Genomic DNA, 144,179 nt, shown 5'->3' with positions numbered 1-144,179 from the left:
CGATAGTGAGAGGCCCGCGCACCGCAATGAAGAGTGGCCCCCACTCGCCGCAACTAGAGAAAGCCCTCGCACAGAAACGAAGACCCAACACAGCTATAAATAAATAAAATTTTTAAAAAATGGCTTAAAGACTTAAATATAAGACAGCACACCATAAAATTCCTAGAACATAGGCAAAAATTTCTCTGACATAAATCATAGCAATATTCTCTTAGATTGCTCTCCCAAGGCAAAAGAAAAGCAGAAATAAATAAATGGGACCTAATCAAACTTATAAGCTTTTGCACAGCTAGACAAAATGAAAAGACAACCTACGGAATTAGAGAAAATATTTGCAAATGATGCCACTGACAAGAGCTTGATTTCCAAAATATATAAACAGCTCATACAGCTCAATATCAGAAGAAACAAACAACCCAAGCAAAAAATGGGCAGAGACTTAAATAGACATTTCTCCAAAGAACACATACAGATGGCCAATAGGCACATGAAAAGATGGTCAACATCACTAATTATTAGAGAAATGCAAATCAAAACTACAATGAGGTATCACTTCACACCAGTCAGAATAGCCATCATCAAAAAATCTGCAAACAATAAATGCTGGAGAGGGTGTGGAGAAAAGGGAACCCTCTCATACTGCTTGTAGGACTGTAAATTGGTACAGCCATTATGGAGGACAGTATGGAGGTTCCTTAAAAAACTAAAAATAGAGCTACCGTATAATCCTGCAGTCCCACTCCTGGGCATATATCCAGATAAAACCATAATTCAAAAAGATACATACACCCCAATATTCATTGCAGCTCTATTTACAATAGCCAGGACATAGAAGCAACCTAAATGCCCATCGACAGATGAATGGATAAAGAAGATGTGGTAATATGTATACAATGGAATACTACTCAGCCGTTCAAAGGAATGAAACTGGTCATTTATAGAGACATGGATGGAAGTAGAGATTGCCATACTGAGTGAAGCAAATCAGAAAGAGAAAGGCACAAATCATATGTTATCACTTATATGTGGAATCTTAAAAAATGATACAAATGAACTTATTTACGAAACAGAAACAGGCTCACAGACATAGAAAACAGATTTGTCATTACCAAAGGGTAAGGGGAGAGGGATAAATTAGGAGGTTGGGATTAATGGATACACACTACTATACATAAACTAGGTAAACAAGACCCTAAGACCCTACTGTATAGTACAGGGAACTATATTCAATACCTTGTAATAGCCTATAATGGAAAAGAATATATATATGTATACATATAAATATATATATATATGAATCACTTTGCTGTACACCAGAAACTAATACAACATTATAAATCAACTATACTTAAATAAATACTTTTTTTAAAAGTGATAATTATTGAGGCTGAGTGATATATACATGGAGGTTCATTATATTATATTATAGTATTCCCTCTACTTTTGGATATGTTTGAAATATTCCATAATAGAATGTTTAGGTGTAGGGTGAGTAATTTTCTCCCTCATAGATCTTGTGTCTATTCACTAGCATCATTTCCTAATAGAAACTACCCAAAAACTGAACTACAATTTAGATACAATTGATTCAGGAAAAAAATATACTGTAGTGATCTCATATTTCTCTCTACTCCTACTGTAGCCTATTATCTGGGATGGAGAGTTTGGGAACAGGGGAAGATACAAATGACCTTGGAGAATGTGCTCATATAGGATTCTGGAGAATTATGTGGCCTTTCCAGGCCTGGGTACAGAGCCTTTTCAATGCCCAAAACACATAATCTGAGCAGACAGTATCCAGACACTGTATACAACAAGAATGCTTGATTAGGGAGTGAGAACTCTAGCTGGGCAAACTTTAAGGAATGGATGTTATGGTGGAAGGACAAGGAAAGGGATTTTCTGGTGTCTCTTTAAGGACAGTGAGCGTGGAATCAAGCTAAGTAATAGCAAAAGGGATCCATTTTGCTGGCATCGGCTTAGCATTATCACAGAGAAAGTATTTGTTTTAGTGATAAATATTGTACGTCTACCTCCTCACATGTAGGAGTCTGAAAATGTGCGTCAAGTATCTTATTTAGCTCCATTCTGCTCTTTGGGGATTTTCAACAGTGATTACTATTCATCTCTTTTACTCATGTGCCTCTGTTGCTGCTTTGGGAAAGAAGCAGCCTCAGCAAGTCCTGCAGTGATTGGTCGCCGGGTGTGCTGAATTTCTATCCAGCTGCAGCAACATGTTAAGCCTCCCTTTTGCTAGGCAACAATACTGTCATCATTACTGAAGCTTCAATTCATCTTTCCAGTTATAATTGGAAAATTAATTCAATTAAAACAGTTTGCCTACAGAAAACCAGAAGATTTTATCCCTTTCCCCACCTCATTTTCCTGAATCCCTCAGACTTATGGAGAAGGTTGTAAATATTACCATTCTTTAAGAAGGATGCTCAGTTCTTCTGTCTGCTCAGGACTCCCTATTCTTGATAAATAATCAGGTCACATCCAAATTGGAAGTCTAAAAAAGCTGACTGATAAATTGGATTGAACAACATCACTGTGACAGATTTACTTCCATCCAACTGCTTTAGGAGCTTAGGATTTGTGGGGGCGTTAGGGAGTGAGGAACTTGGGGGTTTCTATACCAATGTAAGTATACCATGTACATCTTTCAATTAAATTGCATTCATTTTTGTTTTTTTTTTTTTTAAAGGATTTTCTTATTTATTTATTTATTTATTTATTTATTTTTGGCTGTGTTGGGTCTTCGGTTCGTGCGAGGGCTTTCTCCAGTTGCGGCAAGCGGGGGCCACTCTTCATCGCGGTGCGGGGACCGCTCTTCATCGCGGTGCGCGGGCCTTTCTCTATCGCGGCCCCTCCCGTCGCGGGGCACAGGCTCCAGACGCGCAGGCTCAGCAATTGTGACTCACGGGCCCAGCTGCTCCGTGGCATGTGGGATCTTCCCAGACCAGGGCTCGAACCCGTGTCCCCTGCATTAGCAGGCAGATTCTCAACCACTGCGCCACCAGGGAAGCCCTCATTTTTGTTTTAAAAAAATTTTTTTATTGGACTATAGTTGCTTTACAATGTGTTAGTTTCTACTGCACAGCAAAGTTAATCAGCTATATGTATACATATATCCCCTCTTTTTTAGATTTCCTTCCCATTTAGGTCACCGTAGAGCACTGAGTAGAGTTTCCTGTGCTATACAGTAGGTTCTCATTAGTTATCTATTTTATACATGGTATCAATAGTGTATATATGTCAATCCCAATCTCCCAATTCATCCCACCTCCCGTTCCCCATTGGTATCCATACATTTGTTTTCTATGTCTGAGTCTCTATTTCTGCTTTGCAAATAAGATCACCTCTACAATTTTTTTATATTCCACATTTATGCGTTAGTATATGATATTTGTTTTTCTCTTTCTGACTTCCTTCACTCTGTATGACAGTCTCTATGTCCATCCACATCTCTACAAATGACCCAATTTCATTTCTTTTAATGGCTGAGTAGTATTCCATTGTATATATGTACCACATCTTCTTTTTCCACTCCTCTGTTGATGGACATTTAAGTTGTTCCATGTCTTGGCTATTGTAAATAGTGCTGCAATGAACACTGGGGTTCATGTGTCGTTTTGAATTATAGTTTTCTCTGGGTATATGCCCAGTAGTGGGATTGCTGGGTCATATGGTAGCTCTATTTTTAGGTTTTTAAGGAACCTCCATACTGTTCTCCATAGTGGCTGTATCAATTTACATTCTCACCAACAGTGCAAGAGGGTTCCCTTTTCTCCACACCCTCTCTAGCATTTACTGTTTGTAGATTTTTTAAAATTAATTAATTTATTTATTTATTTTTGACTGAGTTGGGTCTTTGTCGCTGCACGTGGGCTTTCTCTAGTGGCGGCGAGTGGGGACTACTCTGTTGTGATGCACGGACCTCTCGTTGTGGTGTCTTCTCTTGTTGCAGAGCACAGGCTCTAGGCGTGCGGGCTTCAGTAGTTGTGGCTCTCGGGCTCTAGAGTGCAGGCTCAGTAGTTGTGGTGCACAGGCTTAGTTGCTCCACAGTATGTGGGATCTTCCCGGACCAGGGCTCAAACCCATGTCCCCTGCATTGGCAGGTGGATTCTTAACCACTGCACCACCAGGGAAGCCCTATTTTTTGTAGATTTTTTGATGATGTCCATTCTGACTGGTGTGAGGTGATACCTCATTGTAGTTTTGATTTACATTTCTCTAATAATTAGTGACATTGAGCATCTTTTCATATGCCTATTGGCCATCTGTATGTCTTCTTGGGAGAAATGTCTATTTAGGTCTCTGCCCATTTTTTGATTGGCTTGTTTGTTTGTTTGTTTGTTTTTATATTGAGCTGCATAAGCTGTTTGTATATTTTGGAGATTAATCCTTTGTCAGTTGCTTTGTTTGCAAATATTTTCTCCCATTCTGAGGGTTGTCTTTTCATCTTGTTTTGGTTTCTTTTGGTGTGCAAAAGCTTCTAAGTTTCATTAGGTCCCATTTGTTTATTTTTGTTTTTATTCTCATTACTCTAGGAGGTGGGTCAAAAACGATCTTGCTGCAATTTATGTCAAAGAGTGTTCTGCATATGTTTTCCTCTAAGAGTTCTATAGTGTCTGGCCTTACATTTAGGTCTTTAATCCATTTTGAGTTTATTTTTGTGTATGGTGTTAGGAAGTGTTCTAATTTCATTCTTTTACATGTAGCTGTCCAGTTTTCCCAGCACCACTTATTGAAGAGGCTGTCTTTTCTTCATTGTATATTCTTTCCTCCTTTATCAAAGATAAGGTGACTATATGTGTGTGGGTTTATATCTGGGCTTTCTATCCTGTTCCATTGATCTATGTTTCTGTTTTTGTGCCAGTACCATACTGTCTTGATTACTGTAGCTTTGTAGTACAGTCTGAAGTCAGGGAGCCTGATTCCTCCACTTCCATTTTTCATTCTCAAGATTGCTTTGGCTATTTGGGGTCTTTTGTGTTTCCATACAAATTGTGAAATTTTTTGTTCTAGTTCTGTGAAAAATGCCATTGGTAATTTGATAGGCCTTGCATTGAATCTATAGATTGCTTTGGGTAGTATAGTCATTTTCACAATATTGATTCTTCCAATCCAAGAACATGGTATTTCTCTCCATCTATTTGTGTCATCTTTGATTTATTTCACCAGTGTCTTATAGTTTTCTGCATACATGCATTCATTTTTGAAATCAAATTAATAAAATTTGTTTTGAAGTCTTTTGAATGTGAAATCCCTTTATCTCTTAACACGATAGGTCCTATTCTTTGGGCTCAGCCTATAGGTTCTTCAAGTTCCAAGTAGATCTTTATTATCAGAATTTAGCTAAAGACTGAGATCAATTATTGCAGAAAGAGATCTGTGGATCCTAACTCTGATCCCAGGCAAGATCCCAGGCAGATCTTTTACAATGTGGAAGAGTCATATTGAAGCTAAATGAAATCTCTTGTCCAGAAGTTCTGTATTATCAGTTGCTGACTGGTTTCTAAAAGGGCAGATACTGGAAGTATTTACAATCCTCTCCTCACAATCCTTGGGCTATCCAATCCCCACAACAAAAGCATAAGGTAGATATTATTGTGCTCATTTTGCAGATCAGGAAATTAAAGCACAAAGACCAAGTGAACAAAACACCTTTTGAAACTTCTTTTCTAATCCACTGTGTTAGGTACTCCACAAAATTCAGCCCAGTTTCTTTCAAAATGGAATATGTACACTCATGATAATACATGAAAACTTTCCAAGGAGTGCAGAGGCATAGGTTATTTTTTTTAAATCTTTTTCAAAATCTCAGCTTCCATATGTATTTTTTCTGTCTTGATATTGATCATTTCCTTAATTCCCTTTCACCATTACCCTTCTCTTATTTGACAGAAGAAAAGCATACCTCATACCCATCCAAAACCTGATTTATTGATGATTGTCTCAGATGGTATGCTACAATATGGAGGAAACTCCAAAAGCATTTTGCTCAGTTAAAGAAGTCTGACACAAAGTACTACTTATTGTATGATTATGTTTATATAAAAGTTCCAGAAAAGGTAAATCTATATAGCCAGAAAGCAAAACAGTGGTTGCTTGGGCCTGGGGTTAGGAGCAATGATTGATGGCACACAGATATGAGTGAAAATTTGGGGCATGATGGAAATGTTCTAAGACTATATTGTGATGTTGGTTGCACAACTCTATAAACTTACTAAAATCATTGTATTGTATACTGACAATGGATGAATTTTTCATATGTAAATTATGCCTCAGTAAAGCTGTTGGGGTAAAAAACCTCCAAGGAAACAAACAAAGGGACAATTAAGAAATATTGGTGTCTAGTTGGACTGTGATGTTTGGGAACAAATCCATTTGTAATCCAGGTGGTTTCCAATTCTTTGTTTTCAACAAAATTGAGAGAGTAAGAGTATTCAATCCAATTATCAGCTGGTAGGTCATTAAAAAATTATTCTTGATGATAGATCACTGTTATTTTTGGCATAAAATGATGAAGGAAGTCAAAGAAGAGAGTGATATTGCTGTAATATATCTTGTATTCACATCTACTGAGTAAATTTCTTCATTACTTACATTTACAAAGACAACAAAAGAGATATAGGTTTGATGACAAAGTGTCTCACTATACCAATAAGTAATATTAATGCATATATATAAATTAATGAAAAAATCCATTACATTTAAAAATGCATTTAAAATTGCATATTCAGTTTAATGGTTAACAATTATTAAGCAAAAATTATATATTTTAGGGACTTCCCTGGTGGTAAAGTGGTAAAGAATCTGCCTTCCAATGGAGGGGACGTGGTTTCGATCCCTGGTATGGGAACTAAGATCCCACATGCTGCAGGGCAACTAAGACCACGTGCCACAGCTACTGAGCTCGCGCACCTCAGTGAGAGAGCCTGCGTGTCACAAAACTACAGAGCCCATGTGCTCTGGAGCCCACATGCCACAACTAGAGAGAGAAAACTTGCACACCACAACTAGAGAGAAGCCCACACACCGCAACTAAAGATTCCCACACGCCTCGAAGATCCCGCATGCCGCAATTAAGACCCAATGCAGCCAAAAAAATAAAGAAAATAAATATATAAAATAAATAGTAAAAAAAAGTAGAAAAGAAACGTAAAAATCAAAACAGGAAAAAATTTTTTTAATTATATATTTTAGGTTGCTTTGATCAATGTTCTGTGACCAATAATGATGATAATAACCCAATGTAGAAAAACTGTTTTAACCCAGAGCCTTATGAGAGGATATATAAAAAATTAAATGGTAACAAATTAACATATTTTTGTTGCACAGAAGTATGATAGGGTATTCAACGTACAATGTAATAACATGTGAATAAAATTCTGTAGGGGCAATAGTATGGAAGCAGAGGTTCAAGGAGAAAAAGAAATTATGCAGAATTTTCAACAATTAAAAAAGAACTTTTGGGGCTTCCCTGGTGGCGCAGTGGTTAAGAATCCGCCTGCCAATGCAGGGCACACAGGTTCGATCCCCAGTCCGGGAAGATCCCACATGCTGCGGAGCAACTAAGCCCGTGCACCACAACTACTGAGCCTGCGCTCTAGAGCCTGCGAGCCACAACTACTGAGCCTGAGTGCCACAACTACTGAAGCCCGCACGCCTAGAGCCCGTGCTCCCGCAACAAGAGAAGCTACCGCAACGAGAAGCCCGCGCACTGCAACAAAGAGTAGCCCCAGCTCGCCACAACTAGAGAAAGCCCGCACGGAGCAATGAACACCCAACGCAGCCAAAAGTGAATAAATCAAATAAATTTAAAAAAAAAAAGAACTTTTTCATGAATTTTAAATGCATAATAATGGGTTTCATTCCAGTATTTAGCTTCCATTTGGTATATGTACAATATAATGCTGATACATTGTTTGTTTATACACTGTTGTACACATAGTTCAAGAATAGCCAAAACTAATCCTTTGTGATAAAAGTCAAAATAGTGGTTACCTCTGGAGTGCTCTGACTGAGAGGCACATGAGAGAGCCTTCAAAGAGTATGGAAATATCCTGAATAAGTGGATCTGCAGGACTGAACAGCAGTATGCATGTTCACCCAGCTGTCCATTCAAGGTCTCTGGACTTTATTGTATTTACTTACACCTCAACAAATGAATTAAAAGACAATAGTGTATTTACACAAACCTAGAAATCTTATCCTTCCCAATTATTTAAACTCATGATGAAAAAAACAATCAATAGGTCATCTTGAAAACGTGCAAAGGGGTGTACAGTTTTTCACAGTTCTTTTAGGAAGCATATGAGCAAAAAGTGTGAGGACCATTGAACTGGCCTTCCTGACCAGAAGAGCTGTAGCCACCTCCTCCGCTGTGCAGGTGCAGCTCTATGTAGTTTTACTCCTACCTCCAAGGCTGTCCCCACCACCACCGTCTAACCTGGGCCTCTCCAGCAGTCGGTAGCTCACCGTCCACCTTCATTCCAGGACTACACTTCCCAGCAATGCAACCTGGCTCCTGGTGGAAGTTTACATTTCTCACATTGCATTCTGGACTGTGAAGTCATAAATTCAATAGCAGGAAAGGGAGAACCGATCTGGGAGCTTTGCTCTCTGGGAGTTGTAGTTTTCCGTGCACTCATTCTGGCTGGGAAAGAAGTACATACCCTTTCAAATCTGCAGGAGGGGGGAAAAAAAAAAGCCGACCTCTTAAGAGAGAACCAGGCACAGCAGGAAAAAATGTTGAGTAAATATCGGTAGAACCTAGCAATTCGGCTAAGCACTGTGAATGGCACCTGACATCACCAGATTTAAAACTAGGCAGAATTTTTAAAAGTAATTGTACTGGTTTTTCTGGTTTTAAAGGAAATGATTACTCACGGTAGAAAATATTGTAAAGTATGCCTATAAATATTAAAATCACAGGCAATCATAGCACCCAGAGACATATATTTATATACATACTGTGGAGTCTGTTTTGCCAAGTTCTAACAAATGCCATTAAATTCTGCATAACTATTGAAATGGAGAAGTAGCGCTGTTGAAAATGAAGAGACAAAATTGTTTGCAGATATTGTCATGTATGCCTAGAAAATCCACAAACATCAAATGAAAAACAATCAGACCTAATAAGAGAGTTTAACAAGGTGGCTGCATATGAAACGCAAAATAAGCAAACAAAAAAGTAGCTTTCTTATTTGCCATGAATAGGCATTTAAAAATTATAATGGTGAGGCAGGATTCCATTCATAAAATATTAGAATTTAAACAACAAATATATAGGTCTTATATGAAGACACAACATAATTAATTGAACGTCATTAATGGGGGAAAATGCCATGTTACTGAATGGAAATTTTGAAATTATAAAATATCCATTGTTTCCAAAATATGATTGGTTAAATATCTCTACTGTGCTTTCGGGAGTCTTACCACCAATTTAACTCTTATACCATTTGGTATCTGGTCTTAATAAACACAGTAATGCTTTTTAAATTTTTTATTTTATTCTTCCGATTTCTTCCTTTTCTTTAACCTTTGGGAAGGAGGTGTATTGTAGAAGGAGGAGAGAGAAAATGAGATTAATATTTGTTGGACTTCTACTATGTATATACTAGGCACACTCAGGAAATTTATGTACTTTACCTACATTAATCTTGACACCAATCCTATAAAATTGATAACAGCTCCATTTTATAAATGAGAAATTTAAAGCTAAGAGAAATTGTTACCCAAGGTCTCATCACTAATAAGTAGTAGAGGCAAGATTCAAACCTAGCTCTTAGAATAAACCCATGCTTTTTCTACAGAGGCCTGGTCTTTTCACATGCTAGCTTCGTAGGGTTGGATATGTCACTTAAGTGTCTCAGCTTCCTCACCTTTGGAAGGAAGATAAGAGTACTATACCTTAAGGTATACTATACCTTACCCCAAAGGGTTTTTTTGAGGCTGGGGTGATCTGATCCATGTAATAAGTGCCTGGGACTTAATTAATGTTCAATACATGATTGCTATTATTATTATATTTATTGCTACCGAAAACATGTTGGGAGAATGAAGTCCATTTGTTTTTTTCAGATATTTGTCAGTGCTACAGAAGTGGGGTGGTTTGTAATTATTTTGTTTAATAAGTATGAATTGAGCATTTTCTTTGTACCAACATTGTTCTAGGCACTTTAATATATGCCGTTGACAAAATATAGAAATGAAAAGAAGTGGGGCTAGATATAATTTATATAACCTGATGATTACTGTATACCAGTAATTTATTGAACCTACATGAAATTTCACCCTATTCACATGATCATGTGTCTAAATAGCACAGAAACTCAAAATTCCTATGTTTTCAATTCCACTTGGTAGCAATCATTTTATTCATTTATCTGAAACATTTCAGAATCTGTCTTCTAAGGAAATGTTCATCTAACTACATAAAATTTTCATATGGAAAACTGAGATTATTTTTAAATGTTTTCCCATAAAAGAAATAATCTGTAATTAGCTTCATTGTGTTTTCTCTGCTTGCTGCATGAAGTGGCTTAGGAGAATATATCTTATATGCATGAGAAATCTCCTGGCATGTACTTGAATTTTAATTAAAAACATTTATTAATAAAGTGGTAAGGGAAGAAGTCACACGATTGGTTTGATGCCAACAGTTCATAAACAACAAATAAATCTATAATAAGATGCAAAAAGAGTGAGTTCAACATACAGAATTAGAAATCCAGTCACCTGTGAGTAATAAAAAAGTGGTACTTAGGCAAGTCTTGAATATTCACTATCCCAGAATCTGATTTCAGTGCTCCCTTTTGATCAATTTTAAGAAACATCTATTAGAGAAGCATCAAAATATATTGTTTATGGTACAATTTTATTCCTTTACAATTCTATAAATTGTAAACTGTTTTTAAAAATTTCATCTTCTGAAAATTGCCCTATATGAAATTGACTTGACTGTTCAGAAATCTCTTAGTTATCTAGTTTTAAATAGTTTTATCACCCTCTACAAGTGAAAAGCTAATTATCTAGTTTTTTTTGTTTGCTTGATTACTGTTTGCAAACACCCTCCATGTTCCAGACTAGCCTCCATGAAAGCAGAGTCTTTCTTGTGTTCACTAATGTACAGTAAGCCCCCTACATACAAATGAGTCCCGTTCCGAGGGCACATTCGTAAGTCCAATTTGCTCGTAAGTCCAACAAAGTTACCCTAGGTACCCAACTAACACAATCAGCTATATAGTACTGTATCGTAATAAGTTTATAATACTTTTCACACAAACAATACATAAAAAACAAACACAAAAAATAAAGAAAACATTTTTAATCTTACAGTACAGTACCTTGAAAAGTACAGTAGTACAGTACAACAGCTGGCATACAGGGGTTGGCACCAAGTGAACAGGCAAGAAGAGTTACTGACTGGAGGAGGGAGGGGAGGGGGGAGATGGTAGAGTGGCCAGCAACAGGAGATGGAGGGCAAGCTGCAATTTCACTCACGCCTGATGTTGATGGCACAGGTTCTGGTTCTTTGCTGAATTCAATTCTATCTACCCTCTTGAAAAAACGATCCAGTGATGTCTGGGTAGTAGCTCTTTTTTTCTTGGGCATCTTAGATTTTCCTTTGTGACTTGCCATTGCCCGTTTTGTATGAGAAGATCTGGTAAAAGTCTCATCTTAAAGATATTGGAAAGAATACAGGATTGGGAGTTCCCAGATTGTGATTTCAGTTCTGATTCCACTCACTACATGACCTTAGGCAAGTCATTAGCATCCGTATGTGGCAGCATTGTATCTGACACACAATAGGCACTTAAAAATCTCTTCCATCCTCTTATATAGGATGGATAAACAACAAGGTCCTACCTTATAGCACAGGGAAATATATTCAATATCCAGTGATAAACCATAATGGAAAAGAATATGAAAAAGAATATGCACTGTTCATTTTATGAATTTGCAGTGAGTTGTACACCTATGCTAATTCTCTGTTCTATATTATTTGTCATTAAAAAGCTAAAGAAATGAAAAAAAAGAAAGAAAAAGAATATATATGTATAACTGAATCACTTTACTGTACAACAGAAATTAACACAACATTGTAAATCAACTATACTTCAATAAAATTTTTTTAAAAAAATTATCTCCCATCCTTCTCCACCTTTCCTTCCTATGTAAAATAATATTAGTTTTCAGTGCAACATTATAAATATGTTGATTTTTAATTAAAATTTGCAATAACCCAGCAAGGTTTGTGGCCCATTTCTAACCCATCAAACTGTCATTATCCATAGAAATAAACCTTTTTATTTTTATGCAAATTTAGAGGAGGAGGATAAAATACATGCTTACTCCCTCCTTTGGAGCCATAAAAATACTGGTTTCAGGTCTACAACAAATAAAATAAAGCCTTGATGATATTATCCTTTTCATCTCCACAATCAAATAGCCTTTAGAAATGTGGTATAGTATAGTGAAAATAAGTACTACACTGGGATTTAAATAATCTTAATTTGACTTTAGCCTGCCATTTACTGGCCATATGAATGGACAAATCTGTTAACCTCTCTGCAAAATGGAGATGATATAATGTGTCTACCTAGTCGCTCTCAGAAGAGAGATCACAAGATAATGTATGTGAAATCATTATCATGCCATATAGGTGGAAGCTGTTAACAATTTGAATATATCTCTGTTCAACAGTGAATTTATGCTATATTTCTCTTACTAATGTTTCTTTTCTTTTCTTTTTTTTTTTTTACATTCATGGCTATGGTTTATTACAATGAAAGGATACCAATTTAAATCCACAAAGCTAAAAGGTGCATAAGTCAAAGTCCAGGAGAGGACAAGGATGAGCTTCCAGTTGTCCTCTCTCAGTGGAGTTGTATGGCCAGTGCTTAATTCTCCCAGCAAGATGTGTGATAATCAGGCAAGCTCGCCTGAGCCTTGGCGCCTGGGATTTTACTGGAGGTCAGTCATGTAGGCATGGAACACCTGGGTGGCTAACCTTAGTTACTCAGTCTCCAGCCTGTGCAGAGGTCAAACTAATGCCACAAGGCTCAAGGCCCCACTAAAAACCATACTCGTAACATAAACCATCTGTTGACCCAAAGTCCCTGGTGAACAAAGAGACTCTAATCAAGCATGATATGTCAAGGGCTTAGAGGTTATCTCCCAGGAGCTTGTCAAGAGATGGACCTTTCTTTGGAATGTGCAGACATTTTTCGGAATGCACAGGGTTTGAACACCCCTGACCTGCCGAGTCAAGTCTTCTACTGCACAGTCATAATTCCAACCTAACACTTGATCTGAAAGGAGTGACTCAAAGATTCAATGATGGAATTCAATGCCATATCTGTGATGGTGGGAGCAGGAACCGCAAGAAAATCCAGTTTCTAGGCGCAGCATTGGTAGCAGGGCCAAGGGCAGCGTCCAGTATACAGTGTTCAGTGGTGACACTAGTAGTATCCAACCAGCTAATATTTATGGCATGATTTTTGAAATACAGCTGGGTCAGCTGCTTTTAGCAAATTATTTCATTAATTCTACTACTTTAACATACTTAAGAATTTTTTTAATTTTTAATTAATTATAGATACAGTGAAAATTGCAAAGATAGTACAGAGAGGTCCTATGCATGCTTTAGCTGCTTCCCCCAGTGGGCACATCTATGTAAGTATAATACAATATCAAAACCAAGAAACTGACATTGGTATCACATGTGTGTATAGTTCTATGTCACTTTATCACATGTGGAGGTTTTCACAGTAATCACCACAACAATCAAGATACAGAACTATTCCGTTACCACAAAGATTTCCCTGTACTACCCCTTTATAGTCACACTTACCTCCATTCCCTCCACTATCCCTAACCCTTGGAAGCCATTAATGTGTTCTCCATCTCTGTAATTTTAACATTTCCAGAAGTTTATAAAATTGGAATCATACATTATGTTACATTTTGAGTGGCTTTTTTCACTCAGCATAAAGTCTGTGAGATACATCCAAGTTGTGTGTTTTTTTCCTTTTTATTGAGTACATCTGGGTGGTTTCCAGTTTGGGCTATTAGAATAAAGCTGCTATAAACATTTCTGTACAATTTTTTCTGTGAACATAAGTTCTCATTTCTCTGTCCAGTATTTTAAAATTTAATAAAGGTCATTAGAACAGATAAAAGCAAAATTCCAAAAAGTTGAGTTCAAAAATCAACTTCACTTTGTTTAATGAGTCTATATCTATTATGGCAATTCCCCTCATTTAAATTGTGGGTGTATTTCAGTCATTTTTAATGTCACTTTATAAATTGCTAAGCTTTATTTGTAAATCAATGAGCATTACTGTCACTGTCTTTGAATTAAAAAAAAAAAACCTGGAATCTGAAATACTGCTTTTCAGTCTTTCGTTTTTAGCGAAATAATTATGCAAATGTTGCCGTATCTTTCTAATATAGTGAATAAAATTCTCATGATAAGTAATTCCACGAAGATCTATTAATATAATTTGGATTTCAGAGAGATTTTAAGAAATATATGGAGGAGCTATGGAATTATTTTACTGTAGAAAATAACAGGCACATAGCACTTCCCCACAACTCAAAATCACTACTTTTATATTTCAGCATCTATCATGGAATTATTTGCTTGTTTGCTGGAGAAAGTAAGAGACACTCAATTATTAATAATGATTTCCTTAGTTGAAAAATCTAAAATAAATGATTGAAACATTTGGCAGAGCTCTTAAATAAGAGTTTGCATATTATTGATTCACTTTGTCCTAACACTTTAATGACACAGACAAAATTAATATGCAAAGCATGGTTAATTATAATTATACTTCACAGATGTTCAGGAAAAATTAAGAACTGTAGTGATTTGGGGTTGAATTGTCATGCAGAAATTCTAATCCTTTGACTCTTTACTGTTCTCTTAAAAATAAATATCTAGTTTAGTAGTTAGATGTTCAAATGCTTGGGTAATATGAAATCTTGCCTAAATTCTAAATATATAAATAGCATAGATAGACTTATTAAAATTTGACTGTAAACATACAGAAAATGTAATATGTCAAATACCCATTTAATTAATTTCCACTATTAATTACTAACTATAGCAGTACTTCTCATACAGTAATGTACATATGAATGAACTGGAGCTTGTTAAATTGCAGACTCTGTTTCAGTCCGGGGTGGGGCTTGGGATTCTGCATTTCTAACAAATTCTGAAGTGATGCAGATGATGCTCATCCCGACTACACTTTGATAATGGACTAATGGGTACCATCAAGTGTTGTGAAGGCAAATATAGGCCATCACACCTCTGGACAAAAAGTGAGCCAATGATCCATATACTCACTATATTTTGCATCATAGATAACACAGAGGTGGGCTTGCTTCCAAGAGGATTGGATGTTTTGGTTTCATGCCTTTCTTCTAGGAGATTAATGAAATTCAATCTCAATTGAATTTAATTTAATTCAAATTCTATTGAATTTGAATTTAGATTCAAATTCAATCTAAAACAAGATGGATGAACCGAGGCCTCCCAAGAGGACATTCAGGTATAGGAAAATGTGTGGGAGTTTTGGAACCCAGAGGACCTGGTTTATAATTCCGGTTCTGGTTACTAGACAGGTGGCTTTGGGCAAGCCACATATGTTTTCTGAACCTCTGGTTTTTATCTCTAAAGTGGAGATAATAATAGCAACTAACTGAGTACTTCTAGGTTCCAGGTACATATCTAACTGTTTAAAATGTATTACCTCATTTCATCTAAACAACTGTATGCGGTAGGTACTACTATAATCTCCATTTTATAAATTAAGAAATTTAAGGACAGAGAAGTGAAGAAAATGCTCAAAATCACAATGCTAGTATGTGGTATACATGGCATTCAAAGTCTAGCAGTTTAATTCCATGGCCCACTCTTAACCACTGTGCCATGTTGCCCTTGCAGGGTTGCTGTCAGCATCAGAACTAATTAAGAAATAACAGAAGCAGAGAGGTGCAGCAGATGGACATAAAAAGATCCCCTCTATAACTTATAAAATTGATATTGGAGAGTATGGCTTCCATGAGAGGAAAAGTATGGTTCTTAACACAATCCCTGAATTAGGTAGGCTTATCTGCCTAGGTAACAGGCAGCCACAGAACGCTAGACCTTGCACACAGGGACTTGGCCTTTACTGCAAAGCAGGTGCAGACAGAATCCAAAGAGGATGCATGGGTTAATCACTGAGCCACAGAAGCTCAGTTCTTTTTCCCAAACTCATCATTCATAAAAGTCACTAATGGAGCTCTCTCCACATGGAAGAAAGCAAAGGGGGTAGAGAATAAATGTTCTCCCCCCAAAATAAGATTCTGCTTTTAATCTCTAGCTAAAAATTGCATAAATAACATTTATTATACATCTATCTTATTAAATATTTGAGAATGTCCAAAAGGACCTGCCACACTCCTTTCTGCTACCAATTAGCCATTAATCATAAACAATCAAGAGATATAACTGATCCTGGCAGGGTACAAAATGCTAGCAAGAAAAGAAATTTGTCTACTGTTATATATAATAAAATAATCTGCTCAATTTTAAAATTTAGAAAGGAAGATCTATTAGTCAAGTCTTTTACACTTGGGGACTATTAAAAGTGACATTTAATATCTTTAATTAACATTACTACAACAAGTTTTTAAGCTTTTATAAATAGCTATGAATTTGAGAAAAAAATTCATATTAATAGCATCATATAAATATTTATCCAGGTAGAAAATAGTAAAAATACATGAGTTGGTAAATATGAGTCTCTAAATAATATGAAGAAACCAAGAAAGTATAAGGTAACATAACACTAACTTGTATGTTTTGTAAGTCAAGTTTATTTAACAATTGGTTGCCATACCTTAGACCATATCATTGTTCAGGGCTGCCTCACTGGAAACCAACCTGCCAGTGTCACTTTCCATGTTCCTATTTCCTTATTTCCACTATACGTGTTCTTTGAGCTTATCTAGCTCTTGTGGACTGAAAAAAAATGCACAATCTAAAAGTTGAGAATTGTATTTTATTTAGTGGAATTTCTGAGGACTTAATCCTGGAAGACAGCCTTTCAGATAGCTCTGGGGGACTGCTCTAAAGAGGTAAGGGAGGAGCCAGGATATGTAGTTTTGCAACAAAAACCAGGTAGTCAGAACATCAAAAGATTGCTGTTAATTAAAGAAAACCAGATAATCTCAAGTTAATGAATTTAGTGGTTTTCTATGTATGGGAAAATGCAAAAATCTGGGCTCACTGAAATCATTCCTTTGATATGCACCTCAGCTCTCTGAGGCCAGTATCCTGTTCTTTTCCATTCTGAGTCCCCTCAGGTTGTACCCTTGGGGGTGGCTGCAATGGCTGAGGGCTTGGCAGTAGGCAGCCCATTTGTCACCATCCTGAATTCCCTCAGGGCTCACCGGTTGGGGCAGAAGTGGCTGATGGCTTGACGGATGCGGCATCCTTTGTTAGCTGATATGGCAGGCAACATTTTTCATTCACACTCTTTAGTTCCTTTATTCTTTTTCCTTTTTCCTCAAGTCATCAGCCCCCTTCTAATCTCATTTTCCTCTTTATTCAACTCTTACCCTATGACCAATCTCGTGTTAGTATCCTTCACTCCCTTGCACTGTTATTGACCTGCAAATTCCAAAACCTGGATCAAGCCAACCTACTAACTCCCTCACTCCCAACTTAGGTCACTGAGATTGGCCATCTCCCCATAATTATGAATATTGGTAAAAACCACAAATGTATGGATTCCAACCACAGCTGAGCTCTCAGAAAAGCAAGGTAATTTGTTCAAGTGTCCCTGGGAAGATCCTTCTTCCATTTCGACATCATCTATTCTTCATAATTCTCTACTCATCTCAGAGAATAGATGTTTTCAGGCAAAAACTACTGCAATTTCCTGTTCCTAACCTGCAAACTTATCTCTATCTATAACCTTACTTCTATTGGTTCAGTCTCTTTCTTTCCAAGATGAATGTTTCTGCCTGTGCTCTGGGTTACATCCTTTACTGTCTCCTCTGAAATCTTGCTCTAACACTAGTTTTTCCCTTTACTATATCTTCAATCTATCCTTCTCTATTTGCTGGCTGGTTTACTTTGGTCTATAAATATTTTAAAATCCCCCACACATTAAAAATAGTAAGCCCTTGACCCCCCTATGTCCCTTTCTAGCTACTAGCCCCTCTCTTCACTTTAACTATTAACCTTAGAAGAGTTTTCTGTACTTAGACTATTTCCATTCCCTCATCTTCCATTTGCTCCACATTTCCATCTAGTCTAGCTTTTGTTAGCGACCACAAGTCTGTGTGCCCGATGCACAGTGAGGCCAAACAAACGGAAAAGTTGGAGTTTGGAGCAGAGAAGTGTTTATTGCAGGGCCATGCCAGGAGAACGGGTGGCTCCTACTCAGAAAACCTGAACTCCCTGAAGGGTTTCAGCAAAGTGTTTTTAAAGGCCTGGTGAGGGCGGGGGTGGGGGGTGGGGGGGTGGGGGGGGGCGGGGGGGCGGGGGTTGCAGGGTATGTGATCAGCTCGTCCACAATTCTCTGATTGGTTGATGATGAGGTAACAGGGCGGTGTCACAGGGGCTAACATTATCAATCCTCAGGCTCCAGTAGGCCTGGGGGCTATGCAGTCATTGTCATCAAGTAGTTATCGTCTTGCATTTGGTGGGAGATTTCACATCTGTAAAACAACTCAGGAAATGTGCATCGGATTCTGTTATCTAGGTACTTTAGGGTGGAGCTAAAGCAGAGGATGTGGGGAAAGGGCCTGCCCTGGAAGGTCCCATAGGGTCCTGCTAGGTTACACTTTGTCCCCACTACTACACTGAAACTCCTCCAACCATCTCCAAGTATCAGTAGGGACACCAGCAGGAAAGAGATAGACGCCTTGCTTGGCACTCTGCAATAAACGCTGCACTTTCTTTCTCCACAACCTGCTGTCTGTAGATTGGCTTTACCGCATGCATAGAAGAGCTGACCAAGTTTGGTTTGGTAACAGGAGTAAGGTGAATAAATATCCAAACCTCACTTTCCTTCTTCACACAGATCTACAAGGGCTCCCCAACATTTGAGCCTGAATCAAAGTCTATTGATGAAGTTCATACACATCAACTGCCTAGGCACAGAGCATAGTGGAGAAGGGTGAAAAGTGGATCTGGAGAGGCCTCCAGGAGATAGGCAGCATGTCCATCTTCCCAGAGCCAATGACCACCTTGCAATTCTTAACTTGTTTGATCTCTGCAATATTTGACACTCTGGGTCCCTCTGACCATCATACCCACTCCAATGATTTATGCATTTTTGCCCTTTAATATTTCTCTGACTTTCCTGATTGCTCTTTCTTGAATTTTTTGTCGCATTCTCTTCCTCTCCCTACCTACCTCATACATATGGGTGTGTCCCAGGATTTTGCCCTCGGCCAACCTGTCTCAAAATGTGGTCCTTAGTTTGATCCCAATCACATTTAATATTTCAACCTGTGTGCTGACAAACCCCAAATCTATTTCTTCCGGCCATATTTTTTTCCAAGGCAACAACCCATATATTTTCAATTGTCCCACAGATAACTCCATTTCAACACATCCAAAATATAACTCATCTTTATCCAAGTAAAGCTATTCCTTTACAAACCTACTCCTCTTCCTGTGTTTCCTATTTCAGTCAATGAAAACAATTATCCTACTATCTGTCCAAGCCAGAAATCTGGGTCATATCTTCGTTAGTCCCACCTCCCTTATCCCACATATCCAAGCAATCCTTAGGACATTTCAACATGACTGTGTTAAAATAATTCATATCTATTTTCTTATCTCTGTCTACAGCTACTCTCTTACCTTAAGTCTTTATTTCTCCTCTGGACTATTGTTGTAGTATCCTAACTGATTTTCTTGGCCTCAAAGGTCAGCCTCCATTTACTGTGCTGTAGAATTATCTTTAAAAAAATTTTTTTTTGGCTGTGCCACATGGCATACAAGATCTTAGTTCCCTGACCAGGGATCAAACCTGTGCCCCCTGCAGTGGAAGCACAGAGTCTTAACCACTGGACCACCAGGGAAGTCAAATTATCTTTTTAAAAGGCAAATATAGGGGCCTCCCTGGTGGTGCAGTGGTTGAGAATCTGCCTGCCAATGCAGGGGACACGGGTTCGAGCCCTGGTCTGGGAAGATCCCACATGCTGCGGAGCAACTAGGCCTGTGAGCCACAACCACTGAGCCTGCGCGTCTGGAGCCTGTGCTCCGCAACAAGAGGGGCCTCGATAGTGAGAGGCCCGCGCACCGCGATGAAAAGTGGCCCCCGCTCGCCGCAACTAGAGAAAGCCCTCGCACAGAAACGAAGACCCAACACAGCCATAAATAAATAAATTTATTTTTTTAAAAAAGGCAAATATATTCATAAGATTCCTTTTTGGGAACAAAGTGGACACGATCTTTTCTGATTTGGCCATTGTCTATCTATATAAACTTATCACCATTTTCTATGCTGATGTTAGTAAAGATGTATGTAATAAATATATAAAGGACTGCATTAAGTTGCTTATAATAATTGTTACCATGTATAGAGGAATTACTTGGTGTTAGACACTGTGCAAACTGTTTTAAGTGTGAGATTTATTTCACTTAAGCCTTAGACAATGCTGTGATCCAGGTATTGTTTTCCCTGTTTTCCAGATGAGGAAATGCAGCTCGATAAGGTTATCTGCCTAAAGTAACAAGGCTGGTGACTGACAGAAGCTGCATTTTAATCCAGAGCTGTCTGAACCCAAAGCTTATGTATCTGGCAGTCCACACATGGCTTTAGCCCTGGAGATCTGGAATCAGATTCCCTAAATTTGGTTCTCCATTAAGAAACTCACTAAGAGTTATGATGATTAAGAGAAACTATCTATGCTGAACACTTACAAAAGTGCCTGACACTTGGTAAGTACACCAAAAGTGTAGCTGAATTCAGCCTCTGTACACTGGTACTGAATTGAATCTTGGAGACAGTTTTGTGTGAAGTAGAAAAGAATAGCTTTATTGCTTTGCCAGGCAAAGGGGGCCACAGTGGGCTAATGCCCTCAGGACTGTGTCCCACCCGGGAAGAGGGAGTGAGGAGTCTTATAGTGTTTGGGGAGCAGGGCGTGATCAGCTCATGGACATTCTTCTGATTGGTTGGTGGTGAGGCAAGTGGGAGTCAGCATCATCAACCTTCTGGTTCCAACCTCTCTGGGGTGTATGTGTTTGTGGGCAGCATACAGTTAACTTCTTCCACCTGGTGGGGGTTTCAGTATCTGCAAAACAGCTCAAAGATATTGCTATGTATATCCCTTGAGGGGGAACCAGGACCCTATCCCAAGGCTGCACTATGGTTTCTTGACTGTTCCTCTCTTGCCTCTGAATCCCCTCCCTTCCCTAATTAGCAACTGTTTGAACCTGCCCTTTGGAACTCAGGGGAGGTCATGGAGGCTGAATGAAACCTATTTCCTGCAAACAAGAAATGGGGGACACAGAAGGGCTTTTGTGCCCAGGAGTCCCACAGAGTCCTGCTCAGTTTCAAAAGCTACTATTATCAGACATTAGGCTTTAAGGCTTTCTGGGACCTGAAAGGGTTAATTGCTTTCTAAACCCCTTAACATTGATTGCTCTTCTTCCCTCACCTTCAATTGCTTTTCTGTAGGGAACTTGAACAAGAAGTGGTACTGATCTTCATTCTGCATACAAGGCAGGTTTTGCCTGAAAAAGGACTGCAGTATTTTCTCATTAGGAATTCAAGACCATATCCTCCTGCAGCCTCACAGTGAGAACTCATCTTTTTGAGCAATCGCTTTGCAAGACAACTTGAAAGGCACAAGTCCAGACATAGTTACTCATTTTGTAGGTATGGGGGAGGGAGATTGTTGCAGTTTTTGTTTGTCTATTTGTTTTTGGGAGAAAGGTAAAGGAGGAACCAAACTGCCTTTATGAATGTTTGGGGGAAAGTAAAACACATCCATGTTAACTCAGTGTGTGTGGGTGGTATTGGTTTTATGGCAAACACACACACACAATCTCCTCCTAGCCCACTCTCTGTCCATACAGCATGAGTGAATCATCCAGCATCATTGTGACTGTCTACACAATAAATAACAGTAGAGCCTGTGTCCCTTCCGTCACTGCCAGCAACCCTGGACCCAAGTGCTCTCTTGGCCTGCCACCTGCTGAGAAGGCAGCACAGCTGAATGACCCTGACATTTGCTTTTTACCATAAGTGCATGTTCCGTTTCAACATCTTGCCCCAGAGTCTCTTGGAAAACAGTGCACTTCAGCTTGTACTGATGAAATAAATTAACCATGCATACTTCTCCTTCTCTGTTTTGGTTTTTTGTTTTTGTTTTTCTTTTGTGGGGGCGGGGAACACTTAAGAATTAAAATAGTCCTCTTTTCCCTGACAGTTTTTCAGTAAAAACTACTTCCCTGGCCATAACTTATTTATTAGATATGATCATTCCCTTTCATCCCTTTCTCCATCTGTAAGCTCATATAAAGCAATTGAAGCAGTTAACTCAAAAACATTTCTTGCTCCCTTCCACTGTGCCAGACACTGCACTGAGCACTGAGCATTCAGAGAGGGATCAGATCTACTCCCTGCCCTGAAGGAGCTTATACTTCAGGAAAATGGGTTGCCATTACTTAGGTAGCTTATTACCATGGCATCAGTGAAACTGGTAATCTTGAAGTCATTTAGAGAGAGGGACACCCAGAAGGACACATCACAATGCTTTACTTTTAATTCAGGAGATAAGCACCAACTCGATCCAATAATATCATACAATTTTCACAAATTGAATCAGTATTGTTACAGTAAGATAAGCCAGAAACAGCCAAAGTTTTTGTTTGACTAGAATTTCAAAGAATTCTTATTCCATGCCAGTAATGGTTATTTTCATTTATCTCAAATAAAAGAGTGAAAGAGAATGATGTTATAATACATATTGGGGTGTCATCAGAAAATTTTGACCCAACTAACTGTTTAATCATTAGGAAGCTTGTTTTCCCCCTGTAATGGAAATGTGTTCCTTTTCACAGGTAGGTAGGTAGATAGATAGATAGATAGATATAGATAGATAGATAGATAGATAGATATAGAGATAGAGATAGATGTTATAGATGGTTCAGAGTATTTCCAGTTGGATGAATGGGATGGAGATTGCATAGAGGTACATGGATACTCTACTCTTGCCCAATTCCCCTTGTAATCAAAAACAGATATTTTTGTTTAAAGATAGCTGGTTGGTATGACTATGAGTCACAGCAAAGATCACTAGGTCATCAGGAAAATAAATTGAACAGCCTCTAGAACTGGCTCTGTATAAAAAAATAAATTATGTGATAGTGACCTTTGATACAGCCCATCTTACCATCTTTTAAAATATTTGCCAGATTTTTTTTTCTCTTATCTCTTAGATATCAAGTGCCTTCCTGCTACACTTACTGCTCTTCCATTCCAGAAAAAGAAAGCATCAAATATACTAATAATTACCAATAAAGTTCTCTATATCAAATACTCTTTGGTAGCCTCCTCAGAAATAATTCCATTTCAAAAGAAGACTTTTGAGGGGGAACAATGTTTAACCTGTACCTTTCATACCACATAATGCAGTCGGCCATTTGTCCTCAGGTTAGTCCTTGTAAGCACATTAGCTCTGGGTTTTGACCAATGGCTACTTAGGAAGTGCTGCAAAAGGCATACTGGTCCCTAGTTAGCTAGGCCCAACTAGGATACAAATGAGTTGGTGGATGTAAGTCCTCCCTGCCTTATTAGTTCCACATGGAGGTACACCATATATTTCATGGTCATGCAGAATGCAGACCTGGCCATGTCAGAGGAGTCTGAGACACACACTCTCTGCCTATTATCCCGTTAGGTTTAGGAGAAGCCATATCAACACTCAAATATCTATTGCTATATAAGGCACTGGCATTCAAGCTTTCAAGTTTTTTTTATTGAAATCTATTATAAAAAATATATTTTATATCTTGAGTCATTACACACACACATGCACACACATAAGTATGCATTTCCACTATATATGGAATGTATATTGTATGTATATACATGGAATATATATAATATAATATATATATATATGTTGCTGAATTTTGGCCTCTATACACTGGTGCCGGATTAAATCTCCAAGACAGAGTTTTGGGTAAAGTAGAAAGAAATAGCTTTATTGCTTTGCCAGGCAAAGGGGGCCATAGTGGGCTAATGCCCTCAAGACTGTGTGTCCCACCCTGGAGGGGGTAGTGAGGAGTCTTATAGTGTTCAAGGTGTAGGGTATGATCAGCTCGTGGACATTCTCCTGATTGGTTGGTGGTGAGGTAATTGGGGCTCAGCATCACCAACGTTCTGGTTCCAACAGGTCTGGGGTCTACATGCTTGTGGGCAGCAGACAGTTAACTTCTTCCACTAGGTGGGGGTTTCAGTATCTACAAAACAGCTCAAAGGACATGGCTCAGAATATTATCTATTGCCCTTGAGGAAGAACTAAAGGTCCTTGACTTCGTTTAATGGCTAAAGCATTATTATTTTTTCTTGCTTGACTGTTTTCATTTCTTTCTGCACTTTCTCATTTCTCTGATTAAATTTATTCTTTGACTAAAGTTTTTCTACAGACGAAGGCAGGCGGAGGATGTGGGTGGGGGTCTATTCTGGGAAGGCCTCCTAGGGCCCTGCTCAGTTACATATATACATGTATTATATATGTGTGTGTATATATACACACATGTATAAACACACACAAACATACACACACATAAAAACCAAAAGTTCAACAAAGCAATACTTATTACTTGAGATGTAATCTTATATCTTCAATTGTCCTTTATTCTATTTAAAAAATAAAAACAAATTGTCATGACCTACTAAACTGATTCATAAGCAACTAGCAACTGATATAAGGTGATTCCAACTCATACAAATATCCTTGCTCTCTTTCTTACTGAGTCATGGAATCTAGAACTGCTCACTGCCTACCAAATATCCTAACTGGAAATTGGAGGTGCCTCCTTAACTACCTGACTTATTACTAGGGAATGAGAAGAACAAAAGGCAGGTTGTTCATTATAAGGTTTACTCCAGCCCACATTCTATAGCATTATTAGGGACTATGGTTAATTTTTCACAGATTATCTTAGATAGTAAGAAAATACACAATTCAAAGCTGTTGTCTACCTTTTTAATTCTTGAGGTATAATTTATATAAAATAAAATTTTCCCCTTAAAAATGCACATTTCAGGCGAGAGGCCTCGAGCCACCCAGCTGAGCTGCTCACAGATTCTTGATATCCAGAAACCATGAGATCAAAAATGTTGCTGTGAGTCTCCCTCTTGCGAGAGCACCAGAATCACAACTGGCTGCTGGACAATCATTGACAGGAAGACCCTGGACTTCACCAAGGAGGACACCCCACGTCCAAGGACAGAGGAGAAGCCACAGTGAGACGGTAGGAGGGGCGCAATCAGAGTAAAATCAAATCCCATAACTGCTGGGTGGGTGACTCACAGACTGGCGAACACTTATACCACAGAAGTCCACCCACTGGAGTGAAGGTTCTGAGCCCCACGTCAGGCTTCCCAACCTGGGGGTCTGGCAACGGGAGGAGGAATTCCTAGAGAATCAGACTTTGAAGTCTAGTGGGAATTGATTGCAGGACTGTGACAGGACTGGGGGAAACAGAGACCCCACTCTTGGAGGGCACACACAAAGTAATGTGTGCATCGGGACCCAGGGGAAGGAGCAGTGACCCTGGGGGAGACTGAACCAGACGTACCTGCTGGTGTTGGGGGGTCTCCTGCAGAGGCGAGTGGTGGCTCTGTTTCACCGTGGGGATAAGGACACTGGCAGCAGAGGTCCTGGGAAGTTCTCCTTGGCGTGAGCCCTCCCAGAGTCTGCCATTAACCCCACCAAAGAGCACGGGTAGGCTCCAGTGTTGGGTTGCCTCAGGCAAAACAACCAACAGGGAGGGAACCCAGCCCCACCCATCAACAGTCAAGTGGATTAAGGTTTTACTGGGCTCTGATCGCCACAGCAACAGGGAGGGAACCCAGCCCCACCCATCAACAGTCAAGTGGATTAAGGTTTTACTGAGCTCTGACCGCCACAGCAACAGTCAGCTCTACCCACCACCAGAGCCTCCCATCAAGCCTCTTAGATAGCCTCAACCACCAGAGGGCAGACAACAGAAGCAAGAAAAACTACAATCCTGCAGCCTGTGGACCAAAAACCACAGTTACAGAAAGACAGAGAAGATGAAAAGGCAGAGGGCTATGTACCAGATGAAGGAACAAGAAAAAACCCCAGAAAAACAACTAAATGAAGTGGAGATAGGCAACCTTCCAGAAAAAGAATTCAGAATAATGATAGTGAAGATGATCCAGGACCTCGGAATAAGAATGGAGGCAAAGATTGAGAAGATGCAAGAAATGATTAACAAAGACCTAGAAGAATTAAAGAACAAACAAACAGAGATGACCAATACAATAACTGAAATGAAAACTACACTAGAAGGAATCAATAGCAGAATAACTGAGGCAGAAGAACGGATAAGTGACCTGGAAGACAGAATGGTGGAATTCACTGCTGCGGAACAGACTAAAGAAAAAAGAATAAAAAGAAATGAAGACAGCCTAAGAGACCTCTGGGACAACATTAAACGCAACAACATTCGCATTATAGGGGTCCCAGAAGGAGAAGAGAGAGAGAAAGGACCAGAGAAAATATTTGAAGAGATTATAATCGAAAACTTCCCTAACATGGGAAAGGAAATAGCCACCCAAGTCCAGGAAGCGCAGAGAGTCCCATACAGAATAAACCCAAGGAGAAACACGCCGAGACACATAGTAATCAAAGTGGCAAAAATTAAAGACAAAGAAAAATTATTGAAAGCAGCAAGGGAAAAACGACAAATAACATACAAGGGAACCCCCATAAGGTTAACAGCTGATTTCTCAGCAGAAACTCTGCAAGCCAGAAGGGAGTGGCATGAAATACTTAAAGTGATGAAAGGGAAGAACCTACAACCAAGATTACTCTACCCAGCAAGGATCTCATTTAGATTTGATGGAGAAATCAAAAGCTTTACAGACAAGCAAAAGCTAAGAGAATTCAGCACCACCAAACCAGCTCTACAACAAATGCTAAAGGAACTTCTCTAAGTGGGAAACACAAGAGAAGAATAGGACCTACAAAAACAAACCCAAAACAATTAAGAAAATGGTCATAGGAACATACATATCGATAATTACCTTAAACGTGAATGGATTAAATGCCCCAACCAAAAGACATAGACTGCCTGAATGGATACAAAAACAAGACCCATATATATGCTGTCTACAAGAGACCCACTTCAGACCTAGGGACACATACAGACTGAAAGTGAGGGGATGGAAAAAGATATTCCATGCAAATGGAAATCAAAAGAAAGCTGGAGTAGCTATACTCATATCAGATAAAATAGACTTTAAAATAAAGAATGTTACAAGAGACAAGGAAGGACACTACATAATGATCCAGGGATCAATCCAAGAAGAAGATATAACAATTATAAATATATATGCACCCAACATAGGAGCACCTCAATACATAAGGCAACTGCTAACAGCTATAAAAGAGGAAATCGACAGTAACACAATAATACTGGGGGACTTTAACACCTCACTTACACCAATGGACAGATCATCCAAAATGAAAATAAATAAGGAAACAGAAGCTTTAAATGACACAATAGACCAGATAGATTTAATTGATATATATAGGACATTCCATCCAAGAACGGCAGATTACACGTTCTTCTCAAGTGCACACGGAACATTCTCCAGGATAGATCACATCTTGGGTCACAAATCAAGCCTCAGTAAATTTAAGAAAATTGAAGTCATATCAAGCATCTTTTCTGACCACAACGCTATGAGATTAGAAATGAATTACAGGGAAAAAAACGTAAAAAAGACAAACACATGGAGGCTAAACAATACGTTACTAAATAACCAAGAGATCACTGAAGGAATCAAACAGGAAATAAAAAAATACCTAGAGACAAATGACAATGAAAACACGACGACCCAAAACCTATGGGATGCAGCAAAAGCGGTTCTAAGAGGGAAGTTTATAGCTATACAAGCCTACCTAAAGAAACAAGAAAACTCTCAAGTAAACAATCTAACTTTACACCTAAAGAAACTAGAGAAAGAAGAACAAACAAAACCCAAAGTTAGCAGAAGGAAAGAAATCATAAAGATCAGAGCAGAAATAAATGAAATAGAAACAAAGAAAACAATAGCAAAGATCAATAAAACTAAAAGTTGGTTCTTTGAGAAGATAAACAAAATTGATAAGCCATTAGCCAGACTCATCAAGAAAAAGAGGGAGAGGACTCAAATCAATAAAATCAGAAATGAAAAAGGAGAAGTTACAACAGACACCACAGAAATACAAAACATCCTAAGAGACTACTACAAGCAACTTTATGCCAATAAAATGGACAACCTGGAAGAAATGGACAAATTCTTAGAAAGGTATAACCTTCCAAGACTGAATCAGGAAGAAACAGAAAATATCAACAGACCAATCACAAGTAATGAAATTGAAACTGTGATTAAAAATCTTCCAACAAACAAAAGTCCAGGACCAGATGGCTTCACAGGTGAATTCTATCAAACATTTAGAGAAGAGCTAACACCCATCCTTCTCAAACTCTTCCAAAAAATTGCAGAGGAAGGAACTCTCCCAAACTCATTCTATGAGGCCACAATCACCCTGATACCAAAACCAGACAAAGACACTACAAAAAAAGAAAATTACAGACCAATATCACTGATGAATATAGATGCAAAAATCCTCAACAAAATACTAGCAAACAGAATCCAACAACACATTAAAAGGATCATACACCACGATCAAGTGGGATTTATCCCAGGGATGCAAGGATTCTTCAATATACGCAAATCAATCAATGTGATACACCATATTAACAAATTGAAGAATAAAAACCATATGATCATCTCAATAGATGCAGAAAAAGCTTTTGACAAAATTCAACACCGATTTATGATAAAAACTCTCCAGAAAGGGGGCATAGAGGGAACCTACCTCAACATAATAAAGGCCATATATGACAAACCCACAGCAAACATCATTCTCAATGGTGAAAAACTGAAAGCATTTCCTCTAAGATCAGGAACGAGACAAGGATGTCCACTCTCACCACTATTATTCAACATAGTTCTGGAAGTCCTAGCCACGGCAATCAGAGAAGAAAAAGAAATAAAAGGAATACAAATTGGAAAAGAAGAAGTAAAACTGTCACTGTTTGCGGATGACATGATACTATACATAGAGAATCCTAAAACTGCCACCAGAAAACTGCTAGAGCTAATTAATGAATATGGTAAAGTTGCAGGTTACAAAATTAATGCACAGAAATCTCTTGCATTCCTATACACTAATGATGAAAAATCTGAAAGAGAAATTATGGAAACACTCCCATTTACCATTGCAACAAAAAGAATAAAATACCTAGGAATAAACCTACCTAGGGAGACAAAAGACCTGTATGCAGAAAACTATAAGACACTGATGAAAGAAATTAAAGATGATACCAACAGATGGAGAGATATACCGTGTTCTTGGATTGGAAGAATCAACATTGTGAAAATGAGTATACTACCCAAAGCAATCTACAGATTCAATGCAATCCCTATCAAATTACCAATGGCATTTTTTACGGAGCTAGAACAAATCATCTTAAAATTTGTATGGAGACACAAAAGACCCCGAATAGCCAAAGCAGTCTTGAGGCAAAAAAATGGAGCTGGAGGAATCAGACTCCCTGACTTCAGACTATACTACAAAGCTACAGTAATCAGGACAATATGGTACTGGCACAAAAACAGAAACATAGATCAATGGAACAAGATAGAAAGCCCAGAGATTAACCCACGCACCTATGGTCAACTAATCTATGACAAAGGAGGCAAAGATATACAATGGAGAAAAGACAGTCTCTTCAATAAGTGGTGCTGGGAAAACTGGACAGCCACATGTAAAAGAATGAAATTAGAATACTCCCTAACACCATACACAAAAATAAACTCAAAATGGATTAGAGACCTAAATATAAGACTGGACACTATAAAACTCTTAGAGGAAAACATAGGAAGAACACTCTTTGACATAAATCACAGCAAGATCTTTTTCGATCCACCTCCTAGAGTAATGGAAATAAAAACAAAAATAAACAAGTGGGACCTAATGAAACTTCAAAGCTTTTGCACAGCAAAGGAAACCATAAACAAGACGAAAAGACAACCCTCAGAATGGGAGAAAATATTTGCAAATGAATCAACGGACAAAGGATTAATCTCCAAAATATATAAACAGCTCATTCAGCTCAATATCAAAGAAACAAACACCCCAATCCAAAAATGGGCAGAAGACCTAAATAGACATTTCTCCAAAGAAGACATACAGACGGCCACGAAGCACATGGAAAGATGCTCAACATCACTAATTATTAGAGAAATGCAAATCAAAACTACAATGAGGTATCACCTCACTCCTGTTAGAATGGGCATCATCAGAAAATCTACAAACAACAAATGCTGGAGAGGGTGTGGAGAAAAGGGAACCCTCTTGCACTGTTGGTGGGAATGTAAATTGATACAGCCGCTATGGAGAACAATATGGAGTTTCCTTAAAAAACTAAAAATAGAATTGCCATATGACCCAGCAATCCCACTACTGGGCATATACCCAGAGAAAACCGTAATTCAAAAAGACACGTGCACCCGAATGTTCATTGCAGCACTATTTACAATAGCCAGGTCATGGAAGCAACCTAAATGCCCATCAACAGACGAATGGATAAAGAAGTTGTGGTACATATATACGATGGAATATTATTCAGCCATAAAAAGGAACGAAATTGAGTCATTTGTTGAGAAGTGGATGGATCTAGAGACTGTCATACAGAGTGAAGTAAGTCAGAAAGAGAAAAACAAATATCGTATGTTAATGCATGTATGTGGAACGTAGAAAAATGGTACAGATGAGCCAGTTTGCAGGGCAGAAGTTGAGACACAGATGTAGAGAATGGACATATGGACACCAAGGGGGGAAAACTGCGATGAGGTGGGGATGGGGATGTGCTGAATTGGGCGATTGGGATTGACATGTATACACTGATGTGTATAAAACTGATGCCTAATAAGAACCTGCAGTATAAAAAAACAAACAAAACAACTAATACTAAACTTTCATTGGGTTATTTGTATGGAAATATGTTAATATAAATGTTTCAGACATTACATGAAATTTCTAAAAATCTTATATTTGTATTTGTATGGAAATATGTATGGAAATATGTTAATATAAATGTTTCAGACATTACATGAAATTTCTAAAAATCTTATATTTGTATTTGTATGGAAATATGTATGGAAATATGTTAATATAAAGGTTTCAGACATTACATGAAATTTCTAAAAATCTTATATTTGTATTTGTATGGAAATATGTATGGAAATATGTTAATATAAATGTTTCAGACATTACAGGAAACGTCTAAAAATCTTATATGTTCTGGTATAATGTTATAAGTAATAATCCTAGTTATTACTTTAAAATGTATATCTCAGAAATAACTAATTTTCTTGTCAACTGCATTATTATGAACTTTCATCAAATCTTTAACCATGGTCATTTTTAAGTCTTTTGTCATTTACAGACAGTTCTGGGTGTACTCTGATGATTTTGCAAATATGTTCCTATAAAAGAGTTTCATCTTCAAGAAATTCATGGAAAAGACTCTGACAAGTACAGGTTTCTGGTAACTGACTGTACTGCTGAACTGAATGAATAAGCATTTTCAGAACTCTAATGAAAAACTGATGAACTCATAAAACTGCTAACAAAAGATCAAGATGAAAAAAAAGAAATTAATTACATGGGACTGAGTGAACTGATGAGGATGAGTATAATTTTTGTGACTTTCTGTCTGAATTAAAAAAAAAAATCCCACAAGGACTCAGAGGAAAAGAATATACAAATCAATTTTCACTGCAAAGTAAAGGAGCTGTTACAGTGGAGGATTACTGGACTGAATGTCAATATTATGACATAGTATAAGTGTGTTTCATGTTTGGTAATTGCAATCATTGTTGCTTTTGTTGTGGTCATCCATGTACAATGCTTGGTGTCAGTCTATCTATCTCTTGTAAAAATAAAATACAGTGTGTGTGTGTGGGAAAAAAATGCACATTTCAATGGGTTTTGACAAATGTATACAGTCATGTAATCAACATCACACTCAAGATATAGACTATTTCCATCATCCCAGAAAGTTTCCTTGTGTTCCTTTGTAGTAAATTTGCTCTACAAACCCCCAGGCTCTGGAAACTACTCATCTATTTTTTTGTCCCTATAGTTTTGCTTTTTCTAGAAACTCATATATATGGAATCATACAGTATGCAGTCTTTCATGTCTGGCTTTTGTTACTTAGCATAATTCTTTCAAGATTCATTTATATCATTGCATGTTATTGCTGACAGGTAGTACATTGTATGTAGATAACTCAATTCTTTTAATCCATTATCCATTACCTATTGATGGACAGCTGAACTGTTTCCATTTTGTGGCTTTTATGAATAATGCTGCTATGAACATTCATATAAGGTCTCAGTATAGACATATGTTTCTTTTTCTCTTGTGTAATTACCTAGGAGTGCAACGGCTGGATCATATGATAGGTGGATGTTTAACAATTTAGGAACCTGTCAAAGTGTTTATCACAGGGGATGTACCATTTTTCATTCCCACTAGCAAAGAATGAGGGTTCTAATTGCTACACATCCCTGCCAAAACTTGGCATTTCCAGTCTTTTTAATTTTAGCCATTCTAGTTGTGCATAGTTCTATCTCATTGGGATTTTTGTCTTCCTTTCATAATAATATCTGAGAAAGAAAATTAATTAAGCATATACACTACAATTGTCATATGTAAATCATTCCAGTTCAGGAGATAGCCAGACAACAGAACATACTGCTAAAATATCCTTCCAAATTGCTCTCTTCTTATGATATAAGGCTCTGAAGCCCTAAAGATACATTGATTTTCAGTACATCTCTTTTTTTTTTAATTAATTAATTTATTTATTTATTTTTGGCTGTGTTGGGTCTTCATTTCTGTGCGAGGGCTTTCTCTAGTTGCAGCAAGCGGGGGCCACTCTTCATCGCGGTGCGCGGGCCTCTCACTATCGCGGCCTCTCTTGTTGCGGAGCACAGGCTCCAGACGCGCAGGCTCAGTAGTTGTGGCTCACGGGCCCAGTTGCTCCGCGGCATGTGGGATCTTCCCAGACCAGGGTTCGAACCCGTGTCCCCTGCATTGGCAGGCAGATTCTCAACCACTGCACCACCAGGGAAGCCCCGCAGTACATCTCTTTTTTGAACATTGCAATGTTATATCTTAAATATCTTGCAGGAGTACAATTAAAGCCTCCAATCTGCTATTTCAGAATGTGAGGTTTGTTGTTTTTTAAATATCTGACAAGTTTAAGCATGTAAGAGGGAATAGATCACAAACTTAATCTCAAGAAATTAAAACAAAACCACAATAACAAAACAGAAAAGCAAAATTAGAACCCAATAATTCTGTTTTATGATGAAAATATTGTCTAAATTGAGAAGGTTTAGGATTGGCAGGATTATAAAAAATGAAATTGCAATGGAAGCTGAGGGTGAAAATGGTGTTGATCTTAAATGGCATGCCAAGGAACCAAAATATTGAATGACTTTTGTTTGCACGTGTGTGTATGCATACCACCTCATGCGTTGCTCTCCATTTATTTGTCTGTTACTTCCTTTACCCACCTAATAGATATTAATTTAGTAAAATCTTCTACTGAAAATAAAGAAGATATGGTGTGTATATATACGTATATATGTGTATGTATATATATATTATATATATATATATATATATAGAAAATAGAAAATTACTCAGCCATACAGAAGAATGAAATAATGCCATTTGCAGCAACATGGATGGACCTGGAGATCATACTAAGTGAAGTAAGCCAGCCAGAGAAAGACAAATATCATATGCTATCGTTGTATGCAGAATCTAAAAAAAAAAGATACAAATGAACTTAGTTACAAAACAGAAATAGACCCACAGACATAGAAAACAAACTTATGGTTACCAAAGGGGAAAGGTTGGTGGGGGGAGGGATAAATTAAGAGTTTGGGATTAACATATACACACTATATATAAAATAGATAACCAACAAGGACCTACTGTATAGCACAGGGAACTATACTCAACATTTTGTGATAACCTATAATGGAAAACAATCTGAAAAAGAATATATGTATGTGTACATACATATATGTGTATATATATATGTATGTATAACTGAATCACTTTGCTGTACACCTGAAACTAACGCAACATTGTAAATCAACTATACTTCAATTAAAATTATTTTTTAATTAAAAAGAACACCGTTAAGAAAAGGAAAATTCCCCTCTATCTCTAATCCCTTTATGTAAGTGACCTCCTACTCACTATTTCAACCTTATCTGTGCTATTTGCCTCAGCTCAGACATTACTTCCTCTCGGAAGCCATTCCTGACCCAACCTCCATTTGAGTAAGGTGGCCCTCCTCTGTGATCTTTTAGCCACATATACTTAGCCCATCACCCCTACCCACACCATTCAACTTGTATTTAATGGTACGTTTACTTGTCCACTTCCCCTGTCAGACTAGAAATTCCTTGAAGTCAGAGACCCAGTTCTGTTCATTGTTGTACCAACCACACCAGGCACGGCATCTAGTGCATAGTGGGCTCTCAATAAATATTAATTAATATGAATTAATGATTTCTACTCCTATCTAGCTCAAGTATTTTAACAAGAGTCTTTAATGTCTTGCAAAGATGTGGCTAATACTGAAATTTTAATCAAGTCGTGTTGAGCCATCTTTGGGTAAGATATCAGCTACCTTCTTATCAAAGAGTAGTTCTGCATCCACATCCTACCCCACTCCCTCCAATGTCTGCCTCAGTGTTTTAAGTATCCATGGCATACTTCAATAATGTCCTTAATTCAGTCTCAGAAAAAGAGGAGCTTGATCCAAGGGTTCTGTAAACTTGGCATCAGTCACCATTAGAGGTTGCAGAATACCTTCCTTGACTAAGGTCTTTCTTTCTTCTATATTCATTTGTTCCCCAGGTGCTATTTTAAGATGCATTTGTCAACCACTTTGTGTCTGTAAATTGATTTAATCTGTGTGTATAATGTCTTCCCAACTTAGAGTTAGCAGCTTGACATGGAGGAACATGAAAGAAGCATGAATGCAAATGTTTTTGGCTCCTCCTATATCTGCTTATGCCTGCATATTTGGCACACACCTTGCCACTGTCTAATTATGTGAACTTCCTTGACAACTGCTCCTCTCATTTCAGCAGAATCTTCCTGCATAATGTCCTCCTTGCCCAAATGATTGTCGAACTACACAGAATCTTGGCACTGAGTAAATTTAGATAAATGTGTTACTACAAAGGCAAAACAAATAAGACAGGCAAGCAAATAAAACGCTGAAATTCAGATAATTAAGGAGAAATTTTAGAACATCATTTTTTTTCCTTTGAAAATTGTTAAATAGTGTCACTTCCATTCTTTCAGGGAACTGATATAATAAATGGCCAGTAAGAAAAATTATGATTGTAAACCTCATTCAATTGCAGCTAGTAATTGATTCTAACAAGTACCTTTCATAACTTGTTGCTTTTAAAACACATTTTTCTTTATGCTCACATAGCTGCATAAGCAGCAGAACTGATTTCCTCTTTCAAATGATTACATTTTGAAGCAGGATTTGCTGTTGATACAGAGTTAAGAAACTGCTTGTTATGGGTCTCAACACTCCAGATGGTTGCATTCTAAAGTATCAATCAGAAAAATATGAAAATAGTAGGTAAGCTAAGCAGAAAACTGATAAATAACTAAAACGGTGATTTTTTAAATATTTGTATGGCATAATGAGCAAAAGAATAAATGTCTTAGCAACTGGGTATGTAAAATGAATCTAGAAAAACCTGGAGTCCAACAGAGCAAAAGGCTTATTGTGTGTGTGTGTGTGTGTGTGAACAGTGTCAAGATCAAGAAAAGAAGAAAAGCTAAAGAAAAGCCTATAGGTTGAGGCTAAAAGGAAATGCTCCAAGGAGAAGCATGCCAGGAGGGGAGACATGGGAAACAGAGCCTGGATTGGATAATCCACTAAGTCCCCTATTGTTCATCAAGATGAAGGTAATATCTGAGTAAGGGATGTGAGAGAAAAAAATCATTCAGAATGCCCCCCTCTTACCTGCTCTGGGTGTAGATGTGAGTTATTCCTGCATACAGAAGGTTAGCTCCAGAAGCAAAGCACAATATAATAGGAGGATGAGTAAACACATGGAATTTCTTACCCAAAAGAAAAGGTATACTTTTAGAGAATGTCTTATAGTTCTTCATCCTCATTTCAGAAATCAAGAAATAAGCTCAGATGGAAAATATAATTTGTAAAGAACAACAGGGATGCCACCAGGTCTGACTCAAAGTTGATATACTTGGCCCAGTTTACATCATTGCCTCTTGGAAAGTGCAGAAATGTTTTTTCAATGGCATACTTAATAAATTCCATGTTTTTTCCTATGTTTACTTTAAGAAAGAAGAATTGAGGCAGTGGATTGTACAGTATGCAACAGAGAAACCATAACTGAGGGTTGACTCAAAGAAGGGATAAAACCTGTTACCGAGTCCAAGCTCGCTCTGCTCACCACACAACAGGCAAAATGAATCAGAGACGAGGTGTTGAGGCAAGGAGTATGACTTTATTCAGAAAGCCAGCAGACCGAGAAGATGGCAGACTAGTGTCTCTGAAAAACCATCTTACTGGGGTCTGGATGCCACTTTCTTTTATAGAATCAGAGAGGGAGAGGCAGTGAGGAAGTAAAGTAAAAGGGTCATCAGTCTTCCAAAACATCTCCTGGAATGACCAGCCTCGGTGAGGGGATGTGTTAGTTTCTTTTTTCTTGCAGCCATTCACAGGAGGGTAGGGTCAGATTGTCTCCCTGTGAGCTGAACAGCAGAGGGGCAGGGCTCCCTGAGGCAGGCCTTTATGTATGATTATAATAACAAAAGCAACGAAAAGCAAAGGTTAAAGTCATAGAACTACCATATGACCCAGCAATCCCATTCCAGGGCATATATCCAAAGAAAACTCTAATTCGAAAGGATACATGTAACCCAATGTTCATTGCAGCGCTGCTTACAATAGCCAAGACATGGAAGCAACCTAAATGTCCATCAGCAGAGTAATGGATAAAGAAGATGTGGTACATATATACAATGGACTATTACTCAGCCATAAAAAAGAATGAAATAATGCCATTTGCAGCAACATGGATGGACCTAGAGATTATCATACTAAGTGAAGTAAGTCAGACAGAGAAGGGCAAATATCATATGATATCACTTATGTCAGGAATCTAAAAAAACGATACAAATGAACTTATTTACAAAACAGAAACAGACTCACAGACTGCAAAAACAAACTTATGGTTACCAAAGGGGAAAGGTGGTGGGGAGGGATAAATTAGGAGTTTGGGGTTAACATATACACACTACTATATATAAAATAAACAACAAGGACCTACTGTATAGCACAGAGAACTATATTCAATATCTTATAATAACCTAGAGTGGGAAAGAATCTGAAAAAGAATATATATATATATATAACTGAATATAGGACAGAGTCAAATAACTTGCCAAAAAATTGTTCTTTAAAAACGGAATAGAGCTTAGATTTCCTGAATCTCAGAATGTAATGAGCTTTTATTCTTCACTACAAAGACTACCAGTTCTTTAAGGTCAGGAACAACATCCTATCTTTTATGCCTGGTATCTCACAGTGCTCAGTGCATAGAAGTTACTCAATAAACACTTGTTTTTTAATTAATCAATTAAAACTCAAAGATTAGGACTTCTGGTGCCAGCCAAGATTGAGTAAGTCAACTATAGCCTCTCTCTTCCACTGATTACAACTAAAACCTCTGGGAAAACTGTAAAAAGCAACTACCAGAAGGCAAATATAATAGCCTATTTTTCCTCCTGTTAACTTCTTTAAAATATTGAGGTAGGTAGAATGGCCACCAAAGATGTCCATGCACTAATCCTTGGAACCTGTGAATATGGTATGTTACATGGCAAAAGGGACAGTGCGTATGCAATTAAAGTCATGGCTGAAGTCGGAATCAGAGGAAAGAGAAGTCAGAGAGATTTAAAGTATGCAAGGACTCAACGTGTCATTGCTGGAGGAAGACACATGGAAAGCATGAGAAGGAATGAGGGCCGCTTCTAGAAGCAAAGATTGGCTCCAGCTCACAGTCAGCAAGGAAATGGGGACTTTTTAGTGGTCCAGCAAGGAAATGTATTTGGCCAACACCTGCATAAGCTTGGAAGCAGATTCTGTCCCAGATCCTTCAGTAAGCAATGCAGTTCTGCTGACACCTTGACTTGGGTTTTGTGAGGCCTTGCACAGAGGACCCAGCTGAGCCATGTTGTGCCTGGGTTTCTGACCTACAGAACTGTGAGATAATAAATGAGTGTTGTTTTAAGATGTTACATTTGTGGTAATTTGTTAAGGCAGCAGTGGAAAAAGAATGCATATCTTGGTATCAGAAGTGGAGCAGTTATACAACAAATACCAAAAAAATATGCAAGTGGGTTTGGAATTGTATAGTAAGTGGTGGTTTGAAGAATTTTGAAGAACATGATAGAAAAAGTCTTGAATACCCTGTTGTAGAAATATGGATGCTGCTTGTAAGGGCTCAGAGGAAGAGAGGAAATTTAAAAGAAATCCTAAACACTTTAGAGAAAGCCTACATCACCATGAAATCTGGACTTGGAGGATATTATTGGTGAAGGCTCAGAAAGAAATAAGGAACATGTTTTTAGAAACTGAAAGACAATGGACCCTTGTCATGATTGGCGACAGTTCAGTGGAATTGTGTCCTGCAGTTATACAGAAAGCAGAATTTGTAAATAAGTCTGGTCATTTAGATGAGATTTCCAAGCAAACTGTTGAAGATGGTTTTTTCTTGATGTTTATAGTAGAATGCAAGAAGAGAGACTTAAATTAAGGGACGTACTGTGAAACAAAAAGGAATCAGGACTTAATGATTTGAGAAATTCTTACAGTATTCAGGTGCTAAAAGGTCAGAGTATTCAGTCAGACAAAATGCTCTTTGAAAAGAATGAGTGTGATTCAGATCCCCTCAAACAAATCAGGGAACCTCTAGAAATTTTAAGGGTATTTTCTCAGACATCTCAGCAGAAGCCAAAAATAGAGGAGGGATCGTCTCAGAAAGATTTGTAGACCTAACTTCTGTCTAATGAGCTGAATCTTTGTGACATCCACAGGAGACCAACAACGTTCTTAAAATTTTATATCAGCACAAACACTGCCAGCTTGGATTGAAAAGGACAGAGAGAGTACAGAATGAATGAAGGCTGCTGAACCTCTAAAATGCTACTGGCAGTAAGCAGCCTGATAAAACTACTCAGCTGCAAACATGTGCTGCCTCTCATGAAAAATGAAAGATGACTCAGAGGGCAGAGCCAAGAGACTAGAGAGAAGAGCTTAGAGCATAGAGGGCCAAGCTGAGAGCTACAGAAAATTATTTCCAGGTATCAAACGATAAGGGAACTTGAATGGCTGGACTTCAAAACTCATTTGGATTGGTGATTCTTTTTTACTATACAATATCCCCTTTTGGAAATGGAATATCTATAATCTGCTATCATACGCCTGTGCCAGAGTGTATGTTGGAAGCAGATAACTTGTTTCTTTAGTTTCACAGGTCCCCAGATGGAATGAAACTGTGCCCTAAGAGTTGAATTTAATGGATTATAGCCAGAGCCTCATCCACAACTGGTTTAGATGATGAGACTTGGGATTATTGAACTGCTGAGATTTACGTGAGGGTTTTGGATTTGCAGTTGATGTTGCAATGGGATGAGAACTTTGAGGACCTTTAGATGAAGTGAATATATTTTTCATTTGGGATGGACATGAATCTTAGTGGGCCAGAGGTATTGTGGTAGATAGAATATCCCCCAAATTGTCCACAATCCTAATGCCAGGAATTTATTAATATGTTACATTATATGGCAAAAAGGAATTTGCAGATGTAATTAATGTCACCAACATTAAGATACAGAGATTATCCTTGATTACCTAAGTAGACCCAGTGTAATTACATGGGCTCTTAAATGCACCAAATTTTTTTCGTCTGAAGTCAGAAATGTGGCATAAGGGAATGTCAGAAAGATTTAAAGCATGAGAGGGACTCAACTCACTGTTGCAGAAGGGGAACACATGGAAAGCATGAGAAGTAACACATGTATCCTTTAGGAGCAAAGACCTGCCTCAGCTGTCACTCAGCAAGGAAACGAGGACCTCAGTACTACAACAGCAACTGGATGTCTGTATGCAAATAAATAAGCAAACAAACTGTGATCTAACCTGGCAGCAAAGTATATTAATTATCACAAGGAATGTAAGTGGCCTAGAGTCACCCATCCAATCATGTAACACCTCGGACTGAATTAAAAATAAAACTCAATAATATGTTGCTTACAAGAGACCTGCTTTGAACACAAAGATAAAGAAAAGCTAAAATATATGAAGCAAAAGTTAGAAAGTACTAGAAACAAAGAGAAATTGAGGGAAACAAAATTGTAGTGTGATATGTTCAATTCATCAATCTACAACAGGCAACACAAAACAGAAATTAAATAGCATGGAGGAAGTCTGTAACTCACTGAGATTATACCTTCTTTTCAAAATGTTTCTCTTTGTATATAAAAATTTATAATATATTAAGCTACCAAGAAAATTTAAAGTCAATTGTGCAGAAACATCACAGGCTAACCTTTGATAACAAAACTTAAAATTAGTAATATCAAAAGAGACCAAATGCTTAGAAACAAATACGGTGTACTCCTAAATAATGATTTGGTCACATACTATATTAAAAATATCTGATTATCTTAATAATATTTAGAAAATATGTATGTAGCCCTTACTATATATAAGACATTGTTCCGAGATCTTTACATCTATACTAACCTTTTTGTTCCTCTCCATGACTCTATGCGATATATGTGTGTATAATTATTATTATTATAACAATTCTCATTTTATAGGGAATTATACAGGCAAAAAATACTCAGAAGTAAATTAATTAACTTTAGAGGCTTCTTTCATAGTGAGGATAAGGCAAATATTGACTGTCCAGATAAAATCATCAAGTTGAGACCTCCAAAAAATTGTATAGGGATATAACAAGTTCAGCTGGGGCATCTCAAGTTAGAAGTGCCTGTGAATATAAAAATAAAGTTATCTAGCAGAGGTTTGGATATATAGTCTGAGGCTTAGGAGCAAGAGGTTATGGCTGAAGTTGTAAAGCTGGGGAACATCAGCCTCTAGTTAATAGTTGAAGTAATTTACCTTGCTATGTTAAATCAATCTCTTTCTATATATGTCTATTAAAACTAGACTCTGAGCTCCTTCAGCGTCAAGACTGTGTCATATTCATAAATAGATATGATTCCTCAGATAGAGAGTAAAGAATGAGAAGGGACAAAATCAAGACTCTTTGAAAATAGATAAGTTCGAAGGTGAATAAAAATGGAAATTGAGGAGCTGTATGCCTAAAGGTGTAGTTGACAAGATATCTAGGTTAGAATGGGCAGGTAGTGAAACCTGGAGGAGCCTGACAGACTGGGAGAATTGGGAGGTATCAAAGGCTTGTATAGAAGTTTGAAAAGTGGGAAATGAAAGTGGAAGAAGTGGAAAGATGATATGAGAATGTGATGAGAGAAGAGTTTCAGAATTCAAGAATTCAGAGCTTGTACTTTTGCAGATGTTTACAAGTCCTTGGGTGTGGCCATGAGAGGGAATTACAGGCATGTTGGTGAGAATCTTTAATGGACTAAAAGATAGATATCAGCATTGTGAATCTAGGTTGTTAGATGGGTCATTATTATGATTTTGAATTTGCTGAGAACATATTTACTCAGGATGACAAGAGAATAAATGAATGGGAAACTGTGAGTGAAGTGCCAAATCCCTCCCCAGAGATGGGGAATGCCTAAGATATTAGCTTTTAAAAACTGAGTCTAGGAAAAGGGTGGGCAAAAAGTGGCAGCTTCAAAGAAGGAGAGATTAGAGAGCAAAAGTGGTAGGAAAATTACCTAACTTATAAGGCTTTCAGGTTCACTCTTCTACAAGTCAAATACCTCCCAATATGTTCCATCCATCCCTTTGGTTTGGAATAACCAAAGGGTTATTGTACCTCAAACATCTCTCCCTTCACTGAGTCATCTTCTACCTATTCTTTAAGAGTCAGCTCAGGTGTCACCACCTCCAAAAAGACCCTGTTGACTTCCTCAGTCTGGGTTAGGTATCCTTCTTCTGTGCCTATCACTATAAATTCACTAATTACAATTAATTACAATGATCTACCTGTATGTCTATCTCCTCCACTAAGACCATGTCATAACAAATGTTCTATCCCTAGTTCCTAGCAGTGTCTGACACAAAGTCAGTACTCTTTAAATATGTGTTGAATTAATATTCTACCTAGTCAAGTTCAAATTTATTAAGTTTTCACTTCACTAATTCTCATGTAAAAACCCCATATATAGCAAACATTACCACTAATTTCCTTTTTATTTCATAAACTACTTCTCAGAAGTTAGTGTTGAAGTTTTGGCTTAGACCTTTGTTAAAAATGAAGAATCTGTGCCACATCTTCTTTATCCATTCATCTGTTGATGGACACTTAGGTGGATGGACCTAGAGTCTGTCATACAGAGTGAAGTAAGTCAGAAAGAGAAAAACAAATACCGTATGCTAACACATATATATGGAATCTAAAAATAAAAAATGGTTCTGAAGAACCTAGGGGCAGGACAGGAATAAAGACGCAGACGTAGAGAATGGACTTGAGGACACGGGGACGGGGAAGGGGAAGCTGGGACGAAGTGAGAGAGTGGCATGGACATATATACACTACCAAATGTAAAATAGATAGCTAGTGGGAAGCAGCCACATAGCACAGGGAGATCAGCTCGGTGCTTTGTGACCACCTGGAGGGGTGGGTTAGGGAGGGTGGGAGGGAGATGCAAGAGGGAGGAGATATGGGGATATATGTATATGCATAGCTGACTCACATTGTTATAAAGCAGAAACTAACACACCATTGTACAGCAATTATACTCCAATAAAGATGTTAAGAAAAAAATGAAGAATCTCAGGTCAACACCTAGAAAGTTTGATTCAGATGGTCTAGCGTGAGGCTCAGGAATCTATTTTTAACAAGTACCCCATGTGATTCTGACACATGTAATCTGAGCATAACATTTTGAAAAAAATTTCCTTAAATGAAATGCTTGAGATAAGGATAGGTAAATGATGTATAAAGAATGTCCTGAAAGACATATTTGGTGTGACTATTTTAGCAATTTTAATTTCTGACATGGATTTTGTCGAAATGAACCATCATCCAGTCATGTCAAGTTAGTTTTACAAGAATATTTTATAAAAACCTATACATATGAGTTGAGTGGTTGATAGTACAGTGTGTTATACACAAGATGAAAAGATATTTGTAGCCATAATTCATAACAAAAGTCCAACATGACCAGATTTTAATTTTTTAAAGAGCTTTTTCCAAGTAAAGCTCTTGGAAAAAGCTTTACTTTGCTTATTACTTGGATAAGCACTATTTACCCATAAACAAAACATGGAATTGTTTATACTATTTTATTGTATGCCTATACTAAAATTTATTTTACCTTTTTCCTGTTAATATTGCAGTTTCTTATTTCAGTTTAAAGTTTTTAGTTCTCCAGTTTCAACCTCCCAGCTCCAATGTCTTTTTAATGCACCTAACTTGTCTAGTTTCCTTTTGACAAACTTGAGAGGCTCAAGTTTGTTGATTGTGTAGAACTGTAAATTCTTCCAACTCTCTATTGTCACCATCAATTTTTATTAGCTCTTTCTAATCCTAATTTAGATGAAGCCTTTTTGATCATTGAGTGTTCAAAGTAGACATGTAAATGATTTTTCTATATGTAAAAGTTGAGATTATTTTTAATTTTTGTTTATGGAAAATTTTTGAATACGCTTAGCATAAAGGAGCATCTGTGTTGGTATGTAGACATAGTCACTCTGCACTTCAAGGAGGTAAACAAGTGAAATATTATCATGTGCTTGGGAGGAGAACCATAAATATCTGTTGAATAGCACTAATGACTACCACACCAAGAAAAGTCCATTAGATGACTAGTAGGTTGAAATACTTTATAGAATCAGTCAAGTTGTGAAATGATGATATATCAAGTAGGATTCAGGACCTAGGCAACAAGACAAGAAAAGATTTGAGAGCAGACAGGAGAGAAGGCCAATTAGTGTTCAAATTTCCATGGGAGCAGACTAATCATAAACAGATGGATTCCTGTGCTCAATATCTATTTGCCCTACCAGCTCCGCTCTCCATGCTTCTCTACCCTTTGCTTATGTCCTGGGAGTCTAACCATTACAGATTACATCAATAAGCTCCCATGCTCTCTGGCTCCCAGTGGGTTTGGCCTAAAGAGAGCCCTGGAAGGAGATAGCAGAGAGGGAGCTGAGTCCCTAGTGTTTATTCCCCTGGCTCTCACCCTGTGAGGTCAGTTCAGGTTCCTGTATCCCTTAATCTCTCTTTCCAGCGGACGTAATATCTCTGAATAAACCCTTCCAGGAGTAGTACCAGGAATGGTTGCCTCACAAACTGAAATTATTCTTCCTTATGAATCACCACCTATCAGTGTCTTTCTTTAAGATCATAAAAGAGTGTAGAGGGCATGTATGGGAGTGGATCATAAGGATGTTAAACCAAGGAAGATGAGATTTATGACATAAAAGACTGAATGCATTGACATGGGTATATTCACTTAGGATTCAGCATTCAGTATGCTCGCTCGAGAACCTGGGAATAGCACTACCAGTCTGCTAGATTGGCTAATTGAATTCTGGACTAAACAATGGCCTACAGTTAATGAGGTTGAAATGCTAGTATTTTCTTGGCATACACTGGAGCAGTGGTTCTCAAAAAGTAGTCCCTAGACCAGCATCATCAGCCTAAACTGGGAACTTGCTTTATTGCAAATTCTTGGGGACCACCCCAGAATTACTTAATCAGGAACTCTTGGCATGGGACCCAGTAATGTGTGATTTAACAAACCCTCCAGGTGACTCTGATGCACACTGATGTTTGAGAACCACTGCACTAGAGGAAAGAGGCCAAAGGCCCAGGGAAATAGGAATGTTGGAATGGATCATTATATGAATCTTCTCAACTCTGTAGTGGCTGTGTTACCAAGTCCAATCTTGTACTGCTCACCACACAACAGGCCAATAAATCAAGAAATGAGGTGTTGGGGCAAGGAATAGTGACTTTATTCAAAAAGCCAGCAGATGGAGAAGGTGGTGAAGTAGTGTCCAAAAGAACCATCTTACCAGAGTTAGAATTCAGGCTTCATTTATACTAAAAGGGGAGGGGGTGTGGCTGGTTGTTGTAAACTTTTTGGTGCCGGTCAGACCCTGGAGGAGATGTGATAATCCTTTCTTCTTGCAGCTGTCCATGTAGGTCTGGTCACAAAGTTCCTGTAAACCTCCAACAAGACAAATGTTATTCTCTGTTCTGCAACTTTTTATCTCAATATGAATTAAAAGTGTTACACTCTTAAAGGTCAAGCCTGGGAGGCAGAGCCTTGAGAAAGGGATATTATGTATATTTCAGGCTACAGGCAACATTCCTTCACAAAGGTGCAGAGTCAGCATGACCAGGCACAGGCTACAGAGCACAAAGGTTACATACAGATAAAGGAATAGATACAATATGGAGTCAGGTTTGTTCTTTGTCACAGCTGAACTCTGTAAGTCAGAGATAACAATAGGGGGTGTTGTGGTGGATTTAGGTTCCCTGATATCAATGGGAACAATGGGATCCTGGTGTGTTAGAGGTTATATAACAATATTTAACTATCAGAGACAAGGCGTGTGCAATTTCTCAATAAACCAAGGAATGTAATGATAGAGTATTTTCACCTAAAGCAAACTGTGGCAATGACCAATTGATCACAGAGTCCCTACAATTAAATTTATTGGCAGGCTACTAAGTTGCTAGTTGATGATAAAGGTTAGAAAAATTCCAAATCAAGTTAGAAGCCTAACTTGAGTCACCATCATGGGACTCCATGGCCTCTTCTCCAAATCCTCAAATATAATTGAGTCAAAGTCTTTCAACTGAGGTGCAAATTCTGAACCTTTGAGGAGGGACCCTGCAGTGTAGCCACAAGCTTACACCATGAACCCTCCCTCAATCCTTCTCTAGCGAGACCTGAACCCAAGTAACTGTGCACTGGAGGAAGGAAAATATCCCGACCTTCTGGGGATTAATAGTGACTTACCTGGAATTTAGGTTGATGACTACTAGAGACAAAAATGCCACCATAGTCCACTGGTCAAAGTGAAATCAGGTGAGATGGAATCTTGGCTCACATCCATTTCACGGTACATCCATTTGGAATGTAGACCTTTTCTGTTATTTCTCTTGTTGCAGAGTATATAGTGGGAATAGATATATTAAGTAACTAGCAGAATTTCACAATATCTCCTTGTCTCTTGGAGTTAAGTTGAAATACTTTATAGAATTGATCGAGTTGTAAAGTGATATGTCAAGTGGGAGGGCTATTATGGTAGAAAAATAGTTTCATGGAGGACTATTATGTTAGAAAAAGTGAAGTGGGGGCCTCTTCCAAGATAACAAACCAAAAGCCCTTGGAGAATTTGCAGAGATTAGTGCCACCATCAAAGACTTTAGAGATGCAGGGGAAATGATTCCTATAACACTCCCATTTATCACACTACTTTGGCTGATGAAAAAGCCAGATGGATCATGGAAAATGACAGTAGATTATTGCAAATAATCAGGGAGTGATGCCAATTGCAGCTGTGGTTTCAAATGTGGTATATTTACTGGAGCAAATCAACACAGCCCCTGGAATCTAGTATGCAGCTACTGACCTGTAAAATGCTTTCATTTACCTTCTAATCAGTAAGGAATATCAGAAACAGTTTACATTTGCATGGCATGGACAGTGATATATTATTTACTATATTGCTTCAGGGCTGTGAACTCTCCTGCTCTCAGTCATAATGTAGTCCAGAGGAGCTTTGATCATCTTGACAACCTGAAGAATATCACTTTGGCCTATTAGATTGATGACATTATGCTAATTGGACCTACCAAGTAGGGAGTAGCAAGCACCCTAGATCAGTTTTAATCAAACTTCATTGGTAAAGGATCATTTCTTTTTTAATTTCCAATTTTTAAAAAAGTTTGTATTAATTTAATTTTTTCATTTCATCAAAGACTGATACTTTTGCAAAATATAATAAATACAAATTATTAGAAAACTTTATGTGATTGGATATTGCAAGTATGTCAACTTGCTATATAAGTTTTTAAATATTTCTATCAATTTCTATATTCATCTTGTTGCAGACAAATGACAAACAGTTGAGGAACTGACACGAGTCCATGGAACAATTTCAGTAGCACTGCCATAGATATATTAGTAAGACATATGAATGCCAGAGAGTAGGAGATAAACCATGCAAAAATTCAAGGCCTTCCATATTAGTGAAGCTTCTGAGTCCAGTGGTCTTGAGTATATTGGGATATTTCCTTCCATAATGAGAGACAAGTTACCTCACCTTTTAACACTCACACACAAAAATAGGCATAACGCTTGGTGGTCCTCTTTGGATTTGGGAGGTAACATAAAACACATTTGTGCTTCTCTGACAGATCCATTGGTAGTCTGTAAATCTAATTTTAACTGGGTTCTAGAAAAGAATGGGCTGTCCATCAGTTCCAGGCTGTAGAGTAACATGTTTTACTACTAAGGCTTTATGAACCAGGGGTCCCAAAGATAAGGGGAGTTTCTGTGGCAGAAAGATGTTATATGGAGCCTCTGGCAAACCCCAATGGAAAGATAATAGCACAGTACGCTTTGGTTTAGGAGAAATGTCTTACTCTACTCAACTTTCCATTTAAAAACCAAACCAGGGCTTCCCTGGTGGCGCAATGGTTGAGAATCTGCCTGCTAATGCAGGGGACACGGGTTCGAGCCCTGGTCTGGGAAGATCCCACATGCCACAGAGCAGCTGGGCCCGTGAGCCACAACTACTGAGCCTGCGCGTCTGGAGCCTGTGCCCCGCAACGGGAGGGGCCGCGATAGTGAAAGGCCCACGCACTGCGATGAAGAGTGGCCCCCGCTTGCCGCAACTAGAGAAAGCCCTCGCACGAACCGAAGACCCAACACAGCCAAAAAAATAATAATAATAAATAAATAAAAATAAAGTAGCTATAAAAAAAAAAAAAAAAAAAACCAAACAAAACAGATCCTGGGTTAGGAATGGGCCCTAAAATAGACTATTGTTCATCATGAACTGGTGTTATCTGATTCATACAACAATGAATTTGGATGTCACAGCCTCATTTCATTATAAAATGGAAGTAGTATATACCTGGCCTAAACAGATCTGGAAGGAAATGTAAAGACTACGAGCAGATGATCCAGTAATTGTGCTCCTTGGTATTTAACCAAATGAATTGAAAACTTATGTCCACACAAAAAATTACATATGAAAGCTGTTTATAGCAGCTTTATTCATAATTGCCACAACTTGAAAGCAATCAAGATGTCCTTCAGTAGGTGAATGGATAAACTGTGGTATATCCAGATAATGGAATATTATTCAGCACTATACAGGAATGAGCTGTCAAACCATAAAAAGGCAGGGAGGAAAGTTAAAATGCATATTACTAAGTGAAAGAAGCCACTCTGAAAAGTCTACATACTGTCTGATTCCAACAATATGACATTCTGGAAAAGGTAAAACTATGGAGACAGTAAAAGGATCAGTGGTTGCCAGGAATTGGGGGGGAAAAGGAATAAACAGGCAGAGCACAGATAATTTTTAAGGCAGTAAAATTATTCTGTATAATGTTATAATGTTGGATACATGCTATTATACATTTTTCCACACCCAAAGACTGTACAACAACAAAAGCATACTCTAATGGGTATGGGTAATAATAATGTATCAATGTAGGTTCATCAGTTGTAACAAATGTATGTCTCTGGTGCTGAATGTTGATAGTGGGGGAGGCTATGTGTGTGTGGAGAAAGGGGGTGTATGTGAACTCTTTGTTCTTTCTAGTCAATTTTGCTATGAACCTAAAAGTGCTCTACAGATAAAATTTATTAAAATTTATGAGCAGATATCTCAGATTCTCATGACATCTGGTTATACCGCTTTACCACCTCTCCCTCAAACACATCTATTACTTTCTGAGGAGTTCCTTATGAGTAGTTAATGAGGAGGAAAAAGCATTGGGCCTGATTTACAGATGGAACTGCATGGTATGCCAATACTACCTAGAAGGAATGGCTGTGAAAGTCACTGGTGAAGGGAAATCCTTCCAGTAGTCAGAATATTCAGCAGTATATATAACTTTGCACATCAGTGGGAGGAGAGATGGCCTGAAATATGGATCTATATCAATTCATAAGCAAAGGCTAATAGGTTGGTTAGGGATTTGGAAAGATCAGAACTGGGAAGTCAGTGACAAGGAAGTCACAGTAGGTAGAGAGGTATTTGAATAGACTTCTTCAAATGAGCTAAGAGTGTGAAGATATTTGTAGCCTATGCAAATACCGACCAAAGGGCATCCATATCAGAGGAAGCACTCAATAATCAAATGGACAAGATGACTGGCTCTTTTGGTTAGTCAACCTCTTTCTGCAGTCACCTTGATGCTAATTCAATAGGCCCATGTAAAAGTATACATGGTGGCAGGGATAGAAGCTATGCATGGATTCAACAATATGTTCTTTCCATTGCCAGAGCTGACTTGGCTACCACCACTTTTGAATGGCCAACCTGTTCACAGCGGAGGCTAACGTTGAGCCCCAAATATGGTATCATTTCCAATGGACCAGCAGGCTATCTGGTGTCTGATTGATTACAGTAGACACCTCTTCTTATGAAGGAGGCAACACTTTGTCCTCGATGGGATAGACACATATTCTGGATATGGATTTCCCTTCTCTGCCTGGAAAGACTGTGCCAGCATCACTGTTCATGGACTTATAGAATGCCTTTATCAATTACCATGGTATGGTATCCCATACAATATTATCTCTAGCTGAGGGATACATTTTAGAGCTATGGACTCACACTGACAGAATTCACTGGTTTTATTATGTGCCTTATGTGATCTGCTGAAGATTAATTTTTTTATGACAAATAGAAGAAAACAACATGCAAGTTTAAGATGCTGTCCTAAAGGATGCAGTGTATGCCTCAAACCAGTGGCCAGTAAATAGTGCAATTTCTCCCATAACCAGGAACTAAATGGTGGGTTGGTGTGGTCCTTCCTACAATTACAGCTCATAATATACTTGAAGAATTTTTGCTTCCATTCCCACAATCTTGGGCTTGGTGGTTTTGGAAATCCTAGTGTATAAGGGAGGAATACTTCCACCAAGAAACAAGGTCATGGGTCTGATGGGTGGGAAGCTGGCACTACTTCATGGGTTCTTTTTTAGCTCTTCATGCCCCTAAACCAATATGCAAAGAAGGGACTCACTGTATTGAATTAGATAATTGATTATAATTTTAGGGGGAAATTGAGTTGTTGCTACACAATGGGACAAAGAGGATTATGCTTGGAATCTAGAGGCTTGACAGCTGGGCAAGGGAGTAACAAGAGGCACCCTCTCTTGTGCCTCTTGTTACTCCCTTGCCCAACTGTCCTCATCAACTGAAAACTGCAACAACCCAACAAAGTCAGGACCACAGGACTCAGATCATTCAGGAATGAAGGTTTGTTACACCCAACCAGGTGAAGAACCTCATCCATCCAGGTGCTGACAGAGGGTAAGGGGAGCAGAGAATGGGAGAGGAAAGGCAGCTGTGGTTACCAATATAGCCTCATGAATAGTCACAGAGGAGAAAAATACAGCACTATGTTTTTTGTTCTTTTATCTTCTCCCCTACACTCCACCACTGTTTTAATGAATAATCTCAGTAGTGGCTAATATTTTACATGGAGTATGATCAAAATGACATCACCCTGCAATGATATGGTAGCTTGTGTGACTTCATGCAACCCATTAGTGGAGACATGAAATTTTTACTCAGATGAAGGTCAAGAACGGATGCTGAGGTGCAAAAGGAGTGTACAGTGCTGGTTATCTTTCATTTGCCCTCGCAGCTGTTCTCTCCACCCTTTTTCAACTGGCTTGGTGCCCCAGGAGGCTGATTTATGTTGGACTATATTGACGAGATCCCATGACTTCTGATTTCCAGTTGAGTACAGCTAATGGGGAACAAAGACAGGAGATCAGAAAGAAAGAGAGAAGTGAGATCACGGTATTTGTTCTCTGAAATGTCAGCTCAAGCTGACTGTGACCATGCTCAACTCAAGGCAGTCTTCTATACACAACTTTTACCTCTTCAGGTGTATAAGTTGTAACAGCTCATTATTATTAGCCCCAGGTTACTGCACTATCTCATATGGTTCTCCTACATTCTGCCAACACCTTTGTAAAAAACCCTTTTATAAATAAACCCTTTTAAATTATCCTAATTTGTGTGTGCATTCTGTTAAATGATTGGATCTCTGATTGATACAATCCCCTAGGCAGTGCTCTTGGTACAACCTACAATCTATGGCTGGGTGGGTATGTGCCAGATATCTATAGGCAGTTTCTAAAATTTTTGTGTATATACATGGATATATATTTTGGAGGTAATCATTTTTTGTCTTGTTGCTTAATTGCAATTGTCTTTTAGAATTTGATTGTTAAAGATTTATGCAATATTACAAAGGACTATTGGGCTTATAGAAATTATTCATATGGGATTCTTCGTTATACCTAGAAATATATGGCCACCAGGCTTGAGCAGTCATTAAGTGACTGCTTAACGGCAAAAATATGTCTTTTTAAAGTTTCAAATTTGGTGGGTTGATATTTATTTTTCTATTTTATCTTGTTTTATGTACTGACATATTATTGAGATTGTTTTGAGTTATACTAGGTCATGGATTTTATTCACTGGTTTCCCTCCTGTTCGTTTGTGATGGATGTAATGGGATTAAAACATACTAAAACATACGGTTCTTGGGCGATTGGGATTGACATGTATACAATGATTTGTATAAAATTGATGACTAATAAGAACCTACAGTATAAACAAACAAACAAACAAAATAACTAACACTAAAAAAAAAAAACATATGGTTCTTTACTTTCTATTGTTTGTCATACTGGTAAAATCTTTATCTGAGTAAAGAGGCTATAACAAAGCAAAACATCTTCCTGTGGATTATATCTGAAGAAGATCTAGATAAATTAATCTTGTGAAGTTTGGTACAAGAAATAAATAGGATACATCTTTAAAAAGAGTTTTAGGTAAACTAATTGAATAAATATTAGAATGTGGGGTGGATGGGTTGAAAGTGAGATATACTGATAACAAAATAAGTTATTTTGTTTTGGGGCACTAAAGACAGAAAGACAATTACCTCTGTGAAAGAAGACAATCTGTTTCATGAAGAGAAGACAGGAGAAAATGAGTTCTTAAAAAATACAGGGAATTTATTTTACTATTTGCACTTTGGTGATGTATTGATGTAGATATATACACACACATGTGAGGCAAGGTAGTATTAAGACTTGGGGTGCAGTGGGGTGCTATATTGGGATGCAAAGGGATATCTGTTGCTTTTGAAATGGAAATGATAGGAGTGGTTGAAAAGCTGGAGAGTTTTAAAGCCTAAATATTTCCATGGATTAACTCATTTAATTGTAGGGCTTCTGTGAGGCAGTCTGTCTCCAAGGCCTGCACACTTAATCTCCACACTGTACTGCCTCTAAATTTGGCATTAAGTTTTTGCACCTAAATTTGCAAATAAAGTTTATGGTAAAAGCTGCAACATGGACTAATCCAAACCAAATAACTTATACCAAGCCCCTGTTTCATAGCATTTAATGTCAACTATATAATAACTATGCATAGGTAAAATGATTGGCAGTTGAGGTCTGGCCTAGGTTCTGAACTGGGATGGGAGGAAGGTAGTCTCATGGCTATCAACAGACAGCTGCAATTGTCTGTGTATAGAAAAGACTTAGAAATACTAATATGAAAAGGGGTTTTCAAGTCCAGAAACAAAGAAGTACATAAGTACTTATTTTAAACATATGCAACAACAATCCTGCCATGAGGTTGGGGAGGAGTTAATGCAAAGTTCCCTTGGTGGGAGACTTTATTGCCTACAGTATTCCTTCAAAGAATGTGGGGTGGGTGGGTCCTTTGGCCGCACTATGTACTTGAATCCTGTAAGAGGTTGATACAATGCTATCAAAGGAAACAAGATGGGGAACAGGGTTCAAAACTTTTATTTTTTTATTTATTTATTCAAAATCTTTAATTTTTATTATCAACTAAAAGTTTTTGAAGATATCCTTTAATTATTTCTGTGAAACAGGCTTTTCATGAAAGTACTACGTATAGTCAGACTCCATAAGTAAAATAATAAATGAATGAATGAAAGAATGCTTTCCTGAGTTGTCAGCATTATTATCTGAAGCTCTTTGATGTAATTCCACAGAGTCTAAAAACATCAGGGAATAGCCTGAATGGTGGGAATACTAATCTCATAGTCGGAAGGCCTGTCACAGAGCAGGATGTACAAACCAAATGCAGAGACTCTCAAACCACCCAGGTTTTTCTTCTTGTGTGGAGAATAACCTGGATTTTACAAGATCATATTTTAACCATTCATTCTTAGATAGTATTATTGCTAAAAACATTTGATCAAGATTTTTTTGAAAAATAAAGTTCATACAAATATTTGATGATAATATAACCATTTAAAGTGATACAAATGGTTATTTTAATGGTTAATAAGTTAGTTTCTATTTATATTTCATTAGTTTCCATAGAGCTATAGCATTTTGAGTTCTCAGTAAGATAGCAAAATGGGTGATCATTTTTCAGCATATAAAATAATTCTATAAACTTTATTTCAGCTTAAATTCAAGGAAAAAATAAAAGGTTTACTTTCTCCACATGGGAAACAAGATGTTAAAAATAACTAGTAATAAGATGATTTATCATGGCAATATTATTAATTTTTGTAAACAGCTTCTGAGAAAAGACATCTGAAAATACCATATATAGAGTTCTGAATTATATCAGTCATAGTAGCTTATTGGAGGGAATATTAGCATATCCAAGCTATCCTTAAAACAGTTCTGCTCTTGGCAAGTTTCTGAGCACAGAATCATACTTGTGTTGTGTTAATATTATCAGCCTCCATCATAAAAATTGATCCAATTTCTTCTTATGAATACTTATTTGAACATTTTTACATCTGGAAAATACAATCCCTCAAGTAGCTTGCTGTATAATCAGGATTTTAAAGAAGTGCAAATCAGCACTATTCACAATAGCCAAGACATGGAAACAACCTAAATGTCCATCGACAGAAGAATGGATAAAGATGTGGTACATATATACATGGAATATTACTCAGCCATAAAAAAGAATGAAATAATGCCATTTGCAGCAACACGGATGGACCTGGAGATTATCACACCAAGTGAAGTAAGTCAGAAAGAGAAAGGCACATATCATATGATATCACTTATATGTGGAATCTAAAATATGATACAAACGAACCCATCTATGAAACAGAAACAGAATCACAGACATAGAGAACAGACTTGTGGTTGCCAAGGGGGAGGGGGCTGGGGGAGAGATGGAGTGGGAGGTTGGGGTTAGCAGATGTAAGCTTTTATATAAAGAATGGATAAACAACAAGGTCCTACTTGATAGCACAGAGAACTATATTCAATATCCTATGATAAGCCATAATGGAAAAGAATAAAAATAGCAAAAAATAAAGAAGTGCAAGTCAGATTAATGATGCCCAGCATATCTATGTATGGAAAGTGGCATTTCTTCTGGTTCTAGCAGAAATTTGGTAAGATGCACTAGATTTTCTTTCATTTTATCTTGGTATAAATGTCCTTGATACATATTACAAAACACATGAACCTTGAAAGTATTATGCTAAGTTAAAGAAGTCGGCCACAAAAGACCACATATTGTATAATTCCGTTGATATAAAATCTATAGAGACGGAAAGTATGTGGAGGCTGGGGGGTGGTGGGGAGGATAAGATATGGAGTTTCTTTTTTGAGGTGATTAAAATGTCCTAACATTGATTATGGTTACACTTGCATATATCTGTGAGTATACTAAAAAAACCGAACCACATATTTTTAAAATGTGAATTGTATGGCATGTGAATTATATCTCAATAAACTGTTTAAAAAGTGAGTCAGGGAGCTTATACATAGCATTGGTACATTGGATTTATTCAGATTCTCCTTTTTCCAAGGGCCTGACCAACTAATTCAATTTAATGAAAATCACAAGGCACCTATCATGTGCAAAATGCTGTGTACCATCATTGCAAGAGATAAAAGATGAAACCGCCTTTACCTTTCAGGAGGTTACAGTGCAGAAAGGGAAATGATGATATAATACTAATGGTGATGATGATGATGATGATGATGATAGGAAGAGGAGGGAAAAGAAGAGATAGCATTCACTGAGTATTTGCTATCTTCCAAGAACTGTGTTAAATGCTTTAAATGTTATTTTGTTTTATTCTCATAGCAACCATAGAGATAGATACTGTTATTTTTCTGATTTTTATCTGAGGAAACAGACACATAAAAGGTGAATTAACTTACATAGGGTCACACATCAAGAAATGGCAGGGTGAGAATTTTAACGTAGTGCTTAGCCAAGAGCCAGCGCTCTTAACAACTTGAGTCCATAGATACACAAAATACATAATACAAGGTAGATTGAGGTGTGTAATGAAAGAGTCAAATAAAAGTGATAGAGTCACCTGAAGAAAGAACACATCTTATTTGTGGCTCAGGAAGGACTAGAAATAACACATCTTATTTGCAGCTCTAAAGTACATGGGTATGTTTGAATATTTGACTACAATTTTCATGAGTCATGAAGTAGCTTCAAATCTACATCACAAATTAAATACTTCTTTTTTTGGTAAAATAAATATGGTCAAACAGAAAATGACTACAGAATCACAATGTCAAAGGTGAAACTTTCTCAAAATAAATTTATAATAGACAAAGAAACTATCACGATATAAAACCAGAACCCCCAATTCTATTCATTCTCCTTATCTCCAATCTAATCCTTTATTTTCAGCCTGAGATCTTTCAAACTCTTCTTTTTGTGCTTGCAATTACATTCCTAATCTAGATTGTACTGATTTTCCCCCTCTCCTGTCTACTTTCTTATTGACTTTCCCACTGCTTCCCTTCCCACAGTTAGTTGAATATTATGGCTAAAGCTATTCTTATGAATCACATAAAGCACATCACTAATAAGAACTTTAGTGCTTTTCACATTAAGGATAAGTTATTTTGCTTTCAGTCTGGAGGCTACATATTAAATGTTCACCTATATCTACTTAGTCTATTGTCCTTTACATATTTCCATATCACTTTTCTCTACCATCGTCTATACTTACATATAAAAAATAGCATCCCTGTTCTTTATCGAGTTCCCATGAGTGCTTTTAAAATTGCCTTCCTAAAACCTTTACTGGAAGATTGTTTTGGCCATAATCAGAGGAATAATGAAGTAATTTTACTTCCTAGACAGTCAGCATTGCTGATAAGTATGAAATATGCTAGACCACACTCTTCTTCAGTCATTACATAAAAACCAATGTTATTTTATTAAATAACATTTACTTCTGCTATGGCATAAATGATCACCTCTGAATCATTCTGCTGATTACACAAAGATGTGATAGAAAATACGTGAATTATTTTATGTAAATAATGAAACAGACATTCTAGAGTTCTATGTTACTACTTAGAGTAGGATAGGTGATTGCTGTGGTAATAAAAAAGACCCCAAATCTCAGTAGCTTAACACATAGCAATTTATTTCTCACACTCAGAACATTCACTGTAAGTCCATCAGCTCTCCAGGGCAGGCCCCTTACAAATAGCAACTTAGAGATACAGGTTGCATCCATCTTGTAGGTACACTACTTGGAGGACACCGCTTTCAGGTCCTCATGGCAGGTAAAGAGAGCTGGAGGGTCACGCAGGACTTTTTACTGCTCCGGTATTGAAACGACACATCACTTCTGTTTATAATCTCTCTGTAATCCCTCTGCTAGAAGTAATAAATGGCATTGCCTAACTACAAGGGGCTGGGAAGTGAATGGGGGCACACAGATATTTGATAGCTGTTAATGTCTTTGCCACATTCTACAAATAATATAAGCTTTTTCTCATATTTTAATGAAAAACAATTTTTGAAAAACTCTATATGGATAGAAAATATCTCTTAAATACAATAGTTTTTATCAGCATATAGACATATATTTTAGGAAACAGCTAAAGTTATGAAGCTTCAATGTGACCTAACAAGGCATTACATTTATAATGGTCCAAGAATGTTACTGAGAGATTCCGGGGTATGCACTGCAAAAATTTGGGGACCCAATATGTTATTTATCTACCAGATGTTTTCTATCTTTATAATAATTTTACTTGTGATACAAGGGAGCTGACATGAAATCAGCTATTTAAAAAAATAGCTATTTATTCTCTCCTCATGCTAAAATACTTTGTACATATGACATTACAATTAGCACATCCTCTGTAACAGGTGTTTTTGTTAGACATCAATTTATAATTCATATTACTCTGATATAAAAAATGTAGAGTAAAAATAAATTTCAACTTATTTCAGCATAGTGGTAAATGTGATTCAGCAGCAAACACGAGGCAACAAACTCCAAATGTTAGTAAAATGTGAAACAGAAGGATTATAATCTCCTAAATTTAACTCCTATTTTAATTCAATATTAATGCTTAAGACAAGAAATTTTTAAACAGCATACTTGCTAAGGTTTTGGCAGTAGTTTTATGTAACAAGACATACAGCGTACTAGAGGTCTGGCACTCAACTTGCTTACAGTAAACCAGCTTCAATATGAAGGCATTAAATATTTTTTAAAAACCTTCTTTTTACATGCTAAATATTTTGGCAAGTGTGCAGTTAAACACAGTCATGACATTAATATAGTAAGATTAAGAAATTACAAACTTGAAACTTGTATCCTAAGCATAAATCATATAAAAAAGGATTACTGGTTATATAGAATATCTCTGGATAATCAAAACTTAATAGTATATAGCATGCAAAATATGTCAGAATCTTTATTAATCAAAAAATACCAGGGTCTATTTAAAATTATTCCCCTCCAAAGGGTATCAAAGTTAATTCAAATCATGTAACACTCTAACACTAAATATTATTCAGTACTGTCAAAATGGAGGTAAATTTCATAAAACTGGGGCCTTACATATACTGTAAATTGCTGTCTTTCTTGTTCACGTGAAACAGCATACATTACTAAGTAAGAAAAGAATGGCTGCTGCACTGGCAAAAATAGGATGTATAAGGATCAAAGGCACACTATTCAGCTCGCCAAAGTGAGAGCAAATTCTTTTTCCCCCACAAACCCTTTCCCCATGTAAACAAAAGTTCATTAAGGAGAAAAGAAAAATAAAATAAACTTTTAATCTTCAAAAGTAAGTATTTTGAGACAATGTTAAGTCCATGCTTCAAAAATATCAGCTATTGTTGCCTGGATATTTCTGATTATATTTTAAAGATGTAACCAAATTGGATACTTTTAACATTAGATCCACTGTTTGGTCAAAATTATTTATCATCTGAAACATTTTACTTTAATTCCAAACATTTTAACCACTAGTATGACAACACGGTTTTAGCTCTCAGAAGAATTAGCCAGTGGAGGGAAAAACACACAAAAACCCCCAAAATCCTACATTTAAGCTGAAGGCAACAATTATGGCCCTTTCTGGCACAGCAGCATTTGACTGGCAACTCAAAGTCCAGGAATAATTCTACTAACACAGGGAAACTCATGCATTTTTGTAAATATGCCCTAACATTCACAGTTGAAGTTTCCTTTACACCTTTCTTTTTTCAATAGGGGAATCTTGCTTTTTTTCTTGATATTATCCGGACTTGTGGTTTGAACCTGACTTCTTTTTCTTCTTCTTACTATGTTTTTTGTGCTGTTTCTTCTTCTTCTTCTTTGCTTTTTCCGTTGCTTTTTCTCGCTCTTCACGTCTTCTCTTCTTTTTTGCTTGCACCTCCTCTTCATAATCTGATTCTGATGAGGACTCCGATGATAAAGGTTTATCCTCAGGACAAGTCTTCTTTCTTTTTTTGCTGAGACTTCTAATATACTTTTCTTTCTCTGTTTCATCCTTTGACTTCTTTTTCTTTTTTACAGATTCTTTGCTCTCTGATTCAGATTCACATGTAGAGCTTTCTGATGATTTGTATGAACGGTTCTTCTTTTTCTTTCTCTTTTTTCCTTGTTTCTTTTCCTCATCCTCAGAATCTGAAGAACTGCTTGAAGAATCAGAGCTTGATGTAGAAGAAGATGAAGACTGACAAGATTTCTTCTTTTTCTTTTTCTTTCTTTCTCTTTTTTTGGATGAGCTCTCATTTCCACTTAATAATTTCTCTCTGCTTTTTTCTAGTTCCTTCTTCCAATTCTCATTCATTTTTTCTTCAAATTCAGCTAATGCCTTGGAGCCTTTCTTTTTATTTTCTAATTGTTTCTTCACTTCTTCCCAGGTGGGCCTTGGTCGATTCAGATAATCTTGTATTGTTGGGCCTGCAGATTGAGATGGGCCCCTCCATCTGGCCATTGCTATAGGATTCATATAGGCCACCCGATTGTCCCGCTTCCCCATGGTGCCTGATGGTTCCCAGAGCCGACTCTCAGTTGCTAAAGAGAATAAAGATAGACATCCTCCTTAAATTCTTCATCTGCTAGTATACCAAGTGGGCTCCATTCTGTGAGAGAAGCAGATGGAATGATTACAAAACACCTTTAATATAAGACAAAGTAAGCACATAAGTTTAATTGGTCACTGTCTATCACATAGTACAGTAGAAAGATTTCCAAAATCTTAGACCTTGAGAAAAAGAATATACACACAAGATTTTTGCATGTTTTAGACGTTGTGGTATGAATATAATATAAAGTGTTTTTTATATCTCATGTAAGGTTCTGTTATCTAAATTTTTTAAATAACTATTTCCTTTTATATTGTATGATAATTACCTTTTTCTTTCTTTCTTTCTGCCTTATATGGTATAAAGAGAGAGAGGAATTTCTATAGCTAAATTCTATACCAGGCAGACCTTCTCCATTTTAGTAGAGTGCAGCACAATCCACTCCACTCTTTGACAGAAACCTAGGAGTCATACCTGAAAAATCCTTCTCCCTCAATTCTCACATCCAGTTCATACTAAATCCTGCTGTTTAAACCCCCACAACAATAGGTCTCATGTCCATTCACTTCTCTCCAAATATACTGTCATCGACATAGTCCAGGTACTGTCATTTTTCATTTGGACTATTAATCTCTAGTATCTATTGTTTATTATCTGCCAGGGACTGCTTAGTGTTGTGCAGTGGGTTATCTCATTCAGTCTCCAGACTAACCCTACGAAGTTGATCCTATTATTATCCCTGTTATACAGATGAAGAAACTGAGGCTTAGAGAATTTGAGTAAAGAGTACTTGCATAAAGTAACATAAAAAATGGCAAATTGCAAAACCAGGATTTAAATCAAGGCAGCCTGACGCCAAACCCTGCACACCTAACACAACATTATATTGCCTCCTTATATCAACCTCTTATTTGTTTATTTATTTATTTATGGCTGTGTTGGGTCTTTGTTGCTGTGTGCGGGCTTTCTCTAGTTGCGGCGAGCGAGGGCTACTCTTCGTTGCAGTGTGCGGGCTTCTCATTGCGGTGGCTTCTCTTCTTGCACAGCACAGGCTCTATGTGTGTGGGCTTCAGTAGTTGTTGCTCACGGGCTCTAGAGCGCAGGCTCAGTAGTTGTGGTGCATGGGCTTAGTTGCTCTGCGGCATGTGGGATCTTCCCGGACCAGGGATCAAACCTGTGTCCCCTGCATTGGCAGGCGGATTCTTAACCACTGAGCCACCAGGGAAGTCCCTCAAACTCTTAATTGACAGCCCTATATTTACTCTTACTCTCTTCCATTCCAATCCCACACTGAAATCAGAAGGATCTTAAAATACTCCAATGGCTTTACATTTTAATGAGAATTAGATCCACACTCCTATAAAGATCCTGTATGATCTGTCCTGCTTGTTGCTCTTACATTTCATTGAGTGTTATTCACTCCTTTTCTCAATTCTATCTTTTCCAATCTTCTCTTGGTTTCTGGAACATGTTAAGCTCCAAGCTTAGCCACCATGGCCAGTTCTACCTCATCTTCATGCCTCAGTTTAGAGGTCAATTCCTCAGAAAGGAAATTATTAGGTGGAACTATATAAAATCACCAATTATACAGAAAAAAAGTCAAATACCAGCAAATTCACATGGCTCAACCTTATATTATGTTGCCTCCGTATCTATCCCTTATAGTCATTATTCTGTATCACAGTTCCTTGTTTCTTTTATTCGTAGCACTTAGAAAATTGAGGATTATTTTTTTTATTTGACTATTTGGATGTGTGTGTTTGTGTGTGTGCATGCATGTGTGTGTGTGTGTATGCATGTGTGTATTCATTGCTAAATATAAGGCTAAGAAGGGTTAAAGGTCATGTTTGATCTGTCTTATCACCATGGTGTTCCCAGTACCTAACATGGCATCTGGCCCACACTAAGTACTCAGTAAGTATTTGCTCAATAATAAACAAACGAATGAATGGATTGATGCAGGGGTAACTCTGTGAAAAAGGGGCATTCACAGAAGCCTCCTGGAGTTGGTGATGTCAGTACAGGATTTTGAAGGATAAATAGGAGTTCACCCAGGAAATGAGGAAATGACAGACATTCCAGGCAGAAGAAACAATATGTGAAAAAACAGAGAAATCTGAAAGAGCACCATGTATTTAGTGTTGATGGAGCCTAAAGTGAAAGAGGGTAGTGGCAGGAGGTAAGGCTGCATAGGAATTAAATAGCCTGATCATAGAGGCTTTCTTAGGTCATTTTAACATCTTGGATTTTGTCCTATACTTGTTAGGAAGCTAGCAAAGTCTGAAGAGAAAGATGATCAGACATATCACAGATTTTTCTGTCAGTCTCCATCTTGACTTTGACCCTTTAAGTCACCCTAACATACCTACCCATCATAAGCTCAATGCCACAGATTTTACAGTGACTCTTGGTAATAGTTTCTTGGGTTTGATTTGTTGTGTTATCTTATTCTCCTTCCTCTTCAGTTCTGCCCAGTTCCTCTTAGGTATTTGTGTCATTTTCATTCTTACTGCTACCCTAAAGGTCTGTCAAATATCATTGTTTCCCAGACTCGATCATCAAAAGCCCTTAATGACTTTATTTCATATTCAACTTGCTGGTTTTTTCTGCTACTGTACACTTAGAATAGCATAATCCATTCTAATTACAGTTCCTTGAGACCTAGTCCTGACATCATCTAGAAAAACAGGCAAAGACCAATTCACAAAGGATTTGGATGCAATGCTGAGGTTGGGATTTATTCTATGGGACTTACAGTGAATCTAATGGGGAGGTGTGGACTATTTTAAGCCAGAGAGTGATATAGTCACATTTGAGTGCTTAAGAGACAATTTCTTACCAGCTGAAGACAATGAGATTCATTCAAGTATTCATAGATATAAAATGAGTCTGAACTAAAAATAGTGGTATAATGAATGAAAAGAGGGGGAAATACATGAGACATGTTTAGGAGATGCTACTGAAATTAACGATCAGTGAGATACAAAGGGTGAGGAAGAGAAAGGAATCTAGGGTAAAGTTCTGGTTTGTGAGACTAGATACAAGGCAATGCCAATGACTGGGTAATATAGGAAACGGCATAGACTTTGAGAAAAGGTCTGGGTTCAGTATTGGATACATAAAGTTTGACACATGTGAGTGAATCCACATGTAGGAAATTGGATGTATCGGTGTTAGCACTCTGGAATGTGACCTGAGTTAGAGATATAGGATTGGCAGTCACTGATTGATGGCTAAAGTCATGAGAAAAAATTAAATTACCTTGGGGAAGATTTCAAATGAAAAAAGGTTTGAGCACTGGATCCAATTTAACAACAACACACAAGGGGCTGGCAGAGAAAGTAAAGCTTCAGAAAATTAGCCAGAGTGGTAAGAGCTAGACCAGTATCAGAAAATTAAGTAAGAGTCACAGAAACACAGTGGAGAGAGTAAAGTTTCAAGGTGAGGGCAATAATCCTCAAAGGTCTATGTTCATGAATTTCATTTGAGCAATTTTTAAACATTAAAATTTGAGGAAAAAACCTAAATGTCCATCAATAACAAACAGGTTATATCAACTATAGTATACATATACAATGGAATAATACATCCACAACATACTGTTGAGTGAAAAGTTCACCAGATGTAAACACTGGTTATCTCTGCATGTGGAGAGGCATTATTTCCTTTTGTAAGTTTTCCTATACTATTTATATTTTTTACAATGAGCAGGTATTATCTTTAACTTTAAAAAAATCCAGAAAAAAAGGTGTTATGGACAACAATATTAAATGCAGCAGATAGGTCAAGTAAGATAAAATCTGAAAATGTCTATTATATTTGGCTATGAAGAAATCATTAGTAACCTTTGCTAATGCAATTTCAATTAATTAGGGCAGAAGCCAGATGACAGTGGGTTAAAGACTAAATGGGAGGTGAGAAAGTAGGGACATAGGGTACATAGACTCATCTGAGAAGGAAAGTAAAGTGATAAGAGGGTAACTATAATGAGGGATGAAGAATTAAAGAAAATGATTTTTTACTGTTGTTTGTTTTTATCAAGGAAGAAACCTGAACATGTTCAGAGGGTGACAAGGTTAAACAGAAAGACTTTTAAGAAGACAGGAAAGAGGGAGGAGCTTCAAGATGGCAGAAGAGTAAGACACGGAGATCACCTTCCTCCCCACAAATACATCAGAAATATATCTACATGTGGAACAACTCCTACAGAACACCAACTGAACGCTGGCAGAAGACCTCAGACCTCCCAAAAGGCAAGAAACTCCCCATGTACCTGGGTAGGGCAAAAGCAAAAAGAAAAAACGGAGACAAAAGAATAGGGATGGGACCTGCACAGGTGGGAGGAAGCTGTGTAGGAGGAAAGGTTTCCACACACTAGGAAGCCCCTTCACTTGTGGAGACGGGGGTGGGTGGGGGGAGAAGCTTTGGAGCCATGGAAGAGACCACAGCAACAGAGGTGCAGAGGGCAAAGCAGAGAGATTCCTGCACAGAGGATCAGTGCCGACCAGCACTCACCAGCCTGAGAGGCTTGTCTGCTCACCCGCCAGGGCGGGTGGGGGCTGGGAGCTGAGGCTCGGGCTTCGGAGGTCAGATCCCAGGAGAAGACTGGGGTTGGCGGCGTGAACACAGCCTGAAGGGGTTAGCACACCACAGCTAGCTGGGAGGGAGTCCAGGAAAAAGTCTGGAGCTGCCGAAGAGGCAAGAGACTTTTTCTTGCCTCTTGGTTTCCTGGTGCGCGAGGAGGGGGGATTAAGAGCACCGCTTAAAGGAGCTCCAGAGATGGGCGCGAGGCGTGGCTATCAGCGCGGACACCAGAGACGGGCATGAGACGCTAAGGCTGCTGCTGAGCCACCAAGAAGCCTGTGTGCAAGCACAGGTCACTCTCTACACCTCCCCTCCTGGGAGCCTGTGCAGCCCGCCACTACCATGGTCCCGTGATCCAGGGACAACTTCCCCGGGAGAATGCACGTTGCGCCTCAGGCTGTTGCAACGTCATGCTGGCCTCTGCCACTGAAGGCTCGCCCCGCATCCATACCCCTCCCACCCCCGGCCTGAGTGAGCCAGAGCCCCCAAATCAGCTGCTCCTTTAACCCCGTCCTGACTGAGTGAAGAACAGACGCCCTCAGGCGACCTACACGCAGAGGCGGGGCCAAATCCAAAGGTGAACCCTGGGAGCTGGGCGAACAAAGAAAAGAAAGGGAAATCTCTCCCACCAGCATCAGGAGCAGCGGATTAAATGTCCACAATCAACTTGATGTACCCTGCATCTGTGAAATACTTGAATAGACAACATATCATCCCAAAATGAGGAGGTGGATTTTGGGAGCAATGATATAAATATTTTTTTCCCCTTTTTCTCTATTTGTGAGTGTGTATGTGTATGCTGCTGTGTGTGATTTTGTCTGTATAGCTTTGCTTTTACCATTTGTCCTAGGGTTCTGTCTGTCCTTTTTTTTTTTTATTACTTAAAAAAAGTTTTTTCTTAATAATTACGTTTTATCTTTTATTTTAATAACTTTTTTATTTTATTTTATTTTATCTTCTTCTTTCTTTCTTTCTTTTTTTTCTCCCTTTTATTCTGACCCATGTGGAGGACAGGCTCTTGGGGCTCCAGCCAGGCATCAGGGCTGTGCCACTGAGGTGGGAGAGCCAAATTCAGGACACTGGTCCACAGGAGACCTCCCAGCTCCACGTAATATCAAAAGGCGAAAATCTCCCAGAGATCTCCATCTCAATGGCAAGACCCAGCTCCACTCAACGACCAGCAAGATACAGCGCTGGACACCCTATGCCAAACAACTACCAAGATAGGAACACAACCCCATACATTAGCAGAGAGGCTGCCTGAAATCATAATAAGGCCACAGACACCCCAAAACACACCACCAGACGTGGACCTGCCCACCAGAAAGACAAGACCCAGCCTCATCCACCAGACACAGGCACTAGTCCGCTCCACCAGGAAGCCTACACAACCCACTGAACCAACCTTAGCCACTGGGGACAGATACCAAAAACAACGGGAACTACGAACATGCAGCCTGCAAAAAGGAGACCCCAAACACAGTAAGTTAAGCAAAATGAGAAGACAGAGAAACACACAGCAGGTGAAGTAGAAAGGCAAAAACCCACCAGACCTAACAAATGAAGAGGAAATAGGCAGTCTACCTGAAAAAGAATTCAGAATAATGATAGTAAAGATGATCCAAAATCTTGGAAGTAGAATGGAGAGAATACAAGAAACGTTTAACAAGGACCTAGAAGAACAAAAGAGCAAACAAACAGTGATGAAGAACACAATAAATTAAATTAAAAATTCTCTAGAAGGGATCAATAGCAGAATAACTGAGGCAGAAGAAGGGATAAGTGACCTGGAAGATAAAATAGTGGAAATAATTACTGCAGAGCAGAATAAAGAAAAAGAAATGAAAAGAATTGAGGACAGTCTCAGAGACCTCCGGGACAACATTAAATGCACCAACATTCGAATTATAGGGGTCCCAGAAGAAGAAGAGAAAAAGAAAGGGACTGAGAAAATATTTGAAGAGATTATAGTTGAAAACTTCCCTAATATGGGAAAGGAAATAGTTAATCAAGTCCAGGAAGTGTAGAGAGTCCCATACAGGACAAATCCAAGGAGAGACACGCCAAGACACATATTAATCAAACTATCAAAAATTAAATACAAAGAACAAATATTAAAAGGAGCAAGGGAAAAACAACAAATAACACATAAGGGAATCCCCATAAGGTTAAGAGCTGATCTTTCAGCAGAAACTCTGCAAGCCAGAAGGGAGTGACCGGACATACTTAAAGTGATGAAGTAGAAAAACGTACAACCAAGATTACTCTACCCAGCAAGGATCTCATTCAGATTTGACGGAGAAATTAAAACCTTTACAGACAAGCAAAAGCTAAGAGAATTCAGCACCACCAAACCAGCTTTACAACAAATGCTAAAGGAACTTTTCTAGGCAGGAAACACAAGAGAAGGAAAAGACCTACAATAATAAACCCAAAACAATTAAGAAAATGGTAATAGGGCTTCCCTGGTGGCGCAGTGGTTGAGAATCTGCCTGCTAATGCAGGGGACACGGGTTCGAGCCCTGGTCTGGGAAGATCCCACATGCCGCGGAGCGGCTGGGCCCGTGAGCCACAATTGCTGAGCCTGCGCGTCTGGAGCCTGTGCCCCGCGACGGGAGGGGCCGCGATAGAGAAAGGCCCGCGCACCGCGATGAAGAGCGGTCCCCGCACCGCGATGAAGAGTGGCCCCCGCTTGCTGCAACTGGAGAAAGCCCTCGCACGAACCGAAGACCCAACACAGCCAAAAATAAATAAATAAATAAATAAATAATAATAAGAAAATCCTTTAAAAAAAAAAAAAAAAAAAAAGAAAATGGTAATAGGAACATACATATCGATAATTACCTTAAATGTAAATGGATTAAATGCTCCAACCAAAAGACATAGATTGGCTGAATGGATACAAAAACAAGACCCGTATATATGCTGTCTACAACAGACCCACTTCAGACCTAGGGACACATACAGACTGAAAGTGAGGGGATGGAAAAAAACATATTCCATGCAAATGGAAATCAAAAGAAAGCTGGAGTAGCAATTCTCATATCAGACAAAATAGACTTTAAAACAAAGACTATTACAAGAGACAAAGAAGGACACTACATAAAGGTCAAGGGATCAATCCAAGAAGAAGATATAACAATTGTAAATATTTATGCACCCAACATAGGAGCACTTCAATACATAAGGCAAATGCTAACAGCCATAAAAGGGGAAATCGACAGTAACACAATCATAGTAGGGGACTTTAACACCCTACTTTCACCAATGGACAACTCATCCAAAATGAAAATAAATAAGGAACACAATCTTTAAATGATACATTAAACAAGATGGACTTAATTGATATTTATAGGACATTCCATCCAAAAACAACAGAATACACATTCTTCTCAAGTGCTCATGGACCATTCTCCAGGATAGATCATATCTTGGGTCACAAATCAAGCCTTGGTAAATTTAAGAAAGTTGAAATTGTATCAAGTATCTTTTCTGACCACAATGCTATGAGACTAGATATCAATTACATGAAAAAATCTGTAAGAAATACAAACACATGGAGGCTAAACAACACACTACTTAATAACCAAGAGATCACTGAAGAAATCAAAGAGGAAATCAAAAAATACCTAGAAACAAATGACAATGAAAACACAATGACCCAAAACCTATGGGATGCAGCAAAAGCAGTTCTAAGAGGGAAGTTTATAGCAATAAAATCCTACCTTAAGAACCAAGAAACATCTCAAATAAACAACCTAACCTTACACCTAAAGCAATTAGAGAAAGAAGAACAAAAAATCCCAAAGTTAGCAGAAGGAAAGAAATCATAAAGATCAGATCAGAAGTAAATGAAAAAGAAATGAGGGAAACAATAGCAAAAATCAATAAAACTAAAAGCTGGTTCTTTGAGAAGATAAACAAAATTGATAAAAAATTAGCCAGACTCATCAAGAACAAAAGGGAGAAGACTCAAATCAATAGAACTAAAAATGAAAAAGGAAAAGTAACAACTGACACTGCAGAAATACAAAGGATCATGAGAAATTACTATAAGCAACTCTATGCCAATAAAATGGACAACCTGGAAGAAATGGACAAATTCTTAGAAATGCACGACCTTCCGAGACTGAACCAGGAAGAAATAGAAAATATGAACAGACCAATCACAAGCACTGAAATTGAAACTGTGATTAAAAATCTTCCAACAAACAAAAGCTCAGGACCAGAGGGCTTCACAGGCGAATTCTATCAAACATAGAGAAGAGCTAACACCTATCCTTCTCAAACTCTTCCAAAATATAGCAGAGGGAGGAACACTCCCAAACTCATTCTACAAGGCCACCATCACTCTGATACCAAAACCAGACAAAGATGTCACAAAGAAAGAAAACTACAGGCCAATATCACTGATGAACATAGATGCAAAAATCCTCAACAAAATACTAGCAAACAGTATCCAACAGCACATTAAAAGGTTCATACACTATGAGTAAGTGGGGTTTATCCCAGGAATGCAAGGATTCTTCAATATACGCAAATCAATCAATGTGATACACCACATTAACAAATTGAAGGAGAAAAACCATATGATCATCTCAATAGATGCAGAGAAAGCTTTCGACAAAACTCAACACCCATTTATGATAAAAACCCTCCAGAAAGTAGGCATAGAGGGAACTTTCCTCAACATAAAAGGTCATATATGACGAGCCCACAGCCAACATCGTCCTCAATGGTGAAAAACTGAAACCATTTCCACTAAGATCAGGAAGAAGACAAGGTTGCCCACTCTCACCACTATTATTCAAAATAGTTTTGGCAGTTTTAGCCACAGCAATCAGAGAAGAAGAAGAAATAAAAGGAATCCAAATTGGAAAAGAAGAAGTAAAGCTGTTACTGTTTGCAGATGACATGATTCTACACATAGACAATCCTAAAGATGCTACCAGAAAACTACTAGAGCTAATCAATGAATTTGGTAAAGTAGCAGGCTACAAAATTAATGCACAGAAATCTCTTGCATTCCTATACACTAATGATGAAAAATCTGAAAGTGAAATTAAGAAAACACTCCCATTTACCATTGCAACAAAAAGAATAAAATATCTAGGAATAAACCTTTCTTAGGAGCCAAACGCCCTGTATGCAGAAAATTATAAGACACTGATGAAAGAAATTAAAGATGATACAAATAGATGGAGAGATATACCATGTTCTTGGATTGGGAGAATCACCATTTTGAAAATGACTCTACTACCCAAAGCAATCTACAGATTCAATGCAATCCCTATCAAACTACCACTGGCATTTTTCACAGAACTAGAACAAAAAATTTCACAATTTGTATGGAAACACAAAAGACCCCAAATAGCCAAAGCAATCTTGAGAAAGAAAAACAGAGCTGGAGGAATCAGGCTCCCTGACTTCAGACTACACTGCAAAGCTACAGTAATCAACACAGTATGGTACTGACACAAAAACAGAAATATAGATCAATGGAACAGGATAGAAAGCCCAGAGATAAACCCACACACCTATGGTCACCTTGTCTTTTTTTATTTTTTTTTAAACATCTTTATTGAAGTATAATTGCTTTACAATGTTGTGTTAGTTTCTGCTTTATAACAAAGTGAATCAGTTATACATATACATATGTTCCCATATCTCTTCCCTCTTGCATCTCCCTCCCTCCCACCCTCCCTATCCCACCCCTCTAGGTGGTCACAAAGCACCGAGCTGATCTCCCTGTGCTATGCGGCTGCTTCCCACTAGCTATATATTTTACATTTGGTAGTGTATATATTTCCATGACACTCTCTCACCCTGTCACATCTCACCCCTCCCCCTCCCCATATCCTCAAGTCCATTCTCTAGTAGGTCTGTGTCTTTATTCCCGTCTTGCCACTAGGTTCTTCATTACCTTTTTTTTCCCCTTAGATTCCATATATATGTGTTAGCATACTGTATTTGTTTTTCTCTTTCTGATTTACTTCACTCTGTAAGACAGACTCTAACTCCATCCACCTCATTACAAATACCTCCATTTCATTTCTTTTTATGGCTGAGTAATATTCCATTGTATATATGTGCCGGTCACCTTATCTTTGATGAAGGAGGCAAGAATATACAGTGGAGAAAGGACAGCCTCTTCAATAAGTGGAGCTGGGAAAACTGGACAGGTACATGTAAAAGAATGAAATTAGAACACTCCCTGACACCATACACAAAAATAAACTCAAAATGGATTAAAGACCTAAATGTAAGGCCAGACACTATCAAACTCTTAGAGGAAAACATAGGCAGAACACTCTATGACATAAATCACAGCAAGATCCTTTTTGACCCAGCTCCTAGAGAAATGGAAATAAAAACAAAAATAAACAAATGGGACCTAATGAAACCTAAAAGCTTTTGCACAGCAAAGGAAACCATAAATAAGACCAAAAGACAACCCTCAGAATGGGAGAAAATATTTGCAAATGAAGCAACTGACAAAGGATTAATCTCCAAAACATACAAGCAACTCATGCAGCTCAATATCAAAACAACAAGCAACCCAATGCAAAAATGGGCAGAAGACCTAAATAGACATTTCTCCAAAGAAGATATACAGATTGCCAACAAACACATGAAAGAATGCTCAACATCATTAACCATTAGAGAAATGCAAGTGAAAACTACAATAAGATATCATCACACCAGTCAGAATGGCCATCATCAAAAAATCTAGAAACAATAAATGCTGGAGAGGGTGTGCAGAAAAGGGAACCCTCTTGCACTGTTGGTGGGAATGTAAATTGATACAGCCACTATGGAGAACAGTATGGATGTTCCTTAAAAAACTAAAAATAGAACTACCATATGACTCAGCAATCCCACTACTGGGCATATACCCTGAGAAAACCATAATTCAAAAAGAGTCATGTACCACAATGTTCATTGCAGCTCTATTTACAATAGCCAGGACATGGAAGCAACGAAGTGTCCATCAACAGATGAATGGATAAAGAAGATGGGGCACATATATACAATGGAATATTACTCAGCCATAAAAAGAAACGAAATTGAGTTATTTGTAGTGAGGTGGATGGACCTAGAGTCTGTCATACAGAGTGAAGTAAGTCAGAAAGAGAAAAATAAATACCATATGCTAACACATATATATGCAATCTAAATAAAAATAAATGGTTATGAAGAACCTAGGGGCAGGACGGGAATAAAGACGCAGACCTACTAGAGAATGGACTTGAGGATATGGGGAGGGGGAAGGGTAAGCTGGGACAAAGTGAGAGAGTGGCATGGACATATATACACTACCAAACGTAAAATAGATAGCTAGTGGGAAGCAGCCGCATAGCACAGGGAGATCAGCTCGGTGCTTTGTGACCACCTAGAGGGGTGGGATAGGGAGGGTGGGAGGGAGGGAGATGCAAGAGGGAAGAGATATGTGGACATATGTATATGCATAACTGATTCACTTTGTTATAAAGCAGAAACTAACACACTATTGTAAAGCAATTATACTCCAATAAAGATGTTAAAGAAAAAAAAAAGAAAAAGAAGACAGGAAAGAGAGGGAATAATTCTTTGTGGCAAAACCATAGAAGAAACAGAGAGGAATCAGAGTCATAAGTAGAAGATCTCTCTTGAAAGAGCAGAGGCAAAGAATAAAGGGTATGGGTGTAGGGTTTTGTGTGTGTGTTGTGGGCGGGGTGGTGAAAGGGAGAAAGTTGAAATAGTTCTCACATAATAGCCTTCATTTTCACTCAGTGGTCAGAGCCAAGGTCATCTGCTAAGATTAAGGCAGGTTGAGGTAGCACAGGAGTTTTAGACAAATGATTAAAATTTGGAATAACTGCAGAGGGGAATGCGAGAGAATGCTGACACCAGACAAGCGTGTGGGAGGCCTTCAGAACTGCAGAATCTGTGTGCTCTTTTTGCAGAAGATAAAGCACACTGAGAAAAAAGAAAAAGTAACACCAACAAAGTCTCTTGCTCAAATACTCTTTGTTTTAAAAGTGCTGTGGCTTACCTTCTGTTTCTATTTTAGAAGAGAAACTTTATTCTTTTTATCTCTATTTATTTTTATGAAGTATGCTAATTTTGTATAAAGATTAGATACAAATTGTAACAACCCTGCTGGTAATCTGAGTGTTATAACAGTTATTTTGTCATTCATTCTTACAGCTCCCTTTTGATCATCTATTATGCACCAGACACTATGTTATATGCCATGGAGATTATTGTCTAGTAAAGGTAAAAGTCATTACACAAATATCAAACAAATGAGTATATAATTATAATAGTGATTAAAATGATGAAGGAAAAGCACAGGATGCTATGAAAAGTATAATGAGTAATCTAATTTAGAATGGAAGGTCAGCTCTGAGATACTAACATATAATTAACATGTAATCTGAGACCTGATGGATAAATCAGAGCTAGCCAGATGAAGTGATTAAACAGGAAAGGAGTAATCAAAGAGCCAAAGTTGATTGCATGTTCCAAGTACAAGGAATACCAGATGGTAAGGCCCTGAGGTGAAAAGAAAAAGCCAAATACAATGCAAATATTCACATTATTACACTGTTGTAAACCGGTCATCATATCAGCTTCTCATTCTTAAAAGTGATTGTATCTATACCATTTTTCATTGAACATGCTCAGGTAAAAGTCAATATGAATTTAAATTAATTAAAAGCATATTTTAACGTTTCACAGTCTAATTTCAATTGTAACTATCACCAAGGCTAGTTATTTTTAAGGACCTACTCTATTTTACAAATCATTTCATTCAATTTTTAGTGATATGTCTAACTGTAGGCATCATACTGTCTCATAGACATATGCACTTCAGCTGAAAATTCTTTCCAAATAACTGGCAATAGCTCTGCGACTTAATCTGACAACTCTTCTGCAAAGGCCTGGACATTTGGATGAGACCCCTATTAAAAAAAAAAAAAACCTTAATGTTCTTTGTTCCCACTAGCTAATGTAAGTTTAAGTACCATGCTACTGAAATAAATGCCTCTTATAAAGCTACTTAAAGGCTTTAAGATAGTAATGAGTCTGCTAAATTATAATATAATAATAATCTGTACATATATACTACTAATACCTTTAATTATCACACTATGTTCTGCCATTTCACATTGATTGATAATATAGAGGGCAGCCACAGAATCAGCTAATTCACAGGCTGAATAAGAGACAAAGATGGTTTATGAAGACATTTAATGATACTTGACAATTTCCTGAAAATATCTAGCTCTAGCAAGTGTATATAAAATGATATCATTTCTTCTAAATAAAACTCAAGCAATAACACATTCTATTCTAGTTGTTAACATGACTGTTTTGAGGGAGAAATTATCCCTCTTATTTTGATCAACATGATAGAAAGCTGTGCCATGTTAAAAGCATTCACCTCTGGTGAATTCCCTCTGGCATAGTTGTGTCATGGAGCATTTCTCATTCTAGGGAAAAGGTGTAGAATTTGAAATACTGCCTCTTCTTCCATCTACAGAATTGTCAGATGACAAGGGATCAGTCTCTAGCATCTTAAGGATGATACCAGAAAGTTTATAGCAGCAATAAAATATTGCAGATGCAAGAGATAAAACAGAAAAGAATAGTTATGAGAGGGTAGAAGCTCTAAGTATAAATTTTAGCTAAGTGTTTATTTTAAAGAAATGAGTACTTCACCCTCTTATTTCTCTTAATGTAGTAATACATTTTGGATTTTATATTCAGAAAAACAAATCATTGTTATTGTTTAGCTTTTATGATGACGAAGTGAAATTTTTTTAAAAACAAACTTTCTGTTTTAGGATATCTTTAGATTTACAGAAAAGTTGCAAGTATAGTAGAGTATTTTCTGCATTCAGTTTTCTTATTGATAATGTCTTAAATTAACACATACATTTGCCACAACTAATGAGCCAATACTGACACATTCATATTAACTAAAGTCCATTCTTTATTCAGATTTCCTTAGTTTTTAACGTAATGTCCTTTTTCTATTCCAGGAATCCATCCAGGATACCACATTACATTTAGTCATCATGTCTCCCAGGATCCTCTAGACTGGCAGTTTCTCAGAATCTCCTTGGTTTTGAGGAGCACTGATCAGATATTGATTTCTTAGAATGCTCTTCAATTTGGGTTTGTCTCATGTTTTTCTCATGGTTAGAGTTAGACTACAAGTTCTTGGAAGGAAGAACACAAGTAAAGTACCATTTTCATTACATTACATCCAAGGTACATACTAAGGTGACTTATCATTGATGTTAACCCTGATCACATGACTGAGGTAGTTAGTATTTGCCAGCTGTATCCACTGCAAGAGTACCCTCCATTTCCATTCTGTATTCTTTGGAAGGATGTCACTATGTGCAATCCACACTTGGAGATTTATGCTCTATCTTCTTGATGGTGGAATATCTACATAAAATATTTGAAATTCCTGTGTATGGGAGATTTGTCCTTTGCATCAGTATGGATCATGAGTATTAATTTTATACTTTGGGCAATATTTCAATACTACTTATTTTGTTGTTGAAATTGTTCCAGAGTTGGCCTTCAGGAGCTCTTTTAGTTGGCTCCTGTATCCTTTTGACATAACCTTATCATTTTGTTTCTTAAGTACTTCCTTACTTTCTGGTTCTATAAGACACTCTAGCATCATCTTGTATATCCTCTGCATTAGCCCTAGAATCATATTGGGGTATTGCTGCTTCTAGACCCTCTCAGCAGACAGCTAGGAAATACAGTAAGTCCCCTACATACGAACCTTCAAGTTGTGAACTTTCAAAGATGTGAAAATGTGTTCACGTGTCTGGCATACATTGCCACATGCGTGCACCCTTTCCAAGTGGTTGTGCTTTTGCATACTTTACTGTACATTACTGTATAGAGTACAGTAGTACAGATTCTTAATTTCAAGCCCAGGATGTCTGGAAGCAAGTGTATAAGCAGCAGTGATGTAGCTGGTACTACTATACTTTTCAAGGTACTGTACTGTAAGATTAAAAATGTTTTCTTTATTTTTTGTGTTTGCTTTTTTATGTATTATTTGTGTGAAAAGTATTATAAACTTATTACAGTACAGTACTATATAGCCAATTGTGTTAATTGGGTACCTAGGCTAACTTTGTTGGACGTACAAACACACTGGACTTAATGAACACACTCTCAGAACGGAACTCTTTCGAATGTAGGAGACTTACTGTATATGAAATGACTTTAATTCATTCAATCACATATTAATTTTGAACTAAGTACCTGGCACTTGGATGACAAATATAAATTATTTAGAGATGGAATGCAGAACACTGTGTTGACTATAATGTGGCATCTAGGTGACATGACTGACTCATCATCAATAGAGTTCATGTTATGGTTATTTCTCAATTAGTGGGAATGGATCTCTCCTGCATACATTTCTTTTTTTTTTAATGTTTATTTATTTATTTATTTTCTTATTAGTCATCCATTTTATACACATCAGTGTATACATGTCAATCCCAATCTCCCAATTCATCACACCCCCACCCCCACCCCCGCCGCTTTCCCCCCTTGGTGTCCATACGTTTTTTTCTCCACTTCTGTGTTTCAATTTCTGCTCTGCAAACCGGTTCATCTGTACCATTTTCTAGGTTCCACATATATGCGTTAATATACAATATTTGTTTTGCTCTTTCTGACTTACTTCACTCTGTATGACAGTCTCTGGATGCATCCACATCTATACAAATGACCCAATTTCGTTCGTTTTTATGGCTGAGTAATATTCCATTGTATATATGTACCACACCTTCGTTATCCATTCGTCTCTAGGTGGGCATTTAGGTTGCTTCCATGACCAGGCTATTGTAAATAGTGCTGCAATGAACATTGGGGTGCATGTGTCTTTTTGAACTATGTTTTTTTCTGGGTATATGCCCAGTAGTGGGATTGCTGGGTCATGCAGTAATTCTATTTTTAGTTCTTTAAGGAATCTCCATACTGTTCTCCACAGTGGCTGTATCAATTTACATTCCCACCAAAAGTGCAAGAGGGTTCCCTTTCCTCTACATCCTCTCCAGAATGTGTTGTTTGTATATTTTCTGATGATGCCCATTCTAACAGGTGTGAGAGATACCTCATTGTAGCTTTGATTTGCATTTCTCTAATAATTAGTGATGTTGAGCAGCTTTCCATGTGCTTCTTGGCCATCTGTATGTCTTCTTTGGAGAAATGTCTATTTAGGTCTTCTGCCCAATTTTGGATTGGGTTGTTTGTTTTCTTAATATTGAGCTGCATGAGCTGTTTATATATTTTGGAGATTAATGCTTTGTCTGATGATTCATTTGCAAATATTTTCTCCCATTCTGGGGGTTGTCTTTTCGTCTTGTTTATGGTTTCCTTTGCTGTGCAAAAGCTTTGAAGTTTCATTAAGTCCCATTTATTTTTGTTTTTATTTCCATTTCTCTAGGAGGTGGATCAAAACATATCTTGCTGTGATTTATGTCAAAGAGTGTTCTTCCTATATTCTCCTCTAAGAGTTTTAAAGTGTCTGCTCTTACATTTAGGTCTCTAATCCATTTTGAGTTTATTTTGGTGTATGGTGTTAGGGAGTGTTCTAATTTCATTCTTCTACATGTAGTTGTCCAGTTTTCCCAGCACCACTTATTGAAGAGATTGTCTTTTCTCCATTGTATATCCTTGTCTCCTTTGTCATAGATTAGTTGACCATAGATGCGTGGGTTTATCTCTGGGCTTTCTATCCTGTTCCATTGATCTATATTTCTGTTTTTGTGCCAGTACCATATTGTCTTGATTACTGTAGCTTTGTAGTATAGTATGAAGTCAGGTAGTCTGATTCCTCCAGCTCTGTTTTTTGCCCTCAAGACTGCTTTGGCTATTTGGGGTCTTTTCTGTCTCCATACAAATTTTAAGATTTTTTTGTTCTAGTTCCATAAAAAATGCCATTGGTAATTTAATAGGGATTGCATTGAATCTGTAGATTGCTTTGGGTAGTATAGTCGCTTTCACGATATTGATTCTTCCAATCCAAGAACATGGTATATCTCTCCATCTGTTGGTATCATCTTTAATTTCTTTCATCAGTGTCTTATAGTTTTCTGCATACAGGTCATTTGTCTCCTTAGGTAGGTTTATTCCTAGGTATTTTATTCTTTTTGTTGCAGTGGTAAATGGGAGTATTTCCTTAATTTCTCTTTCAGATTTTTCATCATTAGTGTATAGGAATGCAAGAGATTTCTGTGCATTAATTTTGTATCCTGCAACTTTACCAAATTCATTCATTAGCTCTAGTAGTTTTCTGGTGGCATCCTTAGGATTCTCTATGTATAGTATCATGTCATCTGCAAACAGTGACAGTTTTACTTCTTCTTTTCCAATTTGTATTCTTTTATTTATTTTTCTTCTCTGATTGCTGTGGCTAGGACTTCCAAAACTATGCTGAATAATAGTGGTGAGAGTGGGTATCCTTGTCTTGTTCCTGATCTTACAGGAAATGCTTTCAGGTTTTCACCATTGAGAATGATGTTTGCTGTGGGTTTGTTGTATATGGCCTTTATTATGTTAAAGTAGGTTCCCTCTATGCCCACTTTCTGGAGAGTTTTTATCATAAATGGGTGTTGAATTTTGTCAAAAGCTTTTTCTGCATCTATTGAGATGATCATATGGTTTTTATTCTTCAATTTGTTAATATGGTGTATCACATTGATTGATTTGCATATATTGAAGAATCCTTGCATCTCTCTGATAAATCCCACCTGATCATGGTGTATGACCCTTTTAATGCGTTGTTGGATTCTCTTTGCTAGTATTTTGTTGAGGAGTTTTGCATCTATGTTCATCAGTGATGTTGGTCTATAATTTTCTTTTTTTGTAGCATCTTTGTCTGGTTTTGGTACCAGGGTGATGGTGGCCTCATAGAATGAGTTTGGAAGTGTTCCTTCCTCTGCAATTTCTGGGAAGAGTTTGAGAAGGATAGGTGTTAGCTCTTCTCTAAATGTTTGATAGGATTCACCTGTGAAGCCATCTGGTCCTGGACTTTTCTTTGTTGGAAGATTTTTTTTTTTTAATAAATTTATTTATTTATTTATTTATTTTTAGCTGTTGGGTCTTCGTTTCTGTGCGAGGGCTTTCTCTAGTTGCGGCGAGCGGGGGCCACTCTTCATCGCGGTGCGCGGGCCTCTCACTATCGCGGCCTCTCTTGTTGCGGAGCACGGGCTCCAGACGCGCAGGCTCAGTAATTGTGGCTCACGGGCCTAGCCGCTCTGCGGCATGTGGGATCTTCCCAGACCAGGGCTCGAACCCGTGTCCCCTGCATTGGCAGGCAGATTCTCAACCACTGTGCCACCAGGGAAGCCCAGTTGGAAGATTTTTAATCACAGTTTCAATTTCATTACTTGTGATTGGTCTGTTCATATTTTCTATTTCTTCCTGGTTCAGTCTTTGAAGGTTATACCTTTCTAAGAATTTGTCCATTTCTTCCAGGTTGTCCATTTTATTGGCATAAAGTTGCTTGTAGTAGTCTCTTAGGATGCTTTGTATTTCTGCGGTGTCTGTTTTAACTTTTCCTTTTTCATTTCAAAGTTTATTGATTTGAGTCCTCTCCCTCTTTTCTTGATGAGTCTGGCTAATGGTTTATCAATTTTGTTTATCTTCTCAAAGAACCAACTTTTAGTTTTATTGATCTTTGCTATTGTTTTCTTTGTTTCTATTTCATTTATTTCCGCTCTGACCTTTATGATTTCTTTCCTTCTGCTAACTTTGGGTTTTGTTTGTTCTTCTTTCTCTAGTTCCTTTAGGTGTAATGTTAGATTGTTTATTTGAGATTTTTTTTGTTTCTTGAGGTAGGCTTGTATAGCTATAAACTTCCCTCTTAGAACTGCTTTTGCCACATCCCATAGGTTTTGGATCATTGTGTTTTCATTATCATTTGTCTCTAGGTATTTTTTGATTTCCTCCTTGATTTCTTCAGTGGTCTCTTGGTTACTTAGTAACATATTGTTTAGCCTCCTTGTGTCTGTGTTTTTTAAGTTTTTTTCCATGTAACTGATTTCTAATCTCATAGCATTGTTGTCAGAAAAGACGCTTGATATGATTTCAATTTTCTTAAATTTACTGAGGCTTGATTTGTGATCTAAAATGTGATCTATCCTGGAGAATGTTCCATGCGCACTTGAGAAGAAAGTGTAATCTGCTGTTTTTGGATGGAATGTCCTATAAATATCAATTAAATCTATCTGGTCTTTTGTGTCATTTAAAGCTTGTGTTTCCTTTCTAATTTTCTGTTTGGATGATTTGTCCTTTGGTGTAAGTGAGTTGTTAAAGTCCCCCACTCTTACTGTGTTACTGTCGATTTCCTCTTTTAGAGCTGTTAGCAGTTGCCTTATGTATTGAGGTGCTCCTATGTTGGGTGCATATATATTTACAATTGTTATATCTTCTTCTTGGATTGATCCCTTGATCATTATGTAGTATCCTTCCTTGTCTCCTGTAACATTCTTTATTTTAAAGTCTATTTTATCTGATATGAGTATAGCTACTCCAGCTTTCTTTTTTTTTTCACACACACACACACACTGTATTTTATTTTTACAAGAGATAAATAGACTGACACCAAGCATTGTACATGGATGACCACAACAAAAGCAACAATGATTGCAATTACCAAACATGAAACACACTCATACTATGTCATAATATTGACATTCAGTCCAGTAATCCTCCACTGTAACAGCTCCTTTACTTTGCAGCGAAAATTGATTTGTATATTCTTTGCCTCTGAGTCCTTCTGGGATTTTTTTTTTTTAAATTCAGACAGAAAGTCACAAAAATTATACTCATCCTCATCAGTTCACTCAGTCCCATGTAATTAATTTTTTTTTTCATCTTGATCTTCTGTTAGCACTTTTATGAGTTCATCAGTTTTTCATTAGAGTTCTGAAAATGCTTATTCATTCAGTTCAGCAGTACAGTCAGTTACCAGAAACCTGTACTTGTCAGAGTCTTTTCCATGAATTTCTTGAAGATGAAACCCTTTTATAGGAACATATTTGCAAAATCATCAGAGTACACCCAGAACTGTCTGTAAATGACAAAAGATTTAAAATGACCACGGTTAAAGATTTGATGAAAGTTCATAATAATGCAGTTGACAAGAAAATTAGTTATTTCTGAGATATACATTTTAAAGTAATAACTAGGATTATTACTTATAACATTATACCAGAACATATAAGATTTTTAGAAATTTCATGTAATGTCTGAAACATTTATATTAACATATTTCCATACATATTTCCATACAAATACAAATATACGATTTTTAGAAATTTCATGTAATGTCTGAAACATTTATATTAACATATTTCCATACATATTTCCATACAAATACAAATAAAAGATTTTTAGAAATTTCATGTAATGTCTGAAACATTTATATTAACATATTTCCATACAAATAACCCAATGAAAGTTTAGTATTAGTTGTTTGTTTGTTTTTTATACTGCAGGTTCTTATTAGGCATCAATTTTATACACATCAGTGTATGCATGTCAATCCCAATCGCCCAATTCAGCACACCACCATCCCCACCTCACCACAGTTTTCCCCCCTTGGTGTCCATATGTCCATTCTCTACATCTGTGTCTCAACTTCTGCCCTGCAAACTGGCTCATCTGTACCATTTTTCTAGGTTCCACATACATGCATTAATATACGATATTTGTTTTTCTCTTTCTGACTTACTTCACTCTGTATGACAGTCTCTAGATCCATCCAGGTCTCAACAAATGACTCAATTTCGTCCCTTTTTATGGCTGAGTAATATTCCATTGTATATATGTACCACTTCTTCTTTATCCATTCGTCTGTCGATGGGCATTTAGGTTGCTTCCATGACCTGGCTATTGTAAATAGTGCTGCAATGAACATTCGGGTGCATGTGTCTTTTTGAATTACGGTTTTCTCTGGGTATATGCCCAGTAGTGGGATTGCTGGGTCATATGGTAATTCTATTTTTAGTTTTTTAAGGAACCTCCATATTGTTCTCCATAGTGGCTGTATCAATTTACATTCCCACCAACAGTGCAAGAGGGTTCCCTTTTCTCCACACCCTCTCCAGCATTTGTTGTTTGTAGATTTTCTGATGATGCCCATTCTAACAGGAGTGAGGTGATACCTCATTGTAGTTTTGATTTGCATTTCTCTAATAATTAGTGATGTTGAGCATCTTTTCATGTGCTTCGTGGCCATCTGTATGTCTTCTTTGGAGAAATGTCTATTTAGGTCTTCTGCCCATTTTTGGATTGGGGTGTTTGTTTCTTTGATATTGAGCTGAATGAGCTGTTTATATATTTTGGAGATTAATCCTTTGTCCGTTGATTCATTTGCAAATATTTTCTCCCATTCTGAGGGTTGTCTTTTCGTCTTGTTTATGGTTTCCTTTGCTGTGCAAAAGCTTTGAAGTTTCAATAGTTCCCACTTGTTTATTTTTGTTTTTATTTCCATTACTCTAGGAGGTGGATCAAAAAAGATCTTGCTGTGATTTATGTCAAAGAGTGTTCTTCCTATGTTTTCCTCTAAGAGTTTTATAGTGTCCAGTCTTATATTTCGGTCTCTAATCCATTTTGAGTTTATTTTTGTGTATGGTGTTAGGGAGTATTCTAATTTCATTCTTTTACATGTAGCTGTCCAGTTTTCCCAGCACCACTTATTGAAGAGACTTTCTTTTCTCCATTGTATATCTTTGCCTCCTTTGTCATAGATTAGTTGACCATAGGTGTGTGTGTTAAACCCTGGGCTTTCTATCTTGTTCCATTGATCTATGTTTCTGTTTTTGTGCCAGTACCATATTGTCTTGATTACTGTAGCTTTGTAGTATAGTCTGAAGTCAGGGAGTCTGATTCCTCCAGCTCCATTTTTTTGCCTCAAGACTGCTTTGGCTATTCGGGGTCTTTTGTGTCTCCATACAAATTTTAAGATGATTTGTTCTAGCTCCGTAAAAAATGCCATTGGTAATTTGATAGGGATTGCATTGAATCTGTAGATTGCTTTGGGTAGTATACTCATTTTCACAATGTTGATTCTTCCAATCCAAGAACACGGTATATCTCTCCATCTGTTGGTATCATCTTTAATTTCTTTCATCAGTGTCTTATAGTTTTCTGCATACAGGTCTTTTGTCTCCCTAGGTAGGTTTATTCCTAGGTATTTTATTCTTTTTGTTGCAATGGTAAATGGGAGTGTTTCCATAATTTCTCTTTCAGATTTTTCATCATTAGTGTATAGGAATGCAAGAGATTTCTGTGCTTTAATTTTGTATCCTGCAACTTTACCATATTCATTAATTAGCTCTAGCAGTTTTCTGGTGGCAGTTTTAGGATTCTTTATGTATAGTATCATGTCATCCGCAAACAGTGACAGTTTTACTTCTTCTTTTCCAATTTGTATTCCTTTTATTTCTTTTTCTTCTCTGATTGCCGTGGCTAGGACTTCCAGAACTGTGTTGAATAATAGTGGTGAGAGTGGACATCCTTGTCTCGTTCCTGATCTTAGAGGAAATGCTTTCAGTTTTTCACCATTGAGAATGATGTTTGCTGTGGGTTTGTCATATATGGCCTTTATTATGTTGAGGTAGGTTCCCTCTATACCCACCTTCTGGAGAGTTTTTATCAGAAATGGGTGTTGAATTTTGTCAAAAGCTTTTTCTGCATCTATTGAGATGATCATATGGTTTTTATTCTTCAATTTGTTAATATGGTGTATCACATTGATTGATTTGCGTATATTGAAGAATCCTTGCATCCCTGGGATAAATCCCACTTGATCATGGTGTATGATCCTTTTAATGTGTTATTGGATTCTGTTTGCTAGTATTTTGTTGAGGATTTTTGCATCTATATTCATCAGTGATATTGGTCTGTAATTTTCTTTTTTTGTAGTGTCTTTGTCTGGTTTTGGTATAAGGGTGATGGTGGCCTCATAGAATGAGTTTGGGAGTGTTCCTTCCTCTGCAATTTTTTGGAAGAGTTTGAGAAGGATGGGTGTTCAGTCTTGGAAGGTTATACCTTTCTAAGAATTTGTCCATTTCTTCCAGGTTGTCCATTTTATTGGCATAAAGTTGCTTGTAGTAGTCTCTTAGGATGCTTTGTATTTCTGCGGTGTCTGTTGTAACTTCTCCTTTTTCATTTCTGATTTTATTGATTTGAGTCCTCTCCCTCTTTTTCTTGATGAGTCTGGCTAATGGCTTATTAATTTTGTTTATCTTCTCAAAGAACCAACTTTTAGTTTTATTGATCTTTGCTATTGTTTTCTTTGTTTCTATTTCATTTATTTCCGCTCTGACCTTTATGATTTCTTTCCTTCTGCTAACTTTGGGTTTTGTTTGTTCTTCTTTCTCTAGTTTCTTTAGGTGTAAGGTTAAATTGTTTACTTGAGATTTTTCTTGTTTCTTTAGGTAGGCATGTATAGCTATAAACTTCCCTCTTAGAACCGCTTTTGCTGCATTCCATAGGTTTTGGGTGGTCGTGTTTTCATTGTCATTTGTCTCTAGGTATTTTTTAATTTCCTCTTTGATTTCTTCAGTGATCTCTTGGTTATTTAGTAACGTATTGTTTAGCCTCCATGTGTTTGTCTTTTTTACGTTTTTTTCCCTGTAATTCATTTCTAACCTCATAGCATTGTGGTCAGAAAAGATGCTTGATATGATTTCAATTTTCTTAAATTTACTGAGGCTTGATTTGTGACCCAAGATGTGATCTATCCTGGAGAATGTTCCGTGCGCACTTGAGAAGAACGTGTAATCTGCTGTTTTTGGATGGAATGTCCTATATATATCAATTAAATCTATCTGGTCTATTGTGTCATTTAAAGCTTCTGTTTCCTTATTTATTTTCATTTTGGATGATCTGTCCATTGGTGTAAGTGAGGTGTTAAAGTCCCCCACTATTATTGTGTTACTGTCAATTTCCTCTTTTATAGCTGTTAGCAGTTGCCTTATGTATTGAGGGGCTCCTATGTCAGGTGCATATATATTTATAATTGTTATATCTTCTTCTTGGATTGATCCCTTGATCATTATGTAGTGTCCTTCCTTGTCTCTTGTAACATTCTTTATTTTAAAGTCTATTTTATCTGATATGAGTATAGCTACTCCAGCTTTCTTTTGATTTCCATTTGCATGGAATATCTTTTTCCATCCCCTCACTTTCAGTCTGTATGTGTCCCTAGGTCTGAAGTGGGTCTCTTGTAGACAGCATATAGATGGGTCTTGTTTTTGTATCCATTCAGCAAGCCTGTGTCTTTTGGTTGGAGCATTTAATCCATTCACGTTTAAGGTAATTATCGATATGTATGTTCCTATGACCATTTTCTTAATTGTTTTGGGTTTGTTTTTGTAGGTCCTTTTCTTCTCTTGTGTTTCCCACTTAGAGAAGTTCCTTTAGCATTTGTTGTAGAGCTGGTTTGGTGGTGCTGAATTCTCTTGCTTTTGCTTGTCTGTAAAGCTTTTGATTTCTCCCTCAAATCTTAATGAGATCCTTGCTGTGTAGAGTAGTCTTGGTTGTAGGCTCTTCCCTTTCATCACTTTAAGTATTTCATGCCACTCTCTTCTGGCTTGTAGAGTTTCTGCTGAGAAATCAGCTGTTAACCTTATGGGAGTTCCCTTGTATGTTATTTGTCATTTTTCCCTTGCTGCTTTCAATAATTTTTCTTTGTCTTTAATTTTTACCAGTTTGATTACTATGTGTCTCAGCGTGTTTCTCCTTGGGTTTATCCTGTATGGGACTCTCTGTGCTTCCTGGACTTGGGTGGCTATTTCCTTTCCCATGTTAGGGAAGTTTTCGACTATAATCTCTTCAAATATTTTCTCGGGTCCTTTCTCTCTCTCTTCTCCTTCTGGGACCCCTATAATGCAATGTTGTTACTTTTAATGTTATCCCAGGGGTCTGTTAGGCTGTCTTCATTTCTTTTCATTCTTTTTTCTTTATTCTGTTCCACAGCAGTGAATTCCACCATTTTGTCTTCCAGGTCACTTATCCGTTCTTATGCCCCAGTTATTCTGCTATTGAATCCTTCTAGTGTATTTTTCATTTCAGTTATTGTATTGTTCATCTCTGTTTGTTTGTTCTTTAATTTTTCTAGGTCTTTGTTAAACATTTCTTGCATCTTCTCAATCTTTGCCTCCATTCTTTTTCCGAGGTCCTGGATCATCTTCACTATCATTATTCTGAATTCTTTTTCTGGAAGATCACCTATCTCCATTTCATTTAGTTGTTTTTCTGGGGTTTTATCTGTTCCTTCATCTGGTACATAGCCCTCTGCCTTTTCATCTTGTCTATCTTTCTGTGAATGTGGTTTTTGTTCCATAGTCTGCAGGATTGTGGTTCTTCTTGCTTCTGCTGTCTTCCCCCTCTGGTGGATGAGGCTAGCTAAGAGGCTTGTGTAAGTTTCCTGATGGGAGGGACTGGTGGTGGGTAGAGCTGGCTATTTCTCTGGTGGGCAGAGCTCAGTAAAATTTTAATCTGCTTGTCTGCTGTTGGGTGGGGCTGGGTTCCCTCCCTGTTGGTTGTTTGGCCTGAGGCGACCCAACACTGGAGCCTACTCGGGCTCTTTGGTGGGGCTAATGGCAGACTCTGGGAGGGCTCATGCCAAGGAGCACTTCCCAGAAGTTCTGCTGCCAGTGTCCTTGTCCCTTGGTGAGCCACAGCTGTCCCTCGCCTCTGCAGGAGACCCTCCAACACTAGCAGGTAGGTCTGGTTCAGTCTCCTATGGGGTCACTGCTCCTTCCCCTGGGTCCTGATGCGCACACTACTTTGTGTTTGCCCTCCAAGAGTGGAGTCTCTGTTTCCCGCAGTCCTGCCAAAGTCCTGCAATCAAATCCTGCTAGCCTTCAAAGTCTGATTTTCTAGAAATTCCTCCTCCCATTGCCAGACCCCCAGGTTGGGAAGCCTGACGTGTGGCTCAGAACCTTCACTCCAGTGGGTGGACTTCTGTGGTATAAGTGTTCTCCAGTTTGTGAGTCACCCACCCAGCAGTTATGGGATTTGATTTTATTCTGATAGCACCTCTCCTACCGCCTCATTGTGGCTTCTCCTCTGTCTTTGCATGTGGGGTATCTTTTCTGGTGAGTTCCAGTGTCTTCCTGTCAGTGATTGTTCAGCAGTTAGTTGTGATTCCGGTGTTCTCGAAAGAGGGAGAGGGAGTGAGAGCATGTCCTTCTACTCCGCCATCTTGAACCAATCTCCCCTCCTGCATACATGTCTGAAACTGTTTGAAAAGTCTAAGAGTATAGTCTAAAGAAAAGAGCAAAGGTCCTCAGAAGAACTAGCTTTTCCCCTTTAGCACTTTGCCCTAGTCAAGAAGCCATGAACAAAACAGTATTGTTTATAGTGTCAGTGTCAATGTTTTAAGAAACACTCTGTAGAAAACCATTATATATATGAGTACCAAATTCAACTAAGCAGTTGCCAAGGAGGTACTTATTTTGTCAGTTCATTTGATAAGTTTTAGATACTCACTAGCAACTTTCTTGAGTCTTCCTTGACAACAGATTTTGCCCTACTATGTGTGTTTAGATGTGGTAAGTCATGGCTATATAGGATGTAATTAAAATGTTCTAGGAGCACTGAAAATTCCAGTTTCTCTATTCAAGGGGTCACCTTACATGAACCAATGCTAACTGAATACTAGTTTCTTTCCATCTGTGTGACATGACTTCTATGAAAATACACCCCCCAAATAAGGTTTGCCATGTCTCTTCTCCCCATTGTCCCAACTTCTATTTCACAAATGAATTTTGTATAAATCCCTGACAAGATCCCTCAAGTCACAAAGCTTGTTTGTGTTTTTTAGCACTGAACATCTAAAATCAATTTCATTCACATTTGACCAGGGTGCAAATGTAATATCAGTCATACATTAGACTTTCAAAGGGAGACAGAACTGTACCTTCCATTTATTCTTTATAATTTTATCTACATTTTGTGGTAAAAAGTGATATATTTTATATAGGAGAATCACGAGATGCTTCTTGAGGCAATGCACTGTGAATCCAAACTGATTTGTAGACTAAAATCTGTCAACTTTTCCCTGGATCTAGTTGTGCCAGGATATACTTGTCACCTCTTCCAGCAACTTATAAAAGATAAGGCCCTAAGCATAGGAAGCAAACCAGGGGAACTCTTTATTATTTTGCCAGGGAATACAGTTCAAAGCACATCTATTTATGCATGGCTTTAAACAGCCTTACTTGGTTTCTCATGTATCAACACTTCAATGACTACCTTCTGTACTCTGCCACCCTGACGTGAATTTATTAAAGTGTATTTCTAAAAACAGAACAGAGAATTTGATGTAATGTGTATATATGAATATACTGGCTATGAAATAACTGAAAGCATCACAGCTATTTATTGAAGTTAGGTACACTTACATGAGTCACCTCTCTTCTCACAATGACTACGTATGAAAATTTCCTAAAAATTCAAAGCCAGATCATATAGACTTATTTGTTATAATAACTAACATATAGATGCTTATTGGAAACAATAATAAGGTATACTGAGAAGCATCAGAAAGTGTGAAAATTTGTATTAATATTACTTTAGTATACTGGAATCAAAGGGGACTACCTTTCCATGACTTGCCTGTTTTGAAAAACCATGTGGAAGAGATAACTCAATATTCATCCTCAGGGGGAGAAAAATTAGTTTTAAATTCCAGGAAGGGCACTGAGGAAGAGTTGGCTTGATGAAGGCAGATAAAGTATCTTAGGTAAATTCACTAGGCAGACTGTTTAACTTCACCCACCAATGCAGCAATCATCATTAGAATTCATTATCATTATAGACGTGAAGGACCACTTCTCCTTTTTATTTGCTGAGTGCTCTCAGACAAATCATATAACCTCTCTTTGTCTCAGTTTTCAATCCCATCCCCTGCCCTCAGGTTCAAATGAAATATTCTTTGGCCATAGTCTGAAAACTGTTTAAGTCTATATAAATGTAAGGACTTGATATTCCTATGATTATTTTCACCAATCATGTAATAATGATTACAATTATTCAGTATTCACCATGAATAGGTACTGTTCCAAGTGGTTTACATGGATAATCTCATTTAATTCTCACTACTTCATGAAGTAGGTATTATTATTTTCCCCATTTGACAGATGAGCAAACAGTCTCAGGATGCTTAAGTAATTTTTCCAAGGTCTCATAGTAGTAGAGCCAAGATTGGACCCCTAGCAGCCTGATTTAAAGCCTGCATTATTAAAGAACGTTATAGCATGACAAGTGGCTGCAAATTCTAGCAGAGGACTCTAATGAAAATATGATGGTTATTTGTAGCTCTACATCTATCCCTTAAGTTCAGAAGGTCACAGGACAAATGCTCCCCTGAAAGGGCAGAAAAGTGTCTAAAGTTAACAAAATTTAAATTGGTTGATAATATCAGTTTCTACAAATTGGGACAACCTGAAGCAGGTGTTCTATTAATTTATCACATCAATCTAGAATTTTCAGACACATGAAGCATAAATCTCTCTTGGGTGTGGGAGTGGAGAAGGGAGTCTAGCTTAAACTAGTCAATATATTTTTCTGCATAACCATGTGGCTGGATACAACTAACTTTTATGATAATGAAGATAACTTGGGAAAATGGAAACGTACAGAAAACCCAAAAACACCATTTAACTTATTATTTTCAGTTTCTTTCCTTACCCAACCTGATTACCAGAGCTGATAAAATGGACTGATTCAAGTTTTCCCTTCTCTCTTCACATCTGCAAATATGGGGATGCTTAAGGAACAGTGTTAACTAGAATCAGTGAAAAGCAAATGGAAACCATTCAAATCAACCTGGATAATCTATAAACTACTAAGAGTTTCTTCCCTTTATATTCCAGATTACTTACTACCTATCTCTGTTCCTTCACATGGCTGTATATGTTCCTGCCATTTATATATGTAGAGTGTCACTTGTAATTTCCTTTTCCCTCACTGGATTGCAAATCCCTAAAGGGTAAAGACTATAGCATTGCCCAGACTACCATGCTCTCTATCCACCGCTTTGGCAGATATTCCAAGTCACAGAATTTGCTAACCTGACACTTAACATGTCACAGCAGTTATTTTTACTTATTTGTTATATCATTGCCAGCAGCAGTTGTCATGCAGTAGTCAGGAATATAGGAAAATTCCACACTAGGAAGTCAGCTATTTTTACACAGATTCCCCTGAATCTTTTTCACCCTTTGAATGACACTGAAATAATCTGCCTATATTATTGCCTGAATAAGGAACCTGAAGATCCCAGTACATTTTCTTGATTTACTCCCAACTCAGTATAACTCTAGATAACTGTTTTTCTCTATGGAAGAAGGCAATTCTAACCCCAAATCCCTCAACAGCCCTGAATGTCAGCATACAGATTACTTATGCAATCCACTAAATCTTCTGATAAGCAGCCATATCAAAACTTCGTAATCTATTTGGCTTATCTATTCCAAAATGTTTGCGCATGAAATTCCTCATCTTGAAAATAAATTTGATATCCTAAAAATTAGAGAAACACCTAAAATGTTTATGGCATGCTGAAATGGAAGAAAACTTGCTTTTCATCAGCCTGAATTACTACTGGCTTAGAAAATAAATCATAACTTAATTTTGACCATAATACAATTTAAAATGGAAAAATATCTTAAAATAAGATTGAATCTGTATGGTGAAAACATATAATCTGAATGTAGGTGTTTCACTTATTCACTCAAAATATGTTTACTGAGAACCTACTATGAGCCAGGCACTAGTGTTAAACAAGACAGATAAAGTCCATGACTTCATGGGGTTTACATATTAGAGGAGAGAGACAATTAACAAATTTGGGCTTTATTCCAAACATTTCAAAATGAAACTAATCAAGACTTTAACAGAAAATACTGGGTGGTGGTTGGGGGATGGGGGAAACAGAGGAACAAGTTAAATGATGTAATAAGTAAACACAGATAAATTCAGAATATGGGACATTCTGTAAAACAAACATCTGGTCTTTTCTAAAAATTACATGAGAAAAAATGAAGACTGCTCTAGAAAAAAAGAAGATTTAAAGAGACATAGTTAAATGCCATGCATGAACCTTGATTTTATCCCAGTTCAGTAAAAAACAGGTATATGAGGTTTCTTTTTGGAGTGATGGAAATGTTCCAAAATTACATGGTGGTGATGGCTGCACAACTTTTGTAAATTTGCAGTAAGTCATTGAATATTACATTTAAAATGAATAATTTTCACAGTGTGAAAACTATACATAAATAAAGCTGTTAAAAATGATTTTGAGGGGACACCTAGAGATATCTAATATTGATAGGTATTAGATGACATCAGGGAATTATTTTTAATTACCTTAAATATTATAATATTAAGAGTATGGAAGAGAATTCCCTTATTTTTAGGAGATGCAAGCTGAAGAAATTGCATATGAAGCATCATGAGTTCTGTAACTTACTTTCAAATTGTACAGCAAAACAAAGAAAGCAAATACAGCAAAATGATAAAAGTTTTTGGCTCTAGGTTATGAGTGTATAGGTGTTCACTGCAAAAGTCTTTCAAGTTTTCTATGTGCCTGAAAATTTCATAATAAAAGTTGGAAAATACATTAATTTTTAAGAGAGAGAAAAAGAGAGCCATTGGAAGATATGACGTAAGGAATGATAATGATCTGTTGTTTTTGGCCATCTTAACAAACAAATTGGACCTGCTTACTGTATGATTTGATCAGTTAGACAGAAATCTCTCAATTGCTGAAGGCTGAATAAATTGACTGCATTGGAAAATAACTGATTATGAAATCACAAATAGACTTGGCCTAATGTCCTGTCTGTAGCAGTATAAACAATGGTTATGCAACTCACCTTTCCATTCTACTTCCTATCTGTTCCACCTTTTACATTTCAATTTTGGCTGGTTTACTTTTGTTGTGGCCAATACATAAAGTCAAGGATCCCTATACTCTTGGCATAAAAACCAAAGATCCTAAATGAGTGTATGGGCTCCAACCTAAATAATCTTGGTCACTGCTTATTTCCTCAACCTTATCTTCTGCCCCACTCATCCTCCTCCCTCTCTGCGCTTCAAACTCAATGGCCTTCTTTCAGTATCTCTGATGTGCCATATTCACTCTACCCAGGGCCTCTGCAAGTACTATTCTCCCTCCCTAAGTGCAACTTGAATAACATTTATTTAGCGAAGTGTTTTCTGATGTCCTTGAAAAAGTTCAGTCTGACGATTATGCTCTTATAGAACTTTGTGCTTTTTCTTTTAATATTCATTGCAATGAATATTATCTAATTATTTGTGTAATCATTTGTTTAATACCATTTCTGCTCACTAGATTATGGGTTCTATAAGGAAAAGATCTATGTGTATTGTGTTCACTACTGAAGCTCTTAAAAAAACATTAGCATAGAAACCTGCTACTGTTTCATTTGAACCAATAAAAACCACCTGTCTTAACCCTATTTCCCCTTTTATCTACTGCTCCATTTCTCTGTTGTTCTTTTTTATTTCAACTCCTGGAAAGAGCTGTTTACAGTAAGTCCCCTACCTATGAACGAGTTCCATTCTGAGAGCGCGTTCGTAAGTCCAACAAAGTCAGTCCTAGGTACCCAACTAACACAATCGGCTATATAGTACCGTACTGTAATAGGTTTATAATACTTTTCACATAAATAGTACATAAAAGACAAACACAAAAAATAAAGAAAACATTTTTAATCTTATAGTATAGTACCTTGAAAAGTATAGTGGCTTGAAATAAAAATACTGTACTACTGTACTCTATACAGTACTATACAGTAAAGTACACAAAAGCACAACCACTTGGAGAGGGTGCACGCATGTGACAATTGTACGCCAGACACGTGAACTTATGTGATTGTACATGTGAATGCATTTTCGCATCTTTGAAAGTTTGCAAATTGAAGTTTCATATGTAGGGGACTTATTGTATACAGTTTTCAACTTTTCTCTTCCCATTCTCTCTTGAACCCACACCCATGGGACTTTCACCTCAACCACTCCATCAGAACTTTTGTTGTCCAGGTCATTAATCACCTCCATGCCACTAAGTCTAATGATCAGTTCTCATTTTTATCTTAACTTCATCAATCAGCATCAATTGACAGACTGGATCACTCACTCCCTCCTCCTGGAAACACTTACCTCAAATGGCTTCCAAGATTACAAACATTCAGTTTTCCTCTCACTTTTCCAGCTGCTTCTTTCCAATCTGCTTTCTAGGTTCTTCCACTTTGACCAAAGATAAGAAATGAGATAATATTTATTAAAGTCCTTGCATAAATTTGCAGTATGTTTTAGGTTATAGAACTAAAACTTAAAGTACAAAAAAAAATGTAACCAAATTTGAAGAGGTATGCTGACCAGAAGAAAAGGTTCTTTTATTCAGGCAAAGTAATAACCCTCCTTAAAAGGTTATGATTAGCACTTTCACACCATTACAGTTATTTATTCAATTGTAAATATCTACTATAAGTAACTACAGATTATTCCCTGCTTTTATACTTTTCCTTTTCCTGCCTATAATTGGTCACCTAATGTATTCCTTCCTCATTGCCAATTGACACTCCTCTACCCTCAAAGGAATCTTTGTTCTGAAACCCAATTTCTTTAAACAAAATTCTTCCCCAACACCTGGGCTCCTATTTTATATTTCTATAGTGCTTTCAAATTTATAAAGTAAGTTAATAAAAGAGCAATATTGGGGTAAATTTTATGAAATAATTTAACAACTCAAAACAGTCTAAGGAATAAATTAATTTTCTACTTTCTTTGGTGTCCCTAAACTTTGATGACCAACACAGACTGACCAACATAACCCTTTCTGAGAGCAATAATATTACTCTAAGACACTAACTCAAAGTGTGGTCCCAGGACCCATGGGAGTCTCCAACAACCTTTCAAGTTGGCTGCAGGGTTCTCTTTTTTCCAATTATGTTATTTGTGTGAGGCCTAATTCTTTTTCATATACTTCAACCAAAGCATCATATCACAACAAATTGTAGAAACAGATATGAGAATAATTAAGTCAGCATTAAAGAGATTTAAAAACGTAAACTAATACATGTCTGTTCATTAAATATTTTTAATTTTGAAAATATAATTACTTTTCACAAAACGTTATCTAGTTAAAATTTAATGGTCTTATTATTGGTATTTTAAAATGGATTAATAAATATTTTTAAAATTTCTCAGTTTTAGTTTTTAATACCATAAATATAAATAACTATTATTTATCAGATATTCTTGACCACATAAACAAACACTCCTTGGGGTCTTCAGTAATTTCTAATAGTGTAAAGGAATCCTTAAACCAAATGGTTTGACAACTACTCCTCTGAGAAAATGTTTCTTGATGTATGTCCACTGACCATCTGCATCAGAGCTATCTGGGATACTTGATAAAAATATAGATTTCTTGACTCCATATAAGACCTACTAAATCATAACTTCTGGGGTCATGAACTTACATTTTTACCACGGCCTTCAGGTGATTCTTATGCACACTAATGTTAGAAAAATCTAATAAAGAAGTATATAGACTTTGGAGTCTGATGGATTCAAACTCTAATTCTGCCACTTCCTGTTTGTCACCCTAGCCTATACCACTCTCTACCAACTGATTTCCTGCTCTTACTTTCCCCTCACCCTATCTCCTGAATCCTCTTCCAACTGCATATCCTCTGTTAAATAGTTCCTGATTTCCAGAGTAAGCTGGAAAATTTCTATGTAAGAGGTGTTTAGGGGCAGCAATCTGGTTCTTAGAGAAAGTTAGGGACTCAAAAGTTGCACTTCCATAGGAAGCACATTGCTTTTACTTAGATTGTTTCATTTGGGGCAGCTATGTGGAGACGATAAGATTTTGGAGGGGGTACTATCACCTAGGCTACACCTTGGCATTACCACTTACCTATTTGCTTCTGCTGTTGAACAGGGAAGACCTCAGAGGATTTTATTTTCTATTCTTCACCTTGGAGCACATAGCACAGTGATGATGGCAGCCATTTGGTCTTTCCTTAGCCCTGTCTCAAGTCGGTTATCCTTACAAAGCTGTCGTCCACTTCCTCAATGCTCGCTGTGATTTGCATACACAGTTCTGACCAATCAGAGGTCTGAAACTGGTTTCAGATGTCACTGGTTTATCCAGTTAACAGAAACCTAACAGAAATCTGTGAAATTTTGCCCAGCAGTGAACAATCGTTTTAAGAACCACAGGCTTGGGCTTCCCTGGTGGCGCAGTGGTTAAGAATCCGCCTGCCAATGCAGGGGACACGGGTTCGAGCCCTGGTCCGGGAAGATCCCACATGCCGCGGAGCAACTAAGCCCGTGAGCCACAACTACTGAGCCTGTGCGTCTGGAGCCTGTGCTCCGCAACGGCAGAGGCCGTGACAGTGATAGGCCCGCGCACCGCGATGAAGAGTGGCCCCCGCTCGCCGCAACTGGAGAAAGCCCTCGCACAGAAACGAAGACCCAACACAGCCAAAAATAAATAAATAAATAAATAAATTTATAAAAAAAAAAAAAAAAAAAAAGAACCACAGGCTTATTTAAATATACCAAAATTTTCTGCAGAACAGTGCTATTCAAGGTATAGTCCACTAATGCACAAGTTCAGAATCATATAGGTCATTTTTTAAAAAATGCAGAGTCCTATGCTTCATCCCAGACCAAGTATTATCACAGTCTCTGGGAGTAAGACCTCCGAATTTGTAATTTTAATAATTTCCTCAGGTTCTTATGGTAGAAAGTCCAAAAACCATTGCCATGAGGAAATTTCAACAAGAAACAATAAAAATAAGAGGAAACATAAGCATATTCTGTATCACCACCTAGTTCTTTAATTGATAGCAAATGGATAAATGATGTCACCCACATGCTTTTCCATATAGACATAATATTTGCTTCAATCTATGTAAGACTTTATACTATTCTATCAGTGTGCCAGTAGTACCAGGATGAGGGAGGCTAATTCACACTAACTAAAGTCACACTATATCAATGTATAAATCAGATGTCCATCCATTAGTTTATAATTGGAAATATTGTAAGTACAGGAATGTTCAGTTTGATAACCAGCATATCCTGAATCTATTAGATAATACATGTACAAAACAAAATTATAATCAAAAATTACCATGGTGAGCCTGGAATCATTAAAAAATGGGTCAGTAGATATTCTTAATGATTACTGCCTCAAGATTTAATTTGATCTACCTACCAATCTCCACCATTGGGCTGGGGACTAGAGTATTCCAATCTGATAATCAGGGCACTCTCTTTCCTAGCCATTTCTGTAAACTCACAGCTAGTTCTATGATTTTCCCTAATGTAGTAATTTTCTTTCTGATAATTCAGTCTTAACTGATCAGCCATTAACTGATTAGATTTTACCTTTTCAATTTATGATCACATTCTATTCATGCCTCCCTGAAGCTCGACCAAAACTTTGAGTGTTTCCAAATTGAATTATCTACTCACAAGCAGGCTCTTGGGTTAATTTTGCAGGTGGCTTATCTTTTATGGCTTTTAATTTTTCTCAACCTCACCTTGAATTTTTGACCCCATTGCACAGAAAAAAGGCAAAACTATGGAGACAATAAAAAAAAAATCAGTGGTTGCCAGGGATGGGGCTGTGGGGGAGGGAGATGAATAGGCAGAGCACAGAGGATTTTTAGGGCACTGAAAATACTCTATATGAAACTATAACGGTGTATACATGTCATTATACATTTATCCAAATCCAGAGAATATACAACACCAAGAGTGAACCCTAAGGTAGACTTTGGGTGATTATAATGTGTCAGTGTAGGTTCATCTTTGGTTAAAAAAAATACCATTCTGGTGAGTGATGTTGATAACGGGGGAAGCTATGCATGTGTGGAGGGCAGAGAGTATATGGGAAATCTCTGTACCTTTCTCTCAATTTTGCTGTAAACCTAAAACTGCTCTAAAAAATAAAGTCTTAAAAAAAGACATTCCAAATGAAATTACTGTAAATGATAAGCATGCCATACCATCTTTCCCAAAAGATGTTCAGCCATATTGGCATTTCCATCTTTTTACATTTCTACTCCACTTTGTCTGGTTTTGTTTTTGCTTTTTTGGTCTTATCTTAACCTTCTAAACAAATGAGATGATTCCTTTCCTGCCAACCCAATGCAATTCTTCTATGTGGGCACTCATTCTTATCCGAAGATTTTTTAAAAGGTCTAAAATATGTGTTTATCACTGGCTGATAATCAAAATTTATTTTTTAATGAAGACTGTATTTATAATTCATTTATCTAAGAAATTCTTTTTTCAGTCTTTGTTTAGGCCTTATAGATTGTGGAAGTATTTCAAAAGAGCAACTTGAGGAAAGCTAACCTTATTGTTACTTCAAAGTTATGGAAGCTCATTATGAAATTTTTTTCAAAAGCATTAGTTATAAAAAGCAAAAACAGTAAAATTAGTACTAAAATGCATGGATATGTGGTAAATTGAGAAGGACCTTGGATTTAGAAAAGGGTTCTAATGCTGCATCTTAGCTATACTAGTTATATAACCTTAGGCTGTTCTTTTAGCCTCTGTGAGCCCAGTCTTCACATTGACAAAATAAGAAAAGTTGTCTCTGTCTATTTTATGGGTTTGGGTGAAAATCAAATAAGGTAATATATGTTAACATACTTCAAAAAGGTAAATGTTACAGGCTGATGTAATTTCATATTCTTATAATTGTTAGTATTAAGAATTATCATGATATCATGAGGGCATAAAGGGAGGACCTATGACAAACTTTGAAATTAAAGTATATCTGAGTGACATTACACACACACACACACACACACACACACATACAATGGTAAGGTTTTAGGAGGGTGCTATAAAAAATACAGATTGCTATGCAAATGTTGTGCATCACGTATACCCCACTTGCATACATATTATTCTTTACTCTTTTTTGTGTCCAGTCCATCTTCCACACTGCTAACTCTAGTCACCTTTCTTTAAAGTTGGTCACTCCCTAATGTTTATTTAATTAAATTTGAATTCCTTAGTTTGGCAGAATGACCCTGATCTTGAGCTTCTCCAAACTCATCTCTCCTTAACTTTCTTCCTCTTATTCTCTCTTCTTCCTCCATGTATCACTGAAATCCCTATGCTTTAGTCACAGAAAATACCTCACTATTCCTCAAATATTCCAGTATCTTTCCTAACTCTTTGACTTTGTACAAACATGTTGTTTCCTTTGCCTAAAATACCTTTCTTTTAATCCCCAACTTTCCAGATCCTCCTAGCAGGAAACAATTTCTTTCTCCTTTATGTTGCCATGGCATGTTCACTAATTCATTCAGCCAATATTTATTGAGTGCTTACTATGTGCCCAGCACTGTGCTAGAAAATGCTGGTGACATTACAATACAATCACGGTTCCTAAACTCATAGATTTTAGGACCACTCATATTAAATAAATAACCTACAAATAACTATATAATTAAAACTGTGATAGTGCTATAAAGAAAATACATAGGGTTTGATAACAGCACATAGCTAGTACTTAGTAAATGGGATCAGGGAAGACCTCTCTTTGAAAGAGGGATTTAAAATAAGACCTGAAAGATGAATAGTCATGAGCCAGGTAAAGAGGATGAGGGCCAATTCAAAGCAGAAGGAAAAACATATATGAAGGTACTGAGACAGGAATGAGCTTGGCTCCATCAAGAAACAATAGGCTAATATGACTGGAGGGTAATGATTAATGGTGATGGTGGCATGGGATAATGCTGAGGAAATGGGCAGGAGCATGATCATGAAGGACCTTATTGACAATATTAAAGATTTTGAACTTTGTCCAAAAACTCATGGGAAAAGTTCTGAATAGAGGAGAAATAGAGACATGCTCATATTTGTATTCTAGAAAAATCATTCTCTCTACTATGTGGAAAAGAGATAGGAGATAAGATTGGATACAGAAGGAACGTTAGTCTAGGTGAGATATGATGGTTAGTTGGACTAGGTTGGGGCTAGAATGCTATGGCTCTTGAATAACATACTTAACTGGGCAACATATTGTACATCAAATGTGGAACCACTGAAAAGTTTAAGCAGGGAAGTGATGTTATCATATATTCATTTTTTTTTAAATTTTTTATTTATTTATTTATGGCTGTGTTGGGTCTTCGTTTCTGTGCAAGGGCTTTCTCTAGTTGCGGCAAGCGGGGGCCACTCTTCATCGCGGTGCGCGGGCCTCTCACTATCGCGGCCTCTCTTGTTGCGGAGCACAGGCTCCAGACGCGCAGGCTCAGTAATTGTGGCTCACGGGCCCAGTTGCTCCACGGCATGTGGGATCTTCCCAGACCAGGGCTTGAACCCGTGTCCCCTGCATTGGCAGGCAGATTCTCAACCGCTGCGCCACCAGGGAAGCCCTCCTATATTCATTTTTAAAAGCTCACTTTGCCCCACGTATGAAGAAATGATATTTTGGTTTAAGAAAGAATGCAGAACAGTAGTCCAGGTATGATAATTTGGATGGGGTGGTGGCAGTCGATGAAGATGGTCTAGACTAGGATGTTGGCACTAGAGTAGGAGACAAATGAGCAGATATGAGATACTATTTTGGAAGTAGAAGCAAGAGGACTTGGTGACTGATTGGATATGGGGTAAGGGAGAAAAAGAAATCAAGGATAACTACCAAGTATCTGGAACTCGTTAGACAGAGGTGCCATTTATTGAGATGGGGTCACTAAAGAAGATTAGTAGTAACAGGTGGGTGAGCAAATTCATTTCTGTACATGTTAATTTTGAGATGTCTGCTAGACATCCAAATAGAGATTTTGAATAGGCAGTTGATTATGAGTCTGGGGCTCCAAGGATGCACACTTGGCTGTCTACCTGATATTGATACTTCAGACTCTTAAGACTTGTAGACTTGAAGCATACTTGCAGACTCTGACACTACATGGAGAATTTCTTTAGGGCAGCAATAATGATTAATTCATCTATTGTTTCTTGTGGTATCAAACACATAAGAAATGATCGATATATCTGTTTATTTGAATTAAATTATGTAGTCAATTTCAGTCACTGTTTCATCACAACTCTAAACACATAATCAATGCTATAAAAAAATTATTCAGTAACCCATATGTTTTGTCTTTACATGACAAGTGGTAGTTTAACATGTTTTTTGAATGAATTGGCATAACTCAATAGATATTCTATCACTGGGCTTTTGGAATTAGAAGTGCTTGGAACACAAATTCTCATAAAAATACACACATGTTAGAACTTCTGGCTATGGCTAGGTGAGGAGGTTAGGAAATCTTTCCCAAAAGCACTATAAACCTGGACAAAATTTAAAAAGCAACCATTTCAGCACTCTGGAAATTGACCAAAACTATATATCCATCTGAGGAGTGTTTATTCCTGAAACATCGCTGACCTTGGAGTACAAAGAGTGGGAATCTGTGGCATTAGGACCTGAAGCTGCTCCCATACCCTCCACCCTCCAGTTCATTCAGCACAGAGGTTCTGTCAGGACTTATACACTAAAAACCACAAAACATTGCTGAGAGAAATTAAAGAATATCTAAATAAATAGATATTTCATGCTCTTAGATAGGAAGACTCAATGTTATCAAGATAGTAATTCATCCTAAATTGATGGATAGACTAAATGCAACCCCTATCAAAGTCCCAGCTGGCTTCTTTGCAGAAACTGATATTGATGAGCTGATCTTAAATTTCAGATGGAAATACAAGGGACCAGAATAGCCAAAACAAACTTGAAAACGTGGAACAAAATTGGAGGACTCACACTTCCCAATTTCAAAACTTAAGATAAAGCCACAGTTAATCAGACAGTGTAGTATTGGCCCAAAGATAGGCATATAGATAAGTGGAACAGAACTCAAAGTTCAGAAATAAATTCTAACATTTATGGTCAGTAGATTTCCAACAAAGGTACCAAGACAATTCAATGGGGGAAAGGATAGTTTTTTCAACAAAGGAGTTGGGACAACTGGATACCCACATTTAAAAAAAAAAAGAGAGAGGGAATTCCTTGGTGATCCAGTGGTTAGGACTCGGTGCTTTCACTGCTGAGGGCACAGGTTCAATCCCTGGTTGGAGAACTAAGATCCCGCAAGCTGCATGGTGCGGCCAAAAAAAAAAAAAAAATTTAGAGAAAGAAATTAGACCCTTAATTCGTACCATATACAAAAAATTAACTCAAAATGGATCACAGACCCAAATTTAAGAGCTAAAATATATAACTTCTAGTAGAAAATATAGGAGAAAATATTTGTGACCTTGAGTAGGGCAGAGAGTTCTTAGATACAATATTGAAAGCATGATACATAGAAGAAAAAATTGATCAATTTGAATGTATCAACTTTCGCTCCTCAAAAGTCACCAATAAGAAAATAAAAGTACAAGCCACAGACTAAAAGAAAGCATTTGCAAATGACAGATCTAATAAAAAGCTGTAGATCCACAGCCATGGCCAGTCCAGGGGCTGCTTTCTGCTGCCTGGGTGCCTTGTCCGGAGTGGGGGCCTTAGGCTTGGTCTCCTATGGGGCACACTTAGCCCAGTTCCTGGATGCCTACAGGAAGGAGCTCTTTCACAAGACCAACAAACACCACTTTTTACACAGCCTGGCCCTGCTAGGGGTGCTCCTGTGCAGAAAGTCCCTCTGGGCAGGGTTACTGCTAGCTTCTGGAACTACTTTTTTCTGCACCAGCTTTAACTACCAGGCTGTGAGTGGACACCCCAGTGCCCATACTTTGGCCCCTGTGGGAAGGAGTCTGCTACTTTTGGGCTGGCTTGCCTTGGCTCTTTGAGCTTCCTTGTGTTTAATTTCTGGGGACTTTTTTTAGAATTGGAGCAGGGATGGGATTAAAAGAGAAAAGCAAATTAAAAAATAATAATAATAATAAAATAAGAAGCTTGTATACAGAATATTTGAATAACTCTTACAACTCAATAATTATTAGGAAGACAAAAACCTAATTAAAAATAGGCAAATGATTTGATTAGACATTTCATCAAAGTTATGAATAGCTGAAAAGCATATGAAAAGATATGCAACATCATTAGTCATTAGGGAAATGTAAATCAAAATCCCAATTAGAAACTACTACATATCCACTAGAATGGCTATAATAAAAAATACAAATGGTACTGAGTGTTGGGGATGCAGAGAAAGCAGACCACCTGTGCATTGTTGGTGGGAACATAATATGGTACAGACACTTTGGAAAATATTTTGCAGTTTCTTAACAAGTTAAACATAAATTTATCATATAATAGCCATTTTACTTTTAGGAATCTAACCATAAGAGATAAAAATATATGTCCAAAAAAATATGTCCACACAGAGGCATGTTGTAACTATTCATAGTAGCATTATCCATAATAAGAAAAAACTGGAAAAAATCCAAATGTCCATCACCTAGTAAATGGATGAACAAAATGTGATATATTTACACAATGGAATACTATTAATCACTTAAAAGGAACAAGCTATTGATACATGCTACAACGTGAATACACCTTAAAAACATGCTCAGTGAAAGAAGCTACACACAATGGACCACATATTATATGATTCCATTTATATGAAATGTATAGAAAAGGCAAATTTACAGAGAAAGAAAACAGAAGAGTATTTGCTTAAGCCTGGGCATGGGAGAAGAGATTAACTGCTAATGAGTATCACAGAATTTTTAGATGATGGAAAAATTTTTAAATTGAATTGCGGTGATTGTTGCACGATTCTATTAATTTACCAAAATCATTGAATTATACACTAATAAGAGTGAATTTTATAGTATGTATACTACATTTCAATAGATCTGTTTTAAAAAACACAGAGATATTTTAAATGGAATAATTTGGTGGACTTCCTTTACAGCACCTACATGGCTTTCCTCAGGCTTACCATATTTTCATAATTTCTTCATTTACACTAACACTTCTTACATAACAATGAGTCACAAGCCTATATTTCCAGCCCTGACTGCGAAGCTTTTCCCCAGTTCTAACTTCATATATCCAGTTACGTTTCAGACTACTCCCTGCTAACTAACTTCTCCACCTCAATAAACTTTCCTTCTCAATTTTCCCATAACTATTAGTTATTCCTGCTTTTTACATCTTCTCATACCCTTAGTACCGATATAAAACATTTTCACATGATATGTTTTACTTATTAATATAACTGCTCCTGGGATACTGCATGCTTTTATTTTTTTCTCTCCCAAATTAGACTGTGAGCTACATCAAAGGCAACTTTCATAGGTTTTTTTTCTGTACCTTCAAAACAATCAACACCGTGCTGAGTATACAGAAGGTGATCATTAAATGAATGTTGATTTAAATTAATAATTTGCAATTCTTGCATTTATCATAAGTTTATGAGTGCCTACTATGTGTAAAACACTGGATTCAGTGCCATCAAGGAAGCAAAGAAATATATGATACATGATCTCTCTTCTGAAGGAGTTTATAATCAAGCTGGGCACATAAAGAGTTAGCAAATACAAGACTACCATTCAAAAAGGATGTCAAGAAGCAATCCATGATTAAGAAAAAAGGGGGAAACAAAACCAGTGATTCCAGGATCAGAAAAAGAGCTAAACTGAGCCTTAGAAGAGATAAGTTGGATATTAAAAAGTGAGAGAGGTTGAGAAGATTTCAGGCAGGGAAAATGGACTGAGAAGGGCAGAGATGAGAATTCAGGGTTTATGTAGAGGATTTGGGAGAAAATTAAGTTAGAAAAGTGGATTGAGGTCAGAAATTGAATGGCCATGAAGGCCTGATTAAGTTGTCCAGACTTTATTCTGTTAAAATAGTCATTTACTGAGCATTTACTATGTGATTTGTGGTTTATATGCATAGTGGGCATTTGTTGTATGTTGGATATTGGGTATCCATTCCCTCAGTCTCATAGCACTGATTTTCTTTTGAGAAGAATCCAGTGGGACTGTAACTAGAGGCCTTACCCTATTGTAGTTAAGGGTCAAGCAATTAAATTGAAAGTGACTGAAGTTTCAGTTTATCTCATCCTCAACATCATGATTAGACTATTCTGGTTATGAGGCCCTTGTGTTTTCTGCTTCCTAGGTATTCAGAGCTACTTCAGTTCCTGCGTGTTTCCAGACCTGACTCACCAGCTTTCCACAGATTCTGTGACACCTTCTTATTTTCCAATGAATTAAACTTTGAATAAAATAGCTAGAGTTGATTTATGGTGCTTGCAACTGAAAAGTCCTAATTGATATAGTTATATATTATTTTCCACATTCCACTGATAAAGAGACTGTGGGTTAGTGAGATTAAGTAACTTCTCAATGCCAGACAGCTAGCAAGTGGCAAATGTGGGTATGTTTGATTCTGGAATCTAATTTCTATAAAATTATTTACCAGAGGCTGCATGGCATGACCAAGACTCAAACTCTAGTTTCTCTGACTTCGAAACTGGTATTTTTTTTCCCTACACCACTCTGCCTTTCAATGAGAATTCACTGTAGATTTTCAAGAAGGGTATGATATGATGAAAACGGCATTTTAGAAAGGTTAATTTCACAATAGAATATAGGCTGGAAGGGAAGCAAGAGAGCTTGAGGTAGGGAGATAGATGACGAGGATGAGGTAAATAATCCAGGTGGAAAATGACAGTGGTCTGAAATAGTGAAATGACAGTTAGAATGCAAGAGAGTATAGACGGGGAACAGTAACTAGAATATTTTATCAGTTGTCATAGCTATCTCTCTGAAATGTGCATCCCATTAATTTTTACTATTTTATAATAACTTCGGTTCAGTGATTTCAAATTTCAGTCCAGTAAGCATATGTCTTTTACTGAGTTAAACAGAATCTCTTAGTAAGCGTATTATAAATGTACATCATTTGCAGAAAAATGCAATTTTCCTAGTGATTTTATGATCAAGCAATATTTTATGGCTTTAAATTTCTTCAAATCATCACAAAACCACAGGAAAGAAAGGATATCACAAAATCCAAATAGTTATTTGTAAGAATTGGCCTAAGTTTTCCCCACAAAGCTAAAAATAAACTTCTCAGAAGAATGGTTAATCTACTCATGACCTTCATTTTCCAGGTAACCTGAGCCTCTAGAAGCAAGAGTCATTTTCTCCATTAAAAAATGGCTGTACAGGTCAATAGGAAAAATGATATGAGTTTTGAAATAAGAGGAAAGGAAACAATTTGAATGAAAGAAATGTATACAGATCAGGCTATATAAGTGCTGCTCAAGCAAAAGATACTTCCTACTTTGCAAAAGCAATAATTGGGACAGTACTCAAGTTCTCCATATAAACCTTGCTTGACTAAACAACAACCCAAACTTTGCGCAAACAGCGTTATTCATTGTTGCCTTAACTTTTTCCTTTTTAGTTACAAAAATAATATATGCTCATAATTTTAAAATTCAAAAAGTACTTCAGAATAGAAAATAAAAGTTTGAAGCTTTTTCTTCTACCTAATTACATCAGTTTGGTGTGTATATTTTCAGACATTTTTCTATGAGTATGAAAACACACCCATGCACACTCCATATATGTACCTTTTTATATGTATTTTTTACATAGATGAGATCATACTGCAGATATTGCTTTGCAACTTGGCTTTTTCATTGACACTCTACTGTGGGCATCTTTTGCACATATTGAGAACCAGTTCTTTTGTTCTGTTACCAAGGCAGATGTGTTCTCAAGCCCTAGTTTCTGGCATTTTCCCAATCATTTAAATGCTTCAATAACTGCTTTTTGTGTTAAGAAAAACTTGACTTCCCAAGGAAAAGTACATCTTAAATAATAAAGAAATTGGGGAATTTGTTTCTTAATATGCTACAAGAAAGGAAAATTCAATGTGACATGTAGATGCTTAATTCAAACAGCAAGGCTCTGGTAACAAACAAAATCTGGTTCTCAGAGTAGCCTTTTCAAAAAATTATTTTATTGTGATAAGAACTCTTAACATGAGATCTATCCTCTTAACAAATTTTAAGTGTACAATACATTATTGTTGACTATATGTACGATATTATACAACAGATCTCTAGAGCTTATTCATCTTACTTAGCTGAAACTTAATTTGTGGCTATTTTTATGATATCCAGAGTACAATTTATTAAAAGGAGATGCCTTGATATTTTGATATATATTTTCCTTTAAATGCCGATTATTTGTAAAGAAATTTTCAGATAATTATTTTCTAGAAATCTTGTCTTATGAAAGAAAATACTAATGAAACAGAGGGTTAAGTAAAGAGACATTTTAATTTAATATTATAGATCCTCATTAAATTCCAGAATTTTTCTTCTAAAGACTCTGCATAGTCTCCTAGCTATTAATAAAGTATGTGAGGTGATCTTATTTAGAAGTTGGTTGCTAAAAACTAATTCTTTAAATACTGAAAATGTACTAAACTAATGTGATTTGCTGCATGGTAGGTATACACCAGTAAATTTGGCATATTTAGGAGATGGGACAATTGTTAAATAAAAGTAGGATGTAATTAAAAGCTAAAAATGTTTTTTACTTCAACAGCAAGTAAAAACACTCCTGCTCTCAGGAATCCAGTTCATTAGTTTAAGAAGTTGGTTTTTTAATACTAAGTTTGTTCTTGTGCAGAGCAATACTCTGTGTGAGGATGGAGAGTTACATACAAGAAAATATCTCAGTCCCCGTCCTAGGGAAATTTAAAATATACTTGGGGAAAGAACGTGTGTTTGTAAAAGAAATGTGGCTATGTGGTTCTGTTATAATGTTTATCAAAAAGTATACAAAACTTTAATGTAGCTTCAGTAAATAAGCCCTGAAATAAATGAAGAGTTGAAGAACTACATCCCACTGGGCAAGCATTCCTGGAAAAGATAAGTTTAGTAAGGAAGTTAGAATTCACTGATAGAGCACTCACCATGTTCAAAGCATTTTACATGTATTATGTTATTTAAAGCTCACCATGGTTCTATGAGGAAGGTACTATTAGTACCCTCATTTCACAGACGAGGATACTGGGGCAAAGGGAGTTGAAAAATTTGCCCAAGGTCACCTGATACAGCTTATGCTTATATGCACAGATCTGATTCCAGACAGTGGAGTATCACCAAAACTTTGGGATTAGAACAGGGATAGGATAAGTATTTTCAGGAAGATTTTTCAAAACACTATGTATAGCATATATTAGAAGCTAAGGAGCAGCGTGGAGAGCACTGTAAGCAGATTGGTCATGTAGTCTAATAATTCATGTAATTCTGTCTTTGTGCCATTTTTAACCTTTCTTCCAAAGAAGGCTAGACACATTCTCATGATGCCAGATAATGAAATTGTGTTAATTAGAGCATTTCGTTACCTCTAAACAAACAATGCTTAGTTAGTCTTTTAGACAGACAAACATTGGTTATAAAACAAGACAGACAAAATTGGTCAATATCATAATTTTGAAATTTTGGTTACAACTGTTTTAAAAGAGTCACTAAAACACAGTTATGAATCCGGAGAGTTTATGGTTGCATTTCTTGTTTCTTTCTCTGTATTAAATAGATTTTTTGATAACTAAAACAATGAGTTCATTAGCCATTCTGTTCATTTACTCTCTTGTAGTCAGTCATGATGTCATTTCCTCGCCTCTTCTCTTTCATTGATGAGTTACAGAAGAGTGAAGAGTTAGCTATCTTCACCTTGAAAATATTAATACTAACTAGATTTGCTGAAGCATTAGTCTTTACTACATGATAAGCATGTAATTTAACTGAAAAGCCTGCCACAGTGGACAATAAACCAAGGATATTAGTTCTCACTTTAACAACAAAATGTGACTTTGGGTCACAAGGCAAATTTAACTTATCTTCTAAGTTGACAGGTATGGTGCGCATATAAAACACAGCAACTCAAGCTGATTAAACTTATTAGCCTTGGCCCTGGATCATACTTACTTAACTGGGATAGGAATCCCTATGCGGCCCTGTGAATGGTATAATAACAGACAGCACTTATAGAACCTTTATGCGTATGAATAAATAATTTACACAGATTAGCCCCTTAATGCTTATGTAACAACCCAATAGGGCTATTCCTATCATCATCCTCTTTTTAAAAGAAAACTGAGAGTTGGAGATGTGTGACTTGTCTAGGGTTATACAGACAGTAAGCAGAAGGATTTAAATCCAGGCAGTCTGACCCCAGAACCTGTGCTGTTGCCTGAAACACAGGAAAATGGAGGGGATCATCCTGGGTGTCAGTTTTACTCAGGGACCAGGAATCTTATATAAAAACTATGTCAATAAATTATGGAACACAAGTCAAATATTGAAAGGAAACATAGATAAAATATAGATTTCAAGGGAGTTTCCTGCTTTCAATGGGTAGCTTCAGGTCATATCTTCAGGCTTCTCAAAGTACAGGTTCCTTTGCTGCTGGGGATACTAAATGGAAAAATTCCTAGGATATTTTTCATTTAACTGTGGATTGAATACATTGGCATTTACTTTAAGCTCTGACCTCCCAGTGTTTGGCTGTTAACCAAATGAAGTCATTAGGCATGTTGAATTTAATGAAAACCATCTTTTTCATTAAACTAGCTTGTTCTAGTATACCTTGTCAGTTCAAGCTAAGTCTCTTGTAAGTCAGAGGAACTTGAGTACCGATGCCCCTATAGGTGCTAATACCATGAGGACATAACTATTACCAGAGGAATGGAAAACTGGCCAGGGCTGTCACTTAACTCCAGTTCTAGTACCTCTGTCCAAGAGTTCACTCACTTCTGTTCATTAAAGATGGTATAGTAGAGTGGTTAAGAACTCAACTTCTGGAATCAAACCATCTGGTTTCACATCTGGGCTCTTTTGACTATAAACTGTGTGACCTTGGACAAGTTATTCACTTAGTCTCAGTATCCTCATTGAGGATATAATACTAAGGATGAGATGAAGATGTCATAAAAGGATAGTATAAGGATGATAATGAACCCCTCAATGGGTTCATTAAAATACTAAAAATAAAGCACTTAGTCCAGTGTCTGATACATGAAAGTGATAAATAAAGTTAGTTATTATTATTCAGTGACAACTATGTATACTTACTACACAATGCTTATGCTTAGGGTAATCATCCATTATTAGAGGACCTGAACAATCTTTATTTACTCCTTAATTTGCCCCTAAACCAAAAACATTAACATTTGTGAAATGACTTTTTGCATACATAATAATATATGTAAAAGTGTGTTAACTGCAGAATATTTTCACCAGTTGTTAGTTAGGCTTGACACCAATACTCTAAGCAATAGAAACGAGACAGGAAAATCTAAGGTATTAGGTGGGTATTTAAAATTAAGTCACAGTGCACAGTACTCTACAGTTAACCAACACATAAAAAGTCAAAAAAAAAATGTTATTAATATCAAGAACAGAAATAATTATTTAACACATTGGGAGTTATTTTATTATATTTTAAGATGTATGTAATTAATTGTATGCAAATTTTATACTCTTAACCTTTATAATGGAATAAAAAATAAAAGGTATCAAAAATAAACATGAGATATGAGTTTGAGGTTTAGATAATGAAGATGTATAATTTAGGACTATCAGGAAGTTTGAAAGCTCTCAAGAAAGAAAGGAGGCTGTGTGTGCTGTAAAACACTAAAACAATACTTGGTTTGAATTTTATTTAAAATTGTGTTGATTTTTTTTCTTTGAAATAACAGGAGACATTCTGTAGGCAGACAATGCCAAGCAGGATGAGTGGCTATTTGACTTTAGAACTATCAGGACCTAATATTATTATTAATATCAAGGAGTTGCCAACATCCATGAAATTTCCACCCTCATGCATATTTGAGTTGGAAAATCTCTATTTGTAGAGTCCCATGCTGCTTCCAAAATAGAATTCACAGTATAGTCACAAAGAAATGCTATGAGTGGCTTGAGACTATATAATAAGAAAGGTTCCTTTACACATAATCTTGATCAATAATATTATGAAAAATAGTAAACAATGTTGAATTTGAGGTCTATGTGCCATTTTTAGCCCCATTTTATTTATTTATTTTAAATTAATTTTTAATTAATTAAATTTTAATTAATTTATTTTTGGCTGCATTGGGTCTTCACTGCTGTGTGCGGGCTTCCCCTAGTTGTGGCAAGCGGGGCCTACTCTTCGTTGTGGTGCACAGGCTCTTCATTGTGGTGGCTTCTCCTTGTTGTGGAGCACGGGCTCTAGGTGTTTGGGCTTCAGCAGTTGCTCAGTAGTTGCAGCACGTGGGCCATAGAGTGCATGGCTTCAGTAGTTGCGGCCCGTGGATTCAGTTGTTGCAGAGCACGGGCTCTAGGGCGCGCGGGCCTCAGTAGTTGTGGCGCACGGGCTCAGTAGTTGTGGCTCACAGGCTCTAGGGCGCAGGCTCAGTAGTTGTGGCACACGGGCTTAGATGCTCCACGGCATGTGGGATCTCCTCGGACCAGGGATCAAACCCGTGTCCCCTGAATTGGCAGGTGGATTCTTAACCACTGTGCTACCAGGAAAGTCCATAGCCCCATTTTAGAGAGGAAGAATAGAGGTAATAAAAGTGAGTTAGCTTGCCCAATATCTAATACAACTAGTAAGAGGAAAAATCAGGATTCAGGCCCAGCAATTCTGACTCCAGAACCTGTACTAAAATCACTTAGGTCATAAAGTCTCACTAAGGAAATCAAATGCTGAAACTTGATTATTATTGAGATTCTACTCTTTTAAACTCTAAGAAAGGGTTTTTAAAATTATGTGCATGTTGTCTGATACAAAAATGACCATCACCTCTGAAGAGCTGTGGAATAGGTATTTGTTCCCACCAGCAGGAATATTTGCAATTCCGTAAGACTTACTTTTTCTCAGAGGACGCACTTATCAAATTAATTAAATATATTTGGGTATTCTGGATGAAAAATGGCAGAAAATATCATTTGGGCTTGTTCTACATTGTCCAAATATAATACAAAATTTAGAAATTGTAGTCATACATACATGCATGGACATTGCTAGTCATACATATTCATATGTATGGATGGATTGTATAGCAATGGACATTGCTCACCATTCAAATCCTTTGAATTTTTCCTCCCTTTTTAGTCGAATGAAATAAAATGCTTCCAAACTTGCAATTAAAAAGGTTTGCTTTATTTGAGTTTTTATGTGAGAATTCTTCAAATGAGTACTGTGGGCAAAAGATTCTTGAGTGTCCTTGTAAAAGTGTTTCTCTGTGATGTGGATTTACATTTTTGAACAATGTATGCTATTTTTAAGTTGAAAACTAGCATTAGAACAAATATCCAAATTAGTAACTAATTTACCTTTTCTGCTATTGCATTAATTGTAACTGTTCTCTTAAATTCCATACAGTTAAGGTTATAATGCCAGAAATGTAATTCACAAATATTCCTTTTAAAAATCAAATGTTATGGGGGAATATTCCATTTTTGTCAAAAAAGATTATGCATGTTCATTGGTACAAAGTTTGATATGTTTATTAAGTCAAGTTTCTTAAAAATAAAAAAAATAAAATGTTATAGCTACATACCATATTCTATTCATTTGTGTGTACCCTTATTTTAGGAATGAGTATGGAATGATATAATTTTGATTTGAAAAACAGTAGTGTGAAATACTAACCAATTTTTATTACTATTCCTTTTTAAACCACAATTTATTAACAGCTTGAAAAAGCTGTCTATTTAATTTTACCAAAGAGGTCTCTCTTAACCAAGGTGAGAAAAACAGAGGCATTATTTGTGCTCCTGGATAATTCTAGCTACCATTCCTGTGGCTGGACTATAGACAGCTACACACTGGCAACTCCAGAAACTAGAAGAGCATTTGATGTTTCTTGTGTTAACTGGTTTTCTAGGTTATTACTGTTGTTATTTGCCTCTTTCTCTCAGATATTTGAGAGCAGAAATGAAAGACCAAGGATGAAGATCCACCTTCTGTAACTGTCTCCACCGCAATGAAATTCTGTTATCCTACAATTTGGTTCTATTTTCCTCTCAAATAGACCTAACAAATATTTACCCAATAGGTAATTAAAATCAGTACACAAGGGAACAGAATAGAGAGTACAACATACACCCACACATATATGGACAACAAATTTTTGATGAAGGTGCAAAAGTAGTTCAGATAAGAAGGAGTTTTTATAACAAATGATGCTGGAACAGTTGGTTATGCATTTGCAAAAAAGAAAAAAAAAGAATTTCAATCCACATCTTCTACCACATACAAAAATAGATCAGATTGAAATATAAAACCTAAAAGTATAAAACTTTAAAAAAAGATAGAAGAATATCCTTGTGACCTTGGGCCAGGCAAAGATGATACCAAAAGCATGGGAACCTAGGGGCAGGACAGGAATAAAGACGCAGACGTAGAGAATGGACTTGAGGACACGGGGAGGGGGAAGGGTAAGCTGGGATGAAGTGAGAGAGTAGCATTGACATATATACACTACCAAATGTAAAATAGATAGCTAGTCGGAAGCAGCTGCATAGCACAGGGAGATCAGCTCAGTGTTGTGTGACCACCTAGAGGGGTGGGATAGGGAGGGTGGGAGGGAGATGCGAGAGGGAGGGGATATGGGGATATATGTATACATATAGCTGATTCACTTTGTTATACAGCAGAAAGTAACACAACATTATAAAGCAATTATACTCCGATAAAGATGTTAAAAAAAAAAGCATGGCTCATAAATTGAAAAAAAAAAGATGATATATTGGACTTCATCAAAATTACAAATTTTTGCTCTTTGAAAAACTGTGAAAGGCACTTTTTCAGTTTTTCCTTTTTTTTTAAGAGGATGAAAAAAAGTTCATGGATTGGGAGAAAATATTTGCAGAGCTTATACCTGATAAAGGACTTGTATCCAGAGTAGAAAATGAATTCTCAAAACTCAATAGTAAGACAACAACCTAATAGAAAAATGGGTTAAATATGAATAGATACTTCAACAAAGAAGATAAGTAGATGGTAAATCACTACACAAAAAGATGTTCAACATCATTAGTCATTAGGGAAATGCAAAGTAAAACCACAATGGGATACTCTTACATACCTATTAGAATGGTTAAATTTAAAAAGACTGACCATACCAAGTGTTGGCACTCCTAGTGGGAATGCAAAATTGTACAATCACTTTGGAAAATAGCTAATTTCTTAAACATATGCATACCATGTGATCCAGTCATTCCACATCTAGGTATTTTTCTAAAGGAAATGAAACTATATGTCCATACAAAGACTTATACACAAATGAACATAGCAGCTTTATTCATAATAGCCCAAAACTCAAACCACAAATGCCCATCAACAAATTGTGATATATCCAAGCAATGGGTAACTACTCAGTAACAAAATAGGAAAATGACTCCTTATGCACATAACAGTATGGAAAAATCTAAAAATAATTATGCTAAGTGAAAGAAGATAAGCAAAAAGAGGGATATATTGCATGATTCCGTTTATATAACATTCTAGAAAATGCAAGCCAATCTATAGAAACAGAGATGATCAGTGGTTGCCTAGGGATGAGGTAGGGCATGATGAAACTTTTGGGGGTGATGAAAATGTTCATTATATTGACTGTAATGATGACTTCACAGGTGTATAGATTTATCAAAACTTAGCAAATTGTACACTTTATGTACGATTATATCTACTGCACAGTTGACCCTTGAACAACTCGGGGGTTAGGGGAACCCATCCTCTGCACAGTCGAAAATCTTGTGTATAACTTTATAGCCTGCCACAGTATCCACGGTTTTGCATTCAGAGATTTAAGTAACTGCAGCTTGTGTAGTACTGTAGTATTTACTGAAAAAATTTCGTGTATAAGTGGGTCCATGCACTTCAAACCTGTGTTGTTCAAGGGTCAACTGTACTTCAATAAAATTGTTTTAAAAAAGAATTAACTTGTTTATTCAGATAAAATCTGTCTAGATGAACCAAAAAAAAAAAAAAGAACAACAAACAGTAAATCCAAAAATAAATGAATTTGCAATGCTTGGCTTCTTAAACATCTACAACAAAAGATAATGCTACAGCAGTTTTCATTGTGTATTATGTATGTGTGTTTGTGTGGCAGGGGTGGTGGGTGGGATTGTGTATATGTTCATAACAGGGAAGGTGTAAACAGATGTCCAAGAGCCATGTTCAGCTTGGAATATACCAATATATTCTGTGTTAAGCATCATCTCACGTAGAACTATGAACATTTAACCCTCTAAAAAGAATATTATAAAATAATGGAACAGAGATCATATTACTATGCAAGTAATTTATAGATAGCGTATAGAAAAATAGCATATTATACGCTAGCATGAATACTTATAAAAATAGAAAAAATATGGTATTATACATAAATTATATTCATTATATGAATATAAAATTTATTTTCTTTTAGGGACCTGCCATTATAAAATTAAGTTAACTAATAGACCAAAAAAGTTACAAAAATAAAAGTGTGTTATGAGATACCTAAAGTATCACATACACATCAAAAGTAGACCGTTGTTAGAAAAAGTCACCTAAAATCTATGGCTTGGGACAACAGACTTCCAATCAAAAATCAGAATAGCTCATTAATATATTATCTTTGTATGAGGTTTTTTTACAAGCTTTTTTTCTCTTTTTATTCTCCCTGTTCCATTCCAAACTTTTCTGTATCGGTGTGAATGATTAAGTATTAATTCTTGAAAAGCATCTAAACAAGCCTCTAAGTAGATAATTTTAGAATGAAAGTTGTAGTTGAGTCACATTTGTCCAATATCATAAATCAGAAGAGAGGTATTTTCTAAAGGAGTCACAGTTGTCTTAAATCAAGGTCAAAATTATTTTACCCTTAGGATTTCACCACTGATTAGTTTCTTTCTCAATTCAGTAGAAAAACAAGCAAAGGATATGAATAAGCAATTCCCAAGTGGACAATAAACATATGAAAAGACATTCAATCTTACCACTAATCTAAGAAATAGAAATGCATAATAATAAGAAATTAATTTGGAGATGTTTATTAAAATGTGAATAGTGATTATCTCAGCGTATTTTGAGTTATTTTAAATTTCTTATTTGGATTTCAATGTACTGACTTTTTTCAACCTATATTATTTTCAGAAAAGATAAAGTTATTAAAAAACTGCCTCAGTTATTTGCAGATAAATTATGGACAATGCATCAGAAATCAGAACTCAGAAACAGAACCAAACAATTTAGTTAATATAGTAAAGGTGGTATTTCAAATAAGTGTGAGACAGAAAGATTATCAAATAAGTGGTACTAAGAAAATTCACTAGCTAATAAAAATACATTAAAAAAGTCTGAATCCCTAACTCATTGCTAACTCCAAAATACTAATTCTTGTTGGTACAAAGTTTAACATGTATATGAAACCATTAAGGTACTATAAAATATAAGTGCATTCATTACCAAAATACGTCCATCATTTTAAAGGAAAATAATAATCTGTAGAACAATATTTACAGCATAACTTCATTGATTTAAATCATTGTTTCCATAGTATATGTTTTAATTAAAATTATAAAATGAAAGGATATGCACCCAGTAAGTTATATTCAGCATTATATCATCATCCTCTACCACATGTGCCTGGCACATGGCAGGCACAAAAATATATTAGTTGAATGACTAAATAAATGAACTCATGCATTGTTGGTGGGACTGTAAATTGTGATAATTTTTCTGGAGAGAAGTTTGGCAATATGTATCAAAGAGTAAAATGAGCATGCAACTTATTCCAGCACTCCCATTTCTAGGAATTCATCATATGACTAATTTTTACAAGTGCATACAGTAGGTATACAGGGGTAACTTTTTTATAACAGGAGAAAATATGAATGTTAGTGGAGAGATGGTTTGGGAAGTAGCTGCCCTACAATAGGAATCTGGTTAAATAAATTAAGGCAAATATTTCCATGGAATATGCATCTATTTTAAAATAAGATGTTGATCATTTACTATGAAAGTATAGTCACAATTAATTGATAAATGAGCAGATTACAGGACATAATATGATGTCATATAGATAAAACAGTATATATAAACAGGCAGGTGTGAATATGTACAAAGAAAATTCTGGAAGGAAATGCATCAAAATGCTAACAATGGTTATCAAATGATTAAGATTGTGTTTTTATTATCATTGGAATTTTCTATACTGTATTTTTCCTTACAATGCTTACATACTTTGACAACCAGGAATAAACAATAAAAGTAAATTCATTTACAAAATAGAAAATGAAAGTTTCCTAACTTTTAAAAAATATGACTAAATGACTAAGCACAAATCCTATAATAAAAAGGTAACATAAGGGTTAATCTAACTTTAATATTTTCCTCACTTGAAATGAATAATTCATCATATTTTATATTTTAATTTGCTACTTGTATTCTATGAGCAGGTTTAGAAAGTGAATGTGATTAATTAGGTTATTTTCTACATTAGCATTCCAAATCACCTTTGTGGATTTTTCCGCTTCCATAGAACTACTAAGATATCTTCCAATTAAGTCTTTAAAAGACTGTATCTTGTGAATTTTTATTCAAATACAGATAGGTAATTCTTGTCATTCATAAAAGTGGGCTAAATATGTTCCTTACCTTTTAATGAAAAGTAAACACTGGTCTTTTTGGTTGTACCAAGGGAGTTGTTCTGTTGCAGAAAAGAATCCTGTAAATAAAAATAACAGATACCTGTTTTTAAACTTCATTTTGCAAAAGTTTATTCATATATTACTGGACTTGTAAATCATACTTTAGTATGGCTAGAATTTTACAGTGTTAGAAGGAAACTGGTGGAAGATGACAATGTAAAGAACACCCTGACAGAGGATGCAGTTTCATCAGCACAGATTCCCCCTCCCGTCCTGCTATTCGTGGAATTGAAAACTGCTGCACGAAAGTATAGAACAAACCGTCTGCTTTTAAATAACACTACTTAACATTTGAATGCCCTTTTATTTTATCTATAAGGTTGTTACAATCATTGAGAAGGACTACGTGGCAAATCAGCAGCAAGGATGGGGTCTATTATATGCCAGCTTAAAAAGAGAAATATAGTAAAAATGGTGTAACTGACTCACGGCAACATGGGTTCGCAAACCTTGTAGATGGATATAAACCAGGCTTGCCAAACATCACAGACAGCACTTATTAAAACTGCTACGTGGAATGCAATATGCCTGCTTTCTAGCCCCTCCCCCCTTCGCCAATAAACGACTCCCCCTTTTTCCCCCAGTGTAAAAATACATGCTCATAGAACAATTAGATAAAAGAAAAAGAATTTTAAAAATCATCCATAATCACACTACCCAATGATGCCACTTGGAGCATTTTCACCCAATTTTTTTAAAACAGATTTTTGTTACGAGGCCCCTGACAAACCAAGCGGGAATTAAGGATGAGCGGATGGGAGAAGGATATTCCTCTTCCCTTTTTAGGAATCATGACTAGTATTTTTACCTCATATCTAAGCTTTTTTTTTTTTGTAATTATAAAACTATAAAGATAGAATTTTGAGGGGGAAAAAACGTCTTCCAGGGGTGTCTGCCTCAGCAACCAAGGAGCGTCTGGGAAGGAGGGCGGAGCCTGGAGGGGGCGGTGCGTTTGGTCACTCATTGGGCTGAGGGATTGTCAATCAAGCTTGCCCAGCAAATGAGGTGCGAGCTGAGGGCACACTGGGAACTAAATGAACTGGAGGTCTGACTGCGAGGGGAGGGGGCTCGAGATGTAAGCAGTGAAGAGATCTCGGGGTCTTGCACTGCGCCATTCGGCTGCGGCACGCCTCAGTCCGCCGCAGCTGCAGCTGGGAGAGGCCTTGCCTTCGCCGCTCTCGCCCAGGTCTCCGCTGCCGCTGCCACCTCCGTTGCGATCTCCTCGGCCCAGCCGCGCCCCGCCCCGCGCTCCTGCTGCCTTCACCGCTGCCAACTCCTCAGCCCGAGCCTCCGCTGCCGCCACCCAAGCATCCGTGAGTCATTTTCTGCCCATCTGTGGGCGCGCGGTAGTCACCACTCTAAGAGGTGTGCAGGCTTGCAAAATGGCAGAAGCGGATCCTAACAGGGTCTTGGAACCTGCCGCCCAGGGGGTGGATGAAGAGATGGTGGCTAGCTCGTCTAGCGATTCTGGGGAAGAATCTGACAGCAGCAGCTCTAGCAGCAGCACTAGTTGCAGCAGCAGCAGCAGTAGTAGTGGCAGCAGCAGCAGCAGCAGTAGCTGCAGCCGCTTCTATAGAAAGAAGAGGGTACCTGGGCCTTCCAGAAGTGCGCGGCGGGCTCCGTCGGGTAGAAGTTTCGTGGATCAGCTGCCTCGGGCAGTTAGAAATCGTGTGCAGGCGCTCAGAAATATTCAAGATGAATGTGACAAGGTAGACGCCCTGTTCTTAAAGGCAATTCACGATCTCGAACGAAAATATGCCGAACTCAATAGGCCTCTGTACGATCGGCGATTTCGAATCATCAATGCAGAATATGAGCCTACGGAAGAAGAATGTGAATGGAATTCGGAGGATGAGGTGTTCAGCAGTGATGAGGAGGTGCAGGAAGAAGGCCCTAGTGAGATGCCTGCCTTAGAGGGTGAGGAAGAAGAGGATGCCCCGAAAGCAAAACCTGAGGTCAAGGCTGAAGAAAATGCAGCTCCGAAAAAAAATCCCGAGGCAAAGGCTGAAGAAAAAGCAGAGTCTAAAGATGCTCTGGAGGCCAAGACTGAAGCAAAAGAAGATCCGAAAGAATCCCCCCAGGCAAAGGCAGAAGGTAAAGAGCAGCCTCAAGTAACAGAGGCTAAGGCAAGGGCTCCAGGAAAAGAGGCTCCTAAAAGAGTTCCTGAGGTCAGGCCTAAAGAAAGAGCTCTTAAAAGAGCTCGCAAGGGAAAGCCTAAAAGAGAAGATCCTAAAGGCATTCCCGACTATTGGCTGACTGTCTTAAAGAATGTTGACAAGCTGGGGCCCATGATTCAGAAGTATGATGAGCCCATTCTGAAGTTCCTGTCCGATGTCAGCCTGAAGTTCTCAAAACCTGGCCGGCCTATAAGTTACACATTTGAATTTTGCTTTCTACCCAATCCATACTTCAAAAATGAGGTGCTGACCAAGACATATATAATAAAGGCAAAGCCAGATCACAATGATCCCTTCTTCTCTTGGGGCTGGGAAATCCAAGATTGCAAAGGCTGTAAGATAGATTGGAGAAGAGCAAAGGATGTTACAGTGACAACCACCCGGAGTCGCACAACTGCTACTGGAGAAGTTGAAACCCAGCCAAGAGTGGTTCCTAATGCATCATTCTTCAATTTCTTTAGCCCTCCTGAGATTCCTACAATTGGAAAGCTTGAACCACGAGAAGATGCTATCCTTGATGAGGACTTTGAAATTGGTCAAATTTTACATGATAATGTCATCCTGAAATCAATCTATTACTATACAGGAGAAGTCAACGGTACCTATCATGTTGGTAAAGATTATGGAAACAGGAAATATCGAAAATAAGAGGCTGCATGAAAGAATTTTCAAGAATCTCAAATTTCAAGCAGAAGTGAAGTAGGTTTATATAGTCTTGGAAAAAAAAAAAAACCAACCTGCCCTGTAACCTCAGCACTAGTATTCCTCACAGTCTTGAGTTTTCGTACTTTCTTGGTAGCCTAAAATATTGTCTTAAAGTGTCTAAGTATCAGTTTATTCTATCTAGCCTGTTGTAGTGTAATATTCTTCAAAATATGTAAACTGTTGTCAATTATCTAAAGCATGTTAGTTTGGTGCTACAAAGTTTTGATTTTTGTGAAGTCCTTTTGTCATGTTCCTATTAGAATGTAGTTGTGAAAACTGTCAGAATTGTTAACTGAGACAAATATTTGCTTGAAAAAAAAAAGTTCCTGAAGCATCAATGCAAATATTTTTTTTTCTTTTTCCAGCCCAGAAGACTAAGGGTTTAAATCTGCTTGTACTAGCTGTGCCTTCATTACTTTGCTATAGAAATACAATATTATACTAACTAGAACAGTGCATTGTGAAATTTGACCGCTTGAAAAAAATTAGCATACATTTAATAATGTCCATCAAGACCATATATGATATGACTGTGAACTTGTTAATGTGCCATAGTGGTTTATAAATTTAAGCATAATGAAGTTATTGTTTACCACTGAGGTGTTAATATAACATAGTATTTAAAAAAAGTTTGCTCATCTTATCCTGTGTAACTGTAAACTAAAGGTACTAACCACATTTTCTTTGTAATATGTTCTACTTTGCCTTTCACTGGAAATGATCACTTTACATCATTGGTATTTTTTTCATGTTCTTCTATTACAACCTAAAATAAATAAATGTCAAAGTGTATCGTGCTATAAAAATCTACCATTTTTGCCTCATTATAAAAAGTGTGGTGCTTATTATAGAAAAAGCAGAGAATCCTTAGGAAAAGGGACATTTAAAAATATATAATTATCAATATAATTAACATTCTGATGCATTTCTCAGATCTTAGCTCTTTTTTTGGTGGATACACATTCCAGTGATTGGAGAGAAATGGGACTGGGGAGAAGGACTAAGATAGGGGAGAGAGGAAGAGAAGGGGAGGAAGGAATGGGGAGGAGGGTTGAAGTAGAGAAAGTGGGGAGGGAGAAGGGAGAGGGAGGGTACCAGAGTGAGGAGGGGGGTGGAAGGAGAAGAGGGTGGGAGGGAGGAGGAAAGGAAAGGAGGGGAGAGAAGGAAGGGAGAGGGGAGGAGGGAAGGGAGGAGGGTGGGGAGTGGAAAGGATGGGAGGAGGTAGGGATGGAGAAGAGGGGAGATAGGCAGGAGTGCCTCACCCAGAAAGGACATCCATATAAGTTGTTGTCTTCACTTCCAGGAGTAGGATGGGTAAATGACCCAGGCCCACCTTCTACCGTGACTTGGGAAGAGGTCTCATTCCCATGTGTGGTTTATTTTTCCTTATAGGTGACATTATGCTTTCACCAATTCTGCACCATGTGGTTGGTTACAGAATAATTTGATCCTGAGATTTTGGTTTGAATTTATTGTGAGGAGGAAGCCCCTTAAACTCAGTTTACCAAAGAGCTTTGTACTGGGCACAAAGTCACAAGCACAACAAATAATATCTTATTTCACATCTGCCATTTCCCCAACTGCATATACTTTCCTCCAAGACCTTACAGGAAAGAGCTGTGGCAAGAGGAAGACAGAATTTGGGAATTTCTGGGTCTCTAGGTATAAAATTACCTACTAGTCTTCCCAGATCCCACCATATATATAGTTTAGTATCTTGCATTTAACCCTGCTTAACAATAGTCCCCCCCATGTCTATAAATGTAAAAATATTCCAACCTATGAGATAGATATTTAACCAAACATGCATGTTTGGATATTTAGGTTACAATTTATACAAAACCAGGAAGTAAATTATTGCTTTTAGCAATAGCAGTGATACTCTGAGAGTGACTTTTGTAGTTCTGAGATTTTTGCAACCATCAAGGAGGGGTGTGGCAGCAGATTTACTTATAAGCCTGTGCCGAATCGAAGACTATAATAAATAGCATGTACCTGGCTCACTGCTGCAGAGGTTCTCAAATGGGATATATACTGTGCTTGCCAGACATCACAGACAGTAGAGCCCTTAAAACTTCTACATGGAATGCAACATCCTTATTGCATCTTAGAACATTTACCGAGATAGTTAGCCCCTTCCTGCTCTGTATTTTCCAGTGTTAAAGGAACGCATGTCATTATAGAATATTTGCAAAATAGAAGGAGAAGTGCAGATAATAACAATTATTCAGAAGCATACTACAGGAAGATATGCCCTGTATGTATAATAGATTGGTGTATTTTCTCCCAGTCCATCACTTTGATTAGGTTTTATCACAAGTTCTTGTCTCAAATCAAGTTGGGTGGGTGTAAGAAGCTAATTCGAAAGACAACTTATTTTTTTAACATCTTTATTGGAGTATAATTGCTTTACAATTGTGAGTTAGTTTCTGCTGTATAACAAAGTGAATCAGCTATACATATACATATATCCCCGTATCTCCTCCCTCTTGCGTCTCCCTCCCACCCTCCGTATCCCACCCCTCTAGGTGGTCACAAAGCACCGAGCTGATCTCCCTGTGCTATGCAGCTGCTTCCCACTAGCTATCTATTTTACATTTGGTAGTGTGTATATGTCAGTGCTACTCTCTCACTTCGTCCCAGTTTACCCTTCCCCCTCCCTGTACTGGTATCTTTGCCTTTTCAGGTTAAATCTGGTGGGGGTGGGGTGGGGAACGGGCAGGTGTCATGGATTTTTGAATCAGTAAAAGCTAGGATTCCGGAAATGCAAACAGTGGGTGGTGGGTGATTCAGCCACCTAGGTTAAGTCAAAGGTGAAAAGAGCCGGGAAACCCGATGGGCTTGCACGTTCGTTGGGCTGCAGGTTTGTCCATCACACTCGCTCAGCCAATGAATGATGCCAGAAAGAAGAGCTGGGTGGGAACGAAGCTCCTGGGTTGGGTGCGTGGGCGTGAGAAGAGTTTTACGGCGTCTTCCTCGGTGCCTTCTTATCTGCGAGCTATTTCCTTCGGCTGTGATTCAAGGCTGAGGTCAGCCGTTCCCTTCTCTGACCCGAGCCCGACCGAAGAGGTCGTCACCTCCTCCGCGCTGCAGTCGTCCCCGCCTTCTCCTTTGTGAGTTTTTGCCATCCTGAATTGGGCACTGAGCGTCCAGGGTCTTCACTCTAAAAGTTTGTTCTTTTCCTGTAAGGTGGCAAACTCAGATAAGAAGGGGGTTTCCTAAGCAGCAGCAGAGACTGCTGAAGAGGTCAGGAAAGAAACGAGCTAAGTGAAGAAAGGGACCACATGGATAGTCAAATGATGCCAATGCCCCCATTCTGAGGGGGCCTAACGATACAGGTGTCCTTGCCCTCAAAAGGCTTCAGGGGTCAAGTGATAAGATAGAAGCTGAATTTGAAAAGGAATTGCACGCTCTTGTAAAAAGGATAAATCCTCACTTGATTAGATGTTCGTGCCCACCAGCGTAAGGATTAGGACAACCTGCAGTATAATAACTTCAACACACTTATGCATTACTTCAAATTTTATGTTTTGTGTTTTTTGTGGAGTATATCTTTTAAATTTAAAAATGAAATATTTAAGTATTAAAACACATGGCATTTAGAAAAATACTTCTTTTGAAGAGATCTGGAACACAACACATTCTCTAAAGCCTCTGTGTAGTTTAGTCCTTATGATGTCCTTTTATCATATAGCTTTTAGAGAGTAACTGGTAAAATTATCAGAACTCTTCACTGAAGCTAATATTTACTTGGGAAAAAATTACTTTAAAGAACCAATTCACGTGTGCGTTTTGCCTCACATCAGAGGTAGGAAGGGTTTAAACCAACCTGGACCAGGTGTACCTTATTGCTGTGCTATAAATTATTTATTATGTTATGGTACATTACAAAATTTTTATCATTTGCATAAAGTAGCATAGAGTTAAGAATTTTTAATAACACATTCATATCAAGTCTCCTAGATTACTTATGTTTTTGAATTTTGCGTGACAGAGGGATTTATAAAAACATAATGGAGCTGTTATTTCCTTCTGTGTTGCTAATAGACATTAGTGTTTGCAAGTGGTTTTCTCATCTTTTACTCATAAGTTATGTAAACTAAGGGGATTAAGTATATTTTCTTTGCAGTATGCGTCACTGAAAGTTATCACTTTATTATTATTTTATTACATCTTTTGATTATAAAATGTTCATTATAGAAAATTTGGAAAATATACTGAAATGTATAAAAATAATTTTAAACAATTCTACCTTCAAAGACAACCACATTTCATATGAAAAGAAAATATCTATATCTATCTTTATTAACATAACTACTATTCTGTTCCTTTCACTTTTCACTTAATATATTTTGGAACCCTTTCTGTATCAGTGCATGTAAACTTCATTCTGTTTAACATAATGTACCATAATGTATTTCATCAGTTTCTTATGGGCATTTAGGTTAGGAGCATCTTTTTCTAACTGATTGGTAATTGTAAGCACTGTCTATAAATTAAGGAAAAATGTTGCGTATAGTGAAATATTTTACCTTTGGATTTTGTTCAGTTGTTTTTTTCTTTTTTTCCTGCAGAAGTGTTTTAATGTTAATAAAGTCACATTTATCTTTTTTTTTCCCCCATTACAGATATTGGGTATTTAGTTTAGAAAGACCTTTCCACACCAAGATCTTTTTTTTTATTTTTTGTAATTGCTAATATTTTCTTAGAGTACTCTTATAGTTTCATTTAAAGTTTTAATCTTTCTGGAATAAGTTTTATGTAAGGATTGAGGTAGCTATACCACTTTTTTTTCTCTCAATACAGCTAATCAATTGTTTTGACACCATTTATTGAATATTGAATATCCAATGTAATTAATTGCTGCCTTTATAATCCATTCCCTTATGTGTTCGGGCCTATTTCTGGACTGTTCTGTTCAGAAGTGTTATTCTTGTGCCAGTATAAATCTTCTAAAACAGAAATTTCTCATATATATTTTATTATCTGATAAGAAAAGTTCCTTATAAAACTTGTTTTTAAGATTTTTTGGGGGGATATTTTCACCTATTCATTTTCCCAGATGAACTGCAGTATCGCTTTTTTTCAGTCTCCCTCCCTAAAGCCTATGGATATTTTGATTAGGGTTTGTTTGATTTTATAGATTCATTTACAGAGAATCAGGAATTTCATATTATTCAGTCTTCTTATCCAAGGACAAGCTGTGTCTTTCCACTTAATCAAGTATTTTTAATATTTTTCAGTAGAATTGTAAAGTTTACCTATTAAAATATAAAATAGGCTTTTAAAAAATGTTCAGAACCTGTTCTTCAGTTTCTTCTTCCTTTGTCTACCTTTTGCTTATGCTGTTCTGCTGCTTATTTTTAAATTATCTGTGCTTGGGCGTTGTCCCTTTTTTTCCAGCTTTGAATGGGAGCAACTGTTTGCTGAAGTGTGATGTGTGAAGAGGTAGGAGGAAATGAGCTTGAGCATCTCAGAAGCTTCAGTTCAGGTTTGTCTCATATCATTGTTTCCGAATTGCTATATTTTCTGCTGGAGGCCATTTTGGTCTTCAGTTTATGCTATTCTCTCCTTTCTCAGCCCTCACCAGCACCAGCTTTCGAATGAGCAGGTCAGCATGACTCAGTGAAATGCCTTGAGTTAGAGGTGTTCTGTGGCAATCTTGTAGTTAATTTCTGCTCAATGGACTGGCCAGCATCTGTAGAGTTACTTGTTGCTTGTCTCTCTCCTCATATTGAAGCAGTTTCTAAAGGTTCTCAGAAAATGAAGATGATGTGCTGGTATAATTTCTCCTTAACTCCAGCTCGCCTTTTGTTCTGTGTTATGGAGCTGTTTCCCTAAGGGGTCATTTCTTGCTGCTTTCGATGTCTGCCACAGTCCTAAGTCAGATGTTCAGAGCTTGAACACTTAAGGGAACAGCAAGCATTAGCTCAGAGTCCTGATTTTTTTTGTTGTTGTTCAAATTTCATTGTAAGTGGAAGAAATTCTTTCCAATGTGTGGCTTGGGATTGTGGCTATTTCTTTGACTTGAAGATTATTTCTGCCTTTAATTTTTATTCTGATAATTCTGGTACATGGGCAGGATTGAAAACCACAGAGCAATGTAGAGAGGAATCTCCAAGAGGGGAGGGGGTATGTTGTGTGCTCTGAATGTATTGACCTCAGAAAAACTCTTTCTGCAGCACAGCTATTAACAATTCTCCTAATTTATAGTGTTCCTGAAATACCAGTTTGGTGAATTTGGCCTTGGTCAAATAGGGAAATTAGCCTGGCTTTGTCTATTGGTAAAAACATCCTTAATCAACACGTAAAAAAATTTTATTTTGAGATAAAGTTGCAAAAATAGTACAGAAAGTTGCAAAAATAGTACAGAAAGGTCCTGTGTACCCTCCATCCAGCTGCCCCTAATGGTAACACCTTACATGACTATAGTACAATATCCAAGCCAGGAAATTAACATTGGTATAATCTACAGACGTCATTCAGATTTTGCTAGATTTTACATGCATTCCTGTGTGTGTGTGTGTGTGTGTGTGTGTGTAGTTCTATGTCGTTTTATCACATATATAGATTCATGGAACTACCACTAAAATCAAGATTCAAAACTGTTTCTTCTGTCCCTAAATTCTGGCAACTGTTAATTTGTTCTCAAACTTGAAATGAAAAAATTATACAGATTGCTATATAAATGGATTTATATAGCATGTAACCTTTTGAGAATGATCTGTTTTCACTCAGCAAAATAACCTTAACGATCCATCCAAGTTGTACCTGTATCAGTAGGTTGTTCTTTTTATTGCCGAGTAGTATTCCAGTGTATTAGTCACTGATCTATGACTCTTCTATAGAAGAGTAAAAACAGGTGGAAAGGAAACAGGACTGCCAGTGGCCAGAATCTCCCATAGGGACAGAAGAAGGAATTACAAGGTCCTTCTTCCTAAAATCTGAAAGTGAAATAGTATCAATAGAAAATGCTTTTGCAATGCTTACTATGCACTAGGACTATACAAATTATTATTCATGTAATCCTTATTACCGTATTATTAATTAGGTACAATTATTATCTCTATTTAACAAATGGTGAGACTGAGGTACAGAGAGGTTAAGTAACTTGTCCAAGCTCACACAACCAGTAAGTGACAAAGCCAGGCTTTAAAGTTGGCAATCTGGCTCTAGTCCATGTGCTTAACTGCTCTATTATTCCACCTCTCTACCATGCTATACCACCTAGAGAAGCACTGTCTTTGTCCATACTCAAGACTAGATAGGGCCCAAGAGAAGCAGCAGAGAAGAAATAAGTACAACCTGGAAGAAAAGTGGATGCCTATCTATAGAGGAAAACTAAGAATCTCCACTTACCTAGCAGTGGTGCCCCCGAATCCACTTTGTAGCTTATGTCTGAGAAACCTTATCAAACTTTATAGCTTACTGAGACCACTGGGTAAGGTTGAGCCCCTAGGTCATATCCATCATACACAGAAGTATCATGAGAACTGGCTTAGTAAATTTCTATTTCAATTAAATATAGGGCAATCCATTACTATTAAAGATTTCTTTTACCTTTCCAACTTATTATATTTTTATCATTCCCTGTTTTCCTGTAGTTAGCAGCAATAAAGAGCCTTTAAATCAATAGGTGTAACAAGGGAAAAGAAGATGAAAAAGTGGTGTACTCCTAAGCATCCTTGAGCAGAACCCAGAGGAACATTTACAGGAATTGGGCAATATAGAGGATGAAAGCATGGATTTGAGGTCTAATAGTCTTGGTATTGACTCCCACTTCTGTCACTTACTGGCTGTGTGACCTTACGCATGTTGCTTTGCCCCTCTAATCCTCATTTTTCCTATCTCTAAAATGGGGCTGTTACCCGGCTACTTGATAGAATTATTGTAAGGCTTAAATGAGATATTATTTATCAAGCACTTAGCAGAGTGTTTGGCATGCAATGATAATTCAAATAATAATTTATTGCTATGATTAGGATAACTGAGTTTTACTTGGTAATTCCAGGTAAAGTATCATGATACTAAAGATGTTGAAGTTGGTATTAACTCATCCAGGTTTGTCTGTCTTCAAGAAAGAAAATCCTCTTTCCTTCATGGATTTCATGTAACTGCTCCTGTTCTTTCTTGGATTTTCCCTCCCTAAATCAATAGCTCTGAACTGATTCCTGGTAAACACCTACCTGCCTGCATCCTCCCTATATCTTCAGTCTTTGAAGGTCAATTTGAATTTTTATCCATTCCTTCCAGGAGTCAGTACTCTACCAGTTTGTTGCCTGACCAAAAGTCTATGACATAAACTCTTTTCTTTAGTAATGTTGAATACAACTGGACCATTTCCAGACCCCAGACATACATAGTTTGTAAGATAGTGATTTACAAACTATTTCCAGTGTGGAATGCTTTCCTCACAACCTCCTCTAGTTTTGGCCAGGGTATTAACTGGGGACATACAAGTCAGATCAGTGGGGTTTTTTTTGCCATGGTTTTTAAAAATGTTCTTTTGGTCAGGAAATTCATTTATAAGAATTGCTTGCAGAAGTTTAAGAGAGGTGAAAGGCAATGAATGGCATAGCAGATGGCATCTACTTAAAACATTTGCACTGCACCCCATAGGAAATGAAATTTGAGGAAAGTGAAAATCTTTCTTGTAATATTTACCTTAAACTGTCACCACTATTTACAACTTCAGGTAAAATATCCCAATGTTAGAGCTGCTGAAATTGGTATTAACTCGCACCAGCTTGTCTTGCTTTAAGGGAAAATGTCCCTTTAAATACAATAAAAATAAGGATTATGGGAATAAGATGCATTACTTACAATTATTTAGGTGTAATTCAAGTTTTAACAGAGTTTGTCAGTCTCTGGATTGAAAGACAAGTAAAATATAATGCACCAGAACAAATATATAACTTAAAATTTTTTCATTATTTTCATTATATTTGGGTAGGTTCAGGGTGCTAGGAAAACATTTTAACAAGTGTAATATACTTTTAAATATTGGAAAAGTTGGATTTTCACAACATAATTACTGTGTCAGCAGGTTGCCAATTAATTGTTGGAAATTCTTTTGCACGAAGACTACATCTGCATTTAATTATGCTGAAGGGCTAGAGAAAGAATGTAGTTATTTTAAAAAATTTGTATAGATGATGAGGCTTTACGGAAATGAATCCTGACTTTTTCCAATTGAATCTATACTAAATGAACAATCTCTAAGCAGCACATGGGAAGGTATCAGAACATTTCTCTAGCTTAGGGATATCCCTGGTTGATTTTCTGAACAACTGTTTTGGAAATAAGTTAGGTCTTTTCAGATGTTGTATTTAGGTTTGTTTAGCTTGTGTTATTAAATATTCCCACTAGTATAATTATTAGTGATTTCATGAGGAAGCAAGAGCTCACAAATGGTATTGGCATACCTCAACTACCATAATATTTATATGTGAAAAGAATATTGTTTTATTTCATGTAGAAACACTGATTTCGTATTAAATATGGCTTAAATCTCTGTATTATCCTAATATTATCATCTTCTTTAGTAAACACAGCGTTTGTGTATAGTAAAGTGCAGTTGAGTCAAAGTTTTGTTACTCAGGGCAGATTAGCAAATTTTCACCCACCAAAAAAGTATTAAGTGATTTAAAGAAATACCAGAATTTGTTGATGTTTAAGATCCTGTTTTTGGCCTCTCTTCTCTATCCAGCAACTTGATTTGTGATAATTTTCCTAAGGGTACCTTGTACCTAAGGAAAGGTAAGAGAGAGAATACTAGGTGACACTTGTCATCCAATTTTAGAATCTGCATTGATAGTTCCTATTTAAAACCATACTAACACCATTTATAAGACAACGTATAAGAGGAGTGACAAACTTAGGAGAAAACTATTTGTAAAGGAAATGAATAAGCAATTCAGAAAAATACTTTTATATGTATATTAGTCTTTTGGCTAATATATATGAAAAATGCTCACCTACGCTACTAATAAAAAAGATGAAAATTAAAATAACAAGATACTGCTATTTACCTGTTTTGTTGGCAAAAGTAAAATTTAAAAATTCCCATCATTGTTCTCATAATGTGAAGAAAAGGCCCAACCATGTGCTGCAAGTGGAAAGGTATAATGGTACACATTTTTCAGGAGTGTGATTTGGCAGTACTTAATAAAAGCCTTTAAAATGTGCATACTCTTTGACCTAGCAAATCTTCAAGGAATTTATCTTAAGGAAATAATAGTGAACAAAAACAGTTATAAGAGTGTTCATTTTGGTGTTGCTTACAATACTACTGAAATGTCTGAAACAATTTAAATGTCCAAAAAGAGGGGATTCAATTTATAAACTATTGTTTATTCATACAGCTGAATAATATAAAGGCATTTAAAGTAATAATGTAGATCTATGCTGACATTGAAACATAGCTAAGATAAATTGTTTAATGAAAAATGTCTCAAAACTATGGAAATGTATGCATATATATGTAAATTATATGTAGTACACAAAAATATTGATACTGGCTATCTATATGTAATGGAGTTTTAGGTAATTTATATTCATGATTTTTAGTATTCTAAATTTTATGTAATGATCAGAACTTACTGTTGTGATCAGAAAAGATAGAGCAGGAAAAACAGGAACATTTTAGAATTATAGACAATTATGTGGAGCTGTAGAGTCAGAAAACAAATAAGGAATTGTGAAGGTGCTATATAGGCACATATTTGTGCTATGCAATACTGGAAACTAACTTTTAAAACAATGTATTAAAAGCATATGCGCAAGGGTTGTTTCCTTCACAGTGGTCACCTTAAGAGCAAACACTTATTCCAATTATGCTGACACTAACAGAAATGTTAAAGATGATATACTTCCTCATTTCATAGGTGAGAAATCTTGGGCTCATTGCATCTAAATACTATCTAAGGTCACACAACAGCTAGGTAATGGGAGGTTCACAAAACCATGATGCTTTCCCTTTCCATTTTTTGGATAATTAACTATTATTATAAAACCAAGTTTTTCCAAACCCTGTGACCTTCAATGGCTGCTTTTCCCTTTAAATACCCAAATAACCTAGCCTCAGCCTTCCTTCTCTTCATGTCACCTAACTAACCTAACCAAGTAACCTAGTCTCTGCCCAGTTTCCTTTCCCAAGTATTTCCAAGAAACTCTAGAGAATGCTTGGTTGTATGTTCCAAAAGTATGTCTGCTGGTCACTTATCAGTTCTGTCTTAGGGCAAGTGCTTCAGACTTTTCCGCTGGTCAGATTGTGCTGTCTTACAACCGCTTCTCTATGCTGCTGCCTCTTACCCCAATCCACATTACACTAAGAATTAAGACATCACAGTAAAAAGTAAATCCCTAAAACACAGTTCATATCTGACTCTTATGCTTAACAAAACTGTAGTGACGGCTTGGGACTAGCAGAAGAAAATTATCAGACAGAAAAAGGAAATTTTAAAACCAGCCATCAGAGATCCATTGTCCGTGCCTTTGCACAAAGGTCCCTGAATTGCAGTCCTCCCTGACACCATACATGTTGCAAGTGCCAACTTTTTTCCCACACTGGGGCCTCTTGACCCCCTCCTTCTTTACAGGTGACTAGTGTTCCCATTGTTCTTGGAGATTTGAGAAAAAAGGAGTATCTTCCTCTTTCCCAGTCAAAGGACCATTGTTTTCCCAATGGGAAAGTTGAAAAACTCATTTCCTTCCGCAGAAACTCCATCCTTGCCACAACTGGTCTAGCCACCATGTTGCAGATAAAATAATTTTAATAGCACATTTCTCAGTCTGGATTCTTTATATGTATGTGGAGTATGTGAATTTCCTTCTGTGACCCAACAAAGGAGTTTTAATTGCTGGGCCTAAACCATCTTTTCAGCTGCTTCTTTTTCTCTCTGTCTCTTTATTTCAGTTTGTCTCTCACTTTTTCTAGTGTTCTACTTTCTCCATAACTTTGTCTATCTTCACTCCTCCTTCTCTTCTCTTTTCACATGTTCTCTTGCTTTTGGCTTCCTAGTCAGATGATTAAGTCCATTTTGGCTTGGCTGCTCCTTTTCTATCCCATTTTTTGATGGTTAATGTATGGAATACTATAATCTGTAAAGATGAATTGGAAGTCTCAGATGGGGGATTCTTTTTACTTCTAAATTGGGTATGATAAATTTACTAATTAACCTGGTTCTAAAAATCTCGGATGAGGAGATGACTATCCAACAGATATCACTGTCCCCATAAAGATACAAAATAAACTAACAGCAGAACCCTCAGTGGCAGACAGTGTCCGAAAATATTCAAACATCCCCAGTATAGAAATCAAAATAGAGTATATTTTGATTTTGAACATAGTTCATACCTTCTTTTACATTCTTTACTTTAAGACTTCAAGTTCTCTTGTTAGTAATTGATAGGGTATGTTGTCTATAGTTGCTAAATAAGTGAAACAAGTCTATGACTTTTATTTTAAATTATACTAAAGTAAAAGGAACCCAGCTTTTTTTCCTCTCCACTCTCCCTTATTCCACTCTACAAGATCACAGAGGAAAACTCAAGAAAGTCTTTCCCTCCTCTAACCCTCAGAAGTTACTGTTTTCTCTTCTATTCTTTTGAAAATAATAACTTTATTGAGAGATAATTCACAAACATTACAATTTACTTTTACGATATACAATTCAATGGTTTTTGGTATATTTACAGAGTTGTGCAACTGTCACCATAATCAACATTTTTCATCACCACATAAAGAAATCCTGTACCTACCAGTGGTCACTTCTTATTTCCCCCAGTTCTCCCTTCCTCCAGCCCTAGGCAACCACTAATCTACTACCTGTCTCTATAGGTTTTCCTGTTCTGTTCTTGTTTCTGTTTTTATGAATTTACCTGTTCTGAATATTTCATATAAATGGAATCATGTAAAATGTGGCCTTTTGTGACTGGCTTCTTTCATTTACCATAATGTTTTCAAGGTTCATCCATATTGTATCATGTGTCACTACTTCACTCCTTTTAATGGCCAAATAATATTCCATTGTATAGGTATATCACATTTTGTTGTATAATGAGATGACATTTAGGTGTTTCCACTTTTGGCTATTATGAATAATGCTATTATTAACATTTATGTGGACATATGTTTTCATTTCTCTTGGGTATATATCTAGAAGTGGAACTGCTGAGTCATGTGATAACTCTGTTTAACCTTTTGAGGAGTTGCCAGACTGTTTTCAAAAATGAATGCATCATTTTACATTCCTACCAGCAATATATGAGGGATCCATTTCTCTATATCTTTACCAACAATTGTTATTATCTCTCTTCTTGATTCCAGCCGTTCTAGAGAGTGTAAAGTGGTTTCTCTATATGTTTTTAAAGAAATTTTTATTGGAGTATAGTTTATTTACAATGTTGTGTTAGTTTCAAGTGTACAGCCAAGTGAATCAGTTATACATATACCCACTCTTTTTTAGTTTCTTTTCCCATATAGGCCATTAGAGAGTATTGAGTAGAGTTCCCTGTGCTATACAGTAGGTCCTTATTAGTTATCAATTTTATATATAGTAGTGTGTATATGTCAATCCCAATCTCCTAATTTATTCCCCCTCCCTTTCCCCCCCGGTAACCATAAATTTGTTTTCTACATCTGTGACTCTAATATGGTTTTGATTTGAATATCCTTGATGACTAACGATGTTGAGCCAGAGCTAAAAGAAGGCATATAATTCTTGATTATTAATTGACTTTTAAGAGTGAGGAAAGAGTAAAAGGAAAGAGTAAAAGATCTGCTTCCTTTTAATAATAATAAACATCGATTCCAAAGCCAAATATAGATGGCTTGTATATATCTGCACTGCATTTTTAAAAACCCTGCCTCAGTACTATTTATGTAGCTAATTAAAAGTTGGTCATAAATAAGAGTCTTCACTCAGGACAAATCAAACAACATTCATTTTCTTTTCCTGAACACCATTTGCATTTTTCCTTGAGTTGAAGGATCTACTGCTTGGAAATCTCCTTAGACAGAAGGGAGCTGAATGACATGTCCGTCCTTTTTTCCTCTACTTTCTATACTCCAATCATGTGCATCAGATTTTTCTTGCTGCCATAACAAATTACTACAAATATAGCAGCTTAAAATAACACAAAATTATTATCTTATAGTTCTGTAGGTCAGAAGTCCAGTATGGGTTGCATTAGGCTAAAATCAGCGTGTCAGTAGTGCTGGGTTCCTTTCTAGAGGCTCTCGGGGAGAATCATTTCCATTCTTTTTCAAATTCTTTCCCCAATTAGGTTGTTTCAGAATATTGAGCAGAGTTCCCTGTGCTATACAGTAGGTCCTTGTTGGTTATCCATTTTAAATATAGCAGTGTGTATATGTCAGTCCCAAACTCCCTAACTGTCCCTCTACCCCGCCCATCCTGGTAACCATAAGTTCGTTCTCTAAGTCTATGAGTCTGTTTCTGTTTTGTAAATAAGTTCATTTGTATCATTTTTTTTTATAGATTCCGCATACGATATTTCTCTTTCTCTGTCTGAGTTACTTCAGTCATTGTGACAATCTCTAGGGCCATCCCTGTTGCTGCAAATGGCATTATTTCATTCTTTTTAATGGCTGAGTAATATTCCATTGTATATATGTACCGCATCTTCTTTATCCATTCTTCTGTCATTGGACATGTAGATTACTTCCGTGTCTTGGCTATTGTAAACAGCACTGCAATGAACATTGCGGTGCATGTATTTTTTTGGACCATGTTTTTCTCTGGGTATGTGCCCAGGAGTGGGATTGGGAAGGCTCATTCTTGGAAGCAATATTTAAGGAGTATTTACCCATGCAATGCTACTGTGTCTGCTGTTCAGGTGATTATTATAAGGAGCTCTGTTGCAGCAGTTCTTTGTGGGTAAATATTTAATGTCAGGGCCTTAATATCCTGGCAGACCTGAGCCATTATGTTACTGTTCTATCAGTCCACTGTTTCAATTTTTCTATTTTTAAAAAAAATTTTTATTTTTTGGCTGCACTGCATGGCACATGGGATCTTAGCTCCCCAACCAGGGATCGAACCTGTGCCCCCTGCAGTGGAAGCGTGGAGTCTTAACCATTGGACCGCCAGGGAAGTCCCTCAATTTTTCTAGACAACCATTTCCTGACTGCCCTAGAAGTGTTGTGTTAGGAGGATTAGTTCTAGCAATCACTACTCTAATGACTTATAACCATTAAGTTAACCCAGTCAACCCAGTCAAGTTGACATACAAAATTAATTTTGTATGTCAACTTGACTGGGTTGACTGGGTTAACTTAATTAATTTTGTATGTCAACTTGACTGGGTCAAGAGATGCCCAGATATTTGGTCAAAGATTATTCTGGCTGTGTCAGTAAAGATGTTTGGGGATGAGATTCACATTTGAATCTGTAGACTGAGTAGAGCAGACTATCTTCTCTAATGTGTGTGGGCCTCATCCAATCAGTTGAAGGCCTGAATAGAACAAAAAGGCTGACCATCCTGCAAGTAAGCGGGAACTCCTGCCTCACTGCCTTAGAGCTGGGACATCAGTTTTTTTCCTGCCTTTGAACTAGAACTAAAACATTGGCTCTACCTGGATCTCAAGCCTGCTAGCCTTTGGGCTGGAAATGCACCATCAGCTCTCCAATTCTCAGGCCTTTGGACTTGGACGGAAACTACACCACTGGCTTTTCTGGGTCTCTAGCTTGCTGACTACAGATCTTGAGACTTGTCAGCCTCTAAATTAAGTCAATTTCTTATACTCAATCTCTCTCTCTCTCTCTGTTTGTGTGTGTGTATATATATATAGTTGACCTTGAACAATACAGGTTTGAACTGTGTGTGAGTCTATGTATATGTGGATTTTTTTCAGTAGTAAATACTACAGTACTACATGATCCGATGTTGGCTGAATCTGCAGATGCAAAATCGCCAGTACAGAGGGCCAACTACAAGTTATATGTAGATTTTTGACGGCATGGGGGGTTGGCACCCTGAACCCCCACATTGTTCAAGGGTCAACTGTAAACACACACACACACAACTTCCTATTGGTTCTGTTTCTCTGGAGAACCCTGACCAGTACAAGTAGTATCCTCACTTTTCGTCACAGTAACTCTCCTTACCTCCACCTTGGGAAGACTTTTTTTCCCCTCTCTTATAACTCTTATGCAACTTTAACCACCCTTCTGATAGAGGCTAATCTCAGTGAGTCTTGGAGGTCCCACATTCCACACCCTTCTAAGGAAGGCTTTACTAAATATATATATATATGTTAAGGCTCCAGTCTTTGTACCACCACATAGGGAGTAGCCCTCCACTTACTGTTTATTTTGTATTTTCCAGACAATTCCAATCTCTTTAACAATATCTGGCCCCCTCTTGTATCTCCTGGCACCATAGTTGAAAGTCAACTCTAATTTAGCTGGCAGTTTTTCTTGCTGAAAAAGGATAAATAAACCACAAGTTTCATCATTGCCATGTTTTCTTCTCTGGTAGTGCCTCTGCTACACATATATGTGAGAAGACTGGTTTTGGAGTTCGATAGACCTAAATTCAAGGCCAAGATGTGTGAGGCAATGTGTGTGGGGATTGTAACTATAATTGTAACTATAATTAGTACTAATGGTATTACTATCCAGTAGGATAAGGAGATCAATGAAACTCTACCCCTATTCTTTCCAGCTGCTGCCTAGTCTCTAAGATATATTTTCTTAGTCCTGTATATGAAGTGATTCTTCGGAAAATCTAGCTCATTTTGTTTCCGTCTACAGAGAATACACACACAGATTGGCAAGGTTTGGGATGGTTTCAGTAAATGAAGTTAATCTTTTAGAACCTGTGGTGAATCTAGGTTAAAAAAAAAAGGAATTATTTATGGTGTTAGAAGAAGCAATGATATTGATTATTCCAACGTAAATGCCTAAAAGACTTTCTACATGAACATTCTGATCAAATAATGAGGGAATTGTGAATGCACTTTTCCAAAGTAGACAGCTTTATCATTACCTGTCATAAAACAGCCCCCTGTCCTTGAGGAGTTTCTAAGCAAAGAGAAACTTATTAATGATATTTACATTCCAGTTGCTCAAGTAGATCATTGCTTGTATTTTTACAAAAGTCAAAATTCATGCATGGATAAACTTTAAATTTTTTTCTTTGCATACACAGATGTATACTCTTTGCAAAATGTTAATACCTTTTTGACATTTTTCACTCCAGAGTGACCCAGACCTGGGATTCAATTATGTACTCCTTCTCCAGTTATTAGTTATTTTACCTTGGGCAAGGGAATCACTTTTAAAATTAGGGGATATATAGAATTATGGATCATGTCTCTGTCCATATTCTTTATACTATTTATTCACTTTTGCAGTGAAACTGTACATGTATACATAGAGGAAAATAATTTAGATCATTAAATTGAAACTATTGTGGGGCACTTGTTTGGAGGCAGAGAATTTACATTTTGGCAAAAAGACTAGAGTATTCATGAGGAATTAGTAGCTCAAATATTTCTAGACTTTTGGGTTCAAATGTATTTCCAATGGTTATTTGAAAAAAAATCAGCTTGACCACAACTGCCCCAAACAATGATTTTGGCCACCTACGTGAAAATACGGAAATGTTGTTATAGGCGATCTTCTGCAGGCAGGTAACATACCTGTTGAACAAAACATTTTCATGAATATTTCATGAGTGATATGTTCTGTGTCAAAATATATTTTCTACCATCTACTATCAACTCTGACTAAAGAATGTGGCCAGCAGGTCTTATTTTCTGTGACTCACTAAGATGACCGGGTAGGGTGGTGGCACTGTGATTTTTATCTGTGGATTCTTGCCATCCTCAGGTTTGGGCTCTACCATTGCAAATCAAGAGAGCTGAATATATTATTACTGTCTTACTATCCAGTGTGCATCACTGTGCAGATGTAGCTTAATAATATTAACAACAACATGTCTTCTCTAAATCCTTTAATACTTCCATGATGAGTATATTTCACGGAAGCATTCCATTTTATGGAATATACTGGCAGGAAACGAATCTTTTCCTAGAAGCTGGGACTTAGAATCTTTTTCAAAGTCTCTGAAGTACAAATCTGCACAGAAATTTGTGTTCAAGTTGCAGATTTCCAGATTAGAAGCATGTCAGAAAAACAAGTCCCGTCAAATATCACTGCCTTTTTTTCCCCCTTTAACCAGCTCTCTGCAAGTGACAAGCATTTTGTAAAGGGAAAAGTTTGATATTTAGAGAGAAACATTCATGGAGGTACCTAGTGTGGAGGGAAAGGGTTTTCAAGGCAGTAATTATTATCCAATTGAGTGAGTTCTGGCTTCTTTCACATGGCAGGGGTCACCAAGTATATTTATGAGAACATACACATGCATTCTGGCATGGTGTTCCATATCTGTCAGTGTCTCTGGAAGTCATAGTATTCTTATGATTTCTCTGTTGTAACATTTCTTTCAATCTTGTTGACCCTTGTATATGCATATGAAATTTTTTAAAGAACCACTGGATAATGTTTAATAAGACATAAAGTTTCCCTAAATATCAAGAGGAAATAGAGAGTACCTATTCTGATCCAGAATGTATATTGGTACAAGAAAATTGTTCTCCATACTCCTGCTGAGGTTTTCTGCTGTTTTTATCTACTCTAGCAGTTAACATGGAATTGAATGCCTAGAATCTACAGGAAAGAATACTTGACTGGCAGACACTTGATCCTGCCATGATTATGTTAGCTTGGCAAGATTTTAACCTCTGAGCACAGAGAATCATCCTTTATTAATCTGCTTCACATGAGTCTGCTAAGAAGGTGAAATTTAGTCTAGAATATCCTAGTTATCTACATTATTATTGATGTGAAAATCCCAGTATATTTGTATGAGTAGTAGAATGATACAGGGAAAATAAAGTGATATTATTTAGTGAGTGATAATTATATTTTATAACTTTAAGTCATCACTAACAACACTTGATTTCATATTTGCATGGGAGGACATATAATACTGATGTGTGTTTCTGAATACTCATCTGGAAGTTGTCTCAAATTATTTCCTGAGAAATCCAGGCTTGAAACCTCACAATCATTTTGCCTGCTTCTCTTTCACAACCACCCCCCCAAACCAATGAATGAATTGCTAAACATGTTCTAATATTTCCTTTATACCAACTCTCAAGTCTATTCCTTTCCTTCAAGGCACATAGACTTTAGAAGCTGACTGCCTGAATTTGAATTCCAGCTTGGGCATTTACTAATTGCATAACCTTGGGTAAATAATTAACCTTTCTATATCTCAGTTTCTTTGTCTATAAAATGGAGTTAATAATGATGCTTGCTTCATGAGATGCTCGTGCTTCTGTATATCCCACAGAATATAGCCAGGTGTTGACTCTGCACAAATTTATTCAATGAATGAGTGCCTCTCTATCCAAATTTTAAAAAATGAACCATCTTAATTTAGTACCGTGACCCGGGGATTACTGAACAAGGAGTTTTTACTACTTGGTCTTAAATGTTACCCTGATTTGGTATAATATTCTACGTGGCTTGCATTTTTTTCCCTTTTTTAACGGAGTCAACAGAACCATCACAGCTGCAGTTATTTTTATTGCATACTTACAAGGTGTCCAGTACAGTTAGACATTATGTGGAAAATATGGAAGAAATGTATGCTGCAGTCCCTGTACTTAATGAGCTCAGCCTCTAATTAGGGAGGCAGGAAACAAATCCTATATGCATGAAAAGTTAAATAGCAATACAAAAATGTCTGAAGGATACACAAGAAACTGTTAGTGGTAATTACTTAGGTGAGGAAAGGAGGGGTTTACTGTTGATACGCTTTGTCGTACGTTGTTATTACTGTTTCTGTACTGTTTGTTATTATTGATATTTAATGAAATTCATGTAAAAATCATCAAATTTAGTACTAAAATATGGCATATAAAATATAGTTTATAGTTAAATTCCATTTTTAGCACAGAGTATAAGTACATTTCCAAGGAGGGAGTGAGCTTCATTCGCTATTTATATGGAAAACATTTGCAGAGCACTTCTCCAATACCATGAATGGGGCTGAAATAATTTGGACTCATCTTAACAGCACACACAAACATCGTTGCCCATAATTCTTTTTATATTGCTAGAACACAAGTCTGATAAATACTATATGACATTAAACTGTTTGATTTCTTTACATTTTCCTGAGATATATATGCATTTTAGGTTGACCAAGTTGAATTTAGCATGTTTAAACTACACACGCACATGCCCAAATTCCACTGCTAAGAGAGTAAGATAGTAATAAACTTATTTATAATAGGAAGTAATATATTTAGACTAGATGTGACATCAGTTTGTGAATTTAGAAAGAAAAACCTACTTTGAAATCAGATTTAAAGATTCATTGCTTTAAAGTTTTGTCTTAAAAAATGTATATAAGATTTTAATATTATACTGAAATAACTCAACTGAATTATATGAGAGATGTAATGAATACCTAGTATGACCCATACATTTAGTTCTACTCAAAAGGTATTTATTATTGTCTAATATGTGCTCATCCAACAATAATGGAGCACTTCCTATGTGCCAAGTTCTGTGCTAAGTGCTTAGCACTTCACCGCTTAGTACTTCACATGCTGTGTTAGTTAAATGGGATATATTGTGACACTACAGGCGGAAATAAGTATACAAGGCATGGATGGACTCGGTGCCAGAAGTATGACTTCATTTTCTATGATAACATGATCTCTGCTTCTTAGTCCCCATTCCATAGAGATAGTGGAAATATAAACTCTTATGTTTAAGGTTCTATATCCTGTAGAGTTTATGTCATGCTTTTAGAGTCTTAAACTGTACCAGTATTTTAGCTGAGAGACTCTGGTCTTCAGATATTTGATCATACAGATACCACTGAGATGCCCATTATCCTAGCCTGAGTCAGGTATGGAGGCAAACAGCTGATTTTGTTTGGACACAAGAATCTTTGCTGAAGTTTGATTTTTCTGTGCCAAGGGTCTCACACACCCCACAGCCATTCCTCTCCAGGACTTGTTACCATTCCTCTCTAGGATGTGTTACCTCTTTGACAGTGCTGATAGGAAGCAGAACTCAGGGTACCTCAGGCATCTTTCTCTCTCCTCCTCCAGACATTGAGGTTTTTTCCCCCTAGGTTTGTGTGTGTATGGCCAAACTTCAGAGGAACCCAGGAATCTCATTTGTTCAGTACAATATAGTAGCCAGATGCTCAGGCCCCAGAATCAGATAAGGTTCAAGTTCAAATTTCCATCTCCACCATTTACTGGCTGTATGACTTGGGGCAAGTTATCTTACCTCTCTGAATCCTCATCTTTAAATTGTATTTTTAAAAAATGCCTCTCTCATAGGGATGTTGTAAGGATATGAGATAATGCACACACATGAAAGGCCTGTTAAAGGTGGTATTCAGGGAATGGTAGCTATTCCAAGAAATATAAAGTAACCTCACCTCAAAAGATTGGAGACCACAAAATAGACCATGTCTGATTTTACCAAAGACTTTGAAGGACTCTAACAAGCTGGAAGTACTATTGAAAATAAGTTAAAGGCCCTGATCCTTTTTTACACTACTTTAAATTAGTGCTTTTAAGATGGTACAAATTACTTGATCGTCTTACCTCAGTGTTTGATTTGCCTTCTGATTGATCCAGGCCCACGTGGTTGATGATAAAATTTTCAAGTTTGAAACTCCTCTGGCCTTTTTTTGTTTTTGATATGGACCATTTTTAAAGTCTTTATTGAATTTGTTACAATATTGCTTCTGTTTTATGTTTTGGTTTTTTGCCTGTGAGGCATGTGGGATCTTAGCTCCCCGACCAGGGATCGAACCCACACCCCCTGCATTGGAAGGCGAAGTCTTAACCACTGGACCACCAGGGAAGTCCCCAAAACTCCTCTGGTCTTTAAGAAGAATTCTAATAGATTGACCAGGTTGCTAGAAATTATCCTCCATTAACATGCTTGAAACAAAATATGTGCTTGTTAACAGGGTAATATGACTAGATTATGAATATCTGTAATAAAATCAATAAGAGGGGAATGGATATAATGTACATCTTTCTGGTATGTTTTTACAAAGGCTAGAAAGAGGCTATAAATATTAAATCATTAAAGAAAGATGTACTTGTTCAATTGTGTAAAAAGGCTAAGGGGTTAGAGATGGGGTGGAGGCAGGGGTGGCGCTTGCCTCTCTGAGTACTGAAAACAAAAAAACAGGCCAGGGATTATTTTCTTTTCTGAGAGTTATATGTAAGATTATGTTTCATCCCTTCTTTGAATATACATGTTTCTTAATGCATATTCAAAGAAGCCATATGCTTAAAGGCATGTCAGTAAGACATGTTAGCTCACCTGCACCTTCTAAATCTAAACCAAATCTCACTAAAGCAATATTCCCATATGAAGAGAATACCAGAGTGGTGAGGTCAGTTACTACTAAGTACCTTGTTGGCAGTTTATTTCAAAGATAGTAATCTTGTCATTAGAAACACTAATGTTAAGTATGTTAATGTGCTGATTGATGGCTTAAATGGTAAAAAAAAAAAGTTGCTGTTAGTTGTTAAAGTCAATTTACTTTGACAAAGAACTGTTAAACATCGAGGTGAATTGAGATATAATCATATTTATTATTATTTCCCATTCTAACATATATCTTGAGTTTTGGCTGTTGAAAGTGAGAGAAGGGAGAGAAAGAAGAGTAAATGGCTGTTAATAAATGCATTGTTAGATGATGAGGAGTCCTATCCTTTGTCATTCACATGCTTTCAGATGCTTTTACTAACCATTCAAAATATTAACACTTATCTAATAGATTATTATGGGGAAAGGATGGCTAAGAGAAGAGGGATGGAATGAAGATGGGAAGAAATGATAAATATATTTTATAGATAATTAAAGCCTTTTGTTCTCCTTGGGGTGCTATTCTAAACAAAAATATGCTTATGAGAGACTTGAGCATTAGGTCACCCAGATACATGCTTTCTAAAGTACCCTCTGTACAACTTTTATTACCTCCGCCCATTTATAAGTATTTGTTCCCTATCATTCCTATAAGTTCATAAGGGCTGAGGTGGTGTCTTTTCTTACTCATTGTAACATTCCCAGATCCTACAATAGAGCCTGGAATATAGGTGGTGGTCACAAATGAAAGTGAACTTTAGATAAACTAAGAAACCTCAGAGGTTAATCACGAAGCAGTTCCTTAATAACTGTATATAAGTTCTCTGGAATTTGTGGAGTTTATAACCAATCCCAGATCAAGCTAGTTCACTAACATAGCATTATGGAAGTCCCTCTCCTGTATCCTTTAAAGTAAAAATGACTAATTTAATGAAAATGATAACAATAATGGTGAAGTACATTACATGCATTATCTCATTTGATGCTCACAACAATCCTGGAAGGAAAGTAATATTACCTCAATTTGACAGATGAGAAAATTGAGATTTAGAGAAGGTAAGTTCTTATAATTAGATTGTAGGACAGCAGAGACTGAGCACTGAATCAGCACATCAACCTAATTCGCTTTTCTTCATATGACAGCTTAACCTGGGTTTGAAGACCACTGTCCCAGCTTTCTTACCCCTCAAGGATTTTTTCTCTCTCTTGTGTATTTTTTTAGCAGAGGGAATTATGGAATAGTACACTTGGGATTTGTGCATTTCACTGTATGTAAATTTTAACTCAAAAGAAAAAAACTATAAACAAATATTGAACTCTAGTTAATGATCTACATGTTGGAGTATTTGGGGAAAGTGTACTGATATCTGCAACTTTAAAATACATAACAATGGGCTTCCCTCGTGGCACAGTGGTTGAGAATCTGCCTGCCAATGCAGGGGACACGGGTTCGAGCCCTGGTCTGGGAAGATCCCACATGCCGCAGAGCAACTGGGCCCGTGAGCCACAACTACTGGGTCTGTGCGTCTGGAGCCTGTGCTCCACAACAAGAGAGGCCACGACAGTGAGAGGCCCGCGCACCGCGATGAAGGGTGGCCCCTGCTCGCTGCAACCAGAGAAAGCCCTTGCACAGAAACGAAGACCCAACACAGCCAAAAATAAATAAATAAATAAATAAATTTATAAAAAAAAAACATAACAATAAGATGGAATGATGGATGGATAGAAGGATAGGTTGGTGGACAGATATAAGTTAAAGTAAGTATGGTAAAATGTTAATTGTAGAACCTAGGTGATGGCTGTGTTGGTATTCACTAGAAAATTAAACTTTTCTTTATGTTTGATAATTTCTGTTAAAACATCGAAGAAAAATGCTTCTAACATAGAACTTAAAAACAAAATAAAATTCTCCAAAGCCATTTCACAACCGAAAACCATAAGCAGTGGTTAAATACATGAGCTCAAGAGTCAGCCAGACCTGAATTCAATTCTTGGTCTGTCACTTTCAAGCTGAATGACTGAGGAAGTGAGTTGATTTCCTTGAACCTCCACTTCCTTATTTATAAAATAATGATAATGAGATCAAGGATCTAATTAAATAAATCACTTAGTACTGGCCTGGTATTCTATTATTCTATTAAGTGTATATCTAACTATAAAGTAAAAATAAGTATTTATGTCTACCTGCAAAATGTATAAGTAGTGAAGGGAGGATACAGGGAACTGGGGGTAAAC

At 37.0% G+C, this 144,179-nt stretch overlaps 3 protein-coding genes across 3 annotated transcripts; 2 read left to right on the top strand and 1 right to left on the bottom strand.

The window, feature by feature from the left end:
• Positions 1-59,434: 59,434 nt before the first annotated feature.
• On the bottom strand, positions 59,435-117,490 carry FAM133A (family with sequence similarity 133 member A). Its single transcript, XM_007184575.2, has 4 exons — positions 117,420-117,490; positions 116,559-116,628; positions 93,057-93,143; positions 59,435-60,287 (listed from the first exon to the last, which is right to left on the bottom strand). Exon 4 carries the CDS (start codon positions 60,182-60,184, stop codon positions 59,435-59,437), a length of 750 nt encoding a protein of 249 aa, XP_007184637.1. The 5' UTR covers positions 60,185-60,287; positions 93,057-93,143; positions 116,559-116,628; positions 117,420-117,490.
• Positions 101,391-101,732, top strand: LOC103007982 (transmembrane protein 256-like). Its single transcript, XM_057538422.1, has one exon. It carries the CDS (start codon positions 101,391-101,393, stop codon positions 101,730-101,732), a length of 342 nt encoding a protein of 113 aa, XP_057394405.1.
• Positions 117,491-117,649: 159 nt separating the features above from the next.
• Positions 117,650-120,297, top strand: NAP1L3 (nucleosome assembly protein 1 like 3). The gene has a single exon (XM_007184574.3). The coding sequence runs from the start codon at positions 117,994-117,996 to the stop codon at positions 119,434-119,436; it is 1,443 nt and encodes a 480-aa protein (XP_007184636.2). The 5' UTR covers positions 117,650-117,993; the 3' UTR covers positions 119,437-120,297.
• The last annotated feature ends 23,882 nt before the right edge of the window (positions 120,298-144,179 follow it).

Source organism: Balaenoptera acutorostrata, chromosome X (assembly GCF_949987535.1).
Source record: "Balaenoptera acutorostrata chromosome X, mBalAcu1.1, whole genome shotgun sequence".
Lineage (NCBI taxonomy): Eukaryota > Metazoa > Chordata > Mammalia > Artiodactyla > Balaenopteridae > Balaenoptera > Balaenoptera acutorostrata.
This window is presented reverse-complemented; position numbering and strand designations above follow the sequence as displayed.

Coding starts and splice junctions, on each gene's coding strand:
- NAP1L3 (XM_007184574.3), top strand. CDS start 117,994: ATGGCAGAAGCGGATCCTAACAGGGTCTTGGAACCTGCCGCCCAGGGG.
- LOC103007982 (XM_057538422.1), top strand. CDS start 101,391: ATGGCCAGTCCAGGGGCTGCTTTCTGCTGCCTGGGTGCCTTGTCCGGA.
- FAM133A (XM_007184575.2), bottom strand. CDS start 60,184: ATGGGGAAGCGGGACAATCGGGTGGCCTATATGAATCCTATAGCAATG.